Source organism: Musa acuminata, chromosome BXJ3-9 (assembly GCF_036884655.1).
Source record: "Musa acuminata AAA Group cultivar baxijiao chromosome BXJ3-9, Cavendish_Baxijiao_AAA, whole genome shotgun sequence".
In the NCBI taxonomy this organism is placed as follows: Eukaryota; Viridiplantae; Streptophyta; class Magnoliopsida; order Zingiberales; family Musaceae; genus Musa; species Musa acuminata.
Window position 1 is genome coordinate 45,370,288 of NC_088357.1, and position 101,000 is coordinate 45,471,287.

A 101,000-nucleotide genomic window follows, 5' to 3' on the forward strand; every position below is an offset into this window, starting at 1 on the left:
GAATTTGACGGTAGTAGATCTAAATCTAGATCTAAATCCAAACATAGAAATTTGGAATGTAGATATTGTCATAAAATGGGGTACATTAAGGCTGATTGTTTTAAATTGAAAAATAAATTAAAGCAAAAAGGAAAACTTATCAAGAAAATTACTGAGTCCGCTGAAGCTAGTGTAGTATCTGATGAGAATATTGAAAATATTTTATTTGCTACTGATGACAGGACGATGTCTAAAAATGAATGGATTTTAGATTCAGGTTGTTCTTATCACATGTGTCCCAATAGGGATTTGTTTTCTACATATGAATCTTGCAATGGTAGAATTGTTTTAATGGGCAATAATGTCGCGTGTGATGTTATTGGTAGAGGAACAATCCGAATTAAAATGTATGATGGTATTATGAGGACGCTCACTAATGTTAGACATGTTCCTGATTTAAAAAAGAATCTCATCTCTTTAGGCACCCTAGAGGCTCTTGGGTGTAAATACATAGCTGAAGGTGGAGTTATGAAAGTTTCTAGAAGTGCTCTTATTGTTATGAAAGCTTGTAGGTCTGGTAGCTTATATATTTTGCAGGGAATTACTGTCACATGCTCGGTTGCAGTGTCGTCATCATCATTGTCTGATTCTGACATCACCAAATTATGGCATATGTGTTTGGGTCATATGAGCGAAAAAGGTTTGAGAATATTGAGCAAAAGAGGTCTACTTTGCGGACAGAGTACTGGGCCACTGGACTTTTGTGAACACTACATTTTTTGAAAGCAGAAAAGAGTCAGCTTCACTTCTCCGGCAGTTCACAAAACGAAAGGTACTCTTGACTATATTCATTCAGACCTTTTGGGTCCAGCTCATGTTTAGTTTAAGGGTGGTGCTAGGTATATGTTGACTTTCATTGACGATTATTCCAGGAAAGTTTGGGTTTATTTTTTGAAGCATAAAAATAATGTTTTTCTAACCTTTAAATAATGGAAGGCTTTGATTGAGAAGCAAACAGGTAAACAAATTAAACGGCTTCAAACAGATAATGGCATGGAATTTTGTGAATATGACTTTGAAGAATTCTGCAAAAATGAAGGAATCGTTCAGCATCGCACTGTTAGGATGACGCCTCAGCAAAATGGTGTGGCTGAACGTATGAACAGAACACTCTTGGAGAGAGCAAGGTGTATGATCTCAAATGCAGGGTTGACAAAGAACTTTTGGGCAGAGGCGATTAATATGGCTTGTTACGTTGTCAACCGCGCTCCTTCTGCAGCACTTAACTTTAAAACTATAGAGGAAGTTTGGTAAGGTACTCCTGCTGATTACTCTGATTTAAAAATTTTTAGGTGTCCAGCATACATGCATGTAAATGAAGGAAAATTAGAGCCTCGAGCTAAAAAATGTATTTTTCATGGGTATGCTTCTGGGGTGAAAGGATACATATTATGGTGTTCTGATCCCAAATCCCCAAAATTTGTAATCAGTAGAGATGTTACTTTTGATGAATTGTTTATGTTATCTTCCAAAGAGGATTCTACTAGTTGTACAAATGATAATGCGCAGAAGCAGGTGGAGCTTGAGATTGATAGTTCAGATTCCTTTAAGTCGAACTCTTCTACTCAAAAAATGCCAGTAGGTGGTCCCGAGTCTACTGACGCAGATGATCCAGAGGAAGAGCAATATTCCATAGCCAATGATAGACCACGGAGAGATATTCGACCACCACAAAGATATGCAAATTTGGTTGCATATGCTTTATCTGTTACAGAAGAGACAAGTGAAGTTGTTGAGCTTACTTCTTACTCAGATGCAGTTTCTTGTGATAATTCCGCTAAGTGGTTGATTGCGATGAATGAAGAAATTGAGTCTCTCCATTGGAATGGACCTTGGGATCTTACGAAGCCGCCTTCGGGTAAGAAAATTGTTGGATGCAAATGAGATACTATTGCTAAGGAAAAGGTCCTTGTTTAAAAAATTCATATGAAGGACAATCTAACTGATATGCTTACGAAGCCTCTTCCGGTTTACAAGTTTAAGCAGTACTTGGACTTGGTTGGTATTCATTGTTGGTGATTGCCCATTGGGGCTGTTATGAAGAAGGTGGAGCAAGTTTTGTTGAGACGTGTCAAGGTGGAGATTTGTTAGTTTGGCAAGTCCCATAGTCCCACATCGGGAAAATCATGCTTGTTATCTCCTGTTGAAGCTATAAATAAGGGTCTGGGCTTTGAAGTCAGATGCATCACAAGTGGCACCACAAGAAAAACCTAAGTGTTTACTTTGGGTTTAAGTCCACACTCAATTAAATAGTTTGGGTTTACAGTTTGAGTTTTTCTTGTTTAGTATTTTCGGGTGTTTTATAACCTAGGAATATCTTCCTAAGGCATTTGTAATTATCTCTTTTATAGTAGTTTGCTCCTCTTTTGTCCGTGGATGTAGGTCAAGGTTAATTGACCGAACCACGTAAATCTGGTGTTCTGATCTTTCCGCTTTATTGTCTTTGTTGGGTTGTCAAAATTATCCTTTGGTAAATTTTCTGGGGCTAGCTCTAACCGAGGTGTCTTCTAACTCTCCTACCTTCTTCTTCTCCGGCTAGTAAGTCTGATAATTTCTGATCTAAAACTATATAATAAACAGTAAACTCAAGCATTATAATATGGACAACAATTAGCTGTATCAAAGTAATGCAGAAAGGGATAGCAGTGGGAGTGATGGAACAATTCTCTGATACACATGTAAAAACTTGGGGTTAGGGCCACTGAATCATAGCCTCTGTTCATAAGAAGAATGAGCATATATATATGATCAAGGACATCTTCATGTAGATAACACTATGTGGTCATTCAAATCATTTTGTCTTGTACCTTTTGCCTGGAGGTCACTTTGTGGAATGGGTTTTCATCAATCAAATCATTTTGTGGTCATTCATGTAGATAACACTATGATCAGTTTTGAGATGCTTAAAGCTGCAAAGATTAATGGCATCAAGAGACTTAATCTCTTTTTGGTTCCTGCATTGATTTCATGACTAGCTTGGTGAGGATATATAGAACTGAGCCATAACCCACATCAAGTTTTAGTCTTAGCTTGCAGGGAATCTCATCTAATAGAATGATTTCATAGGTTTAGACCATCTTCCACAAGAAAATACACAGTTAATTGTAATTGTAGTGAAGTTGCAATAGAATGATGAGATTTATCACATTAAGTATCATCTTATAAACATAAATTGCTGCTGATGTTTGTCTTGCAGAACATAAATTGCTTATACTGAGCTGAGCTGAGACACTTTGCTCCTCTGAAATCTTACAAAGAAAGCACTGATGAACTTATGATTATGCTGAAATTTAGATTTAGACACACATATAACTACAAATGTTGATAATTCTATGCTTTGTTTGATTACACTTAAAAGTTCAAAAGAAAGATAGAAAGAAAGAAAATTTTCTAAAAAGAATTCATGCACAAAGGGAAAAATTAAAGGAAAGAAGGAAGTAAAATCTATATATTTAGGAGATTAGAATCAAAACAATGGTTAACCTGCCTTAGCACCAGAATGATTACCTGAACAAATGTTCATCATTGTTTCTATGCCACAGTCTCCAGAATTTTCTTTCATAGCTGACAAATGCTGCAGAAATGATTACTGAGAATAGTACACTAAGAACAGTATTCTTTTTAGGTAGGAAACCAGGTGAAGCTTTAGGTGTTGCAATTCTTGCTGTTGGCAGGGAATCAAACAATGACAACTTTAGAGCTCTGCTTTCCTTTGCTTTCCATAAGATTTTTGCAGCACTGTCTTCAAAATTGATGAGACTTTAATAAAGGAGGCCCAGAAACTATAATGACCTCAACAACACTGAGGAATGCAAGGATGGTAGAGGGTGGGAAGTTGCTTTCCTGAAAGCAATGCATAATTACTAGTATCATTACTGCTGTTGTTGTTACTCATCTCTATCTTTGCACCAAACCCAAACACATAAATATTAAATCTGATTAAAATACTAATAAATTTTCTTAATAATCCAAAGCTGTCTGAAGTTATTTTTTCTGCAAATTTTTATCCTAAGATAATATCCTAAGAATATTTGAAAAAAAAAATATGATGAAGACGAAACGTCTCAACGATAAAATAATGTACTAGAAAATGAATTAAAACTTAACTTCATGCATAAAATTAAGTTCATAGACCTCAATACATCTCTGTCCTCTTGGAACTAATTTGGGAACATAAAATAATGGTTAAATAAAAAAATAAAAAATCATGAAATTTAATTAATGGATAGAATGTGGATCAAAATAAAATGAAATCAACAATTGGTATCATTTAGGATTAAGAGATGAAAATTTGGAGGCTTTCCTCTTGTAATAATCTCTAACAAAATGCAAGCAACATTTACATTAAACTATGGTGTGCATGGTGTGGCACTGAGCCTTTGAATTGGGAGCCACTGCAACTTTGCTGCAAGTCCTCGAAGGCAGGGATGGTTGCCTCCCAACGTCCCAAAGTGAAAGGGAAAGCAGAGTTGCAAGTCTCGAAGTCATAGTAGTCCACAGGAAACAGAGAACCCCTTAGAATATTAGCACAGTGAAAGCCGGAGGCAGCTAAGAAAAGTAGATCCCACGTAGTCCTCATGGCGGTGTCTCTCCTGCCACCACCACTCGAATCGAGACGGCACGAGGCTTCCTTTCCCTTTGCTTTTGTGCTCTCAGAGTTGGGCGTCTCGGGGCTTGGGAGAGAGAGAGAGAGAGAGAGAGAGAGAGCTTTACTTTGTGTGCCCTTCTTGGTCATGCTCCCCTCGGAGAGACCACCACTGCCATGGCTTCTGCGACCCGAGAAGACAACCCCAAGTTCTACAGGGAATGCTTCGATCAGTACAATAATCTCAGTTGCTGTCACAAAGCTTACAGCAGAGAAAACTGTGATGAATATTTTATGGATAAGAAGTGCTAAGATGTGTGCATCACTTTCTATATGAAGTCCTTTTCATATATTCTTACACAATCTCTTCATGTTTAGGAAATCAAAACTGTAATAAAACCATGCAATTTTTCCTTCTTTAGATGCCACAGTAAAATATTTTGTGATAATTGGTTTGGTCTCATATGATTTATAAGAACATAAAGGTTTTATGGACTTGAATGTTTTGAATTCTTAGAGACACTGTAACAGCTGAATGTAAAGAGTTTACAGAATTATGATCTTTCATAAATCCTTCTTAAGAGTAATAATCCATCAAGTTTTGTTTCATTAGAACATCAGAGGCAGATATCATCTCCTCAACTCTTACAACTGAAACCATGATCATATATTTCAACTCTAATCTTTCACCATCCTCCAAATAATTTCTAGCATATTGAAGAGATAGCAAAATGATTCTTCTTTCCATCTCTTACAAGCATAGTCTGTTCTTTTGCTATGCTCAAATTAATTGTTAGATATTAGGATGTCCAGATTCCATATAATTGCAGTATTCTACAGATGCAGAGTTCCTCTTCTTATCAACTCTCACAAAATCCTTTTATATGGGCAAAAAAAGGGGGCAAAATTATACATATTACTCACTGAACAAAGAAAGAGGTAAAAACGCTTCTTTGCTTCCTTCGTTACTCTTTAGAGGACCAAAGCAAGGCCGGTGATGGCCTTAACCCCTGTTGCCGTCGGCCTCGCTGGCGACGGCCGCCATGGCGAAGCTGCCACCTCGGTCTTCTTCTTTGCTACTGCCGTCGCAACAGGGCTGTCATCCCCCAACTTTCCGACGCCGGATTCCTCGAACTCGCCAGAAAAATTGACGGCCGAGATCGAACAGGGGATTATGCCGCTGCCGCGGCCGCTCTTCACCCCTCCGCTCGCCGACTCCTCCTTGGCTTCCATGGCGGTCGTCCGCTGGTAGGGGGAAAGCCACTTGGCCCTCGTGTACTCGGGCTGCCTCCACGGCGGAACATGGAGGCCCTTCTTCTTCAGGCTCTGCCGCCCCGCTTCCGACGCGAGGGCGACGATCGACTGTAGCCGCTCGGGTCGTCCGACGAACACGGACGGCAGGTGATGGAGGACCGCGCGGTACGATTTGCTGGGCCGCGCCACCTCGAACTCCGATTTGAAGTCCACGTCCACCAGGAGGCGGTCACCGCCGTCGACGACCACGTCGATGTACTCGTACTCCCCTGCCGCGCGATCCACACGTCAAATGGCGATGAAGGAGAGAGGAAAGGATTGGGAAGGTAAGAAATCGGAGGAAAAGTGAAACGATACCGGCCGGGAAGGAGGGACTTTTATCCCACCGTGACTTGCAAATTGCGGCATCGTAGCCGAGGGATCGAAGCCCGTCGACCACCATCCTTCGGCAAACGTCCTTGTTCTTCGAGTTCCTCGCCTTCTCGAGGATCTTTGACGCATCCGCCAAGAGATTTCGCTCCGCTACGCTCGCGCAGGGTACCAAACCCTGCTCAAATTGCCGAGACGCGTTTGAATTCGAGTAGGAAACTCCCAAAATCGAAACTTTCGAGCAAGAAACTACCTCGATTGACTCGGCCGCGTCTCCCGTGGGAGAGGAGGAGCCCGAGGCATCGCCATCGCGGGCATCGAAGCCGTCGTCGGAGCTGTCGTCGAAGCTGGCGTTGAAGCAGTTGCAACGGCCCCGCGGCGGCTTCTCGTGGTTACCGTTCTCAATGAAGCTGAGGACCATCGTATCCAAGCACACCGAGCTCGGCTCGACGTCGCCACCGTCCTCCTCCCTCTCCTTCTCCCTCCAGTCTCCGGAGCCAGCGAGCTTCTCGGCCAGGGAGGGCCTCAGGACGCTCGGAAACTGCCGCTCGAGGAGCCGCTTCAGCCTCGACTTGGCCGCGGCCTTCCACGGGTCGCTTCTCGGCGCGAAAGCGATCGCCCCTTCCGAATCGATCGGCCGAACCTTCATCTGGAACGGCATCGCTGAAGCGATCCCCACCAAAACCCCACCTTTCCTCCTCCGCGCACCGCTCCAGTCACGCCATCTCCTACCACTGCCGAACCCTATCAAAAATCGCAGCCTATAACCCGAACACCAGGAAGAAATGACCGAATCCGAGGACCACCTAAAACAAGAAACACGAAAGAACTAATTTTTCGACACGAAGAAGCTGGAAGACGCACTGCGACCAAGAACTCGTTCAGCAGTCAAAAGAACTCCGCCATCTCACCTCACGTCCGCAAGGATTCACCTATTTCAACCACAAAACGGCGATCTCCGAGGTCACCGACGCGATGAGACACTCCCCGTCTATATTCCAGCGAGGGTCGGCGCCAGAGATGCGATTTCCTCCATTGATTCCGGTGACTGAGGTCGAACAGTTCGGGGTCCGAAGGAACGGAGTGGTTTAAAAAGGCATGGAAAAAACCCATCGCTTTTAGCTCCGCTACGTGGCGGACTTCGCCGAGCGGCACGAACTTCCCCTCTGATCATGGCGCGTGTCCATTCTTCGTGCTTCCGGTGACGCACAACCGTCCACTATGTATAAGTGTAAGACGCAAAATGTCCGAAATAGATCTAATCGATTGCTTAATTAACTAATTATCCATAACGTCTCGTTAGACACGTGAGGGGTAGATCAGTAAATCGAGACATGAGGCGAATTCCGCGGCTCGGCATTAAATTTCCTTCCGATAATGACACGTGTCTCATCCGTCCGGATGAGGCGGCGCGCAGCCGTCCACCAGATTTTTCATCGCGGACACGAAACCTCAGAATAGAATAGATTAATGTACCATTTTGCCCCTTCATTAACGAGTTTTTCACCAGCATAGCCCGCGACACGTGAGGGTCAAATCAGGGAAGCGATCATGTAGGTGTACTCGATCGATGGTATTTCAGTGAATAACGGAAGCGTAGAGGATTGATTCGTCATTATGCTCACTCGTGACCAAAATCGTATCCCGACGACCGCGATGGTCCGGCCTTTAGTCATTCACGTTTATAACGTGACTACATAAACCGTTATTTCCAATATAACGTTTTTAAGAGGGTGCGCTCGCTCGTGACCCAAGTCGCGGGCCCGCGGGGTTCACAATCTTTTGTGGTGCTCACGTTCGTAACGTGAGTACGGCAACCGTTATTTCCGACACAGCGGTTTTCTACGCGAGGAGTTGACCGCCACGGCGACGGTGGCAACTCCGGCGAATAATGGAACCGTGACTCAAGTCGTGGGACGGCCTAACTCGACGCGGAGATTCTCGAGGAGTCGAGATTATTCTTTCCGCGTGAGTGCAGGAAAAGAGAGAGAAGGAGACGACGCATCGGCATTAACTCCATGTTTGAACTCTGAGGAAGCTTCGTGTCTTTTCTGGATCGAGAAAGTATGCAGAAACGTACTGTTTGGTGTGATTTGATTTAATAAACGTACTGTTTCAGATTTTTTGCAAGAATTGTGATTATTTTTATGATTAATTTGATAGAAATATGGCAGACTCTGTTGATTGATCAAATGTTTGATAATAATGTTATTATTATTATGAAAATGAGTGAAATGACAAATAATTGCTCTAAATCTTTAATTAAGTATGATCATATCCTATACCATGAATGGCACACATCATTGGCTAGTTGGAAGTGCATTGCTTGCATAAGCATGGAGGTGTTTTACTAGCTTGCAGTGTAAGATCAAAAGCCAGAAAGATAGTTTTTGGTAGGGTGATTGACAGAGAAGAATCTGAATCATATTAGACATTTTATCTATGCACCATATAAAAATCAGACATGAGAAGAGAGGACACATGAGTCAAATCTTCTCACCAAAGCCAATTACTTTGACATGAAGAAAGCATTGCAAATAAAGTTAAAAGAAGCAATCTTTTCTATGGCCAAGAGAGAGAAAAGCAAAGTGAGAGGGAGCCTTGTGAAAGAGAAATAGGAGTTGAAAGCACTGGCTACACTTGTGTTGGTGTGTACTCCATCTCTAAGGTTAAAACAGGTGTCTAAAGTTCATGAGAGAGGTTACATCCTCAAGTTACTTTTGCTTTAAAGACACTCAGATGCCTCACTTTGATTTCCCCACAAGTCATTCTTGTACTCTTTCTTTGTATTCTTTCAACAAACAGTCAATTGATAAGCTTTTGTTCTACTGGGGAAGGAATGTTGTTACCTTGCTATCTTGAGATGCTCAAGTTTCCCATACATCCTCATCTCTGGACAACCAATTTAGTCTAGTAATTGTAACAAAAGGGTCAACACATTTCTCATAGAGAATAAATCTTTACTTAGTTCCAGACTCTTTACTTATATTCATTCTTCATCATAAAAAAGAAAAAAAAATTCCTTCTTAACTCAATTTAAATCCAAATTCAAATCCAAAATCCTCATATATTCCATCAGATTTTCTCTCAAATAGTTGAATTTCTTTTTTTTTTTCTTCCACCTCACCTCTCAAAACCTCAAATTACACATGAAATATATAGATCTATGAATTTCTAATCTTTAATAATGTTTTTTATCAAGGCAAAAGAATTTTCAAATATGAATTTCTTATTAATTATTCAAATGCATCCTGCCAGTAAACTTATCCTCAAAGCAACTTTTATTCAATTTTTCCTGCAAATAAACATATTTCTAATTACATATTTTCATAATGAACTGATTGTCCAGTTGTTACAAGATGGAGATTTGGTTCTTGCAGTGTATATCCCAATTTAAATCAATATATTCTTCAAATTGAAATTATATCATGAACACTTCATCAGTCAAATCTTTTTTTTGACTCCACCAACTATAAATATGGTTCTTTATTTAGGTACACCTTGCAGTCACTCATTTTGGCTAGAGATTCTGACAAAAGAGTTGGTAGAAATCCTTTTCTATCAACCTGCAATGGGTTAGAGGTAGGTGAGGATTTGCCATCATCAGGCAGGACCTTAATCATGTCAGCTAAAATTCTGCTGTTAACTGAAGTAATTAGCTATCCATCTCCAAGCAGTGAATATATCAATGTTAAAAGTGCTGTAGAACCATTTGTAAGGGAAGATTAGTACTAAACTTTTTCTCTGTGAACAGATACAGCAAACCATCCAATTCCATCTGAAGCAATTAGAAACTTGCAGAGGATTTTAAAAGATGTGGTAGGTGAGATTTTGTAAAACATGATAGTTTAATTTTAGCATCACAAGTCAGCAATAGGGATCTATATTTTATTATATTTATTTTTTATACAAATATTAAATGATAAAGATGCGATTTGATCCGATAATTTTACGATAATAGAAAGTTTTTATCAATAAATCTTACAAATTTATTAGATAAGATTTCGAATCTTCAATAAGTCTAATGCATTATTATTGAGTCAATATTTGAAGTATAAAATAGGAAACTATTATTATTTTTTAAATGTCTAAATCATTCTTTCTTCCCCTGCTTCTCCCAGTATTTTTCTCTTCCTGCACTTTTCTCCATATCATGTTTGCAAGATCAGCCTCATCCTAAATGCAAAAGATGAGTATGATGAAAACACTTAGTTTGATGCTTTTGCATGAATATAAAGGACAATCTTATTATTATTTCTTGAATCTACATACATACATACTGCAACAGAAGCAACCCTCAGCTGATCTACCTTTTTTTGACAGGTGAATATAATTTCTTGTTTCAGGCTGACAATGAAGAGATTAAGTTTGATTTGATGTGCAGGATCTTTGTGAGTATCCATGAAGCTTTTCATTTGAGAGTATCTTGACAACATAAAGCTAATTAGATTGTGAGATCTAATCAACAATTTATTAGCAGATAACCCAACCCCTCAAAGAACAAGAGATGATACTGTGTTCATCCTGAAGTGATGGCTTTGAAGCTCCAACAGGAACTGCTCTTGTGAGGCTTCAAGATTCAGCAAATGACAATTAAGTCTCCCTGATTCATCATCTGCATTCTGCAAAGGTGAATTAGAAGCTAAGGTAGAAAAGAAAGATTTATCTGATAAAAAATGTAGAGTTAAACTGAGCTTAATTGAGAAATTTGGCATGAATGTCACACAAAAAAAAAATGAAGAACATAAATCATGAATATAGATAGCCATCAAGACTTAAATATGATGATAATTTGATTTCTGTATCTTACAGGTTATATTTATCAAAAAATATATATATTTAATTAAGTGTGTAATGAATGAAATTACTGTGTATATTTGAGTAAATCTCAGCTAAAATTACTTAATTTCCCATCTTTATTTTTTGCAAGTAAAAGAGTTATTAGCTAATTATAATTGTGCACTTCAATTATCGATCAAGTATTTCAGACAAAGAAAGAATCCGACCCGTCAACCCATTGGGTTGACTTAAACGGATCGAGTCCCGTCGTTTCCTGTTGCATTGTCAAGCGCAGTTATCGGGTCGGGTCAAGATTGCTTAACGGGTTATAAGATTCAATTACGACCGTCATCTCCTGTATGTTATGCACCCCCAAAACCTCGCCCTCCACTCCGACCATGAATCAAATGGAGTCGTCTCTCCGCGTCCGCCGCTTCGAAGGGCTCCCCTCCCCCGATGAATTCTCCTCCAAGATCGAACCCGCCAATGTTGCCGCGGTACTCGATCTGCCTCCCAATCGTTCTTCCGTAGTTTCCTTCTCGTGTTTTGATTTCAGAACTATTCCTTTTCACCTCTTCACGAAAATGATCTCGGTCCAATTTTTGCCCTCTTTGTAGGTCTTTCACGGCGCTGTTAAGGATTGGAAGGCCATCTCACGGTGGAACCCTTCAGATGGAGGTCTTGACTACTTGGAGGTTAATTCTCTCTTGCTGCTTTGCTATTTCATAACTACTCTCTGTCTCCGAATAAAATCTTGAATATTTTAAAGAAAATTGTCTTTTTTTATTAATATGAACTTCGAGAGGTCAGAATGATTGGAGATGTTTCGGTTTCGGTTTTATGGTTGGGTAATTCTGTCAGTTTGTTGTATAAGATGCGGGTTGGGTGCAAATTACTTGTGTATTCTAGAAAATAGCTGGTACTGACAGCAGATGAATGAACAACACGTTCGGTGATAACTCTGTAATTACAGTATAGGGGTTTGGTTTGTGATAAGAACACAAAGAACTCCGGATAAGTGTTTGTTGGTTGTTGATCTGTTTGCTGATACGATGATTAAGAGTTTAAGAACGTTTAGTTACAACTGGAAGTGTCAGATTGGTTCAAGAGGGTCTGTTTGTGTGGATCAGTACCTCCATCAGTATATGTGATCTCAGGCCTCGAGTTGGATGCAAAAATTTATTGCCAAACTAAATTACTGAAACAACTTCTCCAGCACTAATGAAACTTCCAGATGAATGCTGCAGAATAACGGCTTCACTTTGATGTGATATTTCGATATGCTAATTCTGAAAATCCATTGTTTTACAATGTTAGGGTGGCATTCTAATGTGTTCATAAATATTGTTGTAAATATTTGATGAGGGAATGTACACTGGCTGGAGTCCTATTGGAAAGACGTTTTCTGTGTTTTTCTTACACTTTTAAGGATGTGCATTCACAAGTTTCACACCTGTAAAAATTATGGGCGACTGCTGAGGGACTCATAGGCAATTTGAATGTAAGTGCTAGATTTTGTGTGAGGCTTTTTTGAAAAAGACTGGATGCCATGGGACGACCAGGTTTTATTATTATCTTGATTGAAATTGCAATCTTTCTTTTCTCAACACTTCAATTGACATGTCACATTTTCTATGTAAACATGGGTAAAATGACCTGTGGGTACTGCCTGCTATGATCTATTTTAGGAGATCCAAAAGTAGATAACAATTTCTAGTAAAGTAGGAACTTTCATGGGCGGCCATCTTTTTTACACGACACTTTATCCTTAGTTCACAATAGTGCAATGTTATGTGAAAGATGGTAAAATAACTGCAGGAAAGTGTTGGGTCTTCTGTCTTAGAGGCTATGCTGTCAAGATCAGGGCAAATTTTCTACGGTGATATTAGAAGTCATGAGAGGGTATGATCCCCCTTCCTTCTCTCTCTCTCAATTGCTTTTTAATATTATAAATCACATATCTCTATGCACATCATGTTCATGGTTTTGACAGACTAGCTTCCTTAGCTTGGCATATCTAAATCTGATTATAGGTACCAATACCGTTCTCTACATTTATTACCTCTTGCAAGAAGCATCTCCAAAATTTGGATGTTGGTAGCTCTTTTGAGGCACAAGTCTGTTCAGAAGATTCAGACTTGGCTAACTCAGATATCCCTGGTGAACTATATGTAGCTCAGGTTGGAACCATGAAATATTTTTAATATGAATCATTTAGCACATGTAGTACAAATGGTTGAAGTTGTTCTGAAATTTCTTTGCAATCATGAATCTAAGAAATAACCTTGTTTATGTGTGACAAAATCAGCTGACTGCATCCGCAGGTTCCCATCATGAACACGGAAAGAAATGAAAGGTGTCCGTTGGAGCCTCTGACAGAAGACATCCAGATGGTTCTGCTCAGCCTTCATTTTCCTTTGTTATTTTCCTAGTATGAGACCAGATCTTTCAGTTAGGATGCATATGGACATATGTAATTGTGGTTGACTTTCTTTGTGATGTAGCCTGCGTTTCTAGGGATCAAAACTTTGGCATCGATTAACTTCTGGATGAATATGGCTCATTCTAGATCAAGCACTCACTATGATCCACACCATAATCTGCTTTGCGTGGTATCTGGTTGCAAAAGAGGTATTATCTTAGTTCATGTTTTCTTACTTGACAAAAATCCTAAATCTGTTCCAATTGGAGGTTTTTTTCTTCTTTACCTTTTTACAACTTTGTGACCATGGTTTATAGCGGTTAAAGTGATTAGTTTTTTCTCCTTTATTGCAATGTTGGTTGAACAATTTGTTTGAGAACTGGTTGAGTAAATAGATTGAGCTGTACTTTAGTAATAGATCTATTAATTGGATGCCAGTGTATGCCTTGATAAATGACATGGAACTAGATAAGCTTATATTTCAAGCCTTTCTGGCATTTCAATTGGTCTGTAGAGTTAAATGGATTACAAACTAGAATTTGCTAAACCTAGTGGGCATGTCTTGCCTTGTGACATTTTTTTTCTAACTTACCATGAAGTTTCTGATAACCATACAATTGTTTTGTCTGGATTTTTCATTTTTGACAGTAGTACATACTGCAAGTACATGTATTACACATCATACTTTAGCTTTGGTAGGATGGACTTTTAAATCATATTGGCTGGTCAATGCACAAACAGTATCGAAGTCAATCTGTGACAGAACATCATGAGGCTAATAACTTTTGACCTGATTTAAAATAAACTTCTGGTTAGATTTATCAGGTGATGGTCTGCCCTAGATCGATATGTACTTTCCACTTCGGGGACATGGATTTTTGGGAGTCACTCAAGCTGAGTGTTTGTTTGTCTGAAGTGACACTTCATGATGTAAAGACTGACAATTTGCTTGTCTTGTTGCACTTCTCTTCATGTTTGATAACTCACACATGCCGTTCTACATGGTTGTAGTGGTCCTTTATTCTTCCCACTGACAAACTTGTGTTTTTGAATGTGTATGCACATAGTGAACACAAATGATGTAATGGTTATCCAGTTAGTTCCTATAGTGGTCTATGGTGTGCATAAGCTAGATTTTTTTTTTAAAAAAAGATGTGAACTCCTTCCATCATCATTTTGTGATATTTTTCCTATATTTTGATCACGGCTTATAATTAGTGCTTGTTATATTTCGATGATCCTGCACACAAGTGGTTAGGTCTCTATATTATAATTGATGGTGCCATCATGCTTCTATCTTCACACTCTATATTTTAATAGTAAACTCAAGGATCGTAATTTCGTATCGTACCGAGCGGTACGCTATGGTATACCACTCGATATATACGTATATATATATATATATATATTTATATAATAAATATAAAATAAATATATAAAAAATAATATAAAATTTTTAAACAAGGATGTGTACGTTGCCTCGGCGATGTCGCCTCCTTTTCTTCTCCTTGTCATGTTAGACGAGGAGAAGAACGTGGTCTTCTCCTCATCTACGGCGTTCGACAAAGATGTCGAAGGCCGCAGGCATCTTCGGCCTTCGGTGAAGAATGCGGCAAAGGCTGCAAGCTTCTCCAGCCTTCGGCGAAGAAGAAGTCGAGCCGTCGCCTCTTCGTTACCTTATGGATCGGGATCATCGAGAGAGGGCGACGTCGGATCGGAAAGTGTCGAGGTTCTCCCGATTCTCCCTCTTCTTCGAGCGTCTTCTCCCTCTTCTCCCTCGACGCTTCTTCTTCCCTCGTTGCAGCCAGGCTGATACCGCCCGGTAGTGGGCGGTTCGCGTACCGTTCTACTGGCAAACCGGTTTGTACTGCCCAGTACGGACGGTATCATTCGAAATTAAAATCAAGTAAACTTTAACTTTCTTCATGAACTGTTTTGTTGATAAGCTATGTGAGTCATATCTCATTTGGCCATTTGTGTGGCTTAGGTGTACCAGTATGACACGTGATAAATAGTCATTTTATGTTTTAATATAATGTATATTGATTACACCATCTGTCAAACTCTTCCTTCTCAGCTGTCTTATGGCCCCCTTCTGCATGTTCCATATTATACCCGATGCCAGTGTATGGAGAGGCCTCAAACCATAGGTATGATGTTCTTTGATTATACAAGGAAAACTATATAACCACTTAAAATCATCATTTTTCTCTGCAGTGCTGTTAATATAGAGAAGCCTGATTTTTTGGTCCATCCAAGAGCCAAAAACTATGAGGAGCATTCCCAGAAGGTCGTTCTACATCCTGGAGATGCTCTTTTTATTCCTGAAGGATGGTAGGGTAAATTGTTTGTTTGGTTATAATACATTTTCTTACTTGTTACCATAACCTTTTACATTCATCTGTGCTATAGGTTACAATTCTTTGTTTTTGTTTTGCAAGACACGTATGCTTGTTAGTTTATTTTTTTTTCAAGAAACACGGTGCTAACTCAGCAACTTGAGGAACAAACTCTTCTTGGTAACTTTGCATCCTGGCCTACCTGGTTCTTAAAAATAAAAAGATAATAATTCTTAATTGCTATAAAACACTGAAAATATTATTAAAATCTCCAGGAAATTTTTATTTGATATACTAATAGGAGTGCTAATTGTTATTGATTGTTGAAGATTATAGTAAGTTTAGGTTAAAGTTTTGTACTTCTATCTAATGGCAATTGCCATATACTCCTTTTGGGAGGGAGAAAAGTTTATCCTGCAAAATTGACATTGCATGTGTGTGTATGGATGATGTTAGGTTGGTCATGCCCAATGTTTTTAATAGGCGCTTGGGCGAGGTGAGGCCCGATCGCCTCGCACGACCTCTAGGCGACATGATTCACTGAGGTGCTGCCTGGGTGCTCACCCGAGTGAAAGTGGCGTAGCACAAGAAATTAGAAGAGAAAGGACGAGATTGGAAGAGAAAGGGGTCTAGGTGAGGAGGGCACTGAGTTGAAAGCGAATACAATAGAATTGATCAGTGCTCTGTCACAAACGGTCGTCGCGCACCCGCAACAACTCCGTTCAACAAATCATTCGTCGCTCTCATCTACATGTACAGCTACTTGGCAGCCTGTTTTGCTTTGGTTTTGAGTCATTTTGCTTGTAAAAATGTAAGTTCGAACAAGCTGCAGCGTTACAAAGCGACCACTCACCGAACCGAGCAAAACAGCCCCAAAACAGCCCAAAACAGCTCCGTTTTCGTGTGCCGCGGGCTGATTTCTGGAATCCGCCTCCGCTCACCAAAACGTCAGCCATCTCAGCCCCTTGGAACCCCCCGGGTGGCACAGGGCCTGATGGGGCTTCGGTATAGTACCGGGCGTTGAACACTCTTTCGCAAGTTCGCACGTTGCCTTGACGGGAACTTGTGGTCGCGCCCGGGACTCGGTGAGCAGCTGTTTGTGGGCTTGCAGCTGTTCGTTCAACCTTCTAAAGCCCTTGTTTTCCCCCTCTCCCTCTTTTCTCTTGTGCACGCAAGGTGCTCGCTGAATTGCTTGTAAAGCTTCCCCTCTTTTCGCGAGACGTCGGGACTTGTCCGTCGCTTGTTCTTTCGAACTAATCAACTTTCTCTTTTACAGTTCCTTCGGGACCTGCGAGAGGTTGCAAGTGGGCTGATCTTTGCGAAGCAATATCGCAAGGGCGAAGCGCGACTTAGGCAACGCAAGCTAAGTTCGCGTCTTGGCCGCAAGGGTGCCTCACGCCTTAGGCAATTCCAGCTAAGGCCGTGACAGCTCGGCGGCAAAGACTTGATCTGTGCTTGGTGGTGGATGAGAGGGTAGAAGATGCAATAGATGGGAGGGCAAGTGATCTTGCTGGAAGACGAAAAGATAAGGTTTTGAAGGTGGCGGATGGGAGGGCAGAAGACTCGCTGAAAGATGTGATCTCTCTCTCCCCTCTCTTTCTCTTTCACGATCTACCTTTTCTCACACTCAAGACATGATGCATGATGGACGTGAGAAGTAATTAGTGCTCTGTGAAAAGCAATAAGTAGTGCCCAAGACACGATGCATGATGGACATGAGAAGCAATTAGTGCGCTGAGAAGCAATAAGTAGAGCACTAAGTAGCAATAAGTGGCATAATAAGTAGCGCACTAAGTACTAAATCACAATAAATAGCACTCTTGATTCCAATTCCGTTCTGTCAAGATGCCAATTGACTCATTCATTTCTAAATTTGGGTCAGGAATCACCCTATCAAATGCTATTGAGCTCAAATTATGAGTCAACTCAGGTATAATAGTTAAAGAATCACATTCCGTAATATATATTTCAAGTCGGCTATGGGAACACAATTTGATGTGGTATTTTTATTTTTATGATCATATTTATCTTTTTTTATATTTTAATATATATATTTTATATTTTAATATTCTTGAGCGTATCGCTTTGCTCGGGCAGGCATGTAGCATCTCGAGCGTTTTGGGATCTTGATGCATTTTGGTGCTTAGCACTTTTAAAAACATTGGTCGTGCCATCGTGAGCTCAACCTTCAAAATTCTGAAGCATGCCTCACCCTTTTTACCTATGCATAAAGACATTGGAATAGCCTTCTTATGGTTTTAAACGGGCCTAACCTATTGGCTTAGTTTCCATCTTGACCATGACTTTGAGTGCGCATGTCTATCTCTCTGTATAGATAACATTAATAATATTAATACAGACATATATAAATACACACACACGCACACACACAATTTAAATTGTGGTGAGGATGACATCATTGACCTTCCTTGTAAAATGTATGGGTGGGCATATGCAAGAGTAAGGCGAACAAGATGGAAACCAGCTGTGAAACAAGAGATGTGGAGACTCAGAATAAAAGCCAGTGAGAAATTTTATAGGCAGGGGTCAGGATGCTGCTGATGAAGACAACAATTATTCATATGAATATCGCATGAGAGTATGGGTTTGGGAGAAACAGAAGTGGAGATGTAGGAAAAGTGAGAAGGAAAGAGGAGGTTGATGAGAGCAGAAGGGAAATAAGGCCTGAAGAGGAAACATTTGGGGGTTGTAAATTGATATGTATTAAACGAGACCTGGTCTAGTTGGGTTATTTGGAAATTACTTTTCCCTGATCCAAACTGGCCCAATTGGAGCTGGAAAACTTAATATGAGCTTGCTGAAATTTTGATAGGTTCTGGTGTCCTTTTCCTTTTCTTTCTTCATATAGGTTTTCGAGTGTCTCAAAAAATAGATCTTTCTTAATGTAGTATCTAGAGTGTATCAAAAAATAAAAAAAAGACACCTTTGATAATCGAGGGGTTAATGAAAAAGATTTGTTGAAATGATCCACACAGAACAATTCTAACCTCAGTATGCATAGTTCTATGGTTCTATTCCTTTATTATGCATATTATAGTATTAAAGGCTTTAAAGCTATAAATTTCAGTATCTATTGTATTTGATTTGACAGTTAATGCTATTGTAAGAATTTATAAAAGCATAAAAGATACAGATAGGTTGCTTTTGCTGACATTAGTTTGACTTTCGGAAGACAAATTGTTGCACTGGTGTAACTTGTGTGATTGTCTTGCTTATTATTCTTGATACAATTTTGGAGGCTCGTTGCTATATTTGTTAGCAAAGAACACTTAGTATAGTTGCTGCCATGATTACGATATGTATTTCTTCTTTGAGTGAACTTGTTCTCTGTGCTTGCTTTATATGTTTCACTGATTAGGAAGATTTTAGCAGGTTTCACCAAGTGGATAGTGATGATTTAACCATAGCAGTAAACTTTTGGTGGAAATCAGACATGATGTCTAACATGTTCGAACACATGGATCCATATTATTTGAGGCGGATATTGAATAGGTATTATGTTGCATTACCCTTTTGAAATGTCTTTTCCTTGCAGTTGCTGTATGTTGTCTGGCATAACCAAACTATATGCATCTTAACCGTTGGTATTCATATCCTAATAAATGTTAATTTTTTCTATTCTTCTGAATGTGCAACTGTTTTTGTGGATATCTAATTAGAGTTTACATCTTTTTTCTCTTCTGTTTGCCTTATGGGATGGCATTTCTATCTTCCTGATGTATAAATAGATTGGTGGAGAAGGAAAAGGTACACATTTTTCAGTTTCAATCATATTATTTTAATGGTAGGAATTTTCTGTTTTGTGGAATCTTTCTGTTTAGCCTCCACTATTACATTTTATACCTAGTCTCTTGTTACTGATAAACTATCCTTTTGTCAGAATAAGAATTATCTAAGTTGACCTTGTGTCTTAGTTACCAAGTCCTTCGAATTTTCTATGCTTTCAGTTATTTGCTTCATCAAATATAGTAATGATTAATTATTGGTCATTAATTAAAAAGGTTGGAGGTAACACTTCAATAAAATGTGAAAAAAGATAAATAGGATGAAAAAGGAAGATAAGAAAAAAATCAAGAAACTCATGGAAGCAAGGTGCTTAAGGCAAAATCAAGCAAATATAAATAATTTAGGTTGAAGATTGTTACTTTAGGCGAATTCCTAGCATATCCTAGCTTGAATCTTGGGCACCATTAAGTGCATAAATATTTAGAATGTTAGGAAAATAATTTAATTTACTTCACTGTTATTAGTCTGAAAAAGTTTTACAATTTAATAGGTTCCTAAATCCACTCACATTTTGGAACTTCTATTCTCATCTCCATGGTTGTACCTTTACTTTTCTACATCAAAATCTCTGTGACACCATATCTGTATTTTTTTCTAAAGATTTTTAATATGTAGTTTGTGTCTCATGCAATCTTAAACCATGCTAGCAAATGTAATCTGTTGATCAGATGGATCAAATATTTCTTCTTTATGATCAAGTGTCTCTTCTTTGCCCCAAAGACCATCCTTTTAATCTTATAGTTTATGCTTCAATTAGCCTGTATCTGCATTTTGGATGTGAAGTTTCTCAGCAATAAATGTTTTAAGTTTACTACCCACACTTTGCCTTGTTTTAGTGACCACCTCTGTTCTAACTTAACTATAGCTGCATTTTGCCTTATTTATTTAATCACCACCTCCACCCGTAGTAGCTACAACAATATATCCGAGTCTGCAAACTACATCTTGTTTTCAATGTTTAATGGGCTATATATGAAGATGTTCTGCGAAGCATGTTAGTCTTGTTGATTTGAATATGTGATTTTTTATTGTATTTTTCAATGACTCTTGAACTGATAGGTAACTTATTGAATTTCAGTTGCAATTTAACTATGTAATCTGTTTACATTCTGCTGGGAATAGGACAGAATCAAATGTTACATGAGAGCTTCAGTGGTGGTTCCAAATTTATAGAAAATTATCAACTTGCTGATGATGCCTCAGAAGGTTAGCCTTCTTCCTGAAAAATTTTAGATTGATCCTTGCAACTGCATGACTTTTATGCATCTTTTCATGTTATTGGCCTGTAATGAACACGAGTTTGATGAAGACATGTAGACACTATATTGTCGAGTAGATTATTTTTTATTAATATATAAGTAGTTGAAGATGGAAGCTTCAATTGCTACCTTGGATGTCTAATCAACTCTGAAATTTTAATAGTTGTTTTAATCTGTGTGTGAATTAAAAGTTATCTTAGATTTATGAAATGAGGTGCAGAATGCTCTGGCTTAATATAGTGCCTTATGCCCATGGTGTGGAGTAATAGAACGAGCGTGTATCCAGAATTTATATTCTGATGGTCAACATGAGCATGCCACATGCATGCAGGCCCAGTGATGACACTGTGTATGGCTATGCCTACTGTAGTAGAGTAGTGCTTCAATCCACAGTTCAGCTTGTTGACAGGAACATGTTGGGCCATGCTTTGCTTGTGAATTGAATATTTTACTTCTGGGTCATATTAAGGTCTTTGGAGTTCCATAATATTATTTTGAAAACAACACGAGTTTTTGTATGTGGTTGAACATGCCATTATTGTGTGCCATTTGCATATAAATGAAAAGATTCATATAATGCATTCTGGCCCATGTTGAATGGGCCTTTGTACAATGCAATGACATGTAGACACAATGTCAGTTAGTCACAAAACTAGGGTTCACCATTTCGGGTATCGGACTTGTCTCGGAGATTTATCGGGCCGGTACAATATCGATTTGTACCGATGTACTGACACATGGTATGCTTGGGCATGCCAACGGGGACTCGGGCGATCTGCGTCTCGATCGCCAGTTGTACTTGTCCATACCGCCCATGTCGTACCAACTCGGACGGTACAACAAGCCTTGCACAAAATCACAACCTTTTTGTTGATTAACAAGTCTCGTGCCTACGCATTCCCAGCACAATTCCTTTCCACGAAATTGAACATCTTTGCTTGCACCTTATGAAGTTATAAATTCCAAAGCTATCATTAACTAAAAATGCTTACAGATATGCTAATAGGTTTCTTGTACATGTAGCATTGACAAGAGAATTGAGGGGTTAAAGAATTGGTCCGGACAAAGTCTTAAGTCCACTAAAGATGTGAGGGTTTTGAGGGAAACAAAGGGTTTTGAAATTGGAAGAATGAGCAGTGTAGATGAATTAAACTTGTAGCAACTATTTAGATGCAATTTTAAAACCAAAAGTAATTTCCAAGCAGTGGTGATTTTTTATCAAGAGTTAGCATTATGTCCATATTGTTGCAAATTAATGAGAGTTAAAGTTATCTTTATCCTTTTATCCATTGCATTTTAAGATAAATGTAATATTGATCACTTTGAATAGGACACTGTTGGATGCAAATACCTTTATCAAGGAACAATTTAAGACGGAACAAATGACTTTCCTAGTTTATTTGAACATATTTTCAGAAAAATAAAAATTATTAGCCCAAATTAAGAATGTTTTTTGGGAGATGACAGAAATAGATTTTTCATGTCTAGACTAAGGTTAGAAGTATTGGTTTCAGTTTTAACTATAATTTTTTGCATAGGCTCCAAATTGGTTGATCTCAAGTCAAATTTGGATCAATCAAATCCAAATTAAAAAAATAAATTTGTGGCAGAATCGATCAGAAATAAGTCCAAATTGATCAGATTTTGTTGGAATCAGCTGATTTTGGGAAAAAAAATGGCTGAATCAAACAATTTCCAGCCAATTTTGGCTACTTTTGGACAATTGAGTCATGAAGTCTTTATCTAATGATTAAATAAAAAGAAAGTAAGGAGGAATGGACATGAGAGGAGAAACAAAAGAGAAGGAAGAGAGAGAGAGAGAGGGGAGGACCGAAGTAGGAAGTGGAGGGGGGGGGGTACTAAAAGAGTGGGGAGAAGATAGAGAGAGAGAGAGAGAAAATACAATAAATTCGTGCTTGTACATCCTTTATTTTTAGAAATTTTAGAATTTTCTATTTTCAGTTTTCATTGTTAATATTTTTAATTATTTCAGATTGGTTTAGATCTCACCAATCTCATTCGATTGGTCTGGTCGATATTGATTCTATTGTTGCTGGCTAATTGTGACTCCAATTTTGATTTTGTATAGGGTGATGAGATGCTTTTTCTTTTAATAAAATAAATAATTAGTTGTCTTATTTCATTGCTCATATAAAGATCATTTCCTCAATGCACGTAGTTGCAAACATAGGATAACATGGTTGTTGGGGAAAAAATAGTTATCACTTAGCGAATACTGAGTTGCGATAATCTCCTACACTGGCACCCACCCATTTATTTACTTGTACAAGCAGCTAAATCAAATGAAACACTTATATTACATGCACAAGCAAACTTACAAATCTTACTACAGAACAACTGCACTTGAAATGCAACTGCAGAATTGTTTTTCTTTGGATACCAGGATTTCCTTTCATAGAATTAGGATATTTATGGAAATCTAGCAAATAGCTTCTGGTGTAGGATTCTTGATGATTCAGTATGCTGATGTATAATCTGTCCCATGTTTAATCTGTTATTACATTTCCTCATGCAATATGATTCTCTTGTAATAACTTGATCAGACAATCATGAAATGGATCGTTGTAAGCTGAGAGATACTACAGAAGAAAATAGCAGGAGGCATGGAATCTTGCAGCAGCTGGAACCCTTTGCACTTCATGTGCTATATGAACTTGTGTCTTTAGTTCATAATACTATTAGTGTTGATAATCAAAATGGATCTACTGAGTCCACTTCAAAAGATTCGTCTAGTCCAGATGTTGAAAAGGAGCAGATAGTGAAAGATAATCCACCCTTGTCAGAAATTGACACAGTTGCAAACATCCTTTTGGCTGTTGAACCACTTGTGCTCCGAAATATTCTGCTGGGAATGGTGGTAAGCATATACTTTGCTTATATTTCAAAGGCATTAAATGTGATTGACATAAGTTGCCTTATAAGCATATCAATGAGAAAATTTGTTAGTCTGAACTGTATTCTTATAATGTTGCATTAGATTGGTCAAGTAAGCAAGCAAGCACAAATGATGAACTGGAGTAGTGCATTTTATTTCAAGTACTTTATTTCCAGGCACAAATTATGAAATAAGTTGATGTAACAAGATAATTTCTTGAGATCATCTTGATTGTAGGAACAAAAGTGCCCTAGATCATCTTCTATAACAGAAGTTTATCATCTTGAGATAATCTTTTATAGCAAAATTCACATCCTTGAAATGTGAAGATGAAAAGATGCAGTTCAAGAAACTAAATCTGCAAAATAGTCCTGATCCTCTACCTTAGGGACAAGGTGGATCTGAGAGACATGGAGTTGTTACGATCCAATCTAGGGACGTGGCAATTCGTTTGTGAGCAAGTTGGCGTTCAGAGTTCAGACCATAACAATTTAAGCTAGGCTATATTATTTGTTCAAAAAATTGCTTACTTGTTATTTATCTGAATTGATTTTAAGTGTATCATCCTTTTCATTAACTGTTTTCAAGGAGACAATATAGAAACCATTACCTACTAGCTATCTAGAAGGGTTATTGGTTCTTCTTTCATTCAGTGTAAGGCTTTTTGCTAAATTATCACAATAGAAATTACTTGTTTTTGCAAGTGAGTCACCGAGGATTAGCCCTACTGGAGGGAAATAAAAAAGTTACTGTAGTCCTACTTGAGGGAAATACAAGTTACTGTTGGCTTTGCTATCATACTATTACAACGTTCTAACAGCCTACATTATCAGTCTAAATTGAACTAATAGAGAATCCACTCTTCTTTTAGCATCACTTTCCAAGGACATTGGAAGCCCTTATCTTGCACATGCTTTCACCAAAGGGAGCAGAAGTTCTGACGAGGAAGTTTGATGAGATGGATCAACAAATCATGAAAGAAGAACAGTGAGCGGATCCTAACTTCTTTTTTCATAGACATGCAACTTGAGAGATGAATTTCTTATTGCCTCCCTTCTGTTGTATCCAGGTGTGAGTTTTACCGTCAATTTTATGGTGTTTTCGATGACCAGTTTGCTGCAATGGACGCAATATTGAATGGGAAAGAATTATTTGCTCTTCAGGTACTTGATTTTCTGCAGTAGTGATGTATCCATTCTGTGAACCGTCTTCTTTGAGCTAAATATTTAGCGCAGGCATTGTGCCTATCTAACACTAATAGAAATCAGCTGATATGATGAGCTTTGATGCCATCAGCTTTTTTCCCTAGGGAAGATTTTTTCTGCATGGATACGATAGCTTTCTTTTCCTTTTATTCAGAAAAGAAAGTGTCATGCGCATAAGAGAGACTACCAAGGTTGCATTGCTTTGCTAATAATAATCATGGAACTGCATTGCAGGCATTCAAGAATGTGCTGGATAAGTACCTTGGGGCACATCCTGACCAGCGAAATAGTTGACGGAGCTAAAGCCGTCCGAATTCAAGATCAAGCTCTGAAAAAACTTAGGAAAGGTTCCATCCTTGCCAGTGGATCATTTGAGAATGTCGAGGTTAAAAGCCCGTGCTCAACTAGAGATGAGTAGTTTGTGATGTAACTTATCAAGAAAAAAAGAAAAAGAAAAACTGTTTTGATTAAAAGTTACATTATTTATTTCCAATTGTTAAAATTTGATATAGATTTGCATCTTTTGTTTATCACTCAAGTTCTTGGTATTTGTGATAACCAACCCACCCAGTTCAAAGTATTTATCATGACAAGCTGTGAGCAATCTTTATTTTACTTGTATGTAACGTCTATCACTCTAGTTTTTCTTATCAATTTGCACCGTACTCTTGAATTCAATTTGGGTATTTGAGTTTTTCTTCTTCTGACAGTTTGAAGTATTTGGGTAATCCTACTTCATAACATGTATCGATCAAGTGTTTGTTTTCCTCTCTCTCTCTCTCTCTCTCTCTCTCTCTCTTTTCTTCATGTGGTAATCTCATCGTAGGTAAGCTTTTTTTAATTTCTTTTTCTATTGCTGTGTTTGGTGGAGAATGTGATCTGCCAGCGGTGCGAGTGGGATCTGTTGAAAAGGATTGCAAAGGATTGATGTAATTGTCGACAAATCACAGTGAAATCGACAATTAACTTGAAAAGAGTCACAAGAAGGCTCAGCAAACCCCTTTGTCACACCACATCACCATTATTTGTGTCGATACTTAACAACACAAATGTGACTTTGAACTCATGACACCCAATGCTTTCTTGAGTGACTCATTTGTGCGTGTTCATGATAAGGAAACATTCTCTTTGCGTGTGATGCATCCATCCAGCATTAGAAAGTATTCAAAGTTCGTTCGTTCTTGATGCATTCTAAACTCTCGATGCATCCATCCAGCATTAGAAAGTATTCAAAGTTCGTTCGTTCTTGATGCATTCTAAACTCTCTTTCGCACACTTTCGTATACGATACACTCGCTCAGGACAAAAAAGTTCTTGATGCATTCTAAACTCTCTTTCACACGCTTTCATATACGACACACTCGCTCAGGACAAAAAAAACATTTACAAAATACGCTCGCTCTAGGCAAAAAAACACCCAATGTAACTAATGCAAGTGATATTTTCGTCCAACATAAAGAAGCAAGTGTGTGATATGGTCAATACATCTCCTTTGAACATGATGTGTTTGTGAAAAGAAAAGAAAATTATGATATTTTCGCCCAACATAAAGAAGTGTGTGACATGGTCAATGCATCTCCTTTGAACATGATGTGTTTGTGAAAAAAAAAAATTTGTGATATTTTTGCCCAACATAAAGAAACAAGTGTGTGACATGATAAATGCATCTCCTTTGAACATAATGTGTTTGTGAAAAGAAAAGAAAATTGAAGCATCTCTTTTGCATATGAGGTTTTTGACTAGGAAAAAAAATACCCAACTTATCTCAAATAGTCCTCTTTGTGTATAATACACTTTATCCTAAACAAAAAGAAAATAAAAGGATAACTATCCTACAATCAAGATTCTAAAATTGACATTATACTCTAAGAGGGATAAGATTTTGCCTCGAGCACAATGAAGATAAATAATATGATCATTATTTTTTAGCAATTAAAACTTCGATATACTAAATCCTATTAGTGCATGATGAACATTCTATCACAGTCACCAAAGATAATAAACCAATTGGGCATGCCACATCAACATAAAACCTAAAGTGAATATTACCTTATTATATTAAAGCAACCTTCATGCCTATTCTTTCATTTGAAACTCACAAAATAAAGTTATACTAGCGTATATTAATTTATCATCAAAGGATTTTTGTCGGACAAACTATCATCATAGTCTTTTATAGAAAATAAAATACGTGCATCCTCCGTATCCAATCGAAATGGGATAATATACATTTGATACGAACATTTTTCGTGTAAAAAATTCTCTTTATCCAAGTTTTGAGTACTTAATAAAATTTTCTACATGAAAAATAAGCCATGTTGGATCAATCTCATCAAATTTGACTTTATCCCATAGGATAGTTTGATAAATATTATTTAGGGAATAATATTGATTGTAGCCCATTGCATCCTACTTTTTCAAAAAATATCCAACTTTATATTTTCATTGTGCACAAATTACTTCCATAAATTATTTATAATACATTGTCTATTAAATTATATATATATATATATATATATGTATATATCATGTAATTGATCTCATTGTTAGATTAGATATGTAAAACTACAATATATATATATATATATATATATATATATATATATATATATATATATATATATATATATATATATATTCTGAGGATAGATATGTAAATAAGTTGTTGTTTATTGGATTCTATATAAGCCCTTCTTTTCTTTCTCCTTTCGCTTAATTCTCTCTGTAGCGGAGAAGAGGGGAAGAGAGAACCCTAACAAGCGAAACAGAAGAGAAGGCGGAAGGATGGATGTGGTGAAGGTACAGCAGATGTCGGGGAGGGCGGTGGAGAAGGTGATCGTCCATCCGCTGGTGCTGCTGAGCATCGTCGATAACTACAACCGTGTCGCCCGCGACACCCGCAAGCGCGTCATCGGCGTCCTCCTCGGCTCCTCCGCTAAAGGCACCGTCGACGTCACCAACTCCTATGCAGGTCAGGGCGTAATCCGCCACCAGATCCCTTTCCCGATCTCTTGCCATCGTCTTCTGGTTTAGGTGTTGCATACTTTGTTTCATGTTCATAGAGTGTCTATAAATAATATGGAACTATAGGTTAATGATTCAGTTGTCTTGATTCTTTCCTCTTTTCCTTCTCCATTTCTTCGTGTCGAAGGTTGCATAAGTATGGAAGATGTCTCACGGCATAATTGGAATCAAAATTAGGTTTAGGTTGTTGCCCTTTACTCATGTTTTTGCAAATAAGTATAAAGAACCTATGGGTTAGAAGTTTGGTGTAGGTGTGAATTCTTTCTTTTATGTTCTTTTTCTGTTTGCTTGTGTATCTCTGTTTGTTTATTTCAATATATTGCTTAAGAGAAGTATGGAAGACGAGATTTATCGTAACTGGAAATCAAAATATAGTTTTTGTTGCTGTCTTCTACTGATGGGTATTGGCTTCAGTCTGCTGGTATTGCTACTTGAGGGATATGGTTGATTTATTATGCGGATTGATTTCTGTTGTGAGATTGACTAGGTTTGAGTATAATTAGAATTTTTCTGTACCCAATAGTTATTTTTATAAATTAATTTTTCATTATTTGTATTTGATGTTGTTAAGTGCAGATGCACTATATTTTAGATGTATGCTGAGTTAGGATAGATTCCCAAATTCTTGGTAGTCCACCTCCACCAGTGTTGTTTGGGAGCTTAAATGATTTTTAGTTCCAGTTAAAAATGAAGGGCTACTTGAATTATGATAGGGGATAAATAGTCAATTGGAACATTTTAATTGACTGATATGGTGGTGACCCATCTTGATCAGTTGCTTTAGTATAACTTCTTATGATCTGAGCATTACTCACTGTCTATAATTTCTTATCTCCTACTGGCTGTAATTTATGCACTTCATAATGAAACATACAAAATCAGATTAGCACGGCATTTGGGCTGCTACCAACTGTCTTGAACCAAAATGTGGAATGGTTTTGTTATCTCAAGTCACCAATGCACTTAGCAAAAGCATCCAGACAAGATCGTATGAGATTAGTCTTGTATGTTTCCAACAAATTTAACATAAATGTAAAGGATTTAAAGTTTATGTATATGCTATCTTCATGCAGCATCATGTAATCAACAATGTTATGTTTATCTCAGCACAATTTGCAGAATGTGAATAATTTACCTCCAACTCATTTGAGGAGTTTGTTTTCTCTATTTGCATAAAATATCATCTGCAGATCCTACATATATGCTGAAGTATGCGTCATACTATTAGGAAGCATTTGACTAATATCTGTTTTTGAAATAACTATGCCATGGATGCTGAAGGCATTTTGAAGTGATTCATATTATTCTCTTTTTCCATGTATGTTAAACAAAGAGCTAATATTTTCTCATCTTGCATTTCTTTTCTCTTCTTTTCTCCACCAAATGCCCAAAGAGAGTAATGAAATGCCAACATCAAAACTTATTGTAGAAGAACAAGGATATATGTAACTTGTTCTCATGGTTTCAAGGTTTGAAGTTTGAACAAATAAGAATGCAAAGAGCAGAATGTCTACCTTAAGTAGAACAAAGTGAAGCCAGACGACAAATTGGTAGAGCAGAGTTATATGTCAAAATAATTGCCTTTTATTTTGATTTTCAGATTACTAAGTGGTTTATGTGAATAATCTGCTTAATGTTCTAAAAAAGGTGGATTTAGTTTGCAATTAGTGGGGTTTACTATTTTTTAAGTTATGCATCATTATAATAGTGAGACAAAGGGCATTCTATACTTTGAATAGAATTAAAGAATCAAAGTTAACAAATAAATTGATATAGATGTTGGATCATGTTAGACAGATTTTATTATAACTAGACTATCACTAATTTCTGAGGCCTTGCTTAGCATAATTCTAGCTGAATGCTGATAGTTGTTCAAACAGATAAGTGAAGTAGAGGTTTGCTCCATAGTTTAATGAATTGGTGAAATTGTGAGATAATGATTCAAGCAGATAATATAATGCAGGGATGACCAATTCTAAATGATTGAGCACCATTTAAGTTGCAAATTTTGAGCTGATGCATTATTTTTATGAAAGTTTCTTGGCTATATTTCTTTATTGTGCTTCATGCAGTTAGTTGGGTTTCTTGGACATCATTCCATCCCATTATATTAGTTGTCGTTGTTATCAATCAGATTTTTAGTACCTTGTTTATTTCATTTAAGTGTTCCTATGTTTGATTTATTCTTATATAATACATACTGTTCTACCAGTCAGATTGGTTTTGTTCTAGTTCCTTAAAGCATATTGCTCATGTGTTTTATGTGCAGTGCCTTTCGAAGAAGATGAGAAAGACCCAAGCATTTGGTTTCTGGATCATAATTACCATGAGTCAATGTTCTCCATGTTTAAGAGAATAAATGGTACCACCTTGTTCAAACTTAAATATGTGTCCTTAAGAGTTCAAAAGTTTCATTATATGTTTGAACCAAACTTATTGTTCTGCAGCCAAGGAGCATGTTGTGGGTTGGTATAGCACAGGACCAAAACTAAGGGAGAATGATTTGGACATTCATGCTTTGTTCAATGAGTAAGATTATGAAATCATCCAACCTGCTTTTCTTAGTCATGAACCATGAGTTTTTTTGTGGATTTTTTTTCAGAAACTTTATTTCCTAAAGCTATTTGTAGAGGATCAAAAAGCTTTTCTGGTTTCTTCATGAAGACATGACTGGTGGTTCTCTATATGGCTCATTGATAGAGTTTCTATCATGTGATCATAATTTGCACCTTTGCACAATGGTAGCTAGTTTCAACATCCCAAAGATTATTTCAGCTTGAATCGGATTTATTTGTTCAATTATTCTTTCGGCTTATCCTGTCAAACATTGGCAATATTAGATGTAAGACACTTTCAACAAGTCTTTCCATGTTTGTGACTTTTATGATAGTTAATGGTGGATATCACAAATACAGTGACAAGAACCCATGAGGCCTCAGTTATTTGTGGTCGACTACATCAATATATTCTTTTGCAGAAAAGACCAATACTTCACATGTTTTCTATTTTTTAAAAAAATAATAGGTCTGTCAGAAGTACATAGACCCACTTTTGTGGTTTCTGGATTATGCTCCCTTTCACTTTCTATGTTTTTCACCTGTTACCTGTGAAGTTCTTGTTATGTACTGAAGTTTGCTGGTTAAGTTTAATTTCTTTTTCCATAATATAACATATACAGAGGTAAATTGATATTCAGGCTTTAAGTTAATCTTATGCTTCTCACTGCAGTTATGTTCCTAATTCTGTTTTGGTGATTATTGATGTCCAACCTAAAGAGCTTGGTATACCTACCAAAGCCTACTATGCTGTTGAAGAGGTCAAAGAGGTAAGGTTGACTGGTCTAGTGTATTATTCTACTATGCATTTTCCAATTTTATTTGGTGTGGTGTGCATGCAAGGCTCACACTCTTTAGGACACATTGATTGCAGAATGCTACCCAGAAAAGTCAGAAGGTGTTTGTGCATGTGTCTTCAGAAATTGCTGCACATGAAGTCGAGGAAATTGGTATACATTAACTAAGATTGTTTAATTTGAAACCAGCTTGATTTGTTTAGATAATTTAATTCTTTAACTAGTTGAATAACCCCTCGAACTGCATTATGCTCTATACAATAAAGAAAATTTAGCAATTTCTTTACCTTAATGACTCAAAATAACAATTGTTTCTTAATTGCTTGTGTTTTTATAGGGGTGGAACACTTGTTGAGGGATGTCAAGGATACAACAATCAGTACGCTTGCAACAGAGGTTATTTTCTTCAGTGTGCTGAATGATTCTTTAAAGAATTGTGGCTAATTTCAGAGATGCTATTTACAAGATTGGATATCAAACTAGTGACATGATTTAGAGATGACAATAACAACAAGCTAATTTTCCTGGACCTGATACAGGTCACTGGCAAACTTTCAGCCTTGAAGGGGCTCGATGCAAGGTTACGTGAGATACGTAGTTATCTAGATCTTGTAATTGATGGCAAGCTACCACTGAATCATGAGATTTTGTACCATTTGCAGGTACATCTGTTTTCTATTTTCTTTTGTTCATTTTATGTCAATACTTTTCACATTGCACATGCATATATTTTTCGCGATATGATTCCTGTAGCTGTAGCAAATTATGGATAAGATATATTGCACTTTTGTTTTGTTAAATATTTGTTTATATCCACTTGTCTTATGTGCATGAAATAGTGGAATTGATTATGGCATAATATTGCTTGATCTTTGGAATTGCTTGCAATATAAATCTTCCATTTATGATTGGTGAAACAGTAGTTACACAGTGACTTCTTGAAATAAATGACCCTTATCAAGGTGAGTTTAACTAGAGAAGATTTATCCATAGTTTAGATTTGGGTACTTGTTTTCGTTTTTACAAAAAACGTTCATAAAAATATCTTCTCTAGTATGGGTTTTTGTATCCCAGCTTGTGCAACTTTCTTCTCTGCTAATGTTTAAAAGTTGCTACACATACTACTAACCAGTTAACAGTTTAAGATGATCGTTTAAATTAACACGGTTGATCTTAATATATTTTGTCTTGACATATTTTGAGTACTTCAATTTCCAATAAGAATATCAATGCGTAGAAGCAAGGGATGCAATCTTGTATCAGACCCTTGTGTTGGTCTCTAGCTGGACTGGTATATTCTGCAGGTACCAGTGTTTCAACATTCGGTACACTGGTATGTATCAGATTAGAAGAGCGGAAGTGGTGGAGGAGTGAAGGAGGACACATGGTGGTACAGAAGGAGAGAATGAAAGGTGGCTGCAGAGTATAGGAGGAGAGGTGGCGGCATAAAAGGAGAGGGAAGGAGGTGGCAGAGTAGGGGAGGAAAGGTGGCAAACAGGAGAGGAGGGAAGGGGGAGAGATGGCATCTTAGCAGGGGAAGAGTGGAGGAAAGGAGAGGAGCACAAGGCAGAGGATGAGGGAAGAGTGATAAGTTTGGTATTTCCGAAATTGGGCTCGTCCTTGTGCTGGTTGATGGTAGGACCAGTAAATACCCAGTCATACTGTACCAAACCGGGTCAAGTTGCATTCCATTCTTAAAAGTATGTCAAATTTTCTTTCTAAAATGTCTGGTCTTATGAGAAACACTAAGCACTTGCTTGTATGCTTATCTAATTTTTGCTTGGATTTATACTTCACCATTTCCTGGTTACACTGCTGAAGACAATGGGGTTTTGGCCTAATTGTTAAGCTAAACTTGTCATGAGCAATTGTGCATATGAACGTCTACTTTTTTAACAAATTTTTCTGTACTATTTCTAATTAACTTTTTTGTCTATCTAAAAGTTCACTATATGCAATTCAGTTAAAAGAAGTATGTTGTGCGTCTATCCTTGATATTTCTAGTATTTCATCATATAACTGTAATTATATATATTTTTTGGTTTCAGTTTTGTTCATTTTATACTACTGATGTCAATTTGCATTCATCAACCTGTGCAATTCTATCCTAGATGCCAAACTCCTGGCTAGAAATTCTTAGCATAGATTTACAAATTTTTATTGTTCGATAATATATTGAATCTCAAGTGAAATTTCTTTTACAGGACATATTCAATCTACTTCCAAATCTTAACGTCAATGAATTGATCAAGGCTTTTGCAGGTAACGCTCCTGCCGCAAATGAAGGAGAGAAGTATTGTTAACTGAGCACAAATTTACTGTTCTTTTTTCCTTTTTGCAGTGAAAACGAATGATATGATGTTAGTTATATATCTTTCTTCCCTCATCCGGAGTGTTATCGCACTTCACAACTTGATAAACAACAAAGTAAGTTAAGCTTCTTTTCCATTTTTTTTACTATATATAAGTTTATATATTAATTTTGTTTTACTGGTTAGGAAGTTTCAGATTGGGTAAATTTGGTTATAGATTTCAACAGTTTGGATTTTGTATGTAACGGCAGCGTTAACACCTCATCTGACAGCATACTTTTTGGGACGATTTGGTGAACACGTAGATTTTTTAAAACCTATGATTCGAAATTGGTATATACTTTATGGTTTGAATCAACAATTTAGATTCATCTGCTGTTGCTCTCTCTCTATAGAGAGACACACATACATATATATACCATGTTCAATTAAATTAATTGTGGAAGGGCTTTCTTGTATCTGATATTGTGGTACACTTGTATTGTTCTGTATGAAACAAACATTTGACATGACACTGTTTCATGATGTTAGATGCTCAACAAGGAACATGAGAAAGCCGAAGACTCGAAACCCACTGCCATACCGAGTGCAGCAGGAAGCTAAAGTTAAAAGATCATACAGCCTGAGATCTTCCCATGGGGGAGATAGACCTAATGGTCTTTATTTTCAGTAGTAATCATTGTGCTGTGGCTCCATTTTGATGTGTTCTACTAGTGAAATACAAAGAATTAATTGATCGAGGATACATATGTTGAAATTCTCTGTAATCAGTATCTCAGTATGTTTTTCTAGTTTAGTACACTCTGAAACAGAGGTTCTTTTTTATTTATAGGCTTATAACACCTCACTCGTGGTGGATTTAATCACTACATTGTTTCTTACATCTATGGACTAGTGAAAGATACCTCACTCGTGTCAGTGGCTAGTGGCACATATGAGAAGCCACCAGAGATTGGTTGCAGGCATTATTAACCACTGTCGTCCCTACAAAAAGCATCAAGTGTTTTTTTCCTTTTGTAATTTTTATGAAAGCACTTTCTTTCTTAAGTTTTGTCTCATTCGTCGTTAGGATTATAAAAAAAATCGAACTTAGAGAATTATGTATCCAGTTTGGGTGAGAAAAAAATTTTACAAGTGCCCTAATCCTATGATTAATCAAATGTTAAATGATAATTCCAATAAATTGTTTATGTAACCTTATGAACACATTTATACTTGAGACTCGAATCCACATTGGATAATATCTAAACCTGATTGATTGGGTTCTGGATTTCCATGGATATTATCTTAAAGATAATACAAGTCAATGCTTAGATTAGAAGAGGTTGGACTCGAAGCCTCTCAAGTCATGTGAGGTTATAGCGAGGTCCAAACCTTTTTTCATATAGTATCCGCCGATAACGATCATCAAATCCATGCAACAAGAGCCACAATATGCTAAAGTAATATGCCATGCAACAAGAGGCACAAGACAACGATCATCAAATCCACCACAAAAGAACACATAAAAGACACCACATCACAATCAAAAGCAGGAAGAAAATGGAATCTGAGAAAATGCACCTCAACAACTCTCATTAAAGGAGAAAACAAGTAACGTATAAGCAGTACAAGAAGGAAGCATTCTGCAGAAGCTACATAGGAGAGCTTCATTCCATCTGTTAGATGTATACTGGCAGGTGAAAAAGAGGAATCACATCTCACCTCAAGCGAAACGGTAAGATGTATTAGTGCTCTTCTATCTTTTTCAAATCTTTCATGTTTGTGGTATCAACCCTGCAAGTACATAAAGTATAAGCCACTGAAGATTAAAAATTGTAATTTGCAACTTAAAGAGAGCTTTCTCTAAAAAAATATAACATATGTTTCATGGACTGTATACATGGCTGCTCTGATGAAACAAATATCCTAGAATCACAATCGGAAGTTGAGACTTGAGGTTATGCTCAACCCGGCCTATTCTGAAGTTACTTCTAACTTCCACTAATATTAAGCGAACCTAGTCCCTGTAACTAGTGAAGCAATATTCTATTAATATGGTAAATCAAGAAAAACTATTGTGTCATTATTGACTGGCTTAATGCAAGTCGCAAGAATATCGGAGATGGCGATACAAGCCTAGGCTATAAGACACGATAACAAGCGTAAGATGTTGACGTTGAACACTTTGTGAAAAAGATAATCCAAATTCAAGCAAAATGTAGCTAGCATATACGCCGGAAAAGAGAAAGTGGCATGAAAGTGTGGAACCATCAACAAAGGATCTTCAATGTTATTTACCTGACTTTGATGATTAGAGTTCCTGGATTGATAGATGTTTGAATTTATTTATTTTTTGTTATTTAGATGTAAACTAATTTAATTATCATTCTATTAACTGAGTGATCTACTCAGATGTGTTTCATTTGATGTTTTAGAGTATCATCTTACACAAGAAATGGTATAAAACTCATTTATCGATTGAAGTTCTTGTTTAATGATTATATTTATCCTTAAAATTTATCTTTTATAATTTTTATCAGGTAAGTCAGTTTCTAACGCTTTGGGCAACAAGGATCCTTGGCGTCTTATCGTCTAGTGCTTTTGACAACGCTACTTTCTAGTATATTAAAGTTCCCACACTACCTCTGCACATACATAAAAAAAGACCATTGGTCTCATCCTCGAATGTTGCATGTTAAGAGAATATTATAAGGTTAACCCTTTGTGTTTAGCATGTGTTAAACTCTTGGCAAGTTTCAACATTATTATTGCCAAATTTGAGGGCTCTAACCACAAGGATAAATAGATAAACATCTACAACAACACAAAATATAAGCCATTAATCAAATCATGACATGATTACTCACGTTGTTCCCAGAAAAGCAATCTTCTGAACTTTTGTGACATCGCTACCACCTTGGTTGTCCTCAATAAAAATCGTTAAGCTGAGAAAATATAGTTAAATGAGATAACACTTATTTCTTGTTTGAATATCTACAGAAAACATTATTAGCTAAGGTTTCATGAAACATACCTGCGAATATTTTGAAACTTGACATACTTCACCGTAACAGGCATCCCCTGGAAATGAAACACAGCTAAAAGATAAGTTATATGCCTACAGGATCTTATCCAAAAAAAAATCAATGGTACAGACACAGAAGGATTATAAAGACAAAAAACATAAACCATACCTTAAGATTGTCAAGTGACAAATCAATGGAATCACTAGGTGGATAGTCATTAACATTACTGCACAATATAAATCAACCCATCAAATAAACAATACAAGTATGAAACATCCAATCTTGATGAGATGAACAGTTCAGAAGCTAATAAAGCAATACCTGAAGCCCATGTGCTCTTTGTTTGCAAAGAGTTTTACTGTCTTGGGACCTGACAATACAAAGTAGAGCTTTGGCATGTGATATTTCAAGTTGTTTAAAAATGATAAACATAACAGAATGTGCAAGAAGCACAAATTTCAAAATCAGGACAAAGCACTTATAGTCACATACGTGGGTCCATGTGAAATCCATGAGTAACACATGTATGTTACATTGGTACAACATGGATGACATATGTTTTGCACTTGTTGGACTGGGAACAAAAATGAAGAAACTATAATAAGGTGGAAATAAGAACGCCTGTAACTGGCTAGTCATTGTAGAGTGCCAACCCAAATCATAATGAAGTTTCCCTTTCGAAGGTTGAACTTATCATGGTGAATAGATGGAACATACAAGATCTTACTTATTTACTAATGTTATAAGTCAGATAAATTACGGTTTAATTGAAAATGAGTTATATTAGCAGATGGGTTGCATGTGTAATAAGAGAAAAAGGACTCGTCAGATAGAAATCTCAAGTTAAATTGAACGGTACAGGTGAGGCAGAAAACCGTTCAGGCTCTTCTAGGAGCTAACATCTAAAGTTTTTATATGGATGGCATACTATTTGCAGTTGTGGAACTGGAAAAAAAAAATGAAGACACCACATTAAGATGGAAATAAGAGCTTTTGCAATTGGCATCCAATTTTTGTCAAGTGCCAACCTAAATTATAGTGAAGTTTCCCTTTTAATATTGAACTTATCATGGTGAAATAAATATATTAATATAAGAGATCTCATACTTCTTCTCTAATGTAAGAGTTATATTAGCAGATGAGATGCATGTGTAATAATACATACACAATAAAACAAAAGGTAGAAGTCATATCAGATAGGAATATCTCAAGTTAAGTTGGACAGCACAGGCGAGACATCAAGTTGCTCAGGCTCTTCTAGGGGGTAAGCACCTACAGATTTTACATGGATGACATTCTTTTCCACTTGTTCAACAAATGAAATGACAAAACTACATTAACGTGGAAACAAGAATATATGTAACTTGCATCTAATCATCATAGAAAGCCAATCAAAAATATGGCAAAGTTTCCCTTTGGGATTGAACTTATCATGGTGAATATATAGAAGAGATCTTATATGTTGTAAGTCACTTCATTTATTAGTCACAAAGAGAACTCCTGTCAGACAGAAATATAAAATTTGGATGGTACAGGTCAGGCAGAAAAATACTCAGGATAAACATCTAAATGTTTTATATTCAAATCATGTACAGAGAGTTCTGCCACTCAGGTACCAGATCAATCCAGACCCTTGAAAATGTAGTAAAGAGCACTTGGAAACCCAACCAGTGTAAGCCATGTGTCTGACCTTTAAGATTGTGCCAAGCATTATTCTTGCAATAATGTGAAGCTCAACACAAAACCATATGAAGCAAGGTCTAATTAAACAAATAAATTCCAGATGATGGGTATGCATCCAAGCAACAAAAAGCAAAGCTTTAAAGGATTACCTTCCCACTGTATACCCAACCTGATCTCCCAGGAATTAAACTAAATCAATGCCAGATCCAATATCTCATGATTTCCCACCTTCAAGTTACAAATCTCTCTGGAACCATACAGATTATCACAAAAAAGCCACATCTTGGGACACAACTTGACATTCACTTTCCACACAAAAGACTAGCTACAGCTAATGCCACCTGGTTATTATAATGTAATCAGCACACCCTTTTCCTTGTTGCTAATAGGAAGCCTAGCAACAACCACAGTGTTCCTGGTGTAGAACTTAAGGCATCTACAACTTAGGCCTTACCATCCTAGTTCAGAAACTCTCTCTCCTCTAGCCCTCCTAACTCAGCAACCACCACCTTCATACAATTGTCGCCATATTCCATGAATATAACAATAAATTTGGATCATTTACCTATGTAACAAGCCAATGATCAATGAACCATTTATCTAAGATGTATTCTTCGCTTACTTGGAATTTTTAAATCACGAAGAAAAATAATATCTTTGTCACATCAGTCGTACCAGGCAAACCATTGTAACCCAAAATTTGTTATTCAATTGGTAATTGGTCTTGTTTCGCCTAACCTACAGTTACTAATAACGTTTGCATTTTGATTAAAGAGTTCCAATGATTTCGTAAAACTTTCTGATTTGGTTTTTATGAAGTTTAGGGTTGCAGCACATACAGGTAGGAAATCTATAACCTTAACATAATGAGATCTCGTTTTCCATGCAAAAATAGTTTCTCGACCAGAAAAGAAACTAGAACCATATAACGAGTACAGCATTTAAATCAATAGAACATACAAAAAGCATCAAATAAGAGAAAGCAGAGGCAACATACACTTTCTATGAATATAGGAAACATCTCATAACAGTTTAAAAAGCACAATACTACTTAAATTTCATTAGGATGCATCTCAAAGTTGCCAATAGAAACATCAAGCAACTGGAGCACGACATTTGATAGTGCATAAATTGTAAACGCGACTTGACATTATCTATAACAAACAAAGAGTGCAAAGAGTGCAATATCGTGAACACTATAATTGATGAAGGTACAACTAACTTCTGATGAAAATCATCGAAGAAACAATTAAACCAAAGTTTAATCATTTCTTCACTGATTTCTCTAATTCTCTTCCCTATCCATGAAACTATTCTTGATGTTTCAATCAATTAAAAGAGAATGAACTAATTCTGTAACATGATATTATGACAGAGCTCTAGAGCACCTTCCTCTTCCGGTCCCACGATGACAACCGAATGAAGCTTTATGACTTGGAGAAAAGGAACGTAAATCAAGAGCTGCTCATCCGCATCGCTCTCCAGATGCAAACCATCGTCATCCCTGGAACCCTAAGATCAACAAAGACGCAAAATAATGAAACAGGACAGCAGATTCAGTAGAAATGCAGGAAAGCGCATCAGATACGAGTAAGGAACAAAGAAGATAGCTGCCACATGTGGACGGGTCACCTGCTTCAAGGCATTGACGATGGGGTGACTCGTTGTCTGGTTGAGGCACTCGACGCCGCTCCAGTCCACGAATTCAACGAGATCCACCTTGAGAAACAGCAAGAGATCAGCGATCTAGGCAGCGAATCGGAGGAAGATACTAGGGTTTCATCGAGGGGGAGTTACCTGTCCCCGCGGGATCGAGGAAGAAGGCGTCGAAGTCATCGCCACGAACGAGAGGGAGAGAGGAGACTCGGGTCGGATCGAGGGATTATGACAGGGCGGGTGTTAGTATGATCTATTAATATGATCTATTAGATCCGCATCCGATAATGACATGGATCCAAAATGGGGATCCATGACACATATTTCGGATTATACTCGAATCGGGTAAAATATGGATCCGAATCACTTGTTGCAAAATGCACTAGATCGGCATCCGATAAGATCACGGATCCAACAAGGCTGAGATTTTGGATTAGATCCGAATCGATAGAACACCTAAATCCAACGGATCCATTAAACTCATCCCAAATCCAATTAGGGGACATTTGAACTAATTTAAGTGGATCAACGAACCCGAATATCCGAGAAAATCCGATCCGCTATCATATCTACTTACATTAAATATATTGCATTATCATTTAATAGAATAATGCATAAAAATCATTGATATGTTTATTATAAATAAGATGTGTAATTGACAAATTTGTAACTTCTTATTTTACAATTTCCCATTTCACAATATGGAGGAATGCAAATTTTACAATATTGTATATTTAATGTCATGTTAAACACATTTTGTAGAGCAAATGGATCAATCCAAATTCTCTTCATTCCCTTTGATTTGCTGGAGAATTTCTTGAAAAGGCAATGGATATTAAGAAATCATAGAAGAGTGATTAGCATATGCAGCAATCAATGGTTATCATAACAATATCACTTGCTTCATATGCTCATAATTGCCAGTAGTTCTTCAAATTCCATAGAAAGTGTCTGAGAAAATGAACCTGTTTGAATGAGAGGTTGACTGCATTCTAAGAATAAAATTGATTTTGATATCCTTTTTTTTTCCCTTGTTCTATAAATGCATGAGTATGAAATGATACTATCCAATTAGATCATTTTTTAGATTGACAAATTAAAGAAATGGACAAACAAAATTCTATTTGTAATTCAATGCATTAGGATTGCCAATTTCTCAGACATGAAGTAGGATCAGTTGGAAGCATTAGATCCTTGAGAGTTAGCAAGCACAATGGGACCTCTGGCACAACAAGGCCATAGCCAAACTGGACTTGGTTCATTGTAGCAGGGAAAGGTTGCTGCTGATGCAGATAGAACCAGTGATAACAAAAAGTTCAGTAGTCTGTCATCTTAGAAACAAAATGATGGTGTATAAACTTGTATCATATTCTTAGGGATACATGACTAACTCATCCCCTATTGGTTCAAGAAAAGGATAACAAGGTTCTGCAAGCACAACTGCACCATGAAATCTTCCTGATTCAAGTCAGCAAATGCACTTACAAGGCAAGAACAATATTGATACCTGTAGAGACTAATCTTGAGCTAAATTGTCAGCCTATAAAACTATTTCACATTACAAAACTGATGCAAGACCTACTGAGATCTAGCGTCAATAAGTATAGTATATGGACACAAGTGATTGAGTCACAGTAGATTTTCTTTGAAGCTCTTGGTTAGCCATATCGCTGTTTCCCGTGGTGAGACCTTTCCAGGACCAAAAGGCCTTAATAAGATTCCCAACTCTTCAAACCTTTCCTGTTGCAACAACAGAGCACTGAATTCAAGCAATCCCTCTAAGGCCGCAGCTCGCTGCTGGTACGATGAGGTGTCAAACCTATGCTGCCTTGACTCTGATGATCCCCGGCTTGAGGCATCTGCAGCTGTTGAATTCTGGTCTGAAGAACCTTTCCTGTTGTTTCCTTCAGTTTGGGAATTTTGGATGGTACACTTGTCCTTGGTGATTGAATGATCTCCATAGTTTTGAGGGGTGGTTGAGGAACCATGAGCTGAAGAGAGTTTATGAATAGATGATAAGGGATCTTCCGATGAGGCTAATGGAAATTCTTCAATTCTACCAATTTGAGGGGAGTTGACTGAGACATCAGGGGATTCCAATTGGTGGAAAATGCTGAAATTGCATTTGGAATGCGTTTCAAATGAAGGTAAAGGAAGAGAGGCTCTTCGAGTGGTTTGTTCAATCCTATCTGCTGGAATTCGCAATGCAAGCTGCAGTAGAAATAAAATTAGTGGTTGTGAGTACAGTTAATAGATGAACCAATGCACCTACTGCATCACTAATAGAAAACCTAGTCACTGGATATTCAAGACATTGAGACATTTGATTTAGAACATGTCAACCGAAGCATTATACAAAGAGTTTACATGTGACTAAAACCACTGTGATGAACTAGTCTGAAGAAAAAGATGCGAAAACAAAACAACTCAATCTTTAAAAGCTGAAGTTTTTCTTTATCTTGATCAGAAAACTGATCGATAGGTATAATGAGAACAAAAATGTTAAATCTTATCCTTCTTAGAATAGCAACCACAAGAGTTTGCTACATCCCCCATGAGATTAGCATGTCAAAGACATTTATCATTTTAAGGAATTTTTATGTGATTACATTATAGAAAAGAAACAAAAACAGATGTGCATTTGTGTTTCGTCAGTGCTATCTGTGCAACAGCTTATAAAAGCTTCACAATCAGGCCAGAAAAAAAAAAGTTCTTTGTTTAGAAGCTAACATTCAAATTCTTTCAAGGAAGATTATTATTATGTTCCATGGTGATAAACATATTAGAAGGAATATGTATGGCCATACCACGTCACACTTTGGGCCAGCATGCAATGCCTTTGTAGGCTCCACTTGAGTCCTAGGAGTCATGAAGATTTTAGCAGGAAGGTATTTTTTCACAGTACTTGAGTGCTTCTCACCATTTACTATGTCAATACCTCTCTCTGCAGCTCGACTGCTTCCTGCAGAAAGATCCATTACTCTTTGGTTCAGACGCTTTGAAGAATCTTTAATAGTCTGAGTTGAACTTATGGAGTCCTCCATAGGCTTGCTCACTGTCAAGATCCTCTCGTTTCCTGAAGATTTTCTTTTGTCCTTGTCTTTATACATGGCATCATCTTCATCGTTTTCAAATCTGATTTTTCTGATGTGCCTTTTGGTAGCTTGGTGGACAGGGAGCATTTTCCATGTAGGATGATACTTTAAATTGACTTGAAGAACGTAAGGCTGAAGATGTGGATGCTTGAGCAGTTCTGCGGCCTGTTAATGTGAACAGTCACATGAGATTCTGTTGACTATAAAATAAAGATGATAGAAACTATTTGTAGAATCATAGAATATTAGAGAACCTTTAAACACAATCATAATGCTTTTATGAAAACATACACTTGGCCTATGTTCAGGGATTCTTCTAAGCATGCTTCTAGTGAGTCCCCTACTGCACACAATAGTCATGATCTGTCACAATCACCAATATTTGAATCTACAAGAAGAAAATCTGTAAAACAAAAGAATGGCTCACAATGGACCAGAGAAAGATCTTGGTAGAGGAGCCACTATGGACTTGTTAATTTTGTTCACCAAAGCTGGCATATCCTGCATAAACAACAAACGATGTAGTCCAACATAGTAGACAGAACGACAAGGTATCACATAAGTTGCATAACAAGTTCTCCAATTAGGCATAAAAAAATCCAACTGCATATACTTTTCACCAGTTGGACCAGACAGAACACAGTTTAAATACAGGCATCACTAAAGATGTAATTATGTTTAACATGTGATGGAAAATGGAAAAAAATCCAAATTGCTGCAGAGAGGTTGAGTTCTATAATTAGTTTTCGAGAAATTTATCTATTAATTGTGAAGTTATTACCTAAAAATTATCAGCCACTACTCTCATAAGTCAAGAGCTGGCTGCCTTATTGTAATAATGCATACACCATTAATTATTAAAACAACTCCTTATGGATATCTACATTCCTTCCCATAGTATATTTCATTAATTAAATAAACCCGGATGATTAGTAGTAGCTGAGATGCTAATATTCCAATTATATTCAAAATTTTTCATCAAATTACCATCATTCCCTTCTCAGTTCCTTTCTTCATCCTTTGTCCTACCACCAGGATATCAAGGAGAGGATAAGATGAGGTTGTGTTTATGCTAGTTATAGTGATCAGGTGATCAGCTGGTGATGATGATAAAAGGGGTGGAGAAAGATGAAAATAAGTGGTGATGGTGATAATGAGCAACAGAATAGCAGGTGGTGCAGATGGAAGAGGTGGAGTTAATGATGATGGTTAATAGTGCTGGTGACACAGGGTAGAGAATTAAGTTTGTGGTAGTAGAGCTAATGAAAAGGATGAAATACGAGGGCATTCAGGTCTTTTAATTTATATTGTACAGTTATGTATTATCAGAAAATTTGACAAATTATTGTATGAAAGCTAGCAGAAGGCAGGGGTAATACTTGGATTATCTTGTGTCGTTTTGGGTGAAAATACTACCAAGGGGAATAAATGGACAATGCAAAGGTCCGTACAAAGAAAGTTAATTTTTCAAAAAAAAAATCATGCAATATGCCCTGTAAGATCTCAGTATTCACCAATAAAAAATCTGAAGTCTGTTTTACCATAGAAAAGAACCTATATCTATTTAAAATAAAAAAATTAAGAACAATAATGTGAAACATTTTCATATCATCTGTGCACTTCAGTTTGCGGGTTCTTGCAGTGTTGGGACCTAATAGACCATGGTTCTGATTGATCATAAGAACATCTATATTCTGGACATCATGACACTCAACTCTGATGTCATGCACTCAAGTAACACTAATTTTTCATCAAAACTTCAAAACCTGATTCAACACATCATCAATAAAACATTATGACCAAAATAAAATCAGAAAGCAATAGATTCACAAGATGGAGTTCTGATGTTTTATCTCCTTTTCCTGCATTTTGGAACTTTGTAATCTTCCTATTTAAGCATAGGAATAAAAGCACATGACCTAGTGACACTAGAGGATATTGTTGTAAATTGTGATATAGCTAAATGATGGGAAAGGTCCCCACTTAGCCAAGCCCAAGAGGTTCAGAGAAAAGAATAACCTACGAGTTGTATCTCAAAGGTAAGATGAATAGTTTGTTCAGTTATAGAACAAAACACAATGCAGAATAAACAGTTCATGGTAACAGAACAGAAAGCTCTTTTGCCTTGGAACTAAGTCTCAAAGCCCAATTGATATGGAATCCAATAGTAAAGCAATATAATATGCAAATTGATAATCCAATTTCCATAAACTTACAAATGCTTTGAATGCAGGCTTGAGGGCCATCATCTCGTATATACAGCAGCCTGGACAATAAAAATATGTTCAACCCTAGGCAGTTTGAGAATCCTGAGATTGAATCTTCATAATGTAAAGTGAGCAGTTTGAGAATACTGAAATTGCATCTTTGTAATCCAAGTGGGAGGGAGCTTTACCAAGAGACCAAATATCAGACTTGGAACCATAAGGTATATCGGCAAGAAGTTCTGGGCACATATAGCTAGGAGTTCCTACGACCTGAATCAGGAAACAACAGCTTCCAGTCATAAGCAACAAGATGACTATTTTAAGATGAATTGGTTTTAGGAGATTTAGCACTCACTGAACAAGCCAAATCATCTGAGGTTAGTATTTTAGCAAGCCCAAAACCGCCTGCAGAATGACAAATTCAGAATATCATGTCAGCTAATATGTCGAGTTTAATCCAATTAATAATATTCGCCAAAATGAAGATGCTAATTGGCATAAACAATAAGAGCTTACCAAGACGTATGCTTTGATCTTTTGTAAGAAATATATTTGAACACTAAAAAAACATTAATGCATCATAATCAGTAAACATAAATTAGGCATCCACAGAGCATATCCAATAGCATCACGATGTCACTTACTTTTACATCACAATGAAGAATATGATTCTTATGCAAGTAATCAAGTGCCATAAGGAGCTGGACGAGCCACTTACAAAGCTTCTGCTTGCAGAAAGATAAAACCAATTGAAAGTGAGGATGCAGGGAAAGAAGAAATTGCAGAAAGTGGACACCTATCATAAGAGGCATACTATAAGCATACTAGATATTATTAATAAAATAAACAACCTCCTCAGGGAAAAGATGTCCATTGGCTTTTTTTATGGCTTTAGCCCTGTAAAATTGCAGGAGATAGCCATGCATTCATAAGCATATCTCAGCATCATCAGACAACTAGACTTCACTTAAAAGGTAAAACTTACATGTTACCTCCCTCACAATGACCTGTTACGATGTATACATGGCAGCCCTGAAGGAAGCATAAAAGATAAAGCTCTTAAAATATGACAAAATACACAGAAATACAGCCAACAATGTCACCACCAATATAATTTCAGAAAGCATCTCCCCATGATAATGAAAAAATGAATCATATACAAAGTTAAAGTGGAAAAACATCATAGCAGGAGGAAGATTATTTATCACTGAAGTAATCATTATCTCCTAAAAAAAGATGCATCATTCTGATATTAGCTTTAGAGGTGTCTATCTAAACATGTATGCAACATATGTTTGTCAAGATGCACGTATATTGTCCAGTGCATTACATGGTATACAATGTATCACACTACGTTTATTGCTAAATAGGTGTCAGGAAGTTTGACCAAGTCTTCCAAACTACAATCACCTGAGGTTTCACTAGTGGTCAGAAAAAGAAATGCTCGCAGGTAAGACAGGGAAACTAAGAGGTGTTTGTGGAACCATTTTTCAGGTTCCCAACCATTTTCTTATGTCTCCGGTTGCCTATCCTCACACACAGGTAAGTGAGACTGGCAATGGTAGGAAAATAGCTCTCAGTCAGAAATGATAGGAGCAATATGATAGAATAAGGATGATTCTTAAATGAATTATTGAAACATCAAAATAATGCTTCATATCATTATACAAGAGGATGATACTATGAAATGAGACATGGTAAAAGAACAAAAATTATGTCTTCATAGAACGTAAACAAGAATGCAGCTACAAATTTATGTAGACATGAGATGTTGATGAAAAGGAAGCAAAAAGATGTGCTTAACAATTTTCATCAAGAGAAATGCAAACCTTTTCGACCCATGAATCTTTATACTCCACAATAAATGGGTTTTTTACATTAGAAATAAGCTCCATCTGCACAAACAAGGAAGATGAACAAAACATTAAATCAAAACTCACCAACTTTTGCAACTCATGTAGCATAGAAAGAAGGGAGACTACAAAATTTTGTCACATATGACACAACAAACAACTGAAATCACCATCATCATCTAAATCTTCTTCAAAACTTTCTTCCCCATCACACCTGGTAAGCCATACAGAACAATTCTGACCCAACTATGGTCCATACAAATCTTGAATGACCAAACATCAACAGGCAGTTCACACTCTGAAAGTGATGTCAAATTACCAGTAAAGGCATGTTTAGGAAAGAGGAACTTTGCTGCGATGTGTGACAGAATTCAAAAGAGAAACGTGTCCAAACAGGGAAGATGGGATTAAAAAGTGACTCAATAGTTTGGAAATAATTCTTGGATAGATAGGATTAATGAGCAACAAAAAATGCTAAATGAGGACAGAGTAAAGATGCTCACTTCCTGATGGGCGGACCAACAGGACGTTTCTGTCTGGTGTGTAAGACGGATCTTTTTCAAGACATACCTGCAACAACTCGATGCGAAAAGTGAAACTACACTCAGCAAGTGGAAAACAACACAAAGCACTGAAACAGAAGGATCGAACGTCGTCGTCCCTCACCTCTTGTTCTCAACCTTATGCCTCACCAGCAAAGCTGACCCAAATGCTCCTTTTCCTATCTGCTCCAAAACCTCATAATGCTCCATTTTAGGCCCACCGCTCGCCCAACCTGCCTCCATTTTAGTAAAAATCAAACCTTTTCCTTCCTACACCGAAACCAAACAACTCACAAATGCACAGCTCGGACTCGCTTACTTCTTGATCAATGAAGACATAGTCTCATTTATTGTAGCTTAACGCCACAGACAAAAAATGCAGATGTTTGATCAAGAAACAAAAAGAAGAAGATAACTCTCTCTCTCTCTCTCTCTCTCTCTCTCTCTCTCTCTCTCTCTCTCTCACACACACACACACACACAAAGGCGCACGAGAGGCAAAGACGCCAAAATCCAAATGCATCTTTAGAAAAGCAATTATTTCTACCAAAAACTAGAGAAAGCTACTCAGAATTCAAGCGGAGGAGCCCTTGATAGTAGGAGAACGAGAACAGGCCACGGAATGCTAAGAGCCGCACCGTTTCGAAGTGAATCGAGTTAAGGCTCAGCAAAGATCACGCATTTCTAATTGGAGTGTTGGAAGGGAGAGTGAGGAAAGGATTTCTTCGCTCTTCCTTCTTCAACACCATCTTCTTCTTGGTCTCCTCTCCATTGACAGGCTCACATTGTGCAGTCCTCGGGAGAGGGAGAGAAGGGGGGTGGGGGGGCGGCAAAGTGGGCTAAAGGGAGGGAACGACAGCGGAATTCAAAGTCTCCCTCCCTTTCTCTTCCTCTCTTCTCCGTCTCGTCTTCTGTTCTGCTTTGCTTTCGTCGGCCTGCCCTTTTCAGTGCAACGACCGCATGTAACAGAGATGTCATACGAGCGCACCATATTAGCCATTTAGAAGCCGCTACGTGTCGTGCGTCCATTGGGTTTCTCACCTGTCCATGTTGTGCGTCGACAGGTTCACGGGCCTCTTCCCAGGCCGTCCGTTCCATATCCACATAACTTATCCGACCTGTGACTTTTCATGTGGGGTCCGTGTAAAAGCCCCCGCGTCGTCTCGGGTCCCAGGGCCGGGTATCGTTTGGGTGCTAAAGAGCAAGTAGGAAAAGTATTTTTTGTGTCGCATGTTGCAGAGCACGGCCACACAATTCACGGACTCAAAACCGTGTCCCTTCCGATATGCGTGGGACCCAAATTATGGGCCCGTCGTTTCACCCGATCACTGGACGGGTAATAAAATGGGTGAGTATGATGAGTTTAAAGGTTTTCTTGGGATAAGATTTTGCTTGTGCTCTGGTTTTGGATACGATGGAACAGTGGAAATGGCAGTCGCGGCGCAGTCTGGTTTACTGCTCAAAGCGTTCGCTAAGAATGGTGGGCTGTAGTTTTCACGTCTACTGTTCTTTTGTTCTTCTTCCTTGAGATATGTCTATTTGTCTTCTTGTTGGGGTACCGTATGCCTCTCTCACTGTAAAGTTTTCTGAGAGATGATTTATGATTATGTTTGGAAGTTCTCAGACCAAGACAAGAACAGTGGAAGTGTGTCTATCTGACTCGGCAAAACTCACAGAGCCATCCTTCTCTCTCTTGCCATTAATGGTAGAAACCCCCACTTAGAAGTAACAGCAGAAGTCTGCATCTTAGAACTTGGTATTGTCAAGACTATGTTTGGATTTTTGTAGTTTTGAGTATAAGCAATTGCTTGTAGGATTGACAGAAGGACCAGCTTTAGAGTCAGTAGTTGGAAGTCTGTTCAGTAACTTTGTTCACTGTGTAGATTATAAATAGCACAAAATTAATTAGTGCTTAATCAGCAGCTCATCACTTGAAGTACATGTAAGAGCCTGTGATCGATACCAAGATCTCAATGACTGCCAGGGAAACTGGCAATGTTCAAAGGCTGCAGCAAGTGGTCATCTTTCATCACTAGCCTCAGTGTGGTATCTTCTGCAATCCTTTTACTTTGTTATCACCTTGCAAGAGCTGGGAATGATCAAACTTTACCATGCTGATTTCTGAGTGCAGTCAAGGGTGATCCTACTTCGTTTGCTGTCATGATGCCAAAGTTCTTGGTTTGTGTGTTTGTTGTGACTGATATAATACTTCCACACTGCTGCTTCACAGTTACTGTAGAGCATCTTTTGACCTGTTAGAAGAAGGAAGTTGTTCCCTCTCACCATAGATCAGACTGCTCTATCTGAGCTATCCAATAGGAGAGTGACTCTGTTTTATGATGAACATGTATTGATGATCCATTTGAATTTTGCATTACATCTAGCTTAAGTTGAAGTATTGCTTTCTTCCTTGTTTTTTTTTTGGATCTGTTATACACATAAATTAACATTAGAAGTGTCCATTGAATGAGGATCATGCAATCTTCAAAAGACCCATCAACAAGTTGAAACATTATGCAAATATGCCACTGGCTTTACCTGTTCATCCATGGCAGTAGCTAAGGAATTCTCCTGTCTTTTTATCTTCAAGCAATCAATCTAAAGCAGTGTGGAACTGTGGATGTCTTCAGTATCAGAGATTCTTTGGCTGTCTCTGCTGCTGCTTCTCCTGCACCACAAGTTTGTGTGGAACTGTGGATGTACTGCCAGAGCTTCTTTGGTTGTTTCTACTGCTGATCCTTCTGCACTGAAAGTATAGTATGGAAGTGTGGATGTCCTCAGTAGCAGAGCTTCTTTGGTTGTTTCTGCTACTGCTTCTTCTGCATCAGAAGTGTAGTGTGGAACTGTGGATGTCCTATCAGATCTTTGGTTGTTTCTACTGCTGATTCTTCTGCATCAAAATTATAGTGCTGAAGTGTGGATGGGTTTAAGTCGCAGAGCTTCTTTGGTTGTTTCTTCTACTGCTTCTTCTGCATCAAAAATAGTGTGGAACTGTGGATGTCTTCAGTAGTAAAGCTTCTTTGGTTGTTTCTGCTGTTTCTCCTGCTGCTGCCTGTTCATCAAATGTAGGTTTGGAACTGTGGATGTCCTCACAACCAGAACTTCTGTGGTTGTTTCCTCTGCTGCTTCTTGTTCATCATATGTAGTGTGGCACTGTAGGTGTTTCTGCTACTGCTGCTTGTTCATCAAATGCAGTGTGGAACTGTGGATGTCCTCAGCATCAGAGATTCTTTTGGTGATTTCTTCTGGTGCTGCTTCTTTTTCTTTTTGCCTTCATCTGCCTTAAGACAAAGGAGTGAAGCTGCACCATGAATGTCTCTTTCCATGGGATGAAAGAAATAAACTCTTGCCATTGATTGTAGCTTTGAGGAAAAGCTGCATATACCAAGGTTCAGGTGGTAACTCTTGTGAGCAGGAAGAAGCCTAATTGCTCTTCTTTCTTACTACTTGATGATCATGATAGATAAGGATTCTTCATCCTGTCTTGTAATGAAAGTTCAACATTGAAATAATATTGAAATCAGACTTGTCTTTTGTGCTTTAATAGCATGGATTGAACTATACTGAAACAATGTTAAAAGTAATTTTGAGTGCATCACTTGGGATTCAGAATGATAAAGTTTGAATACTATATTATTAATATTTATATCTCAACATAAATCTTTTGATTTACTCACATTCAAAATTAATACAGTACCTGACTTGCACTCAATTATTATTCCAACCAAAGTTAGACTTATCTTTCAATCCCCTTTTCCATGATCATGCCTCCTGCAGAATTTAGATTAGTAATTAGATCTTTAGATACCTTCCTTGGAGTGTGAGTAGTTCTTTTCAATCCATATCATGCCAAAATTCTTGGACCTCATTTTGTAACATAAGATGCAAAAAATAAATCACATGGATCCTACAGTTCCTAACCCTGAACATTTCATCTCACCCATCTGTGGACTATATCAGCATAGGATCTTCTCAAAAATTACTATGCATAGCTTGATCCACTAGAAGCTCTATAAAATTCCAACATAAGCAGACAAACAACAAGAGGAATCAGACTTGAGCAATGTTTTCTTTCTGCAAAGAACAAAATAAAGCAATGTTATGATACAGAGAAGAAACTGCAGGAGAGAGAGGCTGAATTTTTGTTCAGATTTCTCATTCCACAATATTTATATATCTTTCTGTTCTGCAATTGATTTTGTTACAAGAAAATGGCAGAAGTTGCACTGGGATTCTATGCCATGCACAGTTATACCCAGTTGTGGATCTATCAGTAGCTAAGTTTTTGCAAGGTTCCATCAATCAACATTAATTCAATATAGAGTTCATTGCTTGTCACTGTTTGTTGCTACAGGATTCTCCCACAGATTCTTTTTCCAGTGAAAGAGTCTTTGTAAGCTCAAGTTGCAGTTCTGCTTTTGATTTCATGAACTCATCATTTTGGAGAAGAACAAAACAAACACTATTATGTTCTTTTCCTGTGATTCAAGTGCAGTCATATTAAAGGATATGGCACATTAGTTCTTTGGCTGCAAACAGCTGAGTCTTTTCTAGAGGGAGAAACATATTTAATTCTGAAATGGCATTGAATGTAATACCTGACAGAATAGTTTATCCCCATTCAGATTAGCTGCATTCTCCTGAGTCCTGACTGATAAATATCACATAAATTTTTAATTTCATGAAAATTTTCATGGAATGATCAACAAAAGAAAGTTAAACTTATTTCATAATTTTATTCTACCAAACTTTTAGCCTAGGTCTTGATCCCCTACAGTTTTGATTGCTGTAGTACCTACACTTCTGTATGCACATCTTCCTCTCCTGAAACTTTTAAATCTAAAAGCAACTGGTTGGGAAAAAAAAAGAGGCTGAAAAACCCAAAATTTCAGCATACTATTAGGTTCCTAATCTCTACATTCCATGCAGCTTGGAAGTTCTTGAATCATTTGGCACTTCAGGAAGCAGGTAGAAAAGGCTTTATCATATTCTGAACATAGGTCCATAAGCCACATGATTGTGTCTGCCAACACCATGTCACTGTTTGCAGGTATGAGTTGGGTCTGATAGACTCTCTGAAATGTTAGAGCCTGTTGTTGCCATTAGAAGGTGGTTGAAGGGCCCTACTACTCAGTATAGTCCACACAAATACAAAGTGGTAAAGGGGAAGCCCTAAAGATGGCATGCAACATTATACTAATCAGTTCCCCTGATGATTTAATGTAGCAGAAACTACTCTAAAGGCCCATCATTGAATTAGTATCACCAGACAATGTTCACTGATCTAGTTGATGATAGAACAAAGGGGAAAGATGGAAATTTAAGGACTTACAGCTAGCAAGCATATAGATTGCAGAACAAGGGTTTAAAAGACCTTCCAAAGCTTGACTAGTAATAGAAAGCAGTATTTAGTCTACAGCACAAGGATGAAGGTAACAATAAGCATGAGTACAAGAAGCAAACATATCTTGCACCAATAAACTCTTTCCTGTTCATCTAAGAGTTGATCTGATATTGCCCAGTGTATAGAGACATTGCTTTCAAGCATAATTTCTAGACAGTAGTATTAGAATGAAAAGGTTTGCAAATATATACAAACAAACAAGAAGGAAATTTTGTGAATTGCAATAGATGATGTCCAACTGTTTTGGAGCATAAAAAATAGATAATGTAGATTGAAATGTCACACTATCAAGAACTGAACAGTATAGCAAAAGGGTGGCAAAAAGTTCTTTTAAAGTTGAAAAGAACTCATTTAACATGGTGCTTACTGTTATGAGGAATGATAACTTGTCAAACATAGAACTAAAATTAAATAAGAAAGAAGGGAGGCAACAACAACACTGGTTTCAATCCTTCAGAAAAAATAATAACCAGCTCTTTAAATAGATAAGGAAGCATTTAAATGGCATATGCTAAGTGTCAGGTGTGCAAGATTGATGAACTCAATATGAGGCTCTATTTTGTAGAAAAATAACTTCATAATCTTATTTTCACAACTTTTGCACTACTTAGTCCCTGATGCAACTGAGAATGACAAAAAGGTATAATAATAATAATAATAATAATAATAATAATAATAATAATAATAATAATAAAGTACATAGCACATACAATCATCCTGGGCATCCACATGGTATTAATTTCATTCATTTCTGCTGCCTATATATTGGCCTGTCATTGCTGGAGCTCATATGAGATCATTATGATTGGCAGATGCATGTATCACTAAAGTTTTGCATGTGCTTGGAACAGCACTTTTTGGCAAGATTCGAAGTGCAGTAGGAGCCAACTTTGTCCAGGCATCTACAATTTGATGTTTACAAAAAACAAACAATAACCATATCAGCTAGTCTGTCCTCATGAATGAGCCACCAAGCTAATGCTACAACATTAAATCTAGAAGCATCTTTTAGATGCCTAACTAATACTTGCAACAAAAAAGAGAATTCTTCGAACCTCAGCTTGAATGTGCTGGTGGTACCTCTGCTGGGTAGAAGTGGTGGTTGAGTTGCAGGAGAAGAAGAAAAATTTAGAAAATTAGAAAAATATGAGGATAGAAAAGGTTCCATTCATGACAGCTAGGGTCTGTATATTAGATTCTTCCAAAAAGGACAGTAATTGAGATGGAAGGATTTCAAATGCTTACCAATTAAGTACCAAATGGTTGTCAAAAAGGACACTGGAATCCAATCATTTTCTGGGAGAGCAGGATAACATGTACTAGATTGGTTGTCAAAAAGGAAGAATAGTATTGCCTCAGAAAAAAATTGTGCAGTATTCTTGAACACAAGAAAAAAAATGCATTACAAACTCCAATTTTTGGGAAAATTAGTAGAGCTTCAAGAGATTCTAATAAGAAATAAATGCAAAAAGCTGTTAACTCTTGTCACATACTAAAACATACAGAGGTAAATTTCCATGAGCAGCTTGTACAGATTAAGCCTACCATGGACAACCTCTTATCAAATTAGTTGTTAATCATCCATAAGAGATTGCAGTTCAGATTTCAAGTAAAAACCAACATAAAAACATTCTTTTTTACATCAGACAGGATGCAAAGTGATAAAAGCAACATGAAAGAGAGTTAGTCACTATTTCCTGTTGGCCTCATACAGCCACAGGAAGAGCCTTCGTTTTGTCTCCTACTGTTTCTCCTTCCATATAGGTATTCTCTTAAACGAACCCTTGATCTTCTTTTGACAAACCTTGCTCTCTTACTCGGGAGCTCTTCCTCAAATTTCAGCAAATTATATTGAATTTTCTGCATCTCCAATTCCAACCTTCCAATTTTCTCAGAGACCTTTCTTGCCCGATCAGAAATTTGCTTGTGTCTTTTGCTCACACTATCTTTTTTCTCAGCATAATTGTCAGGTGATGCAGAATAGTCTTCCACTTTCTTTGTCAACTTACTGTTCACATCAATGAGCTTTGTTATGGTTCCCTCAGCTTCTTTCAATTGTCCCTTGAAAGTATTGAACTCAGATCTGGTAGGCTGGTTGATCTTTTCAGAAATTTCCATATTACTCTGGAGTTCCTGTATGCTTGATTGAAGAAGCAACAACCTCTGAGCATCAGAAAAAAGTCTTTCTACGACCCTTCTGTTCCATTCCAAGTGGGGCTCCAACTTTCGGGACAACTCTAGCTTGTCAACTGCCAACTCTTTCTCAGCTACCAATTCATCTGAAGTGTACTTGCCCTCCATCTCTTCAATCTGATAATGTGCCATACTGTTCTCGAATATCAAGGGACTTTTCTGCTTTTGGTTGCTGCATCCCTCTTCAGATGTCCCCCATAGTTCAAGCATCTCACTGGTGGCTTCATCAGTTCCTCTAGCTCTTCTATGTCCATGAGAAAGAATGTCATTCCCATATCGAGAAGAATTTAGAACAATATCAAGCTGTATATCTTTCATAATTTGTTCGTATTTTGATTTAGTGATTTCATTGTCCGGAATTCCCTTTGACTTTAGCAGTTCAATTTGTTTCCATGCAGTCTCCAAACTAGCACTTGAATCCAACCTTTCCAGCTCTAGGACATTCCCGGTATTCATCAAGACCTCCTGCAGCACTTTAATCTTGTTATGAAAATATTGCAGTCTTAGAAGTCCTGGAGGTGTCATAGCACTATGATCCTGACTCCGTTTTTGACAGCTCATGGTATAAGGACAAGCCGCAATCTGATCATCCTGAATATACAATGGAGTTCATTCAAAATGAATACTTACATAGTTTGCTTAGTTTTTTTTTGTGCTAAATTGTATTGTTGGTTTATACACAACTGAACTTCAATTTTGAAAGGATTTCTGAAACTACTCATAACTGGGTTATAAAACCAAGGCAAATCCATTGAATAAAATTAATGGTTTTCTTCTTAAATCTTTTTGGATCTTAAGAATGAAATCTTGTATTTTTGGGAGTGAAAGAGTCCCAAACACAATAGTCAATATAGTTTAACAATTTTGGTTAACCAATGCAATTAATTTTTTCAATTAGACAATTAGAATCAGTAAGTTTCTCATTTTCTAGAGAAAGGAGTACCTCAATTTTCTGATTGATTGATGTAGAATGGCGCCTTGCAAGGGAAAGTGTGAGCTCTTCCAGGATCACAATATCATCCCACAAGGATCCCAAAAACAGTGAATATGCATTCAAGTCAGCCCTCAGTCCTTTATTTTCTCCTTCAAGGACACACATTTTTTTCTCCAACTCATGAACTGTCAAATTTCTTAGTGTCATTTCCTCTTGTAAAACTTTCTTTTGTACCGTAATACTAGTCACAACGTTTTCACTTTTATGTATCAATTCAAGTACCTTTTCTTTATATACTACTGCATTGATTGCTTCCCACTGAATATCATGCAGTAGCTCCTCAACATTGTTCTGCAATTTACCAAGTTCGCATTTCAACACCCTATTTTCTTGCTGAAGACATTCATTCTCAATTTCCTTCACTGCAAAAACATCCAATAAGTTGGAAATCTTCTCTGTTTCTTCTCTGGTCACCTTAGCCTCATCAACATCCAACTTCAGATCATTAAGGTTTCTATGCAACTCTGGGTTCATGTATTGTGCTGTTTTCAAGCTCTGGTTTGCCTGTGACAACTCCATATCCTTCTTGATCGAAGAATTTTCTACTGTGTCAAGATTCAGTTCTCTCCTGGCACTTCGTGCACTGTGAACATCATGTTGGTCTTCTGACAAACTTCTTCTGCACCCTTTCAAGTAAGCAAATGATTCCTTGAGATGTGTGTTTTCAACTTCAAGCATTGAACACTTTCCATTAATTAGTGAGACATCCTGTTCCAGCTTGATTTTCAACCCACGGAAATAATTTGTTTCATTACTTAGTAGCTGTAGTGATAATGCTCTCTCTGAATTAAGACTCCTAAGCATCACAGACAGGTAGTCCAAGGACATAACATCTCTAAGGAAAACAGTGTTCTCCTCTTCCAGCTTGACCTTTTCTTCTCTCAAGTCATAAAGTTTCTTACACATTAAATTGTTTTCCTCAAACACCTTGGAGAATTCAATTTGTAATTTGCTGTGAGACTCCTGGATATATGTGAGCTGTCTGAAAAGCAGATCTACTTCAACTTCCAGTGCTTCCTCCCGTTGGTTGCTGACATGCATCTCCTTCCTCATAAGTTCATGTATCTCGAGGAATTCATCATTCTTGCTTTTTAGCAGTGTTAAATTTTCTAGTTTTAGTTTAGATTCTTTCTCAAGAGCAGCCTTTTCTGCTCTCAGATCTGCAACATACTTTCCAAACTGCTGCAGAAGGGTGACAACAACTGATTTCTCAAGAAGCAAATGTTGCTTTTCATCGTGGGCCTCTGAAATAGTATGCAGCAACTGTCGAATTTCGTTAAAAACAAGCTGCAAAAGCAACTCATCTTCAGTTTCATCGAAAGTAGCATGTTCGAGATCCACCTTGAGTGACTTTATTATTAGATAAATCCACTCCCTCAGTTTCTTGTTATGCTCCATTAAAGATTTTATCTTTTTCTCTTGCGTCAGGCATTGTTGCTCAAGCTCCAGAATAAGTTTCTCTGCGCAGCTCAATGCCTCTTTATGTTTCTGAGATCCAAATAAAAGAATCAGATTCTCCTCTTTCATGTCACATAAGCATCTGTGTAAGATGAAAATCTCAACCTGAGCGTTTATGATTTCGTGCTGTTCCATTTCAAAATTCTCCTCCCTTTGCCTACCTTCTTCCTGAAGGAGATGTATCTGATCTGCCAATGCATTCAGCTGACTCTTGCTAGACTGAACAAGGATGTCATGTTCATCCTTTTCTAGTCTTAATAACTCTTGCAGCTCTGCCACATGATGAAGTCTCGAATCTTTCTCTCTCTCTATATTTGAGCATTTCACTTCTAACTCTTGATACCTGCCTTCCAAGTTCTGAAGACTCTGTTTAAAGCTTTCTACCTGATGCAAACAAGAATTGCATATTAAATCAAAGACAAAACCTGGAAGCTTAAAATAATTTCAGACTTCAAAGAACATATTGCACCCTGATCTAATCCCACACGGGAAGTGAGAGGATGGTTGTGATGATATGTAGTACCAGAAGAGCCTTCTACAATCAACTTAGACTTAAGAATTTTGCATCACGTGGTTCTAGGCTCAATTTTCCATCTAACTGGGTGGGTCATGACAGTAGATATCCAAATCAAATACCCAGGAGTTTGAAGGTGGAAGAAATGACACTTGAAAATTACCTGAGACATGAGGGTGATCTTTTCTGAAAGATGAGCAGATTTCTCATCATGAAGAGAATCGCAGGACTCTTCTGCACCTTTCAGCTTTTCTCTCAAATATTCAAGTTCCACGCTCATGTCAGATAAGGAATTCTCCAAGAATATATTTTTCCTGGAAAGATTCTCCATATTCTGAGCAGCAGCCTCTATTTGGGACAAAAGTGCAGCCTTTTCAGCTAGATGCACAGAAATCCTGCAGCGGAGATGAGCAGAGAAGTCCTCTAATTCTTTTATTTTCACTCTTAGTCTCACTAGGTCATTATTTGCATCCAAAAGGGAAGCTTCCAATGCTGTATTCTTCTCTGATACTGCTTGCATATGGTTTAGCTTATGTAGATAAAGATTTTTTTCATCCTCATTTTTCTTGATTGTATCTTTCAACTTGAAGTTTCCATCTCTCAATTCCTTTATCAGTGCCTGAAGGCATCCTACACTTAAATTGACTGATTGTATTTCGTCTGTTAGCAAATGATACTTCTGCTCCAAATCATTTCTGTCCTTTTTAAGACGATATAGCTCAAGCTCAAGAGATTCCTTTTCCTCTATATGAAGATCAGCTTCATCTTCAAGTTTCCTTTTCAGATCCATAAGAGAAATTATCTCATCCTGCATATTCATTATTGTCAGAGCAGATGAAAGATTTTGTTCACTGAAGCTCACATTCTCCTCCTTAATATTCTCGAGTTCAATCTCCATATCCTGCAGCTTTTCGAGTTTGCTTTTAAGCTCCAGTTCCAGATGCCTCATCTCCTCCTTAGTTTCTGTATGCTTCTTTTCCATGGACTGATAAGCCATTTCAGCCTTGAAATTTCTTTGGAGTTCATCTTGCAAAGAGGTTTTGAGAGTTTCCAGGTCCTGTCCCTTCTTCTTAAGCTCCTCCTGTTGTTGCTTTATTTTCTGCTTTAGGATGTCAAGCTCCAACTGTAATGATTGATTAGCCTTATCCAAGACAAGAGTCCGTTCCTTGGCACTGCTTAAACACAAAGATTCCATTAGCATCTCATCATTAAGCTTCTTAAGGTCTTGTTTGGTGCGAGAAATTTCATCTTCCAAGCAAGATACTCTTATCATGGATTCTTGGTATCGAGTCTGAGAGTCATCTTTTTCAGATTTTACCTTGGAGTAGGTCTCTTTTAAGCTTTGAACTTCATTGTCATTTCTATCAGCACGTGCTGATTCTGAAGTCAGTTGTTTCTTCAGATCCTGGTTTTCCTTCGATAACCTGGAAATTTCTTTCTGAAGTAATTTATATTCTGAAAATTTTCCTTCCCTCCCTGCTGCAAAGTTTGTACCAGTTGCTTCCTCACTAGTTTCAAACATTTGATCCAACTGCTTCAAACAGGCTTCATTTGTTGTTACCTTGGTTACTCCAGAACAAGCTTCATTCAATTTCATTGTGTCATCATGCAATAACAAGCCTAGCAGATCAACTTGTAGACCATCTGGGTGAATAATTCCTTGAGGCATTTGGTGGGTATTTGTCCCTGCATCTGGGGTTACACACTCATCAAAAAGTTCAAGCGGAATTTGGTTAGGAAATGCTTCTGCTATAGTTCTGTGAGCCTGACGAAGTGCCCCAGTAGAATGATCATATCGTTCTGCTAAAGCACGGTATGCTCGGTAAAATTCCTCCACCAGTTTCATAAGCTCAGGGCGTTTCTTATAGTACATTTCTGCTCTTTGGGCAAAGGAATCAGCATCTTCTTCTATAAGCCTGATCATAGCTTTGACCTTATCATCAATATCTGCACAGGTTAGTGTCAATGTGTGAAATCAATAATTTTCATCATCTATGGTGAGAAAACATAGAGAAAAGATTTATTACTGGGAGACATATTGTCAAAGATAACCATTTGTTGATTTAGTGAGCTAAGTGGGACTAGTACAGGGGAACTAATAAGCTAAAGGATTGACTGAACAGCACAATCAAGATGTCTTTGTTATACTTGATATAAGGAAATAGGCTAAGTCAATTTGTAACAGTATAATATTGGATGAACTGGTACCTGCCATAACTAGAGAGCATCATCCTCATTATACATAAGCATATATGGAGAGAAAGCCAACTACAATTATTTTCTACAAGAATTTCAAAGAACAGAAAGCACACTCTTGTCTGGCAATATCAACTTAAATCAGCAAAATCTAGTGAATACAGCAATCTAAAATTCATCATAATACTTCATATAATCACGATTGACAATTCATGCTTAGACTTTAAAGACCTTTGCTTTTGTCTTTAAACATTAGTGCTAGAGATGGTTAATTTGTCCTGAAATAACCAATGGATTGCCCAGGACTGAGATCAATATCCAGGAAAACCAAAAGCTTTTCACTAGTAAACTATAAGATCTCTGCATGAGATCTGTGCATAATGCACAGAGCTACTTTATTTGAGAATTCCTCTTAAGAAGGAATAAAACAAGCTACTGTACAAAAATATGAGGAGACAAAAGAATACCTTCTGACATAGTTGCCTATCGGCATGTCTACATATTAAATTTTACCAAATTACAGATGGTTTGTTTTTCAAAATGTGAAATCCTACAATGACCAGGACCAAAAGTCTAAGAATATATAAAAATAGACTAAAAGGGTCAAAAGAATTATGAAAGGCTATGCTACAAAGGGTCACTAAATTGACACAGAAAATGAACAAGATCATTTACTATTTATGTATATTTGTAACTCTATATTTTTTCCACCTAATTAAGAATATTAGATCATGAAACCAAGGTCACATTTGCTGAATTAAATGATGCCACATAATATTTTATTATGGAAAGTTGAATATCTTATGCTAGGTTGGTTGTGAGCATTGGAGACTGGAACAATTTTTACAATATTGGAAGAAAAAAATAGATTATTACACTTGGACCAGGGACCTCAAAATTTGAAAAAAGTGAAGGTAACTTTCTCCAACATAACATACAATATAATAATTCTGTCCCATTCATCTGGTATCAAATGAGAGATACATAACATTAGAATAGGTTCACCAAATTTACAATTAGCAGTGTTAAGTTATCTAATTGCTATAAACAGGCAATGAACAGACATTTTTATGCAAAAGGTGCACTTTTATTCAACGAGATGAAGAAAGCATATGATGCATGACAAATGATAATAACTAGTCTCCTACACATCCATCCAAAGCCTCTCAATGCAAAAAACAGTAGTCCCACTATTTGTGCAGTGGTTTCATTTTCATTAATGAAGAAAAAAATATGGTTGATATTCTCCTCATGCATTAGATTTTGGAGGGTCTCAACTGCAAAAAATTATGCAGCATTCAGCATCTCAGACTCAAATGAAACCTCAGTGTATGCTTAAAATGCAGAGGTTAGAAATTTTGATGTCAATGTTAATTAAAACATCAAATCGGATAAATTTGTCCCTGACAGGAGTCAAGGAGGAGAATCATATACATACCTGCAAGGTTATCCTGAAGCCATTTGGAGTGTTTTGGGCTGATATGACTATCCCACCACCACGAATACAAGCGTCTGGATTCAGCATGTGAGAGTGTGGCCATGATTCCAGGCAAGACGGCTACTACTGCCAGCTTCTATCTCAAATGGCAATGTCGTTGGACAAATACAAAGAACAAAAAGATCCAACACAGAACAAGAGCTGAAACAGTTTCACCAGACACCCAACTAAAGCTAACACCAAATTTGGTGACGCAAACGAAGAGACCTCTGACATATATTCCAACTTGGAGGCATTTTGAACCACCTAAGTAAAACAAAATGGAGATCAGCCTAAGAAGAAGAAAGTGATATCAGATACTACATACTAAAGAACAACAAAGGTTGCAACATTTGATGCTCAAACATGATGGAAAAAAAAAAAAATCATCGATCAATACCAACCACATACTAAACAACAACAAAGGCATTTATCAGAGATGAAAAGAGATTGATGAAAATGATGTTTCTCTCACCTCGATGTTGACAAGAGGCAATCGACCTTCCAAGACAACCCAAGACCCTAACTTCTACAACAAACGAAGAACATCTTTAAGGAACTTAACCAGTCCAAGCATAAGATCCATCACCTAAACATGATCTAATGTAACTCTGCAACTTTATACACACAAATCAGAGAAAACAACTGAATATACTCGGACAAATCAAACTCACCCAAAACAATAACCGAGGCAAAGACAGGAGCTCGATCCTCGACGATTCCTCACCCCGAAGGCTCAAATAGCAACCGGGAAAAAGAACAGTTCCTACAATGATCTACACCCTACCGACGCTGAACCCTCACGAATCAGAGAAATCAATCCCACCAAGCCAAAAGAATCCCAAAGAAATGGTCCGATCGCCAAGAGAAAAAAGAACGCAGCAAGATCGCATTTTTCCCACAACCGCAGGTCAGCCAACAAAACAATGCAAGAAGCAATCTTTCTGGAAACTCATGATCAAACCATGAAAAAAGAGCCTTTTTTTTCCCTTTCTAACATCATCAAGCAGCGGCCGTGCAGAAAGATCCAGCTGCTCTCTTCATCCACTCTCATCCCATGTGCCCTCACTCTCTCCCTCCTCTTCCTCCTCCTCTTCAAGATGCTGCTCTGTTATATTCTTTTGCTCTGGCAAGAAGAAAGGGAGGGGGAGGCAAGGAAAGCACAGGAGGAACTAAAATAAGGGGAAAGAAGAGAGAGTAGAAGACAAACAATTAAGGGGAATGGCAGAAGAGTTAAGGAAGTGGCATGGAATTTTGGAAGCCAAAGTTGGTAGATTTGTGGGAATTGAGACAGGGATTGGGGATTACAGCTGGGAATACTGCAGTGAATAAAGCCATAGCTACATAACCACCTCCTCACATGTAGCTCTACACACTACAAGTCTATCATTATTAATGTACTGCACATGCTTCATAAGTGCATTAAATCACTAGTAGAGATGTCTCACTTTATTCTTAGGATATGTGTGGTTGTGATATATATATATATATATATATATATATCTTGTCTATAAATTTTCCAAGATCAATGTGAAGAGCATTGCAAATTGGTTGCATGAGAGTATTATGGATCTTTCAATTGTTTGCTGTCATCAACATATCAGTTGGTCAAATGGTGTGGAGTTGCATGGCTACTTCCTGATGAAGTTAATCATGCTCTTATAATTTGCCAATGAATATTGTACATTATATATACCAAATTAGAAATATGTTATGATTTTTGTGCAATGTACATGTATATATATCATTTATGTTTTTACTACTGACCTGATTTTATGTGATCTAGAAATTCAAGAAATACCTTTTGAAATCTTTGAAAAATGAAGCAAAACTGGCTTTGGATTTTTAAGATAAATATATTTAAATCTTTAATAGGTTAATAATTTCTAGAGATTAAATATTTAAATATGTGTATTCGCGTATATTAGATTTTGTATGAGGATGAGATTATTCATTTATGATCTAGATGACCATTATTTGAATTATAAAAATAATCTCTTCTTTGTAGGAGTAATTTTGTGTATTTGAATCTTTCTCTAACTCTATGTCTTTTCTTTATCAAATTTTAAGGTTTTTGGGGACAAATATTCTTCATTTCTTAAACATTAAGTTGGTTCTCCATTTCTTCAAAGATAAGCCCCATTTTCTTTGTCATGTTTCATGGATTTCCAACTTGTCATCCATCTTATGTGGAATAAATCAAATGTCTAATGTTTCCTAATTGACACCAATATACCATACCTTTCATTAAATTGTCATGTCAAATGATACATGAGAAAATTAAACATAGAGTTATTCAAATTAAATGATAGAATAAGCTTCACAAGAAATGACTTATTGGGATATTATGGCTTGTTTTTTGTAATCATTTGCATTCACCTAAAAAATATGTCCTGTCATGGAAGGAATGTCCACAGAATCATCACAGAGACAATTGATAGATACTGCACAAGGAAAGTGACAATTGTTGAGTTTCACAATTGTTGAGACAATCCAATGAGACATGCACTGATTTCATGTTAGGTTTATCTTAATTTTTATATAATTTTATTATGTCTATCTTTTCCTATTTTTATTGTATTTTTTTTTTATTATATTTCCTATTATACTTAAAGTTTGATTACTCTCTCTCTCTCTCTCCTTATTTCTTAGTTAGGGGCTTTATTTTATCTCACCAAATATCTTTGCTTGCTATGCTTAGATTCAACCTCACAATATGCTATTATATATGTACTTATGTCCAAGTCTCATACATGAAAGTCTATTTATCACCTAACCCCATTGCAAATTCTTGAGAACCCTCTGATCTTTATCCTAAGGCCAAAAATGAAAGCAAGGATCACAAATCAAGGTGCTTTATCTGCAGCCTTCTGCATTTAAGTGGGGGTAAAGATGATAGATTTAGTGGTCCAATATAGTAAACCTAAATTTACATGAACCATAAATAATGAGTATATATTTGATCTTTATATCATTATAAACCACTATAATTTAACTATATTTTTACAATGCTAATCAATATCATTTTTGTTGTTGTTGTGCTTATCAGTCAACCTATCTAACATCTTCTAAAATGAATAGTCTTTGGTTTGTGGATTAAAAATTTACCAAATGAAATCTCAAAGTTTTATTTTTTTTTATCATAATTTTATTATATTATTTATCAATTTACATTCTTAAGATATATATTATAAACTTAGATAGATTTACTGATATGATAAAGAAATTATTTGAGAAATGATCTTTCTATACTATCATAATTTTGCAGTGTTGCACTGGTCAGTCAATCAATCACAAAGGAAATTTCTTGAACCACAGCTTCTTTGCAATGAGCAATCAGCCAGTCTCATGCACAACCTATCTGCCTTCTTCCTCATCATGCCCCCCATATGTCTGCAAAAAGAGTCGAGAATCCAAAAAGGAGGGGAAAGGAATGGACATGAAGGTATCCTGTTGTTGTATCATGGTGCTTTTTGGGATGATTGCAGTGACAACCCATCTCATCATCGCCATGGACAGACCAAGAGAGAGCTGGGACCAGCACCGACCCTATAACAGTGACTCCATCACCCAGCAGATCTTGTCCTGCTTTCCATCTTCCTTCTTTTTGTGTTGTATTGATTTATTTATTTATATTCTGATGAAACTGTAGAACAAGGAGATCATTGGTCTTCTCTCTCTCTCTCTCTCTCTCCCTATACCTTTCTCCTTCTTGTAATGTATTGTTGTTTCTTTACTGATATATAACCATAGAACAGGAGATCATTATTCTTGTCTTCACCTTTTTGTGATGTATTGGTCTTTCCTGATAAAACTATAGACTAAGATAATATTCTTCTTCTCTTCCCTGCCATCCTTTCTCCACCTTTCTTTTTTCCTTCTAGTAATGTAATGTTCTCTTTTTGGTGTGTCATTGAAGTACAGACATGGTGGAGTGGATGAGTATGTAAGTAATCCAAGCACAAAGGTCTTCGACACTGTTCACAACTTTTTGGAGTATCTGATGAGAACAATAGAAAGATGGGAACATTATTATTCTTTTACATAGCATCACAGAGTTATGGAAGTTCAGATCAAACCTTTAATCTTTGCATGAGGAGCTGCAGGCCTTTCAGTTACTGATCATTCTGCCAAGTTCTGGTCATAAAATACTATAACCAAACAGAGCTAATTGAACAGAGCTGCACTTACTGTGATACCATGATAAAAACAATTTATTGGATTATCAATAATCTTATGTTCTTAATTATAATACTCTCGATTAGTCTCACGTACGAAATGAATAAGATTAAGATTGACTTATAAGAATCTGATGAGTATACTACTATCAATATCGAAATCAAATGTGGGCTGGATGATCTAAGTTTGAATCCATGTTCATATTGATGGGAGCCCAATATGTTTGAATCCATGTTATGTATAGCCAATCTCTCCCACTTGCACTTCGAGGCTGCTCGCCGGCGTCGCTCGTGCATTACTGCAATTAGATGCCGTCGTCACTGCCGCCGCACTGGCCGACGTGCTCGACATGGAGTCGCAATCCTCCGCTACGATCGGACCCTCCGGTGGCCACACAAATGCTGGTTTGTTCGACGGCACCTCCGGCGGCGCCACTGATCTCGACATGATCTGTACAATCGCGTGGGTCTTTGGTCGTGCCCCCGGAAGAGGGTGGCTGCAAGCAAGCCCCAGGAGCAGTAGCCTCTTCGCGTCCTCCGCCACGTACTCGCTGCCGAGCCTGGCGTCCATGGCGTCCAGTATCCGCCCCTCCCCGTGGAGGCTCCACACCCAGTCGGCGAGGAGATCGAAGCCGGCGACGCGGCACAGCGGGCGGCGCCCACAGACGACCTCGAGGACCACGGCGCCGAAGGCGTAGACGTCGGACTCGCGGGTGAACTTGTGGGTGATGCAGCACTCGCTGGCGATGTAGCCTCTGGTGCCGACGACGCCGTGGTCGGTGACGGAGGTCTTGTAGGCGTCGAGGGTGCGGGCGAGACCGAAATCGCCGAGGCGGGCGTTGAAGGTGGCGTCGAGCATTATGTTGGAGGCCTTGATGTCCCTGTGCACGACCATGGGGTTGTACTCGTGGTGAAGGTAGTGGAGGGCGTTGGCGGCGCCGGCGATGATGGTGTAGCGGCGGTACCAACCGAGCACCGGAAGCGTTTTCGCATTGCCGAATAAGTGTTGGTCGAGGCTGCCGTTCGACATGAACTCGTAGACGAGCAGCAGCGCCCCGTTTCTGTGGCACCACCCTGCGGCCGACAGAGTCTGTTGAGGGGGGAGAGGGAGAGAGAGAGAGAGGGAGAGAGAGAAGGGGGAAGACGTACCAAGCAGAGGAACAAGATTCTTATGCCGGAGGCGATTGATGACGGTTAGCTCGGAGAGGAAGTCATCCAATCCCTTGGTCCTGTCCCTCGAGAACTTCTTGACGGCCACCTCGGTGTCTTCCCCGGGCAGCATGCCTCTGTAAACCACCCCAAACCCGCCTTGCCCCAGCTTCATCTTCTCATCGAAGTTGCCGGTGGCCTTCTTCAACTCCCCGATATCGAACTCCCTTGGCATCCCCGGGAGACGCCTCAGAGCGTTCGCCACCATCTCGCTCCGCTCCTCTCGCGCCTTCTGCCTCCTCCACCTTCTCACGTACAGCCCCGCAAGTAAACTTGCGAGTGCTACAGTCGCACCTAGCGGCGCTGCTATCTTGAGACTTAGTTTCCCTCTTGCTGTAGCACCGTCGTCATACCGCTTCGGGAGGTCCTGCAGCTTGGAGAGATTCTGCACCTTCAGATTCCATGAAAGCACACAGTTAAGCTCGTAGGTGGCGCCCGTGGAGGCGGCAAAGCCGAAGTAGGAATATCGACGGACGTGACGGCTAAGGTCGAGCGACGTGTTGAGGACCGGAACAAATGGCTTCGGCGTGCCGGAAACCGCCATGTACACAGACACGGCGCGTCCTATCCCGTCGTAGTCCACCCACACGGTGTAGTTGGTGACGTTAACAGGGGCGATCGGGATGTCGACCTCGGCAGCGACGTCGGAGACAACACTGTTGACGTTAAGACCGACATGGTTGTCGTTGGGGTCATATGACTGCTTAACGGTGTCGAACTCGATGGCCACGAGATGGTTGTCGGGGTTACCATCGAGGGTGGCGTTGGTGAGCCCAAGGAAGCCGCGCTCGCTCCCGGACGGCGGAGCATCAAGAGATGGGAGGATGACGAAGGCGAATCCCTCGCCGGGGACGGCACCGCCCGGGCGATAGATGATGACGTCGAAGTCGGTGTTGAAGGAGGCGACTGAGTTGGAGGCGTCGTCGTCGTCGTCGTCTTCCCATAGCTTGAACGGGATGGTAAAGACGATGCGGCCGGACTTGTTGGCGAGGTGAGCTGAGTAGTTGAGGCCAAAGGGGGTGACCTGGAGCGCGCCTTGGCCGTAGCCGGCGTCCTTGAGCATGAGGAGCGTGGTGCCATTGGCGACGTCGTTGAAGGAAGAGATGGAGTAGGTCTCGTAGCTGGTGGTGGTCGTGACGACCTGTTGGAGGTCAGCCACCTGGAAGTGGAAGAGGAGGCAGACGACGACGACGGCGTTGGGGAGGACGAAGAAAGCCGGCGGCTTGCGTCTCATCAGTGCATTGATTGCAGTCAATTGGCTATTCCTTCTCCTGTAAAACAGAGGACACATGTTGGGTAATAACGCTGACCAAGTCAACGAAATTATCTCGTTGACTACTAAGGCAGATTTCTTTTTTGTGGTAGTCTTCTCTCTTATAATAGATTAATTTATTTAGCATGCTTGCAGATTAATTTATGGTAGCATTACTTCAGTTTAAAGGGTTAGTCATTTTGTTGATCTGGTCATGGAAAAGTTTAATATCCACATTATTACAGATTAAATGATAAAAATTAAGATCACATCCACAACATCAACTTTACTTATAAAAAAATAGGATTGTGATCTAAATATTCGAATCACTGCATGTCAAAATTTATTAATTATATTAAAATTATTTAAAATTTAAAATTACTATTAATCATCTTAGAATCATATCATAATAGTTCTAGAGAATAAATTTTAACTTGAATTACACTCGAGTTACAAATAGGATATAATTATAATAAATAATCAGATCAATGATAAATTTTATTAGTTATATTAAAATCATCAAAAAATAAAAAAAATTACTACCAATCAACTTAGAATCATGTCATAATAGTTTTTGTTAAGTTACGATCGATTATATTTATTGTAACTCGAGTGTATGAGTTACACTCGATCATAGTTTCATTCCAACCCCCCTAGTATAGTATTATCCAGTGACGATGGTACTAATAAATATACGATGATATTGTTTATACTTAGTGCTTTATTGACGGATGATGGTACCGACCAAATTATAGTACCTTTTAAAAAAAATAAATTCTAAAACCATCTAAAAAAATAAATTAGAGAAAATGATAATAAACATATTAGAATTGTGTTATGATTGTTATAAAAAAGTTTTAATATATTTTAAAAAATAGTAGAATTACACTCAGGTTATACCATATATTCGATCATAGATTTAATCTCACACATTTCCTATTTAGACAATTTAGCATCCTAAAATTAAAAAAAAATGATACTAAATATGTTAGGATCATGTTATGATAGTTTACAAAATTTTGGATAGGAACAAAGATAAGTTAATGATTTACACTTGAGTTATACTCAATCACATATTCAACATAGAAATCTATTATTATGATATTTAATGACTCTAAAAAAAAAAATAAATAAACATGTTAGGATCGTGTTATGATAGTTTTGAAAAATAAATTGAATAGGTTTCGGGATAATTTCTTTATTTACATTGGAATTATGTTCCCAACGAGAGGTTTTCGTTTTTCGATGATGTCGTTGATGTAGCTAATGCCAAATAGGGGAGATGTCATCCTCATTCATCACTTGGAGAGAAGTAGAGGAGTTTGTTACTATCATTCATCATTAGAGAAGAGCGTTGGTCATCGTTGCCAACACTAGGGTTATACTCGTTCAATGTAACTCTCGTGTGACTCGTTTACCAGGTATTTTAAACTTGACCTAATTCGCTTTATAAAATCTAATCCAAATGGATTTGACCTAGATTGATACTCAGACCAAATCAAACCAATCCTTGGATCGATCAAGTTTGAAACAACTCACCCAATCCAATAAAAAAAGATCCACTTGAGTTTAAGGGTATTATTGGTATTTTAAAAAAATACCCTCTCATAAAAATAAAATGAGGACATTATATTAGAAAACTTTATTAATAGGGGATTTTTTTGATAGATTGTCCATAAAAGAATGAAGAGTTCCAAGAGACCAAACATGTAAAATAATAAAAAAATAATTTGATTAGATAAAAGCATGAAACGTGTTGGGTGACAATTGATCGGCCATAAGAAATTGGCAAAATCACATGACCTCATATTTTAATCCTACTCTGATTCATGACTTCTGTTCTTTAAATCCTATAACAAATTAGATTCAACTTTATCCTGTGATGTAGCCATCTTTGACTAAAAATTCTCGGCAAGACATTGTTTGGAAAATATCTATAAAACTCTATTTTCAGATTTAATATTTTTTTATACTGGATCGATGTTTAATCCAGTATATGCAATTTTGAATGATACCGTCCAGTACGGATGGTACGTACCGATCTAACGACGTATCGGTACATGGACCGCCCGCTACCGAATGGATCATACTCCAATGTTACAATTCAGTATGCCGGTACCATACCATACCGAGCCAACCTCAAAACATCGATATGGTACAATATTACATACCTTGATTTAATCAATAACTTTTATTTTAATTTTATTATTTTATTACTTTCCCATGATCATAAGTTTCTACTAATCCAACTTATACCTTTCATGAAGTTCAGCTAAATATCATACTGCTCTATTTTCCATATGGACTATAATTTGTTAAGCTTTGATGGTAGAGAGTGCCAAAATTGATACTCTCACTACTTTGTTAAGATATATTTCTACAAGCACAGCTCATAGCTACATTTTGGATCACCCATTACCACACCATCACCATCAATGTCTATATCATAGATTAGATCCATCATTGTCTTCGACAAGGAACGACACTGCTCGCAAGAGTAGTTTCTTGGAAGAGGGTGAGGCAGCACAAGAGTATTTCTTTCTTGTAGATGATGTGGGAGTGCAGAGACCTGTGATCTGCCATCATCACCACCTCACCAGTGGGGTACTAAGTTCTTCCAGGTAGTTTCCAAAGCAATACAACAGATAAAAGAAGGGAGAAAATAAGAGATCATAACAAATGATGGGCATCTGCACATATTTACTCAAGTAGGAGAAAGTAGACATGTCGAAAGATCTGTAATGAACATACTGATATATCAAAGAACAACATATTTCAAGTACATATGAATGCATTCCATTAACAATACTTGCAATAAGAACATTACTTTTATACCATAGACTGCAAGTCTCGTGGAATGCAATGGGCAGCAACTGATAACAATTGAGATCTGATGCCACAGAAACCTGATTACAAAATGATGAAAAGATATTATATATGTGAACTAGGAGAAATATAATAAAATTGTCTTTTCAGATGATTCTGTGAGTACCTCAACATATCAATTGACAGTAGATGAACTAAAAGAGCTGTTGCGGGAGTAGCTCAATGGATGTTCAGTGGATGCATCATCGTTATCGAGTGAAGGGAAGGGAGGAATAGATTTCAGTATCAGTTTCCTGCAACTTCTACGGTTTGGTGGTGACAAGCCAACTCCAATATGTGGAGGTGAGACCCTCTTCCGATTAGGTGAAGCAATCTTAATACCGGTGGTGGGTGATGCATTGGATTTTAGAATAGTTGGAGTGTCATCCTCGAAATTTGCATTGATCTTGTTCTCTGATTTATCTTGAGAGAGAAGGATTTCAGGCTTCCAAAGTATGTGAGAGCCATATAATCCAGGAGAACGTCCAATTGAAAGCTTGCTAACTCGTGGGGGCTTTGCACTTGAAGAAGATGGCAGTTTGATCGATCGCCTACGGAAAATAATAAACTTTTGTTAGATAGTTGTGGGAAAATGAGAGTGAAGACTAAGCTATCAAAATGAGTGCTGCACCTGCAACTTTGGTGAGGTGTAATGGGTAATATATTTCCAAAAGAATTACGTTCATCGATTTGGACTTTAGCAATTTGTGGGCCATCATCTAGACCTTCCTTTTCCTTGTCATAAGCATCAGTTTCTTCCTCCACATGTTCAATTTCTCCAACACCTGGGATAAAACATTAATAAAAAAGGAATTTATCAATCAGAATAATGAATTATGCTTAAGAAGGCTTAAAGTTTTGATTTAAACTTGGTTTCAGACATAAGAAACACAAGAAAAATGCAACAATATAGATACAAAATAATCACTTAAGTTTTCTCCTAAAACATTGTCTTGTTAAATACTCTTCTAACTCAGCGGATAAGTATGAAGTAATAACTTTCCTCATCTTGTATTGCTGACATTGAACTAAGACATGAAATTTCTCATCATAATCCTAATGATATTGCTTACGTTCTTAAATATACCAAAAAGAAGATACGATACTCATTTCCTGGATGTAGGTTTGCATGCCCCGATATCATATTTACCATAGAAACACATTATCTTTCCCTCTACACATAGTTTGCTTTATTGGTCTACGATCATGTTCATAGAAAATATGTTTATCCTATTTATCATAGAAACATATCAATTGTCTTTCCATAGACACATAGTTTGCATTATTGGGCAATTATCAGATGATACCCGTGATCCTTGTTGGTACATCTGAGATCAATGAAAGATAGAAAAGAAACTTGTGCTTTAACAATGAAATGAAGGAGAAGCAGTACCATCCACTATTTTGTAAGACAAGGAAATGATATGGGACAAAAAAAAAATTTGACGAGTAGCTCTTAACCTTTTAAGAAAAAAGGAATTATCATAAAGCAAAAAAGATATCATGTGATCTACAATTAATCTTGAATCATGTGGACACACCTTCAAATGATTTTTTTTCTTTATTTGTCTCTGTAATACATACAATTCATCTGTCAGTGCTTATAGAAGCATCCCATTTATATCTTCAAAAGGATAAGTGGGTAAATTTTGGGTTTGTGTATGACATACACAATGGTTATTTAATTACATTAGTATCTTTGTTTGACATGTTTCATATTTATATTTAATAAATATATTACGGATGAATTAATGTCCATTATGTTTTATTGTTATCGTTTATATAGTTTTATTTTATTTATTCTAGTTTTATTTTTTTTATAAGTTAGATATTACAAAAAAATACGGTCAAAAAATCCTTTATCATATAATGCTTTATTGTCACAAAATTTATTTTAAATTTTAATCTCAATTTTTATTATTTTAAGTTTTTAAATTTCAATTATTTTCTCGAATGTACCTGTCACGACCAGACCTAATGGAATAACTAGCATGTTAACTTCATTGAGCCTAAACCACTAGTCAAAATGCATAGATTAAAAGCTTGATGTCCTTGTCAAAGTCTAACATAGCCCAAATCAAACCCTTGTATAGTGCATTTGAATCATAACCCAATGGTGGCTCTATGCCTTATCAACATCGTTGAGCCCAAACCACTAATCAAAATGCTTAAGCTAAAGTTAACAATAGTACATTCATCAAACCCTTATAAATTATTCTTAATCTCTTCCACTTCCGATATGGAACTAACTGGGGTGTTACAAATCCGACTTATTCTGTCAATCTTAAATCTTCCCTAGATCCTAATCGACATACTTATTGCAGACTATGTTTAGATAGTAACTCTACTTTAATATGGCCTTAAAAAAAATAAATGTAAGTATATATATAATTGACATTCACCTTCTTTCCTTCCAAATGCATTTTTACATCCTTCACATCTGCAGCTGATTGAGCATCCAACACCAAACTAAAAAGAAACAAATATGTCCAAGTCATGCAACATAAGATAGTAAAAGCATGTTGTAACCAAGACATAAACCTGATAGCATTCACAGTATTTCTTCAGACAATTTGACTTTTTACAATTGCATCCTCTTTTATGTCGTGTTGAAGCAGGAGTCTTGTTAGCATCATCCTGAAGATGTCAAAAGAATGATCACATCAAAACCAGAAGTAGGAGAAAAGGAAAAGACAGAAGAATAATATTACATATGATATTCCTACCCTCATTTCCACACCAGCCTCAGATGTTCGAATTACTTTTGGGGCAAATGCAAGTGGATTGCGAGATTCTATTTGCTTCCGAGTAGCCAGGACAGTTTCCTCATGAATGGGTTTGTTAAAACATCCTTGGCATGAACAAGGCTCGGAACAATAAACTCCAGCAGCAAAACACTCACAATAACTACATAAGATGTTGACATGTCAATACCAAAACTTAAAAAGACATACTAAAAGTGACAAATTTAAAACTAGATTAATTGCTTGTTCTTAAATTAATTACTTAAATAAACAAAGAAGGCATATCAAATACAATATCTTTCTTATATCTATCACTAAAGTTCTTATAAGAGCATCAGATGAAGTGAAAAGAGCCTCACAGTTTCAGGCATTTGGACTTCTTACAGTTGCAACGCTTGCATCCTTCACTTTCACCTCCATTTTCTGACTTGCATCTAGATCATGAGGTTCCTTTGTTATTGATATACTGAAGAACAAAACACGACCATGCATAGGAACATATGCAACATACCTTTTCTTCTTTGGACTACCTTGACTTAACTCCTCACAATTGCCAAGTGAAATATCCTTTGCAGCAGCATCATATGTAACCTGAAGGTCTTCAATTTCACCACTGGTCAAAAGATCAGCTTCAATGGCCAAGGAATTCTGTGGACTGTTCCTCCCAGTTGTTGCTGATGCAAAGGGATCAATGGGGCATGGCATAGTGATTAGTTGTTTTCCGGGAGCCAGTGTCTCATTCTTGACCATTCTATCCATTGATGTTGTAGCAAGAGCATTCAGATGTAACCCAATACCAGGAAAAGCACACAGTGATGGACTAATGGCAGGCTTCAAGTTGGCATCAAAAATATTCCTGCTTTTGGATGGTAAAGTAGTTGACTGGTTGTGGCTTGAGTCACCATATATGTTCCTTTGAGAAATACCAGCTACTTCAAAGACCAAACAGCGTCTGTGAATGCCATGTTGTTTGTGGTCATCAACCTAATAAGAGAACTGGCATAAATTACCTCTAAATTGTCCAAAACATATTTCATGTATTCAAAGTAATGCCAACAGGATCAATGTGACATGATGAACGCATATCAATCAAATCTACACAGTGTATTGTTGGAATGGGCAGGTTTATGTCATAATTTGATATGCAACATTCAGCTATAGACCTAAACTCCTTATGGGTGAATAATGCCCTCAGCTGTCCACTCCACCCCTTTGTATACCTTCTCCTCTGTAAAAAAGTGTGACATGCGCTTAGAGGCAACACAATTATTTTCTTGCAGAAATGACAAAACGTCCATTTTAAATCTCCTCAGACACAAAAGTATAGCAGGTTAATTGACCAGACTACCTAAGCTTCTGACATAAGGCTTTTACAGTTTCAGGCATGAACATATAAAACAAATCGAGAATAACTATTCCTAAGGCACATTAAAAATGTTTTGTGAATGGACTAGGGGGTAATTTGATAGATTTATGAAAAAAGGGTGAACCCAACATTAATGGAAGATCAAGCACACAGAAAACATCAATAACAGTACATTCCATAAAGTCCCAGTTATAACACAGTTAGTGTAACTCAAGGCATAGTTTTTTCTATGATCTAAAGCCTGATCACCCATATCTCAACAGAGTAACCTTACTATTATACCAAAACCCACACTCAAAATGATAGATATATCAACTTAAAAGAATTCACACAATGTAGGTAGAAATCAACAGTAGTTAAGGTACTCAAGGATATTGTAGTCGGAACCTCCATAGAGGAAGAAAGTGGATGGAGCTTAATGGAGTCCTAAACTTCATGAAAAAATATGGGACAAAATGCCCCAGCTCAACAGATCAATAAGCTAAAAAATAAGTGTCAAGATTGAGCAAATAAAATGGGATATAGAGAAACAAGAGCAGAATAAACAAACAAGAAATCACTTTTTGGAAGACAAATTACCATGTTGCCAGTAGGACACCATCACAAGCTACATAATCAATTTTCTAATTTAATAACTCAACATTACCTGATTTTGGTGAGTTACTGAGAGCATTTTTTTGCCACGTTCTGTTTCAGGTTTCTTCTTCCTAGAATCTTCACTACATTTCAATTGAAGATCTTGGGTGATATCTTGGACACAAGGACCATGACGGATATCAGATTGTGTTTTCTGTAGTTGATCAACATTCTCTGTGTAATTTGACAATAAAGAAACAAAAGAAGTCACATCATTGCCTATGACTTCCTCACCTCCTCGTTCATGAACCACTGGTTCCATGAATGAATCAAAAATCAACATATCTTCAGCATCATCAAAGATCAAATTTTCCTGAACCCCTTCCACTTCATCTTTGTTCAGCTCAAGTGGATGATTTTCCTGAACTCCAGCCTCCATGGTAAACAAAATTTTTCGTCTGTCTATATCATTTTGAACAAAAGGAACAAGTTCTGCTGGTGCATGACCTAAGCCTAACTCAAATTTCATTTTGGTGTTATGATCTGGACTACCAGAATCATACTGCGATGACTGAGGAAGAGTACTTGGAAGGATTGGACAGTGCTCAGGAGGATCGATGGCAGCCTCATTGAATGAACATGTTATATTGCAATTATCCTGTGTGGTGGCAGTAAATCTCGATGGCCTAACAACATCAGAAACCTCTGAGCATAGGCTACTTTCACCAACATTTTCCAAAAATTCCTCACGTCTGGATAAATCTGTGGAAGGAGGCCTGGTAACAGAAGAAAATAATCATCGTCAAATTTGGATCAATTGGAACATACACTAATCTGACCTTAAGATATGCAAAATGTGATTGATAATTACCCTGTCAAGTTCCTGGTAACTCTTGGAGGATTGGCATGTGGTGAACTAAATATAGATGAAAGAGAAGCAAAATTCAATGACTGATATGTATGTGCAATATGTGCTGAATCGGTTGATTTAACAGGTCGGATAGGAGATAAATTATTGATGAAGTTGAAGACGGGTGAATCCTGCAATGCAGAAAGAACTTATCAAGCATATAACGCGCATAACCCAAGAATGTCATAAATCATTTAGAAAATGCAGCGAGGACAACAATGGTACTCCATAACCTAATTACATAATACACTTTCTACCAAGACAAAGGAAGACCATAGGATAAACACAGAAGAGACTCCAAAGTTGAAGGCCAATGGTATAAATAAACTTTACCAGCATATGTTACTACCTAAATCCAAGGACTAAGATAATGGTCATGCAAGGAAGCATGCAAGCAACAAGACAGCACAACCATGCCTGCAAATAAAACCCATTCATCTATCTATAGAGCAAACATGGGCATTACTATTGTAAGCACACATCTGCAGGATGCATACCATCCACTTACCTACAAGCACACTCATGTCATACAGCATTTGAGCTAGCAACAAAGTTATACAGGTTGATTCTACAAAATCAGAGCCTAACAAGGATTTAGGCTGGCACACAGTCAAAGAAACTCGAGCATTAAAATGTTTGCTTTTGAAAACAAAGCAGGGAACAGCATTAGTTGTGTGGATGTAAGAATTCAGTAAGATAGTGGTAATCATTCATCACTTACACGGTGAAAACCTCAAGAAAATATTTTAGAGTGCGATGTATGCACAAACAAAAAGACTACTAAAGAATCAAGTCAGTTTTGAAAAATGCAACTATTTGTTTGACGATATCCAGAAAGAAGTGAAAATCTTGTCATTTTCACCAAAAAGATTAAACCACCAAATCACATGCAAATTTTTTTTCTTCTTCAGCTAGACAAAGACCAGAGGGACATATGACAAAATAAAGCAGTTATGAGACGAGAATTCGTAGGAAAAGTGATGCATAAAAAGGAAAAAGAAGAAGCATCAAATCTTATCTATATGACTGTAACCGCAACAAACCGAACCCCCCAAAAGCTTGTCAAAAGAGGAAACAATAAGACAACCTCTAAATAGCACTTCAGTCAAAAACATCACCACCAAGAAAATTCTAGCAGAAGCAAACAATTTAAGGACTTTCTTCAAGAAAGTACACAAAAAAAATGTACAGACAAATGAGCATAAAATTGCCAATCTCAAGCAATCTCAACGAAACAGACCGATATCTATCTTATCTATCTATGGCTATATAAATCAAACATCTATGACTAAAATAGAAACAATTTGCAAATGAAGTGAACTAAAATAGAAAAAGAAATAAAGAAAGAACACAAAGTGATAATAACGCACAACACGACAGAAAGGTTAGGTCTGTTCATGCATCAAAGACACTCAGAAAAAATCATCCTCCAAGACACAATTAAACACTGCAGATGACATCCGAGCGGCATCTCAGTCGAAATGTCACCACATAAAATGAAGTCCCAAAAAGAATTGTGCCAAATTAACCCATTAAAAGTGCCTGTTTCTTTCAAGAAAAGAGAACGAAAACGAAGAAACCACATCAAAAAAAGAATACAGAAGCATAAAAATGTCCCGACAATTCTACATCAAGAATTCAAGAACCCAAAGCAAACTTAGCCGACCGAACCTCCATTCTTGCATCGAAGACAGTCAACTCGAACCCAATTCAGCCAAAATGTCACTGAGCGAGCAAGTTGTAGCATAAAGTACCCATTTTGAGCGCTTATTTGTAAAGAAGGCACATGAAAACGAAGAATCCAATGACCAGTGACTCAACCCGTGCGGTGAAATCTCAGAAAGAACATAAAAGAAGAACAAAGATCCAATTTTTTTCCAATACAAAAGACAGAGACACTCGACCCAATCCTCCACAACACATTAGAACACCCAAAAGCAGGCCGAACAAGGTCACGTCTTGACGCCAATCACCTCAAACTTGGAGAGCGACGCGCCGCCGGTCTTGCCTCGCTGGGGCGTCTCCATCTCTCTTGGGCGCCCTCCGGGAGCTCACCCGCATCTCCCTCCCCTTCCTCCCCGTCCCTTCCTCCACTTTGCTTTCTCCTTCCTCTCAGTCTCGGAGCTGCAAGATTTGAAGGAGGAGTTTGGTGGCAAGGGCGGGAATGCGATTATTTTTGGCTCCTCCTCCTCATCCTCGATGCATTCTAATCTAATCCTCTCTCTCTCTCTCTCTCTCTCTCTCGTCCAAATCGGCCGTCCCCACCACCGCTCGCACCCTTTCGCCATTTCTCCTCGACAAAAGTAGGGCAAAACACATTGATTACCAGCTTCCACGTCGCGGTTACGAGGCGGTAAGAATAAGGACGACTCGAGGACAGAAAAGTAAAATGGCGATCCGACGATCCCTCACCAGATCCTGCGGTATTCTCACCAGAATTATATATATATATATATATATATATATATATATATATATATATATATATATATATATATATATATATATATATATATATATATATATATATATATATATATATATATATCTTAAGGAAAGCTATTGATGTTGTAAGTAAATGATATAATTAATATTAGTAAAAGACATGTGGTTTTACTATAAATCTTACTTAAGTAAGATTATTGATTCACATAGAACTCAAGAACAATATAAAATTCAGATTATTTTTATACACTATATTTTATATTTCCTGTTATTTATATTTTCTTAACATATATATCATACTATCCTAAAAACTTGTGTTAGTAGAGTAGAGCCATTTAAATTCTAATTATTGTAATCATCCTTTAAAATTAATTATACTGTGATATGGTTAGGAACACTAAAGGTAAGTGTTTATTAGTGGTTGTACAAAATATCTACCTATTTATATGTCATGATTAATGGTTGTAAGTGTTTTCTTTAGATAGATAAACATTTATTAGGGGTTAATTGCTATTTCAAACTTTGCATTAAAAAAAAAAGTTTTTTAGTTCATATAAATCAAAGAAAATGCATCTAAATTTGCATTCATGCAAATCATTCAATTATGTATAATTACTTTTTGAGGTGCATGCATAGATTTCATTCATCTTTATATTATTATCAAAGAGAATGCACTTCTTCTTGTCATATATTCATAAATACATAAAAATATAATAAATTATTTTATAAAAATATTCCCACCAAAATTGTGTGTGATTGTGGTCAAATCAGCAATAAAACGTAATTTGATGTACAGATGGCAGACAGCTATAAGAAATTAGGATTAAGTCAATAATAATGGGAAATAATGATACATTAAATCCTCCAACCGTGGAGAAACTCGCGGATGGGTAAAACTGAAGCTACACGCGCAACCAGCGGTCGAGTGCATTGGGCCCCGCAGGTGGAAAGAGAAGGTGGAGAGGAGTGTAAGTCCGGCAATCCTCCCTGGCAAAATGCGAGATCCGGTGTTTCGAGGTGAGAGTAAGGAGCGAGATAACGGCTGGGCTTCCGTTACGGTTGTGTTCCGACGAGGACGCCATCGTTGCGCGCGGGGAAGAGCGGAGGAAACGGAAACCGTTTATGCCGTATAAGACCATGAAATGAATCCCCATAAAAGAATAATAATGGAATTTTACTACTTGAAATGAACTAAAAAATAATATTTATTTCCCGAAAACAAATAAAACCTGAAGAACAGATGTATCATAATCTTTTTGAGCCCAATAATAGTCTAATGAAACAAAAGCTGATGTAATCTTGACCACGAGATTGCTAAAGTTGATATGAATATACATGTAATATGATAACTAAGCAAAAGCTGATACAGTCTCGATCACAAGATTGCTGTGCTACAGATGAGATTCTCCCTTGTCACAGATAACCAATACTTTTGTGTCTTTCTGTTCTTTCTGTAACTTTGCTGGGAGTGCCAATCCTTCCATTCCCTCCTCCTGCAGTTGTTGGACAGTATGTATATACAGAACCCAACCATGAGCTTGCGCTGTGCTTAAACACCACCTCGAGCATCACCTGATGCCTGCCATGGCCCTTGTCCTTGTGCTTGGGGTGGCTCCTCAGGGACAGTGTTGACCCCATGCCACCTTGATGATGGCTGTCTTGTGTGCGTGACTGTGAATTATTGTGGCCACCTGCATGCGGGGCTCAATCACGAGTCTCATGAGAGAGAGAGAAGAGATGAGTCTCAAGTGGCATTTTGCTGAGATAAAGTAACACAGGCAGAGAGAGAGAGAGAGAGAGAGAGAAGAGATGAGTCTCAAGTGGCATTTTGCTGAGATAAAGTAACGCAGGCAGTATTGCTTGCATGCTCTTTTACTTTTTCTTTCAGCAGTGCAGTGTCCCCATGGTGATGCAGTACACTGATAGGTCCATGATTGCATGAAGTGACATAGGAGAAGAAGGTTTGGTGAGATGTGAGGAGACAAAGAAGGGTCTGTGAGTCAGTGCCTAGAAGACTTACTTTTACTGATGATGTCAGTGAAGTAAGTAGAAATCAGGGGATCAGTTTGGTTGGGATAGAAGAAGGACAATAGACTTTGGGAGGGAAGTTTTGGGCTGTAATTGAACTCAAATATGAACTTGTTTAGGGTTTGTACATTTCACATGGATGGATCACATTCTTACATCCCGATTGTCCACTTCCGTCAGCTTCATTTGTCATGTGCATGATTTTGAAGTTTGGATCATGATAAATGCACAACATTCCTACCTCTAAGAGGCAGTTCTTTGGGAAATTAAAGAGAGAAGTGAATATTTAGGAAAAAAATGATAAGAATGAAAATGCTCATGTTTATGTTATACACTACAAGCAAAATAGTTATGTCAAATTGCGGCAAAATGATTCTTAGTATTTTCTCTAGGAAGACAAATGCCAGTTTGTAACCAATCCATTTTTAGTGAGCTGAAACATTGTCACAAATTTGACCACATATAACAAAACTCAACTACCACCAGTTCTTGATGATTGAGACATCGATCGACACTGAGTTGGATCGAATGATTTATAGACACCTTTAACACCTTAAGGTGCTTCACTTCTTGAGTTTAGATACACACAACACGGCCCATTCCTTGCATAAATCATCCAACGATGCACAGGCAAGGCAAAGACATCCGAAATAATCGAAGGATTCATGGATGTCCGAAAAATAAACCATCTTGATAATCACAGCACAGTGAAGTATAATCGCAAGGCGATGTGTTAGATTATATAAAGTATTATTCTATTTGTACCCTCATCCGAAGATCCCACCAACCCACCCATGTCTTTCAATCCCATCTGCTTCATGAAGTTCTGGAGGCCACCCATGCCACCGATCTGCTTCAGCATCTGCGGTGGTAGGACCTTGCTCATGTGCCATGCATTCATGTTCCGAGACAATGCACTCATTTCACCTTTCTGAGATCTTGAACTACCCCTTCATCTCGCTGCACATCTTTGCGAAGCGCGCTTGTGTTCCTCCAGCATTTCTGTGACATCTCTGACTGACCTTTCCGAACCCCTCGCAGTGTGCAGTGTATGGTATTCATTCATCAGTTTTGGGTTTGTGCCGTCCAGCTCTGGGTGGCACAGAAGAGCAGTGTCGGGATATATCATTCCACTGGAATTAGATCTCTACAGGAATACATATAATTAAGGGACATGTTACCTGCATTTGTCATGGAATCCATTATTGTCATAAACAGCTTGATTTTTGCTTGACTTTCCTTTTCATGACTTTCTGACATCAACTTGGCACTAAACCAAGGTAGCATAGAGAATAACTGAACGTAACAGAAATACCGAGCCCCTCATTAGATGATCGAAAAGATTAGAAAAAGAAATCAGATTCTGCTGAGATCAAATAAATCCTGAGATACAGGAAGAATCAAACCCAAAGGAATACAATGACCAGAGAAACAGAATAATTTAAACGAAAGTGGTCAAGATATAATACATGGTTATTATTTTTCAAAAACAGTGAAGAAAATACTGGTGAAAACTAAATATTCAAAACCATATGTCAACCTGACCTGTAGGATCCATTTTGAGAAATGTTTTTGAACAGCTGGCACATAAGCCGCAGGGTAAAGCTTCCTTTGGAGAGCTTTTGAAAAAGCTCAGGTTGTTGATCAGTAGGTACAACTTCATGAATTTTGTCCATGAATCCAGACCAGTTACCCATACCAATAAACAAGCGGTGATAAGTATCATTACAGGAGGAGAGATCCGAGCATCAAAGATTATAGCTCACCTAAAAGACGACTGACAAATGGCTTGACATCGAAATTTTCAAACTCCTCCATGTGCTCTCCTGTTCCAATAAAGGGGCTGGTCTTTTGGTGGCTGCAACTCTGCAAGCAAACCAAGTAGCAATAATCACTATCTATTTTAACAGAAAAACTGGGAGTCAAATGTAAATTCAAATTTGTATATGCAACAAACACAAGTTTCTATACGTTGGAAAAAAAGTGTCTGTGAAATATAATTACAGCTTGCTATATAATCATATCATGTGCTATACAAGACAACATTGTATAGTGCAATACAATTTCCTATTGTTTCCAATGGACAATTCAAAAATTTTCTCAAGGAAGGTAGGTCACCAAAAAGGAAGAAGAAGCTGCCTGCAAGAGGGTATAACTTAGTACTTAGTAATAATGAAAAGTTGCAGTGTACATGCTAAACAAAATATCAATCAAAGTTTCAGAAAAGGAAAAAAAAAGATAAAAAGGCCAGAGAGGTCCGGACCAGATTGTTGACCTTGCAAGTTATATTTGAAAATAATAATCACAGCTCCAATGGCTACACTTTTTTTGAAGTTATATTTGAAAATAAGGCCAGAGAGTTGCTTGTGCTTGATCAAATGTTGCTTGACCAATACTGCTCTCCATGACAAATATTATAAGATCGGTATTCTGAGAAAAAGGAACAAGAAAAACCAGCAAATTTCTGTTAGAACATCTGCCAGTTGAATATGTGATTGAAAAGAACAATATATCTACTGTTGCTACTGACACTTCGGCATTTCTTCAAACAGAGAAGCTTCCTGTTTGTGTTGTCCTCTTGTATCCACAAAAATCAAATCACGGTTTTCTTTCTTAAATGTTTCAACTCCATCAACAGCAATTTTTACAGGATCTGATTCCATGTTACTGCTGCAGCAAGTGATCAAAGTGACCATTAAAAATGGAAGGACTTACTGTAGCGGCATGTACAAACCACACATGATCAAGAACCACAATAGACTCGAGAAACATTACAAAAAGAACTAGCTCAATACCATACAAATAAAGTGCAGTACAATAGAAACCTGCGTTGGTGTAAAAAAGTGCAGGACAAAAGAAACTCGTGGCCGTGCATCTTCAGACGACTAAAAAAAGAAATAAAAGGTAGTCCTGCAACACTAGTTAAAGTCTCTGCCAACAAAAAAGTGAGGTCCAATACATAAGACTTCCATCAACAACGAGTGTGTCAAATGTTACCAACAACTGCCGAGTTCACAACATGATTATGAAGAGCACAATAAGGTAGCACATTCATGAAAGGGTGAATTCCAATAATCAAGAGCTGTTTGGCTATATTTAACTATATCATGCTTCTAAAAAATCAATAGTGTTAGAACCTCCAGATTCCCAGAGTTACAGCAGCACTTCTTTGTGCTGCCAGAGCTTAGCCCTTGGTGCTGGTAGAAACTCCACCTAATTGTCAAGCATGATTGACGGATACAGTATTTATATACCTAATGGGTAATTAAAGATGGTTCCTTGATCAAAAGAACCATAAAATAGAGAGACTGCAACAAATAACACCCTAAATAAAACATTCCGACAACTCAAGCAATACCTTCCATAGTAAGGAATTTTGGTTTTTGTTGCATTTTTGCTTTAACTGATCAATTGCACCGGTTCTAAATGTATCGGCGCAAACTAATGTTGGTTTCCATCCCTTCTTTTGATAATAATATGCATGTTTAATACAAGTTGTGGTCTTCCCAGAACCTGACAATAGATTAAAGGGCAAGCAAAGTCAATAAGTGAAATAAGTTATGACACATTGGAAACTTAAATCATTTGGGGAAACAGAAACATTTCTTAATAAGAAAAAATGCATAAAGTATTACAATACCAAAACTCAACTAAAGTACATGCAGAATAATCACAGGGTATAACTGAAAATCAAATGATAAGTTAGATATGGGGTAACTGTCTGTGAAAAATGAAAAATAAGAAAAACTTAGATGTCTACACAATCTAAGTTCAATACTGGATTCCAAAATTCTAGTATAATCTCAAAGTTCAATGCCACCTGAAATTTCAAAAATTAGATGTCTACACAATCTAACATTAAAAGACTAATTATATTTCATTGTTTATTTTAGATGCATGCAATCTTTTTTTGTACCAAGGGCAAACCTTGGCAGTTGGCATCATGGTGAGATTGCTCCTTTATGACCTAAGTGACCAAGGTTCAAGTCAAAACAACTTCTACACTTACAAGGATAAGATCACATAGTTGACCTTTCTCAGATACTGTGTTGGTGGGAGCCTTTTGCAGTGGACCGAGGTCTTAATTCTTTATGGATTCAATCTGCTAATAAGTTCTACAACAACCAACGGTTAATTTTACATAGGACAGCCGTGCTTATAATGACTAATAATGTCAAAAATAAATGAAACATGCCATACAATCAACTCTAAGGCAATTTATCAACTTCTGATAAATTAACATTGTGGTCAACACATTTAGGGAATTAATTCTACATACAAGGAAAAAATGGAAAATATGTGAAATGAGATTGCAAAAGGGGTTGAACTAATAGAAATCACTTCTCAATTTGCATATATGAGAAATAACAACAGTGGATGTTGTACATGGTTATCATGTGACAAAAATGGTCAAATTTCAAGCAAAAAACACCAACTAATAATAACATGAATCAGCATTTAATATTTATGCATTTCAAACTACATAAACCTTTTAGTGGTTGCATAAAATGGTCTGCCGATAATCATGTTGTCGACATATTTCTGTTAGATTTTATACTATCCTGCCTTTCGTCTTTTGCTTTCTTCAAGTCCTTTGAGTAAAGTTATTGACCATAGTATCTATCTAATTAGTCAATGAAATCTACTATATGATTTTGTCAACTACTTTTCCAATAGTCCTAATCATATAGATGATACAAACGTCAACTTAGAGGTTGATTTTTGTTACCTTGTAGACCTACAAAAATTACCACACTGGTCTTTCCTTTCTTAGGAGTGAAAGAAGGTTTTCCAGGATCCAATATTTTGCAATGTTCATTGAAGACAGCCTGAGAAAAGAACAACAGAGTTGTATCACACATCAAAATCAACAAACAGCATCAAAAGGACCAAACTACATTGAGTACATATACGTTTGTTGTTTAAAACAAAGGTTTCAAATCAGACACACTGCAAGAAAATAACTTAAGTGAAAATGTCAAGACAAAGGAAAAAAATGAAGAAAAGACAGTCTGTACGAATGAGACAATAATGCAAATGCCTCTCAAAACAAAAGAACATAAGAAGATGAAAATACTATGGTTCCACATGGTAGCCAGCTGATAATTATAAATGAGATTCAGGGACCTGTCCCTTTTCTTCAAAGCAAAGCCATTGCTTATCAAGATTTCAAATTCCAATAATCAGACATGTTGCATGAATATGATTTTGGTTCCTCATGGTAGCCAGCTGATCAACGTGATGTGCAGTCAGGATTCTGTCACCTTTCTGGAAGGGAAGTTTTATGGGTTCTTTTGAAGTTTTAATAATCAGATGTGTTCCACAACCAGAGACCCCTCTGAAAATAAATTTGGTACCATCCGGTACAAAGAATGACATACCACATACAAGTTCAATAAAACTAATTTCGCGCCCCATTTAGTCATGGCAAGGTCATAATGCTTGACCAAATTAGAAGATAGTAGAGACAGAGTCAAGGTACTACAGGTTTGCATACGATTTCTCTTGATCAATTTTGATGTTTCCAACCTCATCATAACTAATGGATCCAAAAAGACAAGTAGCATTCCCTTCCAACCACATCTACACCTTCAGAAAACCTGATCGTTGGACCTGCATCATTTCCACTCCATACAACATCCTTTTAATTTACAGGAAACCTTTTAGAACTTCCATCCTATTAGTTTCAATTATCACTTAAACACCGAAAAATACGAAAAAAGGAATCCAGAATCTGCAAATCCAAATGGAAAAACTAAAAGAACCAATGGTAGAATACGAGAACCCTAAATTCATATCCAATAACCAGTGAAACTTATAAATGTGATTCTTCTTTCTTTAAAATCAAGGACCGATTTTTGAAGCCGATGATCGGAAATTGAACCCTAACAGAAATCCTAAACGATTCCATCCGATGACCAACCTGTTGGATGATGCGGTGCTTCTCGATGCGCTTGATGTTGGCCTGCATGTCGCGTACCAGCTTGAACTGGGCGTCGGACGAATGCAGCGCACGCGAAACATCGTTGAGGCACTCGCTGAGCACCTTCTCGTCCCACCGAGCTGTGCGAGCACCATCTTTGGGCCGAACCACGTCGCCCGCTTCCAGGGTTATAGGGTTTCGGATGGCGGGAAGAATAATATTATTTTTACATATCGATCCTTATATTTTTTTTTTAAATTATATTAAGATCCAAACATTTAATTTCATTTCTCCTCACGTCGTCGACTCTATTGATCGAAATATCACAAGACTTATAGATGAATGTTAACTTTGATTTATGATGCACTTGATGTTGGCCTGCATGTCGTGTACCAGCTTGAATTGGGCGTCGAACGACAACAACATATGCGAAACATCGTTGAGGCACTCGCTGAGCACCTTCTCGTCTCACCGAGCTGTGTGAGCACCATCTTTGGGTCGAACCACGTCGCCTGCTTCTAGGGTTATAGGGTTTTGGATGACGGGAAGAATAATATTATATTTACATATCGATCCTTATATTTTTAAAATTATATTAAGATTCAAACATTTAATTTTATTTCTCCTTACGTCGTCGACTCCATTGATCGAAATACCACGTAACTTATAGTTGAGTATTAACTTTGATTTACTTCGATTTATCACTGACTATACAAGAAGAAACGAGATCACATATTTTATTTTCATAAGTATTATGATTCTAATATAATTTTTAAAAATATAAAAATAATAATAATAATAATAATAATAATAATAATAATTATTATTATTATTATTATTATTATTATTATATCATAATTAATATTCAAATGACTTTTAATTTTTTGTTCACCTAACCAAACTGGCAAACAACAAACAACGAAACAAAAGACCAGATTGCATCTCCTGCAGACCACCTAAATCATCCACATCCAGTCTCTGTCGAGCAAGAATTGGGCCAACCACCATTAACGAACTACACTTTGCTTGCTTTCTTCAACCACCAAACCTCTCCCTATAAATACTCATCTCTCCGTTCCTCTCTCCATCAAGTTCAGCAAATCTCAGCTTGGCGGAGACATCACATTCCCAGTGACCGATGGCGAGAAGAGCGTTCGAGATAACCCTGGCGTTGCTGGTTGCGGCCGCGCTTTGTGCACCGTCCTCAGCTCAAACATCTGGTTGCTCTCCTACCTTGGCCGGCCTCTCGCCCTGCATCGGCTACCTCGTCGGCAACTCGTCGTCCCCGACGTCGACGTGCTGCACTCAGCTCGCCGACGTGGTGCAGACGCAGACGCAGTGCCTGTGCGCGATCCTCGGCGGCGGAATCACCCAGCTCGGCTTCGTCCTCAACCAGACGCAGGCCTTCACGCTCCCCGGCGCCTGCAAGATCAAGATGTCTCCGGCCACCCAGTGCAGCGGTCTCCTCCTGTTTGCTGCTCCTGCTCGAGCGTCTCTCCATCGGTTAAGAGGTTCGCGTTGCTGAAGCGTGTCGTGGTGTTGCAGGTTTCACCGTGTCTGCACCAGCAGCCGCCCCGACGGCCGTGCCGACGCCCACCGCATCTCCTGCAGCAGCACCTCCCACAGACGCGCCTCCTGCAGCCGCACCTCCTACAGCCGCACAAGCACCTGAGAGTGTGCCCACTGACTCGACCCCTCCGGTCTCGACTCCTCCTTCAGGTATATACAGGACATGAGAAGCTAAATCGAAGCAAATCAACAGCTTATGTTTGGTTTTGCCGCAGGAAGTGGAGCGAAGACGACGACCCAGGCATCGATGGCAAGGAGCTCTACAAAGTCCAATACTGCTCTCTTCTCCTTCTTCTTCCTCCTCTTTGTGGCTTCCTGTGCTTGAAGTTGATCCATGGCGTGTTATATAAATATTTCTTTGTTATCTACATGTTATAGATTCATATTTGAGAGATTGGATGTTCATCTTTGTTTACGTTGTAAGAAATGGATTGAATGTAGTTGTTAGATTGCACTGGAATGGAGTGATTGATGTGTTTGGTCAGAGATGGCCATCTCGACCAGCTATTTTTTGAGAATCATTCGTTATGCTTGATTCCAATTTAGTACATTGAATCTGCAAATGTTTACAATGGCGAAGTCTTGGTGATTATGTCAAGTAATTCGATATTGTTGGACTGCTTTGATCCAAAAACATCATCACCAGTATGAAGTTTGGAAGGGATCAGTACATGTAATCTTATTCATGGTCCGAAGTTTCGAAGGACTTTTCGTCTGGACTAGTATGGGATACTTGTCGACCTCATTTCGATTCGCCGAAGAGTTCATCAGGAATACTTGTCAAGAATTTAGTGTTGGATTTGGTTCTGTGTTCAAGCAGCTGATTGCATGTTCAAATATCTACTGCATTTGGAGAAAGCAGCTCATATTCTCGATTGCAGTAGACACCAATTCTATGTTGTCATATGGAATTCAATGGTGTTCAACAATGACAAATGCTAATCTCAAATGAAACAGAGCCTTCTTTTCTGGCACAAAAATGGACCTGTAGCAATCCTCTAAAGTGATACTCAAAGCCCAGGAAAAGTGCAGTGAGTGCGCATTTTAGATTTTGACTCTTAAACCTTTGATTGGAAAAGAGGATACTTCCCATCTGAGCTAAGCTTGATTAGCAAATTGAGATTTCCTAAATCTAATCCATGTTTGATAGACTACAGTCAACTGTGTTGTAATAGTCAGAATTGAGAAAGACCACCTTGTATCAGACTGGATGAATTCATCTACTGTTCCTGTTAATGCATTGTGTTCTGAATCATCATAATCAACTTGATGGTGTTTACATATTAGTCATTCCAATGACTAAAATGAATGATGCATTCTTCAGAAAGAAGAAAAAGAATATACATGATGTAATGATTTCTTGGTCAGCAAGAACATTGGGATGCAGGACAACAGGTTGCAAGGAATTCCATTAAGTTTTCTGTTAGTCTAGTCTAATTACTAACTCATGGGAATTAAGAGCTACATTGCAATCAAACTCTAAGTGAAGATCTCTTTGACATGGAAATTGAGAGATACAAGCATTGGCATCACATGGAGCAACTTTTGATCATAATTAATCATTTCTTTACTTTGTGCAGATCTCTCTTCTTTTTTGGCCTGAACTGCTCTCCATTTGTCAGTCCAAAGAGACAGAGTAAAGCCAGAATTATTGACACCTGATGCTAATGAGTGGAGTTACTCACATCAGTCTTGTTTAAGTTGAAAATTCATCCAATTAAGATCCATTTAGGCAGCTTGTTTGAACCTTAGAAGATCAAGAATGACTTTTAGGAGACTAAGAAGATAATTAAACAAAAGGAACAGATTTACAGCATGAGGATATGATGGATAGTCCTATTCTAACAATTCATAACTTCTAAGATTATGACTGCTGAATCTGTGACTGACTTGATGTGCTTTTATCCAATTGATTTGGAATAGAAGAAAAAAAGAATGTTCTTAATCTTATGGTATCACTGTTTTGCTAATAGTAAGCCATAAGAACCTATGGAACTGCAGAGAAGGAAGGAATCCATGGCACACTACAGTCATCAGATGGAATCACAATGCTGAGCTAATTGATAGGACATGCCTCATACTTATCCATCCCTATTCTCCTGCTGTTCTTTGGGACCATTGTTCTTTTGTCAGGTTAACAACAGTCCAACTTAATCTTGTGCTTTTCTTACAAGAACCTGCATCACTTCATCATGACCTACTCAATCATGAAGGACTGCTCATTCACATGCACTACATTACTGTACTCTGCTTTTCTTCTTTGTTTCACTCTCATCCTGTAAGCTCCATTGCCAGACCACCATCTTCTTTTGATCATATACTTGGACAAGAGAATGGGTGTGTTGCTCCTCCTGATAACAATAATCTGCACGGCGACATCCCGCTATCGATCGGACTGCACTGATGTGCTCTTCGAGCTTGCTCCCTGCCTTGACTATGTGACTGATGCTTCAACCTGTCCATCCTTGGACTGCTGCAAGCAGTTAACCAATGTGATCAAGACTCAGCCTCTCTGCCTTTGTGCTGTCTTCGATGGAACAGCATCGAAGCTGCTTGGAGTCCCCATTGACACCGACCGTGCCATCAATCTCCCTGAAGCGTGCCAAGAAGAAGAAGAAGAGTTACCTCAGGCCTTACCAACTTGTAAGTGTAGTTGTAGGACATCATTCTATCAAACACTTGCTTGATTGGGGACTAACAGCAGCACTTTCATCACTGAGAGCAGCAGCAGCTCTAAGAAATCATATCCCTGCCGTGCCACCACCTGCTGGAATTCCTTGAGGTACTCGTCCTTGTACTTCCACATTGCAGTAAACTCAAATCTCTCAGATAGGAAAAGCAGGGAGAAATGATCCCAATGCTATTATGTCTGATGAAGCTTTGTAAGAGTTTGTAAGCAATTTGAAGTTTGCACGAAAATTCATAGGTCACAATCATAATCCAAATCCCACATTTATGCTGTTTGGCAATTCTTGCAGGAGATGGTGAAAGAGGATTACTTGGAGAGAAACATCCTAAGCTGCTAAAATCTCAAGCTACCTGCTTATTTCTCAGAGACATTCTCACTTGCTGTGCTCGGACAATTAGATCCTCCTAATTAGCTTCTGAATGCAGTTGTCTGGTTGTGCTCTGTTGTCATATCTCTTCATGTTAGTTGTTTGTCCACTCTCTGTTCATATCAGTTTGGAAGGGTTTTGATGCATCAGATTCAGAATGGTGGAGTTCTTGTGTTATTGAATCAATTACTGATTACATACTACAATTAAGAGTCCATACATGGATCTTCCTGCTCAAACAAACTATTCTTATATACTGCTATATTACAGCAGAAAAAATGATACTGTAAAAGGTTGAACACTGTAGGCACTCAAGAACTTAGAAGAAATGGACTATGGTTGCTGGTCTTTGCTGGGGAATGTGTTGTAAGTTCAACAATGCATGATCAATCTATGTGACAGTAGAACTCACCAGTTAAACTTGCATTGTGCATGCTAATGTCATGTACTACTCTACCAACAGTAAGTGCACTGAAGCCACATCCAAGTAAATTAAACTGAACTTACAATCTGATATGGTCAAACTGCCTACTCTCAAATCTTTAGCTTTGAGTCAGATGACATAAAGCTTAATAATAATTTATTGATAAGTATAAAGAAAACAGTGGTGGAAATATTCCCTCTGAACAGGCAAGCAATAATAACCTTTAATTTATACTTCACTTTGTCTATGCAATTATTCTGTAAGCACCCAAATCATGACAACATGCTATAAAGTAGGTAGGTTTTGCCATAAAATAAATATAGCACACAGTTGCAGCTGCCATAAATTATCAAGTCTTGACAAATAAGCAGGTTTTGACCTATTGATCATTAATTAAGATAGAATAAATACTAATCAACCATGCTGTTTGCACAAGAAATATATAGTGATGCTGGTTTTTGAAAGCAACCACAGTATCAATTTATAATCTGGAAACATAATTTATCAACTCATGATGGCAACTCCACCAAGGGAAGAACTCTGCTGACTTTTGGGACACATCATGAGTTAAAATCCATAATGGGATGGAGCTTCTTTTTCCACAATGCACACTTTATTCTCCACTTATTGCTTGGACTAACATGTAGTAAGAGAGCATCTATTAGGTAATCTGAAAGTGATAGCTTGAGAACAGTGAGCCAAAAGGAGATGAGTTTCCTAGTGAACATAACATTGTGATTAACCTTAACATGTCACTCTCTCAGCCAAAAAAACTGTGGCACAAACCCACAGTAGCAGGCACAAACCCACAGTAGCCTGATCCAGAGCCATCTCTACAAAACCTCACCATTCTCCCTCCACTGAAACCAGAAACAATGAAAGAACACCCACATGGATGCAAAAATGACCAAGCATTTTCCTAGGATCAGCTTCATCTCTTTTGGACCTAAATCCAACACAATAAAATCAAATTCACAAGAAGCTACATATGCTCCATGGTCGACGTCTGCGACTTCCTCATCACCTGCATAGTACACGAATGAGATGAAGAGAAGCTTGGGCTAGACTTTAGCGATGAATCTGTAGAGTGATTGTCCAACTCTTCATAGATGAGCATCTCATGGTACCGGCACTCATTGCTGCAAAATGCTTTTTCACCTCTGAAAGAAACATGTATCATCAGTCCTGCACATCATACTGGTGAAATCCAAAATACAAGCTGAACAAAGTATTCTCAACTGAAATGTTTTCTAAGAACAAATGTGGTAAGGTCAGAAAGAAGCTACAGTGATTAAGCAACAACCAAGTGCAAGAACAAGGAAGGAGAGCAATTCATGGATCAATCAAATAGATCAATGGCTGAAATGGCCCAAAAAAAAAGGACATGTATGGTGACCCTCTTGGTCTCTCGATGCCTAGTCCTTGTCGGGTAACAGCAACACAAAGCATGAAGTTATTCAATTCTGAATCAAGAGCCGAAAGCTTTTTATTGACCACGAAAGCAATCCCTGCAGAGAGATTGGGGACCCCAATAGCAACCAGTGGAGTCATGAAGATCCCAACAACAACAACATGTACATGGTCTAATGTCTACAGTTCTGAACAGAAAACATATGAGACAAAATGAAACAGTAGTGTCTAATCTTGGCTATGAAAGTGACAAGGAACCTAAATGTTGCCCTCAGTGAGCAAACACCACTATTATTGATCTCATTCAAGTTAATCAAACAGCTTGTCTAAGAGTTCCATAACATAATGGCACAAAAAGAGAACTATTCTCTTTTTAGTTTGCTCGGCGATTGCAGGACTGATGAGGTTTCATGGTATAAGTACCTAAACATGATCACAGGAAGCTGAAATTTTAACAACCAGCAAAGAATAAATCTTCAGCAAGCACTGATGAGCTTTATCCCCAATACTCGTGCCTATAGCATGTAATAGAGTTTCATGACAGACATAGCTAAAGATGCCTCAAAAATACTACTATAATCCTACTTTCTGCAATTTGAGTTCATGCATTGTCAAATTAAAGTAAATAACTTAAATGTTAATTTCATGAAGAAAGTTTTAAGAGACTAACCTATACATAAAGATATCCTTCCCGTGTCCAAGAATCTTCTTGCATGCATAGCAGAAGGTTATGAAATCATCTGCAGGATAGCCTTGACTTGGCACAAAACTATTATCCTTCCTTGCAGGCATGAATTCCTCACCACAGCTTTCCACAATGCAATTGTCAAATATGTGTGTGGTCTTCGGATTTGGCCCATGGGAGATCACACAAGTGTAGTCCTCTGAGAGCTCCATCTCGCTCGCGGAGATGCTCCCGGTGAAAACACGAGGGGAAGAGACAGACACCTCATGGTGATGGCCCAAGGATCTCCGGATGGGAGAGAACAAAGCTAATTGTGAATCCTTGTTCTTGATGCCAAATTCTATCGGAGAACTAGGTAGCTCCATGGACCTGCCCAGCGAATTGGAGTTTGAGTTGATGGAGGGGATCTGAATCCTTAACTGTGAGCCAGACAGGACCATTCTACGCTCAGCCTTAGATGACTCCTTGGCTTTGTCATCATTGAGTGCATCAACTAACCCAAGGCCAATGGGTTCCGGTCTACCATAGTTCCGAGAATGGTGTTTGCTCTCTGTTGAGGCTGAGACAACCTCACAAGGAGGCTTCTTTGGCTGCTTGTCAGAGTACAAGAGATTCCCAAAGGAAGACAAGTGTCTGGTTTCAAGTATGGAGGTCGGGCTCATGGCAACTTCACTGTCTGCGAAGCCCTTCGAAGAGAAGCTCCGAAAGAGCCTTGGAGAGGGGAAAAGGGAGGAAGCTGTGGGCTTACTGAGGCTGTTGCCAGTGGGAGATGGGAAGGGCTGGGAATCAGACATCAAGCCCTGTTTGCCACCAACTGCTCTGGATCTATTCCTCAGCATAATATTTTGCTCCTCTGCTATGGAGATGGAAACAAATGAAAAACTTCAGAGAGCAGTTCTGTAATCCAAAGCAAACAAATCCAAGAGGACAAATATAATGAGATGTATGAACTCACCAGACCTGGCCCTCAGCTTCAGATTCTCTTCTCTTCAATGTTCAGAATGAGGCAAAAAGGAAGCCAAAACTCTTCGATTTCCCTTCATCTAATGCATCGTTAAGCTCCTGCTTCTGTGACAAAGAAGATTGGATTCCTACAGACTATCAACGGGTCTTCTCTACTCCAACAAAGAAGAGCGCCTCAACCTCAAGAAACTGGAAATAACATGTCTCTATCAACCATTGCAGCCCGCGGCACAACAGAAAGATCAAAGGTATCATCTTTTTGACCTACTTGACTCGACCTCCATTAGAACAACGACCAAAGTGATTTCTGCGAACTCAATCTAAGACCAGAGACCAAAAGCCTCGAAATGATCGCTCCTTGCCGCTCCTAGAGCGATCACTTTTACTCAAAGGTCCGATTTTTGCTGCAAAAACCTTTAAAAGATCGTTCCTTTCCGCTTCCTTCCTCCTCCGAGAGCGATCACTACAGGAAAAAAAAAACGAAAGAAAGAAAGGGAAAACGAGTTCTTGGACCTGCGCAATCCACTCCTAGTGGTGATCGCAGGGCCAGGGGAGGCTGTGGTGGTGCTATGCCTGGGGAAGCAGGAAGCAAAGGTGGGGGCCTATTTAAAGGCACCGTGCGCTGGGATCACCTCACCAAAACAGAGGAGAGTCCTCCTAAGCGTCGTCTTTGCTTCCACTGAAACCTCTCTCTCTCTCTCTCTCTCTCTCTCTCTCGCGTCTTTTACTGACTGTGACTGCAATCAATGCCGCAGTTATTATTTCTTTTATGGTAATTACTCTGAAACAGATGGCATTGGCAGAATAATTAGAGAGAGAGAGAGAGAGATGATTGCACTACGCATTCAATCCAAATCAGTACGGAGGTTTAATCTTTACTGTGACACTGATGTGAGTCTGAAATGAACAGTATAGCTCAGAAACTGTAGCAGGGTTTTTGGCTTGGCTTAGCAAAGAGAGAATTGTTGATGACTATCATATTCATTTTTCTAAAAAATAAAAAAATAAAAGTTCATATTTTCTTGTATATTACAACATACTTGCAAATATGAAGTTCGAATTCGGTCAATGGTTAATGTTTAATATTTAATGAGTCAAGAACATTATCTGCAAATTTATCATTTTATTTATCTATCATAATATTTACTTAGCAGTGGATGACATCACAATGCCTGGCAAAAAAAAAAAAGTGATTTTTTGGTGAAATTACATATTTATTTCCCTAATTTGAGTTTAACAAATAAATCCATGTAAAACTCAAAAAATTACCATCATGTGACTATCAGCATAATAATGACATTAAAATTTTGACTAGCATTAACACTTTTTCTAGAATATCATGTATCTATTAAATCAATAATTTTCATATTTTCTACTTTTTTTTTAACTCATTGGTACTCATGGTTGCTAGTGATTAGCCTATATGGAGGTGAATAATTAAAGCAATATTAGTGATTAGCCTATATTCTAAACCATAATATGAAGGGGCAAATATGATGTTTTCTAACATTTAAAGGATAGATATGTGAAACCATTGGGTGGTGTGGCCTACTAGTTTTTGTTGAAGCCTAGTTTGAGTTGTTGCTTGGTGACAATCATTGGTGGCCTTGAAGTGGGAAGGTGTTTATTCCTTTACTTCGCTTTAGCTGGTAGGGGTTGGAGTAGGGGAGGACCATGGAATTTTATGGCAGTCATAAATGGAAAATCACCATTCTGTGATACTAAACCTTGGATGTAAAAAGTCCATTAATTGAGACAAAAGCACTAAAAGTTAAGGTTCTTTCTTTTTCTCATATATAATTTGTTCAACAATGTCCTGACCATGGTTAAATGGAAGTATTACCATGTGTAGAGGAAGAAAAATGTTTTGGAGTATGATGGAATTGTTCTTGGGGACCTAAAGTGCATCTCTTGATTGCTTGTTGGCTAGTGGAGAAGCTTGGTCTTGTGGGGTTATATTTTATAAAGGCAAAAGGTTCTTGTTGACTAAGTCCAATGTTTCAGAAAGGTGGTAATAGAGAATTAGATGATTGAGGGCCACAGGCATTGCACTGTTCTAACAGATGGAATGGTATGAAGGAGGACAATCAGTCTTGCTAGGGAAATAGTTTGTCAAAAAGCATCAAAAGTTTTTTCTTTTTTTTGTTGAGGGTTCAACCAAGTTGTTGATGTGTGTTTTAATCTTGTAATTTTCTCATATATTAGCCCCAAGTATACAATCATGAAGTTGGGCAAAACTTCATGATCACAAAAAAATTTCTACCTTAATCATACTCTTCCTCCTAATAATAGCTCTTGATTTGATGCTTGAAGATGTATCATTAGAAACCTCCAAGGTTTGGTGGAACAGTGTGTTGAAAACTCAAAACACCCAGAATTAAATAACCAACCTTTGAAAAATATGATTTGTTTGTTCTGTGCTTTCATCAGCTACATATCAAGTGGACCCTCATAGTATCATCTCAATGTCCACATTCAATCATATTATTGATTTGTAAATGTAGCTCCTGTAGATGTTTATTAGAGATTGAGTGACAGAAATCTTATTAGTCATAAATAATTGGCTTTCATTTCAATAACTATTCAGTGCAGTTATTAGTCAAATCTGGATTTATGCCACTGAGGCCCTCAAACACATCAAAATAGTCCATTGAACAACCCAACTGACTTGACTTTTCCTCATCTCTGATGCAAGACTTCCTAGCCAACTTGTGATTCTTCTAATCCAGTTTTGTAATATGATCAGGTCTACAAGTAAGTACAAGCCACATATTTGTTGAGAGCAGTACATGTATTTGAAATCATTTGATGGTGTTGTGCAAGAAACAGTTTCCTGAAGTTCACAGTGCTTAGCAGTAGAAGCTGAAGAGCATCTGAATTATTGTGGAAGCTGAAGAATACAGGAAGCATATTTCACTATCATTTGATGGATCAGTGCAAGCAACAGGCCACTTTTTTCTGAAGTTAACAGTGTAGGACCTTGAAAATTGAGTAGTATAAATTTAATATTATATGAAATTTTGTGGAAGCTGAAGAATACAGGAAGCATCAATTGATGGATCAGTGCAAGCAACATCCCACTCTTTGCTGAAGTTATCAGTGGTGGAAGCAGAAGAACATATAAATTATATAGAAATGAATGTTGAGTAGCAGAAGCTGCAGAGCATCTGAATCTTTGTATAAGCTGAAGTTACAGGGAGCACCATTTGGTGGATCAGTGCAAGCAACAGCACACTATTTGATGAAGTTACCAGTAGCAGAAGCTGAAGAGCATATAAATTATATAAGAGTATCTGGATTTTTGTACAAACTGAAGAATACAGGAAGCATCACTTGATGGATTAGTGCAACCAACAGCCCAACTTTTGCTGAAGGTAACAGTGTAGGACATTGAATATTGAGTGGTAGAAGCTGAAGAGTGTCTGAATTATTGTAGAATCTGAAGGATAAAGGAAAAATGTTCCACTGTCATTTGATGGATAAGTGCAAGCAACATCCTACTCTTCGCTGAAGCTAACAGTGTAGGACCTTGAATGTTGAGAAGTAGAAGAAGAGGAAGAGCATCTGAATTATTACAGAAATGATTCATATGCAGACAAGAGAAAGAGGAAGATGCTATTGGCTTGTTCTCATGTCTTGCTTGGGTCATGAGGCTGCAAGAAGTCTGTTTGAAGGGGCCAACAATGACCACAGTACAGTGACCACCTACAATTGTAGCTATTTTTAATGATCCATTTGTTCCCATAGGTGTAGGCAGATGGATTGTAGACCTTTGGTGGGTTAAGTGACAATGGATTATAGACATTTTCTAAAGAACATATTACAGTTGGATAAAGACCAAAATAACTGTGTTTAAGTGTCATTATTATGACTCAAAAGCCATTTGTTTTGAGCCATCCTTGTTGGAGTTATTTGTAATATCTAGATTTGATTGTCATATCCATGATATCATGATAATTTAATAAGAAGGATCTTTGTCATGACACTAGCATTTGTCCCTATAATGAGTGCATAAAGTAAGTTTTTGTCATAAATTATCTCTGTCTTCTTGGATGAGAAGTTAAAAGCCAAGGTAATCAAGTGCACAACATCAATGTCTTCTTGGGGGTGTAGTTGGTGCTGAGGTCCCATACCCTTTTTCTATGTTATTTTCCTCCCATTGAGGGAGGGGGGTGTTATCAACAATTCAAAAGTGGGGCCTAGTCATGATGACTGGTTGATGCTTGCCACATAATGAGTTAAAATTGGCAATGGTTAAGGTGGATAAGTACAAAGAGATTGCAACATTATGAGTTCATCATTCACTCAATCACTTGTGCACCATTTATACCACTTTCTTTTGTGTTGCTTACTTTGAGGGCAAGTTTGACACTATTTATCCTACTGTTTTCTGTTTAACAAATAAAAAATTTAAAATCAAGTGATTTTTTAGGTTATTACTTTTATTAAGAACACATTTCCACTTCTGAATATTTTCAAATTGGGATTCATCTAGATGTTGTTGCTGTCACTAGGAAAACAAGAAATTGACAAAGAAGTTGATGTTAAATTTTAAGCAACAAAGATACCTTCAAAAATGAAAATGTAAAAGAAACAGTTCATGTCTCTACTTAGTTTCTGAAAACTTAATGCATGCATTACAATTTTTAAATGCATACTTGGGTTTGATACCTTTTTTTAATTAAAAAACTTCTTTTCAAAAGAAAAAAAATTATGACTTTATGGTTTTTGACATAGACTTTGTTACAATGATTAAGTTGTTCCTTTGAAAAACCGGGTTCAAGTAATGGAAACGAAAACCGTCTGTTTGTATTTAACGGTAAACTATGTATGTTATGTTGATCCTCCCTAGACCTCATGTAAAGGAGATGGAATAAAAATTTCAATGCTATAATTACTTCCAATCATTATGTAGACTTTAACTTTTGCATAATAAATCTTGGTTGGAAAATTGTATGACCAAAGGAAATTAATTATAAGCGAAACAAACCAATGCTTAATTTCCCACTAAGAACTATAACAACCTAAATGTGATATGAATAAATCCATAATTAAACTACAAATTCTAAAACCACTAGTTATATTTTGGTTTCATTAAGTTTATGCACCATTTTATAATGAGAAATATAATCTGTATTATTATTTTATATCACGGAGCCTAAAACTTAACATGCATCGCTTATTTTTTGCAAAATCCATGACACAATTTCAATTTTTAACTCATATATAGAATGATCTACACATTCATTAGATAGAACAAAATAATATCATATCATAGATTACAAATCCTTTAGATTTATAAATCATCACATGAAAATGAAAAAAATCCCAAAACCATCCACAAACAGCCAAAATAAGTGCCCTAGGCAAATTAAGTGATAGATGATTTATCCACTATTTTATAAAAGATTTTTAATGCACCATGTTTTCGTCAAGATAGAGACACAGAGGACAATAGTTTCCATATCCAGATTG

General features: G+C 37.6%; 10 protein-coding genes and 2 long non-coding RNA genes across 25 annotated transcripts; 4 read left to right on the forward strand and 8 right to left on the reverse strand.

The window, feature by feature from the left end:
- Positions 1–5,478: 5,478 nt before the first annotated feature.
- LOC135650204 (uncharacterized) lies at positions 5,479–7,316 on the reverse strand. 2 transcript variants are annotated; one of them, XM_065169429.1, is made up of 4 exons: positions 7,159–7,316; positions 6,501–7,053; positions 6,236–6,425; positions 5,479–6,147 (listed from the first exon to the last, which is right to left on the reverse strand). In XM_065169429.1, the coding sequence occupies exons 2-4, from the start codon at positions 6,906–6,908 to the stop codon at positions 5,597–5,599; spliced, it is 1,149 nt and encodes a 382-aa protein (XP_065025501.1). In that variant the 5' UTR covers positions 6,909–7,053; positions 7,159–7,316; the 3' UTR covers positions 5,479–5,596. The 2 variants fall into 2 exon arrangements, with proteins under 2 accessions (XP_065025501.1, XP_065025502.1); XM_065169430.1 differs by having other exon boundaries at positions 6,501–6,991; positions 7,159–7,310.
- A 4,086-nt stretch (positions 7,317–11,402) lies between these two features.
- LOC135648331 (lysine-specific demethylase JMJ31-like) lies at positions 11,403–25,632 on the forward strand. 3 transcript variants are annotated; one of them, XM_065165919.1, is made up of 15 exons: positions 11,403–11,523; positions 11,644–11,721; positions 12,845–12,928; positions 13,060–13,206; positions 13,351–13,419; positions 13,531–13,657; positions 15,526–15,598; positions 15,666–15,782; positions 19,181–19,300; positions 19,537–19,592; positions 20,717–20,800; positions 23,418–23,731; positions 24,621–24,736; positions 24,819–24,912; positions 25,189–25,632. In XM_065165919.1, the coding sequence occupies exons 1-15, from the start codon at positions 11,425–11,427 to the stop codon at positions 25,246–25,248; spliced, it is 1,638 nt and encodes a 545-aa protein (XP_065021991.1). In that variant the 5' UTR covers positions 11,403–11,424; the 3' UTR covers positions 25,249–25,632. The 3 variants fall into 3 exon arrangements, with proteins under 3 accessions (XP_065021991.1, XP_065021992.1, XP_065021993.1); XM_065165920.1 differs by having other exon boundaries at positions 19,537–19,555; positions 20,722–20,800; XM_065165921.1 differs by lacking the exon at positions 13,060–13,206.
- A 2,030-nt stretch (positions 25,633–27,662) lies between these two features.
- LOC103999027 (26S proteasome non-ATPase regulatory subunit 7 homolog A) lies at positions 27,663–34,511 on the forward strand. The gene is made up of 10 exons (XM_009420656.3): positions 27,663–27,925; positions 30,248–30,340; positions 30,426–30,507; positions 31,207–31,303; positions 31,408–31,483; positions 31,668–31,726; positions 31,870–31,992; positions 33,535–33,592; positions 33,672–33,757; positions 34,174–34,511. Exons 1-10 carry the CDS (start codon positions 27,739–27,741, stop codon positions 34,243–34,245), a joined length of 933 nt encoding a protein of 310 aa, XP_009418931.2. The 5' UTR covers positions 27,663–27,738; the 3' UTR covers positions 34,246–34,511.
- Positions 34,512–35,192: 681 nt separating this feature from the next.
- On the reverse strand, positions 35,193–40,237 carry LOC135648636 (PITH domain-containing protein At3g04780-like). Its single transcript, XM_065166505.1, has 8 exons — positions 40,131–40,237; positions 39,966–40,052; positions 39,722–39,845; positions 36,972–37,020; positions 36,819–36,876; positions 36,659–36,705; positions 36,492–36,569; positions 35,193–35,418 (listed from the first exon to the last, which is right to left on the reverse strand). The coding sequence occupies exons 1-8, from the start codon at positions 40,167–40,169 to the stop codon at positions 35,370–35,372; spliced, it is 531 nt and encodes a 176-aa protein (XP_065022577.1). The 5' UTR covers positions 40,170–40,237; the 3' UTR covers positions 35,193–35,369.
- Positions 40,238–41,430: 1,193 nt separating this feature from the next.
- Positions 41,431–48,620, reverse strand: LOC135585327 (serine/threonine-protein kinase Nek2-like). 2 transcript variants are annotated; one of them, XM_065167485.1, is made up of 15 exons: positions 48,325–48,620; positions 47,811–47,919; positions 47,648–47,714; positions 47,121–47,186; positions 46,277–46,323; positions 46,143–46,188; positions 45,936–46,016; positions 45,808–45,850; positions 45,647–45,696; positions 45,480–45,561; positions 45,301–45,350; positions 43,512–43,585; positions 43,376–43,427; positions 42,797–43,249; positions 41,431–42,200 (listed from the first exon to the last, which is right to left on the reverse strand). In XM_065167485.1, exons 2-15 carry the CDS (start codon positions 47,894–47,896, stop codon positions 41,619–41,621), a joined length of 1,779 nt encoding a protein of 592 aa, XP_065023557.1. In that variant the 5' UTR covers positions 47,897–47,919; positions 48,325–48,620; the 3' UTR covers positions 41,431–41,618. The 2 variants fall into 2 exon arrangements, with proteins under 2 accessions (XP_065023557.1, XP_065023558.1); XM_065167486.1 differs by lacking the exons at positions 47,648–47,714; positions 47,811–47,919.
- Positions 48,621–49,142: 522 nt separating this feature from the next.
- On the forward strand, positions 49,143–51,230 carry LOC135649275 (uncharacterized). The gene is made up of 2 exons (XR_010501215.1): positions 49,143–49,732; positions 49,818–51,230. It is a non-coding gene; the product is annotated as an uncharacterized LOC135649275 (long non-coding RNA).
- Positions 51,231–54,466: 3,236 nt separating this feature from the next.
- On the reverse strand, positions 54,467–63,286 carry LOC103999029 (protein NETWORKED 1B). Of its 5 annotated transcripts, none has more exons than XM_009420660.3 (6): positions 62,597–63,286; positions 62,398–62,451; positions 61,884–62,189; positions 58,413–60,196; positions 56,227–58,119; positions 54,467–55,874 (listed from the first exon to the last, which is right to left on the reverse strand). In XM_009420660.3, the coding sequence occupies exons 3-6, from the start codon at positions 61,984–61,986 to the stop codon at positions 54,774–54,776; spliced, it is 4,881 nt and encodes a 1,626-aa protein (XP_009418935.2). In that variant the 5' UTR covers positions 61,987–62,189; positions 62,398–62,451; positions 62,597–63,286; the 3' UTR covers positions 54,467–54,773. The 5 variants fall into 5 exon arrangements, with proteins under 5 accessions (XP_009418935.2, XP_018673931.2, XP_009418937.2 ...); XM_018818386.2 differs by having other exon boundaries at positions 62,398–62,511; XM_009420662.3 differs by having other exon boundaries at positions 56,227–57,765; positions 57,841–58,119; positions 62,398–63,286.
- Positions 63,287–66,109: 2,823 nt separating this feature from the next.
- Positions 66,110–68,561, reverse strand: LOC135648593 (probable L-type lectin-domain containing receptor kinase S.5). Its single transcript, XM_065166410.1, has 2 exons — positions 67,250–68,561; positions 66,110–67,174 (listed from the first exon to the last, which is right to left on the reverse strand). The coding sequence occupies exons 1-2, from the start codon at positions 68,541–68,543 to the stop codon at positions 66,336–66,338; spliced, it is 2,133 nt and encodes a 710-aa protein (XP_065022482.1). The 5' UTR covers positions 68,544–68,561; the 3' UTR covers positions 66,110–66,335.
- Positions 68,562–71,286: 2,725 nt separating this feature from the next.
- Positions 71,287–79,297, reverse strand: LOC135649375 (protein tesmin/TSO1-like CXC 2). Its single transcript, XM_065167660.1, has 11 exons — positions 78,996–79,297; positions 76,984–77,153; positions 76,183–76,888; positions 74,682–75,154; positions 74,530–74,604; positions 74,153–74,333; positions 73,968–74,063; positions 73,829–73,895; positions 72,058–72,211; positions 71,554–71,977; positions 71,287–71,467 (listed from the first exon to the last, which is right to left on the reverse strand). Exons 1-10 carry the CDS (start codon positions 79,047–79,049, stop codon positions 71,563–71,565), a joined length of 2,391 nt encoding a protein of 796 aa, XP_065023732.1. The 5' UTR covers positions 79,050–79,297; the 3' UTR covers positions 71,287–71,467; positions 71,554–71,562.
- Positions 79,298–81,935: 2,638 nt separating this feature from the next.
- Positions 81,936–84,744, reverse strand: LOC103999402 (uncharacterized). The gene is made up of 4 exons (XR_010501101.1): positions 83,262–84,744; positions 83,041–83,152; positions 82,677–82,791; positions 81,936–82,587 (listed from the first exon to the last, which is right to left on the reverse strand). It is a non-coding gene; the product is annotated as an uncharacterized LOC103999402 (long non-coding RNA).
- A 3,760-nt stretch (positions 84,745–88,504) lies between these two features.
- Positions 88,505–89,471, forward strand: LOC135648462 (non-specific lipid transfer protein GPI-anchored 15-like). The gene is made up of 3 exons (XM_065166179.1): positions 88,505–88,878; positions 88,964–89,137; positions 89,203–89,471. The coding sequence occupies exons 1-3, from the start codon at positions 88,557–88,559 to the stop codon at positions 89,310–89,312; spliced, it is 606 nt and encodes a 201-aa protein (XP_065022251.1). The 5' UTR covers positions 88,505–88,556; the 3' UTR covers positions 89,313–89,471.
- A 3,638-nt stretch (positions 89,472–93,109) lies between these two features.
- Positions 93,110–96,158, reverse strand: LOC103999034 (FCS-Like Zinc finger 8). 6 transcript variants are annotated; one of them, XM_009420669.3, is made up of 4 exons: positions 95,794–96,147; positions 95,518–95,714; positions 94,548–95,418; positions 93,110–93,627 (listed from the first exon to the last, which is right to left on the reverse strand). In XM_009420669.3, exons 3-4 carry the CDS (start codon positions 95,399–95,401, stop codon positions 93,450–93,452), a joined length of 1,032 nt encoding a protein of 343 aa, XP_009418944.2. In that variant the 5' UTR covers positions 95,402–95,418; positions 95,518–95,714; positions 95,794–96,147; the 3' UTR covers positions 93,110–93,449. The 6 variants fall into 6 exon arrangements, with proteins under 6 accessions (XP_009418944.2, XP_065025100.1, XP_065025099.1 ...); XM_065169028.1 differs by having other exon boundaries at positions 94,548–95,415; positions 95,523–96,148; XM_065169027.1 differs by having other exon boundaries at positions 95,523–96,148.
- Between the last annotated feature and the right edge of the window lie 4,842 nt (positions 96,159–101,000).

Excerpts from the sequence above, each read along its gene's own strand:
- LOC135650204 (XM_065169429.1), bottom strand. The coding sequence starts at position 6,908 with ATGCCGTTCCAGATGAAGGTTCGGCCGATCGATTCGGAAGGGGCGATC. Across the intron at positions 6,426-6,500 it reads ACGCGGCCGAGTCAATCGAG|GGTTTGGTACCCTGCGCGAG; the intron begins GTAGTTTCTTGC and ends CAATTTGAGCAG. Across the intron at positions 6,148-6,235 it reads AAGTCCCTCCTTCCCGGCCG|GGGAGTACGAGTACATCGAC; the intron begins GTATCGTTTCAC and ends ATCGCGCGGCAG.
- LOC135648331 (XM_065165919.1), top strand. The coding sequence starts at position 11,425 with ATGAATCAAATGGAGTCGTCTCTCCGCGTCCGCCGCTTCGAAGGGCTC. Across the intron at positions 11,722-12,844 it reads GAGGTCTTGACTACTTGGAG|GAAAGTGTTGGGTCTTCTGT; the intron begins GTTAATTCTCTC and ends AAATAACTGCAG. Across the intron at positions 24,737-24,818 it reads CAAATCATGAAAGAAGAACA|GTGTGAGTTTTACCGTCAAT; the intron begins GTGAGCGGATCC and ends TGTTGTATCCAG.
- LOC103999027 (XM_009420656.3), top strand. The coding sequence starts at position 27,739 with ATGGATGTGGTGAAGGTACAGCAGATGTCGGGGAGGGCGGTGGAGAAG. Across the intron at positions 31,304-31,407 it reads CTGTTGAAGAGGTCAAAGAG|AATGCTACCCAGAAAAGTCA; the intron begins GTAAGGTTGACT and ends CATTGATTGCAG. Across the intron at positions 33,758-34,173 it reads ACAACTTGATAAACAACAAA|ATGCTCAACAAGGAACATGA; the intron begins GTAAGTTAAGCT and ends TCATGATGTTAG.
- LOC135648636 (XM_065166505.1), bottom strand. The coding sequence starts at position 40,169 with ATGACTTCGACGCCTTCTTCCTCGATCCCGCGGGGACAG. Across the intron at positions 36,877-36,971 it reads AAAGAGCACATGGGCTTCAG|TAATGTTAATGACTATCCAC; the intron begins GTATTGCTTTAT and ends TATATTGTGCAG. Across the intron at positions 35,419-36,491 it reads ATTGCTTTTCTGGGAACAAC|GGTTGATACCACAAACATGA; the intron begins GTGAGTAATCAT and ends ATGTACTTGCAG.
- LOC135585327 (XM_065167485.1), bottom strand. The coding sequence starts at position 47,896 with ATGGAGCATTATGAGGTTTTGGAGCAGATAGGAAAAGGAGCATTTGGG. Across the intron at positions 47,715-47,810 it reads CATAAGGTTGAGAACAAGAG|GTATGTCTTGAAAAAGATCC; the intron begins GTGAGGGACGAC and ends GAGTTGTTGCAG. Across the intron at positions 46,189-46,276 it reads CATTGTGAGGGAGGTAACAT|GGCTAAAGCCATAAAAAAAG; the intron begins GTAAGTTTTACC and ends GCAATTTTACAG.
- LOC103999029 (XM_009420661.3), bottom strand. The coding sequence starts at position 61,986 with ATGGCCACACTCTCACATGCTGAATCCAGACGCTTGTATTCGTGGTGG. Across the intron at positions 58,120-58,412 it reads AGATCACCCTCATGTCTCAG|GTAGAAAGCTTTAAACAGAG; the intron begins GTAATTTTCAAG and ends TGTTTGCATCAG. Across the intron at positions 55,875-56,226 it reads CAATCAATCAGAAAATTGAG|GATGATCAGATTGCGGCTTG; the intron begins GTACTCCTTTCT and ends TTGTATATTCAG.
- LOC135648593 (XM_065166410.1), bottom strand. The coding sequence starts at position 68,543 with ATGAGACGCAAGCCGCCGGCTTTCTTCGTCCTCCCCAACGCCGTCGTC. Across the intron at positions 67,175-67,249 it reads GAATCTTGTTCCTCTGCTTG|GGTGGTGCCACAGAAACGGG; the intron begins GTACGTCTTCCC and ends TGTCGGCCGCAG.
- LOC135649375 (XM_065167660.1), bottom strand. The coding sequence starts at position 79,049 with ATGGAGACGCCCCAGCGAGGCAAGACCGGCGGCGCGTCGCTCTCCAAG. Across the intron at positions 74,605-74,681 it reads GGTAGTCCAAAGAAGAAAAG|ATGCAAGTCAGAAAATGGAG; the intron begins GTATGTTGCATA and ends CTCATGATCTAG. Across the intron at positions 74,064-74,152 it reads AGGCTGGTGTGGAAATGAGG|GATGATGCTAACAAGACTCC; the intron begins GTAGGAATATCA and ends TGACATCTTCAG.
- LOC135648462 (XM_065166179.1), top strand. The coding sequence starts at position 88,557 with ATGGCGAGAAGAGCGTTCGAGATAACCCTGGCGTTGCTGGTTGCGGCC. Across the intron at positions 88,879-88,963 it reads TCCGGCCACCCAGTGCAGCG|GTTTCACCGTGTCTGCACCA; the intron begins GTCTCCTCCTGT and ends GTGGTGTTGCAG. Across the intron at positions 89,138-89,202 it reads GGTCTCGACTCCTCCTTCAG|GAAGTGGAGCGAAGACGACG; the intron begins GTATATACAGGA and ends GTTTTGCCGCAG.
- LOC103999034 (XM_065169028.1), bottom strand. The coding sequence starts at position 95,401 with ATGCTGAGGAATAGATCCAGAGCAGTTGGTGGCAAACAGGGCTTGATG. Across the intron at positions 93,628-94,547 it reads AAGGATATCTTTATGTATAG|AGGTGAAAAAGCATTTTGCA; the intron begins GTTAGTCTCTTA and ends TGTTTCTTTCAG.